This window comes from Manis pentadactyla, chromosome 13, assembly GCF_030020395.1.
Source record: "Manis pentadactyla isolate mManPen7 chromosome 13, mManPen7.hap1, whole genome shotgun sequence".
NCBI classification, from domain to species: Eukaryota; Metazoa; Chordata; class Mammalia; order Pholidota; family Manidae; genus Manis; species Manis pentadactyla.
In genome coordinates, this window is record NC_080031.1 from 107,220,196 (window position 1) to 107,364,374 (window position 144,179).

General features: G+C 39.8%; 3 protein-coding genes and 1 long non-coding RNA gene across 6 annotated transcripts; all 4 read left to right on the top strand.

Moving 5' to 3' along the window:
* Positions 1 to 28,399: 28,399 nt before the first annotated feature.
* SPINK5 (serine peptidase inhibitor Kazal type 5) lies at positions 28,400 to 90,884 on the top strand. Of its 3 annotated transcripts, none has more exons than XM_036894516.2 (27): positions 28,400 to 28,542; positions 29,884 to 29,909; positions 33,140 to 33,267; positions 34,821 to 34,893; positions 43,735 to 43,862; positions 45,602 to 45,665; positions 46,999 to 47,126; positions 48,574 to 48,640; positions 51,108 to 51,235; positions 52,698 to 52,779; positions 53,877 to 54,004; positions 56,147 to 56,222; positions 56,558 to 56,685; positions 59,038 to 59,086; positions 61,066 to 61,193; positions 62,747 to 62,816; positions 65,029 to 65,156; positions 66,652 to 66,748; positions 67,836 to 67,963; positions 76,358 to 76,430; positions 77,325 to 77,452; positions 77,615 to 77,693; positions 80,017 to 80,144; positions 80,906 to 80,975; positions 84,147 to 84,277; positions 86,661 to 86,751; positions 90,726 to 90,884. In XM_036894516.2, exons 1-27 carry the CDS (start codon positions 28,488 to 28,490, stop codon positions 90,747 to 90,749), a joined length of 2,535 nt encoding a protein of 844 aa, XP_036750411.2. In that variant the 5' UTR covers positions 28,400 to 28,487; the 3' UTR covers positions 90,750 to 90,884. The 3 variants fall into 3 exon arrangements, with proteins under 3 accessions (XP_036750411.2, XP_036750440.2, XP_036750426.2); XM_036894531.2 differs by having other exon boundaries at positions 28,408 to 28,542; positions 65,029 to 65,132; XM_036894545.2 differs by lacking the exons at positions 56,147 to 56,222; positions 56,558 to 56,685 and having other exon boundaries at positions 28,407 to 28,542.
* LOC130680450 (uncharacterized) lies at positions 67,970 to 75,621 on the top strand. The gene is made up of 2 exons (XR_008993483.1): positions 67,970 to 70,367; positions 70,402 to 75,621. It is a non-coding gene; the product is annotated as an uncharacterized LOC130680450 (long non-coding RNA).
* A 5,347-nt stretch (positions 90,885 to 96,231) lies between the features above and the next one.
* Positions 96,232 to 101,096, top strand: LOC118917041 (double-headed protease inhibitor, submandibular gland-like). The gene is made up of 6 exons (XM_036894492.2): positions 96,232 to 96,401; positions 96,952 to 96,965; positions 97,491 to 97,612; positions 99,085 to 99,127; positions 100,353 to 100,459; positions 100,918 to 101,096. Exons 1-6 carry the CDS (start codon positions 96,335 to 96,337, stop codon positions 100,961 to 100,963), a joined length of 399 nt encoding a protein of 132 aa, XP_036750387.2. The 5' UTR covers positions 96,232 to 96,334; the 3' UTR covers positions 100,964 to 101,096.
* Positions 101,097 to 133,415: 32,319 nt separating this feature from the next.
* Positions 133,416 to 142,952, top strand: SPINK13 (serine peptidase inhibitor Kazal type 13). Its single transcript, XM_057491054.1, has 6 exons — positions 133,416 to 133,590; positions 134,039 to 134,332; positions 135,498 to 135,600; positions 137,897 to 137,934; positions 138,571 to 138,698; positions 142,076 to 142,952. The coding sequence occupies exons 3-6, from the start codon at positions 135,531 to 135,533 to the stop codon at positions 142,128 to 142,130; spliced, it is 291 nt and encodes a 96-aa protein (XP_057347037.1). The 5' UTR covers positions 133,416 to 133,590; positions 134,039 to 134,332; positions 135,498 to 135,530; the 3' UTR covers positions 142,131 to 142,952.
* Positions 142,953 to 144,179: the final 1,227 nt, after the last annotated feature.

The following is a 144,179-nucleotide window of genomic DNA, read 5'->3' on the forward strand; positions in this document are numbered from 1 at the left end:
TCCCCTCTCTAGTTCTGTCTTATTTCATTGACCGTATCTCTGAGGCATGGAATCTGCAACTGAGCACAGCACTTCAGTGTGTTCTGTTCAGTGAACTAAAGTGTTATGTGGCTACCACCTCCCTTGTTCCAGTGATGTGCTATTGACAAAGTTCACACTGACTTTTTGGGGTAGATGCTGATGATTAATTAATGTTGAGCTCAGAGTCAATTAGAAATTTGGATGATTGAGTTTCTTGTGATAATTGTACCTCTAAACACACAGATCTGATAGAGCCCATCAAGGTCTTTGTAGTAGAAAGTACTGAACTAGGAAGGGTGACATTTACAGATTCTTTGAAATTTAAGAGGTGGAACATTATTTCTCATTCACATAAACAATAGTCATTATATATAGTACCTATTATTACCTATTCAACATTTTTGTTCATTTGATTGTAAGTCCAACTTGTTAGTAATGTTTTGTTTTTCTCCACTTTAATTTTTATTTGTTTTAAATTAAAAACAAAGTTATTATGCTCTGAAAGGAAAATTAAACTTGATTCAGTCACCCACCATAGCAGTTACCCTTTTATCCCTGTACCAAGTCACTCCTCCCCCCTCCAAATGAGAATCTATTTATAATCAGTAATGTTGATATTTTAAAAGTTTTTATTATTTTATTATATGCATAAAATGTGCATATAGCAGATTTTCAATTAGGTTCCAAAAACTAAACACACCTGTTTAACCAGTATTTCCACATACTTTGTCATTGCCTTTATCAAAGGTGACCGGTCTCTTGATTTTATAACACAGAATAGTTTTGCCTTTGATTAATTTTATATAAATGGAATTATATTTAACTTTTATGTTTTGCTTCTTTTACTCATGTCATATTTATGACGTCCAAACTGGGGCTTGTATCTGCAGATCGTTTCCTCCCATTGCATGAATATTCCAGATCTGTTCCACGGCTCGTGGACATCTGGGTAGTTCCTGTGTTTGGGGTATTATGAATAATGTTGCTGGAGACATTCTAGTACATGCATTTTAGTGACCATATGTATGCGTTTTTGTTGGGAACAAAACCCTGAGTGGAATTGGGTAAAAGGGAAATGTGTATATTCAGATACTGCCAGTTTTCCAAGTGTTTACACCAACTTCCATTCTCAGTGTCTTGGTTACTCCACATGCTCATCAATACTTTGTACTTTTTCTCTTATTTATTTTAGATCACCTGGTAGGTGTGAAATCATATCTTGTTATTTTACTTTGTATTTCCCTTCTGACTAATTATATTAATGCCATCTCGTGTTTGTTAATCACCTGGATATCTTCTTTTGTGGAAAATATGACCACGAATTTCTTTTTTAATTGTGTTGCCTGTATTTTTTCTTATGATTTGTAAGAATTTGAATATGAGGTCTTTGTTGGATAAAGGTATTGCAAATATCTAGCCATCCTACCAGTTGCCTTTCAACTCCTAAAGGTATTTTAGTGATCAGAAGTTCTTTTTTTGAATTGAAATATAGTTGATATACAATCTTATATTGGTTTCAGGTGTGCAACATAGTGATTCGGCAACTATATGCATCAACCAGTGCTCACCAAGATACATATAGTTCCCATGTCAACACACAAAAATTAAAATATTGTTGACTATATTGCTTATGCTGTACTTTTATCCCTGTAACTAATTTATATTATGATTAGAAGTTTGTATCTCTCTAGTGACCAGAAGTTCTTAATTTTAATATAGTCCTATTTATCTTTTTAATAAAATTATGTATAGCAATTTTTGAAAATGAAACTTTAATGTCAACAGGGAAATTGCCTATGTTTTCCTTAAAAGATTTATTATTTTACTTTTCACATTTTGGTCTTCAATCTGAAATTGTTTTTGTGTGTGATTCAAAGTATACACACACACACACACACACAAACATACATGTAGAACTATTTTATATATAATTCGTGTGTGTATATAAATACATGTGCACACCCACCCATACATGTGCATCCATCCCTACCTGCCCAGCTAATTGATTGAACACCCTTTATTGAAAAGACCTTATCTTCCCCAATACAGCAATGCAGGTTAATGTTGCCTTCCTCATAAATCAGATTGTATTTTATGTGTGGATCTATTTCTGGTTTTGATGTTGTCCCATTGGTCATTTTGTCTATTCTTGTACCAACACTATTCTATCTTATTTTAACTTTAAAATTGGTCTTTGTATCTGGTCGTGTAAGTCTTCTGGCTTCGCTCTCACCGAGGATCGACCCAGTCCTTCTTGTGCCTTCGCACTTTCATTCGTAATATAAATTCAGCCACTTGCTTTCTACTCAGTATCTCGCTAGAATTTTGAATACTGTTGAGTTGCATTTATATATTAAATTTGGGGACAATTCTGAGTCTCTTTATCCATGAGCATGTCTTATTTCTCCATTTATTTCAGTATTCCTTAATTTTTTGAAGTATTGTTTCATAGTTTTCAGTGTAGAAAGGACTCAAAGTTACCGAGTTAATTAGTTGAAGCTCCAAAGGCCAGGAGCAACTTGGAATGTCCAGATATTCCCCAGATAGAGAAAGTATCCAAGCACAGCCCATGTCTTCACTGTACCAATTAGATCAGGACATTGTGAAATCTACTTAGCCTGCAAAAAAGGCCCAGCTTAGTCTTTAACTCAGCCTATATGCTGTTCTTCCTCTTCTTCCAGCCCCTTAATCAAGTAACCTTATAACCAGGACAGGAGGCAGACCTAAGTATAAATAAACCTCTGTGGACAAAGAATGCCAAGATCCAAACCAATAAGTCACTAAGTAACCCTGTTCTTAAGGCAAAACTTCCAAGGAATAGTGAATCACCTCTATACATCATGCCTTATGCTGACAACTACAAAAAGCCCTGTAAAACCCCAGACCCTAAACCCTTAAGCGCGGCTCGTCTCTGAGGCTGCCCACACTCCCCATTCTTTGCTCTCTGTTCTGTTCCAGATAAGTAGGGAGGGGCTGCTGGGAGCTCTGACCTGGGGCTTGCAGGTTCCCACTGCCTGGGTGGCCCGGACAGCACTGCAGCCTTGCGGTCACGCTCTTTAGCAGCCTGCCTGAAAATCCCCTTTCTTTGCTCTGGGAAGTTCTCAGAACGTAATCTCACTCCATCCAGTGCCCTGTGGCTCCCCCAAGTCCTGGGGTGGTGGGGACTCAGTTCCTATGCCATGCAGATTCAAGTGGACACTGGATGCCAGGTGACCCTGGATGCCAGGTGACCCTGGCTTCAGGAGTTGGCAAGGGGTGTGCCCAGTGCGAAACAGGAGTACAGTGAGCTTCCCCGTCTTGCCTTTGTCTACCTCAACTCTGCCCTGCTCCTCCCTTGGGGTGTATTCAAATAAAACTTTCATTCTGCTTCTCCCCCATACTCTGCCATTCAATTCTTTGTTGCGGTGAGGACGAGAACTAAGGAGAATAAACACAAGCCCTAAAATAATTACAGGTATTTTTAAGCCATGATGGCATGAAATGTAAAATCCAAATCTAGCTGTTTCTTTATTACGTGATCTTGTTTAAATACCTTCCTTGCACTGCATAGTAACTTTCCACACCTGCAAATCCTAAATGTAATTCTAAATGTGCTACAAAATAGTCTCTGAGTATTATTCATTGAAACATGATATTTAGACAGGCATCTTCATATACAGACAGTTATTTTCTGTTTTTATTTTCTTTTTAGGTATAATTTACATACACTAAAATTTGTGAATCTTAAGTGTGAAGTTTGGTGCATTTTTATATATGCATATATCTGTGTAATTCCGAGTAGAACTTTTCTATTGCCTTAGTGGTTTCTTTGTGTCCCTTTATCATTAACATCTCTTCCTTCCAGCCACAGAGGTTACCATTGTTTGAACTTTTATCACTATAGAATTATTTTATTTGTCTGGAACTTTATATAAAAGGAATTATATACCATGCAGTCTTTTTGTAAAAAAAAAAAACAGGCTTAATTTATCTCTTTTTTCTTCTATAAAAACATTATATGGAGGCTATGTAGTCTTTTGCATTTGGCTTCTTTCACTCCACATAATGTATTTGAGATTAACCCAATCTGCTACCTCATGTTTTAATGTCAGTAGGGCTTCAGTTTCTTAATATAAACAAAGATTATTTGGCTAGATGAACTCTAGGGACTTCTAAGTTCTGACAATAAGTGAGACACCCTTTTCATTGTTTGGCAAGAAATAAAATTCTGGAATTCTGACATGAATCAGTTGCTATGATATCATAACAATATTGGGAATAACAGCTTTGCATGTGTAATCCAATTCGAGAATTGATCTTGCATGTCTAGGCCAGGAACATTTTATGCACCTGTGTTATGTAAGAACAGAAACCATATTCTGTCTCAGGATGCCCTCATAGACTTCTGAGCCCCCTCCTATCCACCAATCCTGTGTGACTTACTGCGTAGAATTGCCATATTACAATTTAAAAAGCCATTGATAAACATACTTAAAATAGGACCATAGGGAAAACTCCCTCCTAATTTTATTTAGGAATCTGTCTGCATAGTGTTTAAGAGTAGTACATAGTGTTGGGGAAACTCACGTGCAAATTCTGATGCTTCGCTTCTACCTTGGGCAAGTCCTAAACTCCCCCAAAGCTCTTTTCTCGCCTGGAAATGAAGGTAATGATAGCTGCCTCATGGGGTTTCGGTGAAGAACCAAACGAGATGATGCATGCAAAGCGCCCACAGCGCTTGGGACTTGGGCAGTGCACTGTCAAGGGCAGCTGGGAGTGCCCCCTGACAGACTGCAGGGTGCCATGCTGTGCTCCTGTGACTGTGATTTCTCACTGAAGTCCTTTTTCTATGCCAGTCCTGTTTGTTCACATCTGCGGGGATGAGGGTGGGTGTGAGCAGTGCCTAGTGAACAGCCACATGATTTGTGATTGATGCTATGAAGAGGGAAACTCTCAATAGAGAACGGAACGGGACAGTTCCGTGAGAACCAGCAGTAGTCTGGGAGCTGGAAAAGGATTCTAGTGACTTCTCTAGTCCTTGCATGATCTTGACTGAGGCACTTCGGAATAAACAAAACAGTTTAGTTGTGTAGAGTAGTGTTTTTCATTCAAACCCTGTTCTGCTGAGCTAGTAGAGGAAGAGCAGGAGGGAGTCCATCTTAAGGCTAAGACTCCATCTTGAAACAAAAAAGTCAAAAATTAAAATTCCCAACACGTTTTAAGAACAATTAGCCAACAAACAACTTCATCCTGAGGTAAGGTGAACAATCTTAAAATAAATGGCATGCTCCCATTATCTGAGGGAGAAAGAACAAGACTAACACACTCCTGCGTAAGCTGATCTTACAGAACATCAAAGACAGAAGAACTGACCACACCTTGAAAGAACTAATAAATCAGTATCTGCCGGCGGTGGCGTACTGTCCCAGCCGCAGAAGATGAATGACAGGGAACCGCACGTCAGCCCGCCTTTAGGCCCTCGTCCCCTTTTTGAAATCCCTGAACACCTAGCGCCATGTTTCCCTGGGGAGACAGCCTCCTCTTCTCCAGACCCCCTTGCGGGTCAGCTGTCTCCCCAGCACACCTTTTCTGCTGTGCAGGCTGCTGGTACTCGGCTCATTTCTACAACATTGGGACCCAAGAACCTGGTCAAAGTCCAGGAACGCTGCCGCTCACACCGAAGTCCCTCAAACTCTCCCAGAGGAAATTTCTTCATTTGTGAATGCAATAGAAAACAGAAGTTAAGTAAATGAGCCTGGAGTCATATGCATGGGGTCTGAGTCACGACATTGCCATTGACAACATCTGTCAAATACCAGGCAAGTATTGATTGGTTTCTCTGCTCCTTGGTTTCCTGGTCTGTAAAATGGGTTGTTAGTTGTTATGAAGCTCAGTTAATGTAAGAAGGGCACTTTGAACAGGTTGTTGAGGGTATTTAAATGAGATAAGGTAGGTCAAATGACTAACATAGATTTTAATGTTACTTCAAGCTCTATACTGCTTTTGAATTGCTATACTACAAAGATTATAATTTATATAAAGAGGGCTGAGATTCTGATCCGATGAGAAGGATGAGGAAAAAAATGATAATAAAAATTATCAGCACCAAATCAATGGATTTACTATTTTTGAAATGGGAGAGTAAGAAAAAGTCAGTAGAAGTTTTATGTGTGGCATGTGAAATCTATGTAAAAGAATGCTCGTATTTTTGCTCTGAAACAAGGAAAACCAAGTAGAAACTCCCAAGTCAGAAAATAAATAATAATAATGATAGTGATAATAGAAATAATAATAATCATGAAGTACATTTTCATGGAGTAAAATCTGAGAAAGAATCCAAAGTTCTTTCTCAAGTGAGGGCCTTGCTTTATGAATCCTGTATTCGAGTGGGAAAGACATATAATAAAGAAGTAACAGATCAATAACAAAAAGATTCCAGACAGTGATTATTCTACCAAGAAAATAAAATAAACTGTGTCATGAAAATGGGTTTGGCAATGCAGTTGATGGAGGGTCTCCTGTGGGTTTGGTTGTGAAGAAAAGTCTGTCTGAAAAAAAATATTGAAGTTGAGCCCTGTGGAGGAAGGAGCCAGTCACTCACAAATCCAGGGGAGGCCATTCCAGGGGAAGGTCGGACCGGTATCAAGAGTCTAAGGTAGGGTGAGGTTGGCAAACTGGAAAACCAGGAAGAGGGCTGATGGTGCTGGAATGAAGGAAGTGAAGAGAAGCAGCAGTGGTACAAGTTGGCACTGGGAAGATTCATTAGCATCTGGTAGGTCACAGCTCAAAGTCTGGATTTAATTCCACGTGTGAACTTTGATAGAAAACAATCGAGCTTTAATTTGTCTAACTTACATTTCTAAAAGATATCAGACTACTGTATGAAAAACCGATGGGCATGGGGGGCAGAATGGAATCGAGGGACCTGCTGAGGAAGTGGGGCGGCGGTCCGAGAGCTGGCAGCACCGGGGCCGGGTCGTTTGCTGACAGTGCAGAGGAAGATGTTGTAGAGGAGGGATTGATAGGATTTATTGAAAGATTAGATAGAAAGGAGTCAGATTAAGAATCATGGTTTTTGGCTTGAAAATTTGAGGCTGGAGACCTTTCCTGACAGGCAATAGTAACAGCCTCAGGATCTGAGGGTCTAAAGAGCTGCATCGTGAATGTTCTATGGTTCATTTCACTGTTTTTCTTTTGGTGTATGTTTAAGTTGTTCTTTTCTTTTTAGCTAGAACTGTGCGATTATCAAACTTATATAATCAGGATAGTGCATTTGTTCTATTATTTCACTGGCATAAAGAAGTTAAATTACAGATTAAAGATACGACCATTTAAAATACTTATGGCTCTTCAGAAGAGCTGTCCCAATCCACGCTCCCGCCGCAGTGCTTGAGCTCTGTGGCTCCCACAGACTCTCGTGGCACTGTCAGCATCTTCCCTTTTAGGACGTGTGAGTCCAAGTTCAATTCTATTTCAAATCGTTAAGTCCTGAGGCCCCTCTCTTTGGCCTGCAAATGATAAGTGGCTTTTGGAGCGACTTGAAGAGAGGGTCATCAGAACAAAGAATGAAATAATAGCAATATCAAATACTCAAGAGTTTATAATTGCCAGGAACCATTTTAAGTTTATATGTGTATTAACTTATTTACCCTTAATTATTTAACTATCATATAGCTACTATTATTATCTAAAATTTGAATATGAATAAACTGAGGCAAGAGAAGGTACCTTGCCAAGTTTACAGTTTGTTAGTGACAGATGCCAAGTTAGACAATCTACACCCAGAATCTATACTTCTGATCCTTAAGTTCTGTTGACAATCTGCAAGACCTCTGATTGGTGAATGTTTTATTTATATGAAGACAATACCTTGTGGCAGAATATGTGGTTCAGATGTCAGGTGCTTTAGCTGTTAGGAAAAAATACATGTGAGCTGAATAAAAGTCAATATTGATTTAGTTCGGACTTGGTTGAAGTAGTGAAAGAAAATTTTTCCACTCTCTGTATGTCTGCTCAGAAACCATAATCCTCGTTATCACCGTCACTACCAACCACCGAGTGCCTCCAGCGCGGCAGGCCCTGAGGTGTAAGAACCTCGACGTGTCAGCAGCAATCCTTATAATGACGTCACCTTTTCATAGATGGGTAAGTGAAATCTATAAGATCCCCTGGACCTCATGCCAGGTATGAAGTGGCAGAGCCTAGAATCAAACTCAGTTTGTCTGTGTCTAGCTTTGAAATCCTTATTTTTTCTACAGTGATAAATGGAGGAATATTCCTAAGTGGGGATATTGTCAAGGTCAAAGGACTCACATAGAGTCACTTATATTCCAGTAGGTAAGCCAGAGCCAAATTATGTAGACTCTGAAAAGCAGAGATGAATAGAAAGATCTTGATGTTAAAGCTGGGAGGCTTCACTGGAAAATTTTTAGGAATAGAAGTCACAGGGTAAGATTAATTTTTAATTTTTAGGTTCACAGCAAAACTAAAGGGAATGTACAGAGACTGCCCATATACCTCTTGTCAACAACCTACACCTGCATAGCCTCCCCCATTTTTTCAACATCCTCCACTAGCGTAACTTTGTTGCAATTGATGAAACTACATTGACACATCATTGTAATCACCCCAAGTGCATGATGTACATTATGGTTCACTTTTTGTATATTCTGTGAGTTTGGACAAATGTGTGATGACATATATCCACCACTATAGTATCATACTAATATTTTCACTACCCTAAAAATCCTCTGTGCTCTAATCATTCATCCCCAGCTCCACTCCCCAGTCCCTGCCAACCAGTGACTTCTGACTGTCTTTGTCCTTTGCAGACAGTCATACAGGTGGAGCCCTACAGTGTCTAGCCTTTTCAGACTGGCTTCTTTCCTTTAGACATTTATGCATTTAAGGTTCCCACATCTATTCATAGTTGATACATCGTTTCCTTTTAGACCAAATAATACAGCATTTTATGGATGTACCACAATTTATTGATTCACCAATTGAAGGACATCTTTGTTGTTCCCAAATTTCAACAGTTATGAATGACGCTGCTACAAACATCCATGCAGGTTTTGTGTGGACATACATTTTCAACTCCTTTGGGTAATTATCAAGGAGTGGTATGTTACTGGCTGAGATGCTGTTTTTTCCAAGATTGTGTCTTGGAGGCGATGAAGAATGAAGCGAGCAGACAAGAGTATGGAGCAACCAGCAAAGTTTTGAATGAGAAGTAGAGGAAAGAAAAAGACTCCCTCTAGTCAGGAGGGGCTCCAAGGGAGGATGCTGTCAGGGCTACAATGTCTAGGGTTTATAAGCACAAAAATGGGGTAAAGCACGCAGTGGCTGGGAGTTGTTGCTAGGGCCTGTTGCTATGCTAAGCTAGGATCAAAGGAAAAGAAAACTCCCTTTCTTCTCAGGCTGAATTTTCCCACATGTCCAGGATGAGGCTTCTTGTTTACTGCAAAGCCTTGATGGTGACTTTATCAGTCTTTATCACAGACTTGAGCTCTATCTGCTTGCATCCCACTAACACCTGCCCCAGTACCACAGCATTGTATAGTGAAAGTATTCTTAATTTTGTAAGAAACTACTGAATTGCCTTCCACATTGGCTTTACCATTTCACATTCCCACCAGTGAGAAATGTGAGTCCCTTTTGCTCCACATCCTTGCTAGCCTTTGGTGTCCGCAGACCCAGCGTTCTGGGTCTTGGTCACTCTGACAGGCATCTAGTGGTATCTCGTTGTTGTCTTAACTTCCATTTACTTGATGAAATATGATGTGGAACCCTCTGCATATGCTTATTTGCCATATGTATATATTCTTTGATGAGGTGTCTATTAAGGTCTTAGGCCCACTTTAAAATCAAGTTGTTTTCTTACTGTTGAGTTTTAAGAGTTCTTCGTATATTTTGGGTAAGAGTCTTTTACCAGATATCTTCTGCAAATGTATCTCCCAATCTGTGGTTTGCCTTCTCCCTCTCTTGCCAGCATCTTTTACAGAGCAGAAGTTTTAATTTTAATGAAGTCTAGCTTATCAATTATTTCTTTCGTGGATTGTGTCTTTGGTGTTGTATCTAAAAAAAGATCTCCGTGCCCAAAGTCATCTAGGTTCTCTCCTGTGCTATCTTCTAGTTTTACAATTTTGCATTTTACGTTTAGGTCAGTGATCAATTTTGAGTTAATCTTTGTGGAGGGTGTAAAGTTTGTCTGAATTCATATGTGTATACATGTTATGCTTGTGGATGTGCAGTTGTTCCAGCTCCGTTTTTTCAGAAGACTGTCTTTATCCCATTGTATTGCGTTTACTTCTTTGTCAAAGAGCAGCTGACTGCATTTATGCAGGTCTGTTCCTGAGCTTGCTATTCTGTTCCACTGATCCGTTGGCCTTCTCTTCCACCAATACCCCATCGTCTTGATGCTGTACCTTTATAGTAAGTCTTGAGGTGAGGTAGTGACCACTCCTCCAACTTGCTTTTACTCCTTCAACATTGTATTGGTGATCCTGGGTCTTTTGCATCTTCATGCAAACTTTAAAATCAGTTCATCGATATTCACAAAATAACTTGCTAGGATTTTGACTGGGATTGAAGTGAATCTATAAATCAAGTTGGGAAGCGGATATCCTGATCATATTGAGATTTCCTATCCATAAACATAGAATATCTCTTTATTTAGTTCTTCTTTGATTTCACTTATCATTCTGTAGTTTTCCTTACATAGATCTTGTACATACTTTGTATTATTTATACCTAAGTGTTTCATTTTTGTGTGTGCTAATGTAAAGGGTACTGTGTTTTTAATTTTACATTTTACTTGTTCATTGCTGGACTATAGAAAAGTGATTGACTTTTGTATATTAACTTTATATCCCACAACCCTGCCATAATCACTTATGGATTTTCTACATAGATGATCATATCATCTGTGAACAAACAGTTTTATGTTTTGCTTCCCAATCTAAATACTTTGATTTTTTATGAAACTAATAATAATTACAGTTTGAGTACCTCTAATTACTAGGAATGTTCAAATGTTATCTAATTAATCCTTATAATAACTCTATGAAATAGTTTAATCTTAGCCAAAGCTCAGAAATTTTAATAATTTTCTGATGCTTTCATCAGGAAACATAATAGTGGATCCAGACCCAGAATCTGGTCTTTCTAATTTTAAAGTCCATGTTCTTTACTCACCATGCTTCCCTGCGTGAAAAATGTTGTAGGAATGTAGATCAGACGGCACTATGCAGGGTTTGGGACTGTCAGAGGCTTCAAATATAGTAACTAAGGTGAAAGTGTTTTTAATGTCTGAGAGCAGGATTACTGACAGAAACTGTTCTGCGTGGATCAGGGAATGTTCATGATCGGAAAACCATTCAAGGCTTTACAATTTTTAAATATTGGGAGAACAAAAAACCCAAAGGTTCCCTATCAGAAAGTATTCACTGTCTTTAGATACTCTATCAGGTATTGTAGCTATGAAAATGGGTAAGGCCTTAACTCTGTGCTGTTAGATACACAGCTATGAGAACAAAGAGCAACTCATAGTTCAATAATTAAAATAATGTGTCAAAGGGGTTATCAAGTCAATGTGCATATGTTAGCGGATGTCAGAGGCAGGGATGGCCCCTCAATCAGTACTCAGTTCTAAGCACATCCAGCTCTCAGGTCATTGTACCTTAGCACTTCTTTCCTTTCTGTAGGCGGTGGTGTCCTTGGGAGACCACCGAGAGAGTGAGCTCCCATGTTTATGTCGCTGTTTATATCCAGGTGATTTAGGAGTTGAGTTGTATACCTCAAATGCTTTTTGGAACAAGGCGGGGTGGAAATAAATTAGCAAGTGAGCATAAATAGACATGAGTAGCCTGGATAAAATGACATCCTTCAAATCTAAGGAAATCCTATATGATGAATCATACTTTTTACTTCACATTGTAGTTTTACCTTGATGAATATAAAGGACAGAATAATATAGTTCTCAAAAAGAGGATGAGTAGGATCTGGGATGGAGTATGAATAGAACAATCATTTATTTTACACCTCTTATTGGTCAATTGTTGGGCTAGATAGACTTCATTTAACTTTAATCCTCACATTATTTTATGAGATCATTGTTATTATTTCTCCTTCCTATGAGTGATGTGTGGAGGTTCATATGCCTGATCAGTGGAGGCAGCAGGCTCTAAAACCATGTGTTCTTTCCTTTGCAGTAGTTTGCTTGATACGGTCTCCCTTGGGTGGAATCTCAGGTTTCCTCATCTGCAAAGTGGGAGTGATATTGCCTTTCTCAATTATCTCCCACACAGGACCAGTAAAGCAGCCTTACTATCCAGTGGGCTAAAGATATGAAAGTATTTTGAAAAATATTGCACTGTTACTTTCAGTTAGATGTGTGGGATCACAGTCTGTTGGTGCTTGAAATTTGGAAGACAGCACAATAGCAGGGACTCTGTGATCACCCATTTCCAGGTTTGAAGTCAGTCTGTGCTACTGTTTAGTTCTGTGATTTGAGATAAGATTCTGAGCCTCAGTTTCTAACTTTAAAATGGAGGTAATAATACCTCATAGGTTTATGGAGAACATTAAATCAGAATCAGGACAAAAGTACTATATTATCATTATTTGAAATGAGAAGCCATTTGGTCTGTTCTCTATACGGCGTAAGTGAGTAATCTGTGCTCTTAGAGGACAAGTGCCGCTTGTCCAAGGCCTGACGACTTGTAGTCAGTAACCAAGCTCAGAGCCGTGTCGCCGGATTTCCACGCTGGCGTTCTCTGACCCTGGGCACTGTCAGGACGGTCACCAGCATTGCTAAGGAAAACAGCATGTAGAAAACTAGCAACGCTGTCTCTTTTCTTACCGATCTGTGACTGAATTTGCCATACTAACTGTTATCGCCATTGAGTGCCTGGATAGAGACAGGCATAGTTAGACACAGATATACAGGTATACAGGTACAGTTAAAAACCACAAGCTTATAGTATTTTTTAAAATAACTGATAATTTTTCATTTTGCTTTTTTCAAAATATTATTTATAAATCATGGTTCGTTTCCAGAAAAACTGCACCATCAATTCCATTTTTAAATACCATTTGTGTCAGCCTTGGCCAAGTTTTTAATAACATTTCCTTATTGATTATATGTGACAAGTTCCACTGATTATATTTCTCTAATTTATGAAGGCATATCATATTGCTCTTGAATTTGGCATACCAAAACTTGTCCATACTCAGCTAATGTTTAAAGCAGAATAGTTAACCTAGATGTTTATTTTATTAGAATGTTAACCCAGTATACAGACTTCCTAAAAGAAAAGAATTGGTATTAAAACACATCAGTAGAAAAAAACATGAGAAATAAAGCAGAATGAGACCCAAGTTTAAGACAGAGTGTGCCCTTTGCATTTTGGTCCCAGCATCCTTTTGTAATGGCATCTGTCATTACTTTCATTTACCTTTTGTTACAGTCTGATTAAATTCTGTAATATCACTTTTTCTCCAAATGTACTTCTCCTGGGTCTCACCCACATATGTGTGTTCAGATCATCTATTCCTAAAGGCTTTTGTCAAGTTTCATGACTCCTATAAAGCTTTTCCTCATATTTCAATTCATAGTAAATTTTCCCAGCCCAGATCCCATGACACTTTATCTTTTGGCAATTACCACTTTGTATTTGAAAATAGAGCTAAGTTGGGCATATGCCTTATCTACCTTATTAAATTATAAGATCCTTGAGGTCAAGGTTTATATCTGATTCATCTTCAGGAACTTCCACAGACTAGAAACTAATGCTCTGTGATGACTCAGTGCATCAATGAATGAAGAGTTTTAGTATATGTGCTGCTAAAGTGAGCACAATGAATCAATAGTTTTGGTAGAGATAATGGGAAATGAGGAGTGGTCTTTAATAAGGAAGAAAGGGGGCAGAAAATCTGAATAATGTGTTCAATGGGGAAATAGAATTCTTTGTGACATGAGGAATATTCAGCTGATACAAGATTCAACATACCTCAAAGCTGTTGAGATGCAGGGGGAACTGAGGCACGGAGAAAAAGTCCACACGTGGTGTCGTTCTGATTTTCAAACTGTTTCTGGCTTTCCTCATTTTGACCAATCCCCCTCTATATATACTTCTTGCATGTACCCCAGGGCTAGATGGTAGATGTATATATTGTATATGTATGTATAAAATTATGTGTGTGTATATATATGTATATATATCTATCTTATATACTCAGTGGTGATTTAAGAAGTTATTTCTGCATTTGTAAAGGAGACCAAAGCTGGGCTCACCTTCACACTGCTCCTCCCATTTCTACCCGAAAAAAAACACTTTTATTTATTATGTATGTCATGGTATATTCAAAATCTTGTTTGAAAAATTTCATCGTCTATTGTTGAAGCATTGGAACAGAGACAGAAAAGACAGAAACAGTGCAAACCCCTGGTAAGAGTCTAAGTTCATTCCCTGAAATCCAGGGTGGTCCCCAAACTGGGCACGAATGTGTGATCGGTAAACCTGTGCCTTGGGAAAAGCACATGGGGCTGAGGGCAAGGAGAGTGGAATGAGTTTCAGCTCTGCTGCCCTCTACCTATGTGTCCCTTCACTGGGATCACTGATGAAATAGCAACACTTGAATATGCTAGAACATTTCAGGGCCCCCTCCAGTTCAAAGCCTCTAATAAGTCTGTGACTGTTCCTAAGTGTACACCTGATTCTTTGGGTGCTGGACTCCCTCAAGGGCTGTACACTCAGGAGGGCTGAGTGTGTTTGCTTGTCAGGGCCTACCAGCTTTTCCCCCTTTCTTTAATCCTTTTTAAATAGGATTCATCCTTATGTCCACCCTCACTGCTTAATTCCATGAGAAATGGGAGGAAAATATGTGCTCTGGCAAAGGCATCTATCTAGTTTGGCTTAAGATGATATTATTTTTCTTCCCTGGAGAAGAGACCCGGGGCTAAGCAGATTTGGTTATGCGAGCACTTCCTGCTGAGGAATCAGGGCTGAGCTTCCGAGGGGACTGCAGAGCCCGGTTCCCCCGTTGCTTCTCACCGGAACGCGCATCTCAGAGGATATTCTGCGTTTCTGCCATGAGTAGGCTGCCATTTATCCATTGCACCACAACTCTAAGATGAGAGATTATTCTGACTCCCAAGATTTGTTTTCAGAGCACAACAGTTAATTAGGTGGCAAGACTACAGGGTGGGGTGGTATTTCATTATTCTGGGTGTCTCCACACCCACATGGATTTGGCCTGGTGCCACTGTCAGCCACCCTCAGAGAAGTGACATCTGACAATGCAGCCACTCCCAGATGACAACAAATTGTATTTTTAAGGACTAACTTTAATTAAAAATTGCATATATTAAATAATCTGGGAGCAAGAATAAGGAGTCAGCTCTTTCCTCCCTCCGTCCCTCCCCCTCCCCCTTTTTCTGAGATTTTGGGGTGTAAGGAGCGGACTTTGGAAGTGAATAGACCTGATAAAGGTCAGAGCTGAGGTGGCCTGAGGCACGTGACACCAGCCTGGGTTGGGGACTGGCTGGCTTTTGCTCAGCACCTTCAGCTCACAGAGTACCCCACCTACATTGTTCAGTCACACCTCCATGACCACACTGGTATGTGGATGGCAATATTATTTCATGTTTTTTAAATGAGAAAATGTTCTCTGAGATGTAAATACACATGTCTAGCATCACACCGATAAGTTACAGGACCCAGTTTTTTACACCACATCTCATGCTTTTTTTCACTCTTTTTCACAGCTATTCCTTAAGTGACTTAATGGTAGAATGTTCTGTTATTACAGTGATCAATTCACTGATCATGTGAATGACCAATTCATTCACCATGTATTGAGTGTTGCTATGTTCCTGGTATCACTGCCTTTGAAGGCAATATATTAATTTTTTTAAAATTTAATAGACTTTAGTTTTTAGAGCAGTTTTAGATTCACAGCAAAACTGAGCAGAAGGTAAAGAGGTTTTCCATATAACCTCTACCCCCGACACACATGTATGGCCTCCCCATTATCAACATCCCCCACCAGAGCGGTGCACCCATTACAGATGATGGACTTACACTGACACATGACCATCACCCAAAGTCCATAGTTCACATTAAGATTCACTCTTGCTGGTGTATTTTATGGGTTTGAACAAATGTCTAATGTCTGGTATCCACCATTATGGTATCACACAGAGTAGTTTCACTGCCCTAAAAATCCTCTGTGTGAAGGCATTATTTCAATTCCACTAGTTGATATACTGGATTGTTACAGCTTAATTGGTTGACTTTCTTTTTGTCCTGTTTGTCCATTTGCCCACGTGCCTCACTTCATGAATAACTGAGGAATTTAATCTATGTTCACAGTCCTGCTCCATGTAAAAGTAAGGACTGGAATTAAAACACAGACTTCCTAATTCCACATCAAATACTGTTTTGACTTCATTCATTACCTTGCTAATGAGGTAGAGGGAGAAGAGGGACTGACGGCAGACATTCCCTTCACACCTGTCTCCCCCAGCCCCATCTCTAGCTGTGTGATAAGGCATTTCCTCTCTTAAAAAGAGGGAAAATGTTAGAAAATTTAGGAGCTTAGAATTAGCTGTTTGATTTTCTGATCTATTTGAAAAGGTGTCACTTCTTCATGGCACAAATGACCTGTCAATCTCTCCGGCTATGCGTGAGTGTTGTTCGTTGAGATTGACCAAGGTCCTTGCAGCGGCCTCACCACCTGGAGTGCAATTTGCTGTCTGCAGGAAGGGGTGCGAATGAGAAAACGGGTTTCCTATCCTGCAGGCTATTCGTCCATGCCCCTAAAACTAAGTATGATTGATGGCACCTCCCATGAAATCTTCAGTATTTTAAAAGACCCAGAAGTGGATTTCGCCACCGTGATCTCTAATTCAACATAGTCAACAGGCTAACAGGAGGGCATTTCTAATGGCAGTGAACACTGTGTACTTTCTAAACTCCAGGTACTATTTAAGGCTTTACATGAATTACCTCATGTAATCCTCATGGCAATCAGTATTCCAACTCTCAGTTTAGTAGTGAAGAAATTGAGAGTCTAGATAAATAGCTCCTGGCCCCATAGCGAAAAAAGCCAGTCTTTGCCACTGGCAAACTTAAGCCCAACGCTTCGCTTCTAAATTATATCTCCTTCGACTCTCGAGTAGGCTTCGTTGTCTGTGACTTGAGCTGCTACCAGTAATAATAGTTGCTTTTTCTTGCTGCCGTCTCACTCTTTCAGTTGGGTGACATTCTTACGATTTTCCTGAAGTCAAAATACTAGCAAGTCACACATTTTAGAAAAATCACTGGTCTTTTATGGTACAGACTGGAGAGCTGATGTGTGTCCAGACGCCATCTGGGTCCACCTGCAGGAGGTGGTCCAGGGAAATCTGTTGAGCACTTCACTCTGGCATCACCAAGTGCAACTTTTGGAAGGGCGAAAGCCACCCAGGCCCCATCAAAATAGATCACGGCATTAGCAGTGTGATCATATAGCCCAGGTGTGGGGTATTAAGGATATGTGTTTTTAAATTAATTAGGGAAAATGCACTTTGTCTTAGCCCTCAAATCTTCATCTGTGACCTAAAGGGGAGAGCTGATGACTTTCAGTGTATTATCTACCCTTAAAATATCTAATTTTTTTAAAAAGCATTTTTGTTCTTAAAAATGTCTACTTAGTGCAAAAAGACTTATTAGACAAGAAAAAGAGAAAGAGAAACATAAAAAGTCTTAATTCTACAAATCAGAGATGACAAAAGTCAGGATATTTTGGCAAATCCACTTGTGTATTCCTTAATTCATATATATATAAATCCTTAAAAAATATTATAATATTGAATATGAATTTTTTCTGAAGTCAAGTTTATTACAGTAAACTTTATAAAGACAAAATTCAAAATCTTAGGTGTGTAGTTACATGCGTTTTGACAATCACTTGTGTAACTATGAGCACCATCGAGATATAAAGTAGTTTTTTCAATCCAAAATACTTCCCTGTGTAATTTGGAAGTTAATCCCCTCCCTGGGTACCCTCTTGGCAACCTCTGATCTGTTTCTGCCCCTGTGATTTTTGTCACTTTAAAACATCATATAAACGGGAGCATTTGTGTACAGAACGTTCTGTACCTGTCTTCTGCTTAGAATGAGACCTTGATGTTCACTCATGTTGTAGCAAGTGCACTACTTCATTTCTTTTTTTCTTGGGTAAATATCCATTGTAAGGATGTACAAGTCTCTCTATAAATGTGTATGTATCCAAATGCACATTTGGACTGTTGCTGTGTTTTAGCGATGAGGACTGAAGTCGTCAGCTGTGGGTGGGGGTGGGAAGCGCGATCCCAACCCGGGACAAATGAAGCGGTGAAACTGGTGAGGCCGGAATCAGTTAAGGGAAAAGCTGGGTGGGAGAGACTCTTTACTGCTCGCAAGAGGCCGGGCCCTGCTCGTCCCTCCCTGGCAGCCAGTCTCGCCCACCCCTGGGCCTGCCCTCCCCGCTCTGCCCACCCCTCCTGGGAGGAGCTCTGCAGGCGGAGCCCCAGTGACTGACAGGTGCCAGATCAATTGCCCAACAGAGGAGCCGAGAACAGCTTCTCTCCACCCCTTGTCCGCGGAGGCTGGGACAGGCCGCAGCGGTGAGCACCTGGTGTCATGTCAAACGACTAAGCCCAGGAGAGAGGTTCAGGAAATACTGCAGTTTTTACCCACAAGTTACTTTAAATATTCTTTTATAGGCTTTGTATGGACATTGTCTTAATTTCTTTTGATTAAATACCTAGGAGTGAGATTGCTGTGTCATGAGGTCAGTGTATGTTTAACTCTGTAGAAAGAATGTATAATTTTATAATCTATGTTTAAAAAAAATTTTTTTTGGAAATAATTATAGATTCACAGGAATTTTCAAAGACAGTACAAATGGTCTTGTGCACTATTTACACAGTTTCCCCCAGTAATTAAATCTTACATAATTATGATACAAAATCATATTTGGGAATTTGACTTTGATTCAGTGTGTGTGTATAGTTCAATGTTATTTTATCTCATTCATAGTTTTGTGTAGTCACCACTATAATCAGTATGTAGAATTTTCCATCCCCACAAAGATTTCTCTCTGCTACACCTAGTCACATGTACCTGTCATCCAACAGCCATCCTTAATCCACTAGTTCGTTTTCCATGTCTATAATTTCATAATCTTGAAAATGTTATGTAAATTGAATTATAGCATATGAATTTTAGAGATAAGCTTTTTTTCACTAAGCATAATGCCCTTGAGATCCATCTAAAATTGTTGCATATGTAACTCATTCCTTTTTATTGTTGAATAAAATTACATGGTGCGGTGTACTAAGGTTGGTTTAACTGTTCACCTATTGAGGAACATTTTGGTTGTTTCTAGTTTTTGGTTATTACAAATAAAGCTACTATGAACAATTGTGTGCAGGGTTTTGTGTAGATATCTTTTCACTTCTATGTGATAAATGCCCAGGAGTACCATTATGGGTAGTATAATAAGTATATGTTTTGTTTTTTGAGCAATTGACAATGTATTTTCCAGGGTGGTGGTACCATTTTACATTCCTACCAGCAACATATGAGAGATCTGGTTTCTCCAAATACTTGCCAGCATTTAATGTGGTCACTCTTGTTTATTTTAGCCATTCTGACATTGCATTCTCCTAAAATTATTTTCTGCTTTTCCTTTCTCATGTGTCCATTCCATCAAAAGGTACTGCATATTGTCTCACAGAAACTTCACATTAGTTTTCCTGAGATTTTGCTTATGCTGTTCTGCTGAAAAATCAGTAATATTCCCATCCCCACATGTTCAAATATGTTCAGGCCCCAAGGTCTAATCCAAAGGCCACAGTTTCCAAAAAAATCAGTGCCTTTCTGCTGGGTAGAAATAATATATCTTTCATGGATATTTCATCTGTGCTTCTTTTATGAGGCTTTCATGTTCTGTTGCTCTTATCTTTGAACTTTTTTCCCTTTTATTTTGGATAATTTCTAATATATGTCTTCAAATTCACTGATCTTTTTTTCTATATCAAATTTAGCATTAATCATATTTAGTGTATTTTTCATCTCAGACTCAAAAAAGTTCAATTTGTATTTTGTTTTTATATTTTTCACATCTCTACTTCACATTTTGAACATTTGGAACACAGTTATAACTGTTTTAATGTCCTCGTCTGATAATTCTCACATGTGTAACAGTTTTGAGTTAATTTTGTTTGATTTTTCTCCTTACTATTTCTTGCTCTTTATATTTTCTTGCTTCTTTAGTATGCCTACCAATTTTTTATTGAATACCAGATATTATAAGTTTAACATTATTTACTAGGGAATATTTTGAATTTCTAAAAGTATTTTTAAATTTTGTTCTGTGACACAGTTAAGTTAGTTGGAAATCATGTGAACCCTTTTGGGCCTTGCTATTGACATTTGTTAGCAAGACTGGGAAAATATTTATTTAGAGCTGATCATCCCCTACTACTGAGACATGGTCTTACTGAGTATTCTACACAGTGACTTACTGATTCTGAGGTTTTCTGGTGCGGGTGGTAGGGACACGCACTGTTCCTCACCCTGTGTGAACATCAGGTACTGCTCTCTCTAACCATTTTTGGTAAACCTTTTCTTGGTCTTGAACAGTTTCCTCATACGCATTTGATGATCAGTCTTCTGCTGAATACTTAAGGAATGTTTGTATCTCTGGGGTCCTCACTTTGTTCAACTTTCTCATTCCCAGTACTACGAACTGTGAACTTTAGCTGCCTTGGTCTCTCTGGAATCGCAGCTTTCTCTTCAAAACAGAGAGCTGCATGGCTGTGCCTCAGTTTCTCCTTCATGCTCTATGGCTTGGAAATTTTCTCAAAAGAATAATCTGGGACAATTTTAGAACTCAGCTTGCTTGTTTACTGTCTTTCATGGATCATTTGTCTTTGAGACACACAAATTTCAAGAGACTGATGCCTAATTATCTTTAAAACCATTGTTTCATGTGACTTGTCTCTTTGTTTGTTTGCATATTGTAGGCAGGAGTGTAACCAGTTCCTGCCACTTCATTTTGGCTGGATCCTGAGTCTAGTCAATTTGTTTTGATTGGTTTTTCCTCTTATTATAGGTTCTAGTTCTGGTTTCTTTGTCTGGTAATTTTTTATTATAGGCTAGTCATTGTATGTTTACTTTGCTGGTTGATGAAAACTTTTGTATTCCTCTAAATGTCCTTGAGCTTTATTTTAGGACACAGTTAAGTTACTTGGAAATAGCTTGCATTCTAAGTCTTGCTTTTAAACCTCGTTAGATGGAACCAGAGCAGACTGTGGGGTTAGTTTTGCCCCACTCTTAGGGCAACACCCTTTTCAGATCTCTACCTGAATGACAAGGTTTTTCCATTTGACTTCTGGGAATATGAAATCTCTCCTCCCCTGTTTAGGCTCTGGGGACACTCTGGAAAATCCACAGGGTGATTTTTTATCCCCCAAGCCTTGAGTAGTTTTTTCACATGTGTTTACTTATTGCTACATGGTTGAGGACTCTAGGTGGATGGCTTGCTGAAGGTCACTGAAGGCCTCTCCTTGGAGCTCTGTCTTCTCTGTGCCGTGTGGATCTTAGCTGCCTCGGCGTCTGCAGCCCTCAGCTTTGCATCCTTGTCTCAGGGAGACTGCTAGGCTCTGTCTATGCTTGTTCTTTCTGTGCCACAGCCTGGAAATTATAGACAATCACAGAAATTACAGCCTGGAAGTGTGACCATGCAGGGCTAACTTGGTTTTTGTTCCCTCTTCCAGGGTTCAGTGGCCTCTACTATGTGATATCCAGTGTCAGAAAACTATTGTTTCATATAGCTTTTCTGTTTGTGGTTTTTTTTCCCCATTATTTTAGGTAGAAGGAAAAATCCTTTCCTTGTTACTCCATCTTGGCCAGAGCAGAAAACTTATTTATCATTTAAAAATAAATTCCTGTATCCCTTAGCATACATACTATCTGTTTCTCTTTTCAGTACATAAAGCAGGTATTTTTGTTTTTTTATCTGCCTTCTCAATGCCTTCTCATCATTTGCTTTCTACTGAAATTATCAAAGCTGTATCTTCAAGCACGTTTCATATTGTTAGGAAAGCCAAAGGGCATAGGGAAAAGACAGTATAATTTTGATTCAATAGAGTTCTGTATGATTCCAACTTTTACCATTTTACTATTTGTATCTTTTGGTAAGTTCCTATGTCTCTCTAAATTTCATTTAAATGGGGACACTAACAATAATACATATCCATCCTACTCAATAGGTTGGTCATGAGGCCCAAATGGAATATGTATTCTTTTTAATCTTGTAATTTTTAAAGCATTTCACACATGTTAACATTGACCTTTGTCACCAAGATTGTTTTAAATTTGATTATTTTTTCTTTCAATACATTTGGTGTTCTTCTGTTCCCTTTTTTTCTTCCTAAATACATGCCTCTTTTTGGTACTCTTCACATATTTTCTCCTTTTTTCCTATCATAACCTCATTGAAGTAGTGTTCAGAAGTCTGCTAAATATGGGTGGTAGAAAAATACATATGTCAGAATAAGAGTTAGGAGGCTTGAATTCTGTCATAGCCCTTCCCCTTATGGATAAGAGCTTTGAGGAAAATTGCTTAACCATGTTGATATTTCAGTTTTACTGACCATGAAATGGAAATAACATATTTATCTGCTTACTTTAAAAGGTTAATGTGAGGTTCAAATATATAAAATATAAACATGATATAAATGCTTCTTTAAGTACATGTGTACAAATTGGTACTGTACTATAAGTTGTTCTATAAATATTATTCTGTAATGAAATTTTGATATAATTTCTCTGTAAGTACTGTAATAAAGTGATTGCCTTTATTAATGCTAGTAACTGCAGAGTTCTTAAGTAATTTCCTATACATTTTAAAAATACTTCTAGAAGTATGAGCAGTATTTTCTATCTAGGAATGAAAGAAAAATAATCCTTATTTTTTATTGCAGATTAAAGTTGTTATTACATTATCCAAGGCCATTTATGTGGTTGAAAGATAAATATCCACTACTTACAGCTCCTTGCTCAGAAATATTAAATTTACTTTATGGAAAAAAAGTATGCATTTTTTAAAAATAGAGCAGTTTTATAGTAACATTTTGGTAAAGGGATGCATTAATATCACATGGGAAGTGTCACTCATAATAAACCAAAAAACCCACTAAATGCAAAAGAATTTCCATATTCAATTTTAATTTCAATTTCTACCCCTCAAATATTGTTAGATAACTAGTAATATAATGGAGACTAAGAACGTCAGATAAGAAATTACCAGAACAAAACTTTGGTTCTCATAACTATTTAAGGAATGATTCATTCTGATTATCTGAATTTTTCAGATAAATGAGATTATTTAATGAACCTTTCTAATCCCAGCTCATTTTTTTAGTATTGAGCCTAATGTCATCAGGGAATCCCTTGTAAAGGCCAAATATCTGTATTACACACTAGCTTTAGTCTGCGGACATCTCTTTAAAACATGTGTCATGGATTGGATTCAACAATGATCTATATGGTAGTTTTCCACCTCTTCCACTGGACTACATTCTCTTAGAAGTCAGAAACTGTTTTATTTGCCGTTTTAACAGTAGGCTCTCACACAGTGCCAGGCAAATGTAGCCATTTAGTGAATAATTGTTGTATTCACATGGAGAGTATTATAGAATCTATTGGGATATTATAACACCGAACTTTAGACTTAAAATTTTAACTCACTGTGCATGTGCATCCCTGGGGTTTCTATGTGTGTCCAAATTTCCTCTTCTTAAAAGGACACCAGTCAGTCAGGGTTAGGGTAACTTAGTGGCCTCATTTTTACTTATTCATCTCTTTAAAGGCCCTGTCTCTAAATATAGTCACATTTTGAGGTACTGGGAGTTAAGGCTTCAAAATACGAATTTTGCAGGGCACAAGTCAGTCCATAATAGTGGGTGTCTGAGTTAGGTAAATTATAGGTGTAGGTAATGTGGTCACTACAGCGTGTGGTATTTAAGAGTTTGGGATCTGGAGTTTGACTCCTTTTATTTCATTGACAATTATCATTTGCAGGGACCACTACTTACAGATTTTATGACTTTGGGAAAGTTACAGGACCTCACCAAACCTGAATTACTTTACCGGTAAGAAAGAATGAACTGATACTTACCCATTAGGTTTATTGTTGTACCTGTCACTTAGTACGTGCACAGTAAGTGCTAGCAAAATTTATATTTCTTTGCAAATAATTATATACAAATACATAGACCCTCTTTTCCTAGTTTCTCTCATAAATCTAATAATTTTGTTCTTGCTATTGTTTACACCACACTTGTATAAATATTTTGCATATAAAATACGAATTACTCTTTTGCCAGAATTCAGTATGGTAGCTACTTCAGAATTAATTCATCGTGATTTTTTTTGTAAGGGCAAACTTCTGCTTTCTGTGGTCAGGATGATTCCTGGGAGAGCAGAATGCTTGGAGTTCTCGGGTGATGGGCAGTGTGCTGTCATGGGACAGAGCTTCCAGTAGCGTCAGCTGTAGGGTGTGCTGGATATTGTGCATGAGAATTAAGTATACCTCAGGTATATAAAACTTAATACAGTTAAAAACTGGATATTGCTACTTTCGTGGGTTTTTAAAATCCTAAACTAATAAAAGCAACAATCATATCTATAAACAACAGGGTCTGTATGCTTAGTGATCAAACAGTGCCCATTCCATCCTGTTCTTAGAGAAAATGAGATGCTTATCTCCATAGTAATCTTGGCCTTTGTAGACAAACAGAGAGGAATTCTCAGAGAGGGAGACCTTAGCTGGTAACGGAACACTTCAGGATGAGGTGGGCAAAGGCTGTTTTCCAATTAGCATCTTTCAGAAAGGAGAATACAGACATGTTACATTATTGGGAAAAACATGAGAATTATAGGAAAGGAAATTAAAAGTTAAGAAAATAAAAATGAAATGACTTCCTCTCCTAAGACTGTAGAACATAATACTTTCAGTCATGGTACCAAAATGCCTCTTGCCCAAGTCATTATGGGTGTATGTTTTGTTTTGTTTTCCAGCTCTTTCAGTTATTCATCAAACATGTAGAACCCTTCTGGGGTGTGTGTGAAAGCGGAGAGTAAGAGGAGAGAACGACAGCAGCAGCCGAACGCTGTAGCTAGTCTAGAGCGCGGCGGTGCCTGGATTCCCTCCGAACCGCCTGGGAGGCCATGAGGCAGCCCCACGGGGGTGAGAACGGGGAGAGCGGGGCTGGTTCCCCCTGCAGGGATCGCCAGTCTGGGCAGGTGAGGAAAGTGAAGGCACGCCTGCTTCGCCACCTCACAGTGCTGCGTAGAGAAATCAAGAGCCACGAACGGCAGGTTGTCTTGAAAGATATGGAGGCTGATTTAACAGAAGGGCACTGTAGCTGCTCATTGAACTACTGTGGTCATCAAGAATATCTCTGCCAAGAAAAAGACAAGATTTGAACAACGATCTGACAACTGGATTTTAGAAATGACTTTGGTTTTCAGTAACATTGTGGGAATACAAAATCTTGCTTACTTCATTGTTTTCTCATCTCTTCCCTCCAGGTCGGTGCCCTCGACGTGAATTCCGACTCTGGGCCGCTTGGTACGTGTGTTGGATTGTAGAGCTGACGCTCTTTTTTACAACCTGGCTCTATTCTTTCCTAATGAGAGGAAAAGGATGCTGCATGTTTGATGAATAATTGAAAGAGCTGGAAAAAAAGACGGAATTTAGAATTCATGAAAAATATGTTATCACCTGATCTACAAGTACTCTGATAACCCGAACCCCAGTTCTCCGAAACCTCAATCCCATTCATTTTAATTGAAATCCCATGGTTTTGAGAAATAAAGATGGACTGACCGAGCATGCGGCGAATGACCCCTGGGTTTGCAGCAGCCCCGGAGCGGAGAGGAGAACCCCGGGCGCCGTCCTTTCTCCCCTTGGAAGAGGTCATCGGCTCCAGGCCTCCTCCTCAGCACCCCGGAGGTCCTGGGGGTCAGCGAGGAGCCCCCTGCAGTAAGGAAGAGCCCCCCTCCACCGCCCCCCATAGCAGGGCCTCTGCACGGACGCATCATCTCCGGGCCCCTCTGTTCCACCCTCGCGCCTCTTCCACCCGGGACACTGTCCGCTCGGCTAGTTCGGGATGCATGGGAGCACATCACACGGCCACCGGCTCTGCTGCCAGGCGTTAGGCTTCCTGCCCACGGTGACGGAGGGTGTGGGGACGCCCTTCACTCGGTCTGACAGAGCCGGTGAGCGACCGAAGACCAGCATTGGCCCGTCGGTAGGTGGGGGGGTCTTGGGGGTGGAGGTCAGGGACTCATGATGAGTGAAACTTAGCAACGACCGGCACGTTTTAAATGGCTAATGCCTTGATTTGTTTTAGGTGTTACGATTTAGCACGCAGTGACAAGATGAAAAAGAGACCGACCTTACGTCCTTACTTTTTAATTTCACTACAGGGTGTGTCGGGGATGCTGTTCTACGCTGTCAACAGATCTGCTGGTGAAGTCCACATTCTAGAGATGTTGACCGTTCTTGGAATCCTAGCATTGCCTAGTATAGCCACATCATTCTAATGACGTAGTAAGGAAGACAGCTATCATTAACTGTAAAGCTGATCATATATTCTTGAAATTGTTTTAAGCATTACACACACACACAAAGTACCACTAACCCTTACAATTGTACAAGGTTTTTATTATCCCTGTTTTACATATTAGGAAACTGAAGCTACAGAAAGTAAGTGACTTGTTCAAGGCAACGTAGCTAGTAATTGGTGAGTCAAGATCTGGACCCAGATCTACCAGGTACCGAAGCCAGGTTCATTTCTAGTACATTGTGTAGTTGCAAAGACAGGAATAGAAAACATTTTCTGGCTCCTTGTCCCATTCTCTTCCCACTAAGCTGTGATGGATGTCAGCTCTCCAACTGTAACAGTGATGCAATCTGACCTTGCTTTCCATGGTCACTAAGTTTACTAACTCACTGGAAAGAAAGCAGTAATAGTGCAGACCTTGAAGCCAAAAATTCTGTTTTTATAGGAAATAAATCGTTTCATGAAAAGAAAAGGAAATAATCTGGTTTTGATGGTATTCAGAGTGCTGACATGATCCCACAGTCGGCTAGTTGGCCGGTTTTCTGAAGCAGTCTTTAAAGGGGCTTTGAGCCCGTGAAGTCGAGAGCTCCCCTGTGGATGTGGACACCCTGTGGAGTCCTGGGATCGAACTGTTTGGCCCTGGCTTCAGTCGTTTTGCATATTTATTCAAGTGCTTTCTCGAGCTGGTAAAGTCAAATAAGGTGGAGGACAAAAGGCACTGCTTGTGAATGGAAGGGCCTAGTGAAGAAGATACTTTCTCCAGAAAAATATTACACTTATATGTTTATATTAAAAAAATTTTTTTTCCTTCTTAGGAGACTAAATAATGAGGCAATACAGAAATCAAGCTTAATTTGGGGGAAAACTGAGCCAAATTTTCCACGGTACGTTGAGGGTTTGGGGCCGTGGAGAGTCAGCCTGAGCCGCCAGAGTTTATGGTCTTGGTTGGTTAGACTATGTGACAAGCCTTTGAATAGGAGATGCCCTCCAGACGGAGAGCGTTTCCAAGTACAGATCGCAAGCTCTGATCTCACCTCGGTGCTGCCTTTGCCGTCGGGTGGCGTGGAGCCGTGTGTGGGGCTGAAAGGATGTGGGACCTGCAGTCGCCGGTCGCCACCTTTGCTTCTTCCGTCTAAACCCCCTGCTCCTGGGCAAGTCTGCTCCCGAGTTCTGTCTCCCCGTGAATTCCGTGTCAGAGCTGTGCTGGCTGATCCCTTGGGGTTCTTCTGCTCTGCCTCATGTATGAGCCTGTGCCACGGAACTGAGACCCTTCAGGACATCTGCGGGAGGAAGCCCCGGGAACCCTAGTTTCTTGGGTTACAAACAGCTTTCTTCAGATGTGGACGTCTTTAAATCTTCACCTGACGGGTAGGACAACTGATCTGGCTTCCTTTTCTCTCTCCTTCCACTTAGGAAGGGAGCACAGTTAGAAACACGTTTGTCTCTAAGGTAATATGTTTGGTGTTGCTAGGAATCCAGGTCTTATATAGGACTATGAAGGATTAAACTCTGACTAGGGTCCTTGGACTCAATCTATTGCCTTTTGGGGAATGTATCATGAAAACACTTTAGAACTAATTTAGAAATAGACATTATCTATTCAAATATGCCGCCTTGACAGGATCTTAAAGGATGGAAGGTAAGTTGATGTGGTATATTAAGTCTAGCATGACCTCGAACAACTGGTTTTTAGCGTTGTGGGTGTCACCAGCATGCCAGGATATATAAAAGTGAGCTGCACCTCCACGGGCTCAGTCTGAGGCCCCAGCTGGTGAGCAATGCGCGCTGCAGACCTGTAGCCGACTCACACGTCTCCAGCATGAAGACAGCTGCAGTGCGGGTGCTCCTGACCCTGGCTCTTTGCCTCGTGCAAGGTGAGCGATCTGCATATGATCTGAGCCTCTTGCCACATCACACAGCCCTGGGCAGGGACTCATCTCCTTCCCCCCTGAACACACATATACATATACACAGATTTGATCATGAAATGATTTGCCAGACCTGGAGATTTAAAGAACTATATATGTGGCTTGATAATCATGTTGTTATCTTTAGAAATGGCAAGTAACTTGACATGGTCTGAATTTTTATCCATGGAAAATCCTTCCATTAATTCTACATTAGTTCTGAAAAGCTAATAGTTTCAACTTCCCTTCACCAAGGCAAGTTGAAGAAGAATAGGAATATGAATTATATGTTATGTATGTATATTGTATGATACCAAGAATATCAATTCATACCAATAGGAGTTATATATATAATAGATATTTAAAACTTAGAGGAACATTTTATATATATGTATATGTATACATACATAAATATTATATTTATAAACAAAATGTTAAAAAATAAAATTCAACCACTGATTCTTATTTTAAAGCAGTCGTACCTTCTAGCATATTTTATTTCATTTTGGTTTTCAAATTCTAAATGAATTGAAAGTGTTTCTCCAAATGGGTAAGGGGCTTATGTGGGTGCTAGGAGGTAATGTTTTGCGTTTGTTGTTTGAATTCGAAGGGAACATGGAACTTGCTGTTTGAATTCGGAGGGAACGTGGCTTGCCTAGCCATCCTGCTCTGAGACCTCTACGTTTTCTTAAAGGAGCCTCAGAGATGGAGTGTCAGGAAAGCATTAAACACAAATGATTCCCACTTTCCTAAAATACATGTGTAGGTGCAAAAAGGAGTCTGTTAATGAGAGAACATAATAGTCTGTCATTTTAATTAACCTTAATGTTTATCAGATGTCCAGTTTTCACAGCTGTAATTAGGTGACATAATTACCAGAATTCAGAAAATTTAATTGTATGGGTATATATGATATAAACTTTATGCTACATTATTCATTTAAATTATAATTGATATACTATATCTGATATTTGTTATGATTTTAAAAGAGGTCTGCCTCACTTTGCTGTGAAAGGATCTTTGAGAAATTAGATATTTTGAAAGGGTCAAAGTATAGGAGTATTATTTTCCAAAGTAATGGACCTTTATGAATAATTGGACCTGTGTGAGTATGTATACTGACCATTGATCTCCAAGCTCACTGCCTTCATTTTATTTGCCATGGCAAATTTTAATGTGTTCAAAACAGTTTAGTTTTGCAACATATTGCCACTAAAATAAGCAAGGCCCTCCACTGACTGAGTTGTTTGTTTTATTTATTAAATATTTTACATTCACTTATCTTTGGTTTCTGTATTTTCATCCCAGATGCTGCCAGTGAGGATGAAAATCAGGTTAGTCCTGCTTTTTCTGTTCATTGAATCCACTCCAAAAATCTCTAAAGAAAAGTTGTTTGAGGCCAACACCTTCATGTTAATAATACAGCCGTATTATGATGATAGGTACTAATAGCTTCTGCTAAAAACAAAGAAATAGGTCTTTATGAATCAGGGCATGACTCACACATACACACAGACACACACACACATCAGTGTATTAGATAATGGATTGGTGCTAAAAGGATGCTTTATAATTCCATAAAAAATGAACAAGTGGATCAGTATTGTTAGTTTAATAGCTGAAAAAGTCGTGATGTACATAGAAAGCTGAAGTAAATGTTTGTGTGGCCATTATGTAAAAAGTGGTTGTCTGTAACTTGTATATAGTCAATGTATGTATTTCATTCAATAAATATTTATTGAGTGTGTTATATGTCAGACGTGTTCAAGATGCTGGGGATATTCAGAAGTAAAGGCAATAGTCAAGAATCCTGCCCTTGTGGAACTTACACCTTAGTGGAGGAAAACAAACAAAGCAATAAGTACATCGGTAAAATGTATAGTACATTAGGGAATAATTGATGCTAGGAGAAAAATAAAGCAGGATGGAAGATAGGAATTTCTAGGGATGGAGGTAAGAGCAATTCTTGGGATAATCTGGTGAATTCTCCCTAAGAAGAGCATTAGAATAAGGATCTAAGGGTGGGAAGGGAGTGAGCTGTGAAGACATTTGCAACATGTAGCGGATGAGGCAGAAGCACCTGTGCTGGAGGGGACCCCGGCCCAGCAGGTGTTGATACCAACTCTGAGCAGGCTTTTGTTTGAGAAATAAAAGCATCACTTTCTGTATGGAAGTTACATTTTTAAAATAGTTAAAAGGGCCAAATACACACACACCTATGTCATTAATTCAGCATTTAACCCAGTGCTGGGTATATAGCAGGTATTTGCTATGTCTCAGAAGCCATAAACACTAAAATCCTAAAACAGTGAAACAGCCCCTTTTCTACAATGAAACTCTTAGAACCAATAGTTAGATACTCTCTCGCTGTATTTTGTTGTAAACTTTTTTTAAAGGAACTTATTCTTATGTGAATGTTCGAGAAAATTTTATCATATTCTCTATCATTCCATCTAAGTTTGCTAATTAAGAGAGGTTCAGAAACTTCTATTAAGTACAGTTATATGTAGAGTAGAAAAAAGGCTGGATCTTGGAAAATCAAAGAGCACGCTCCCTTGGATGTTTTATACTGGCAAAAAGAAGGGTATTCTGTAAATCTCACTGTGCATAAAGCCCTAATTTTCTTTTTCCAACTCTGATAATGGCTGGTAGTTCCAGTAGACATTTAAAATTTTGCACTGATACTTTTTATGTCATCAAACTGTTTCAATGATGAACATTTTAAAAGCATAAATTTAGCCACTCTTCATGTTAGCATAAGCAAGAAGAATAAAAAGATGTAATTATTGCTCTCCAAATATTTCTGATCTGATCGCAGTGTTTGGATATTCTGTCAGAAGGGAGAGCTATCGATTTAGTCTTTCTTATGGCGCTGGAATTTTTATACTCCAGCTTCAGTGACTTGCGTTCCTTCTGGTGCCATAAAAGCCTGTGGACTGTCGCAGACACTGGCCGGAACGCCTCAGGAAAGCCCTGTGGGCACCCGCAGGACCCTGACCGCACGCTTAGAGTCGTCGTCTCGGAAGGGTTACCGCCAGGCCCAGAGCCACCTTGTCTGTGCTCTAACCCAGACAAGGGGTGTGTCAGCCCCTAGGGACTGATCATCACACTGCCTGCGGAGGGACAGGGGAAGACAGGGGCCTAAGTCAGAGCTCGTGGAGGAGGTGAAAAGAGCTGGGCCTTAGAGAGCCTTGTTCTTCTGAGACACGTGGAGAAAACACAAACAGCGACATAAAAACAAGACAAACATGAGCCGAAAGCTGGAAGTTAGACCGCATTTAACATTGCTGAGCAGCCGTCTCCCTACTTCAGGATGCCTTTTCGGTCTAGATCTCTTCTGGGTTCAACCCTCTCTGTGCTGGTAATTGGTGGGTTATTACAGTTCTCCCGATGGAAAACCCATTTGCTACTTTCAATTTTTATGGGCTTCTCCTGTTTCCCAAGAGAATGCATCGGATAATTCTACAACTCAGAAAAAATAGCATTGAGTTCCGTCTTACCCAATTAAACACTGTGAACAAGTTTGTTACGTCTCTGGGCCTTAGTTGTCTGTAAAAAAAAAAAGTGGGTATTTCTAAGAATTAAGTGCTCATCTAATTGTGACATTGGAGAAATCCAGTTCAACATTTATCCTGATTGGTAATGTTCTTTATCAACTGACGCTAAAACTGTTTAAAGCTTCATTCTAGTATTATCATGAATCCTTGTATTCAATACTTTTAAAAGCATCTTGAAACAGGATTTTTTCTGAAAAATCAAAACAAAACAAAATAATTGTATTCCAAAGGCTTGTTTTAAAGGCCCAGTGAATTTTCTAAGCTCATAGGGCACATAGCTTTTTAAATCAGTACTTCCCTAAGTAATGCAAATGCCCATTGATTTTTAAGCTTCTAGGAAAGAGGAAGCAGCATATAGCAAGCCTCCAATAAAATATATTGAATTAAGCTTTTAGGCAGCCTTTTCATATTCCCTTAAACAGCTGTTATTATTGACCTACTATGTGTTAGATGTTTTGCATGTGTCATTTAGCATATTCTAATAATTATAGTGGCTAGAGCAACAACAAATAATAATAAAAATAAAGGAGGAGGAAGAGGAGAGGAGGAGATTTTGATTATTGATTATCTACTATGTCTCAGGCACCCTTTGAGGGCTTAAATACTTTGCATATTTAATTCTCACAGAACCTTTGAACTATATATACTTCTATCTTCTCTTTTTACAGATAGGGTAAGAGAGCCTTTAAGAAGTTAATTTGCTAAAGCCACTGAACGTTTAAATGAGAACCTTGGAATATAAGTAGGAGTCTTTTGATTCCAAGTCTGTTGTTATTTCCATTTCACTAATTGTTTTAGATGAATGCTTGTTGGGTGAATTTGCATTCTCCAACAGACAATCCAGAGTAATTATTTTCATTTTTATTATTTGTGTCAGCTGAGTGAATGTCTTCCATATAAAGTGGGTAGTGGACAGTAAATAATATTGCTCAAGGAAGTTCTCAGAAAGTAAAGTCTTGCTTAGATGAGGTTTCAGTAAATACAGCTTTTTTTCATCTTTTCTTTAGGAAACATGCAATCAATATCGGGCATTGATGAAAAATGGAAAATTGTTCTGTTCCCAATATAAAAAACTTTCTCAAAGCCCTGATGGAATAATGTTCATCAACAAATGTGCCACGTGCAAAATGATATTGTGAGTAAAATTCTTTCTTTCAAGTGTTCGAGTTACCAGCTATTCTCTAAACTAGAAAATGCATTCTTTTTTATTTTCTGTCAAATATATTTTCTCTATCTAAATGGTTAAATAAAAATGCTCAGCAGATAACTCTGACCCCTCTCATTAGGTAGAGTTGGATATGTGCAACTCACCTGGAAAAATTTTAATAATCCCTCAAGTAGTATTCCAGAACATCCCGGAGGGCCCAGGGTTAATCAATACCTTATATAGGCACTTAGTAGTCTTTTGAGGATGTAGTTCCAATTTGAGTTTCCTGACTGGAAAAAAAGAATTCTTGGGCGTATTAAGACCTGATTCTATTGTACCATAGAGACTAAGTTAAGTCCCTAGGGGATGAGGCCAAACTCTCCTTGTGGCAGCCAACCAGTAGAAGGATTTAAGCAGTATACGTCTGACTTTGTGAGCTGCTAATGTCTCCAGACATCTAGGATTATGCTAGGGTGAAATGGACTAAAGAGTTGATTGGCTTCCATCTACCTGCAACTCAGAAAGAATTAGTATTCTGGAACTTTACCAGCATCCCAGCAATGCTTTTTAACTTGATATCCTTCTCTCCAATGATGCCTCAAAAATGGCAGACTTGAATTATCAATAGTAAATCAAAGTGTCCTACTTTGTTTTTGAACAGGGAAGTCATCCTTGATTTCTGACCACCATCAAAACTTCAACACTAGTACCAAGCCAATACTAAGCTACCCATTTAAGATAATTATTTTAGAATAAGCTTTTTAAATGCCAAGTTGGTATGTGTCAGAGGATTTAATCTGACATAGTCAATAAATGGGGATAATGAAGCTCTGATCACATGCATTGCTTCTAGCGAAGAAACTGTGGGAAGATAAAGGAAGCAGGGCGAGATCTCAGGCAGGGGGTGACCCTGGGCAGCTGAGCAGTCCTTTCTTATCCTCTTGAAAGCCAAATGTAAACCAGTCCATATCTTATTTGCTATTATTAAAGTTTATTTTTCGTTACATAAGATGTTTCAATAGGAGACCTAAGTTATGAATGTAATACATTTACTAAAAAAAACTTTGAAGCAAAGATAAAATGCCTTAAGACACACAGTAGTTTGTTTATCACTTTGAAGTCACTCACTCGATTATTCTTTTTATTACCTATGTGGATTATTTGGGGATAAACTTGGCTTCTTAACCTGGAAAAGGGACTGTATGAGGCACAAAAGCTACGCTCAGCTGCCGAGTTTGCTGTGTGGGACCCTGCAGGCCACAACCAGGACCTAAACAGGAGGGTAGATTCCAGCTCAGGTGGATTGGGTCTTTGCCAGAGAGCATCCCAGCCATGGCGCAGGTGGCCCGCAGCGTCGGCGGCCACCTGGATGTTGGTGATATTTAGGTGGCTGGGACAGTCTGTTGTGTTGTTGAAGGTGGAGACTCTTACCTTCCGTCAGCACCACGTCTGACACATTTCTCAGCACTGAGGAGAGATTTGTGGGGCCTTTGCTCGCTTCTGGATATTCCATCAAAATTAAGTTTACCATGTTTTTCCAGGGAAAAAGAAGCAAAATCCCAGAAAAGGGCCAGGCATTTAACAGGAGCCCCCAGGGCCACTGCCCTAGCAAAGGTGAGACCATTTGGAGTCGGCTTGTCATATTTGCTTTTGAGATTATGATTGACTCTGTTTAGAACCCTCTGTTTGTTTCCTAATTACTAGGTCATACCTGTTGTGAAGCCAGCTACTTAGAAGGGAGGGAACGTGGCTTAGAAGGGTGGGCTAAATATCTGGTACAGCTTGTCGGTAGGCCCAGCCCGTGACCCACCTTCCCGAAAGCACGTGGGCACTGACAGACGCTGAGAGGCGGAGTGGCCCGGGTGGGGTCTGCCTGCCTGGGCCGCTTCTCATTCTTCCCGAGACGTCTGGGCTTCAACAAGAGCCTTCGTGGGGCTGTAGAACTGAGTGCGAATCTCCGAGTACTCATTTATTGTCTATGTCACCTGAACAATTTATGTATCTCTGGGTCTCATTTTTTTTTAATCTGTGAAATGAAATGTGGATCAAATGGGAGACTAAATTTGAAAGGCCAGCTTCAGTGTTTATCATGTGCTGGCAGGCATTTGCCTCATTTTAATTTTCTTTTTCTTTTCCTCTTTTACCTCCTATTGCATATCTTTCCAATACCCAGAGCATTTCCCCTCATTCAACTAGTGTTGCTTGTTTCTATTTTGAAGATGGGGATTCAGACTAATATCTATTTGAAAAAAGTGTTCTGGGGTTAAAAAAAAAAATTAAGAATTAAAAAGAAAGAAACTACACAGATGCAAACCAGCACACACCGTTTCACTTTTTAAGTTTTTTCATTTATGCAAAATAATAAAAATTCTAGCCCAGATTGGGGTAAATTTCTGGACTAGAACGTGTCACAGTAAGTTGCTGACCAAGCTGGGGCGACGGCCAGGTGACCCGACAGCCACTGACACCCCTCCAGGCCTCCTGGGTGGCTGCTTCTCCAGTATCTTCTTTCTCTCCCTCCTGCCCTGCTCCTGACTGTGACTAGATGACCAGTCAGGGCAGGCACACCCGAATCACCCTGACAGCCCTGGTCGAACCAAGCTGCCATCTTCCTTGTCTGTGCTCCCAGGGATGTCTAAGAACCTCAGGCTCCACAGTAAATCTAGTTAACCAAATTCTTTAACTAAACTCAACCAGTCTCACTTTTAAACTAGCAGCACAGTCATCACCCCATCGGCCAGTCACCGCAAATCCTTCACCTGGGCACGAGGAGCTGCTTCTGTGCCCTGCTGACCTCATGCACAAAGATTTACTGGCGACTTTCAATTCTGCCTTTATTTGTGCTACTTAGAAGTTCCTTCTGTAAGATCTATTTTCCACCTCCTCTTTTTCTTTCATGAAAAACTGACACATTAATGGTGTTTAAAATATAAAATAAAAGCAACAAAAAAGAATACACACACACACACACACACACACACACACACACACCAATCCTAACAAACCCGTTATTTAAAAAGTATTACTAGTTAGATGTTGTCACATGTAGATGCACATTACAGAATTTTAATCAAATAGGATTTTTAGAAATAAAATTAAAGAATTTTAAGCCATTGTATATCTGTTAACATTTTATGCTTGAGTTATAATGTTCACTTCTAGGTAACTTTCTTACAATTACATGCTTTGCTACTTAGAAAACTCCCTATTTATGAATTAAGGCAGTTAATATTTGGTTGTGTGCCTTTTAGGTAATTTCTGTCTAGATTTTTGCTTGTCTGTGTTTGAAAAGATTCATGTAATTACACTATGTTTCCATTGTTGTTATTTTTCTCTCCACTATAAAAGAGAAAAAACTACCCATTTTCTCTGCCTAAATTCCTCCCATTAAGAATCAACCCTGACACTCATTCTCAGAATAAGGTGCTGTTCCGCCTGTTCTCCTCCTGCAGACGCCCTCTCTTCTCTTGCGTAATCCATGTCTTTGTCACTAGTACGTCATTCTTTCACCTTCCAACTCTAACATCCAATCAACTAACAAGTCTTATTGGTGTTGCCTTCAAAGTATATCCTAAATTTGACTCCTTTTCATCATGTCCATTTCTACCACCCAGTCCACTCTTCATAGTTTATAATCGCTAACATATTTGGTCCATGTAGAGGACTTTTGTTTTTTAATCAATTGATGGATTATCTGTTTCTCATTGAGTTAGGTTGCCAATTTTGTAGGATATTAAGTTACCATGTGTGTCTGCGTGTGTTTCTGTGTTCCCTACTCTGCTCAGATTAGTTCATTGCTTTAACAAGTGAAAAGGCCTTTCAAATTTAGTCTCCCATTTGATCCATATTCCATAAGTTGAGTGAGTCTCTGCTTTTATCTTTTTAATTATTCTTGTCTGGTTTTGGGATCAATACCAAATAATTCTGAGGTGTGGCATGTAGGGCTATGCTGAACAAGGAGGTCTGCAAATCCTTTCCCCAAAATGCGACTATAAATCCAGACAGAATTGACTGAAACAACTGTTATGGCACTCTGGAAATTGACCAGCATGCTATGTCAATCAGAGAAGCATTTATCCTTGAAAAACTGCTAACCCTTGAATTAGAACAATGTGAGTCTGTGCTGTTCTTGCTCAGGGATTCTTCCGTTTTTACCCCTGTTGTTTAGTTGGTGTGGAGGGCCTACAGGCTGTAAGAGGCAGCAACTGCATTGCCATTGTTGAAAGGCGCTTACCTAATTTGGAGTAGTAGGCAAAAATCATATCTGATACGTCTTGGGTGGAAGATATGTCCTCCACTAAGAGTAAGGAGGTGGCCTGAGGTTGTAGCATGTAAGCATATTTCTGTCTGAGTCATAGCACATGGGCAACAGACACCAAAGAAGGACCAAGCAATTCACAAAATCCTGGCCAACCATAAAGCTGTTTACAAGCATAAATTATGTCCAATCATTGGTCAATCATAAGTTTTACAGATATGGGAGAAAGAAAACCTAGAGAGCCAGGCTTGAAAAATAAATAAACAAACATTTTCTTAGCAGACACGTCAATAGCTGCACACTATGGGAGAACAAAAAATCAGAGATTTAGTCCAGCCAAACATACAAACAATAAAATAGCAAAAACAATCTCATAATCCTGAGTCGCTATAATATGTCACTCTAAAATATCCGGCATTTAACAAAAATTATGGAATATGCAAAGTAGCTAAATGTGTGACCCATGTTCAGGGAAAAAAAAGAGTCAATGAAACCTGTCTGACTCTCCCTAGATATTAGATTTGGCAGACAAAGGCATGAAGTGACTGTTTAAAAAGTGTACAAATACTAAAGAAAACCATATTTGAAAAACTAAAGGGAAGTGTAACAACAATTAATAGATTTTCAGCAAAAAGATATATATATATATATATGTATCTCTTTCCATTTGAGTATTAAAAAGACACACTAGACATTTTTAACCCAAAATAAGGCAATAGTGGAAGAATAGAGAAGTAAAAAAGGACAAGAACATGTTGAAAACAGAAACATGACAAAAATAAATACAATTATATCAGTAATTATATTAAATGTAAATGATTTAAGTATTCCAGTTAAAAGGCAAAGATTGTTACATGATTAAAAATGCAATATAAACTGTCTCTACTGGATGCCAAATATAACCCATGCCAAATATAACCATGAGACCAGAATTTACTATATTACTATCTGACAAAATAGACATTAATAAAAATGATATTAGAGAAAATAGGGCACTTCATAATTTTAGAAGCATTAATGTTATCATGGCATATAACAATTATAAATGTAGATGTGCCTAACAGCAGAAGCACAATGTATGAAATAAAATATTCTATAATTAAAAGAAGAAAGATCAGTCAACAATAAGTCAGAAATTTTATTACTCTACTTTAAAAACTGATAGAACAACTAGACAAAATATCATCAAAGATACAGAATACTCAAACAGCACTATCAACTAATTCAACAGAAACTGAAATATAGAGAGTGCTCCCCCAGTTACTGCAGAAAGTGCATTCTTTTCAAGCAACAGTGGAACATCCTTCAAGATATATTATATATTAGGATGTAAAATATATCTCAATTAATTTAAAGGAATTAAAATCATGCAAAGTATGTTTTCTGACTACAGCAGAATTGAATATAAATCCAATAGGAGAATGAAATTATGAAAATCCCCAAATATTTGGACATTAAGCAACATACTTATAAATAACTGAAGGACCAAAGAAACAATCATGAAAAAAATGAAAACATAATTTGAACTGAATAAAAATAAAAGCTCAACAAATCAAGACATGGGTTTAGGTAAAGCAGTGTATAGAGCTTTAAATACCTAAATCAGAAAAGAAGGTCACAAATTAACTATCTAAACTTCCACATTAAGAAACTTAGAAAAAGAAGAGCAAACTAAACCCCAAGCAAGAAGAAGAAAGGATAAAATAAAGATTAGAGCAGAGATCAATAAAGTACAAAACATAAAAACAATAGAAATAATTAATGAAACCAAAATAAAATATCAACAAAGCTGACAAAAATTGAATAAGGAAAAAGTGATAAACTGATCTAGGAAAAAGAGAAGACAGAAATTACCAAAACCAGCAGTAAAATATCAATATCTCCATAGTCAAAATATCAACACATTCAATAAAATATCAATACATATCAGTAAAATATCAATATATATCCGAGACAAATTATAAGGATTGTAATGGAATATTATGAACAAATTTATTCCAAAGAAGTAGACAACTGAGATGAAATGGATAAATTCCCAGAAAGAAATGAATTAACAAAAACTGACTCAAGAATTAGAAAATCAAAATAGACCCATAGCAAGGAAAGATTTAATTTATAATTAAATCAACAAAAAGCTCAATTCCGAATGACTTCACTGGTGCTTTCCTCCAAATACTGAAAAAAAGAAATAATACTAATCTTTTATAGACTTATTCAGGAAATACAGGAGGAGGTACACTTAACAGTTCATTCTATGAAGCCAGTATTATTCTGATATGAAATCCAAAGGAAGATATCACAAGTACAGTAAACTACTGACAAATACCTATCATAAAACTATTCTAGGAATGCAAGGTTGGTTTAGCAACCATATGTATAATACACCACATTGATAGAATAAAGCATAAAACTACAAGATCACTTCAATAGATGCAGCAAGGCATTTAGAGAAGTCTAACACTCATTCAAGATTAAAAACACACATACACTAAAACGTCAACAGACCTAAACTTTTTCAGCAGATAAAGGGAATCTATGAAAAACCTACAGCGAACATCATTCTTAATGGTTAGAGAAGGATTACTTTGGCTTCAGACTGACAGGAAAGCAAAGATATTTAGGCTCACCACTTCTGTTAAACACACCACTTGAATTTAACATTGCACTGGATAGTCAATAACTATAAGGCAAAATATATTAAGTAAGTGTCCTGTTTGGAAAGGAAGCAACTCTCTTTAATTGTAGGGACATGATACTACACACAAAAAATCCTAAGGCTATACAAAAAGAAAAATTACTAGAATAACTGAGGTTGCCTTTGATATATCAGTTTCTGAGAGGTGTGTGCTAAAACTTCTAACCCTAATCTTTGATTTGTCTAATTCTATCGCATTCTGTTGATTGTTGTTCAGCATAGAGTCTGCGTTATTAGGGGCATGGGTGCCCATGAATATTATACCTTCTTGTGCTCTTCTTTCTTTTACTTTGTATGATGTTCTTTGTTACTTATGATGCATTTTGGGCCAAATTTTATATTTTATGTATTAATACTGCGACTTCTGTTCTCTCTCTTCTTACACATTCTTGCCCTGTATCTTTTATTATCCTACTGTTTTAATATTTTGTATTTTTTAATTTTAATTTTCCTCTTATGATCAAGTTGGCTTGATCCTAATTTTTTTTAATTAACCACAAATTGTCTTTTAAATTGTGGATTTAGCCCATTTACTTTTTTTTGTTTGTTTTTTCTCTCATGCTAGAATTTGGTTCTCCCAATTTTTCATATTTTTAGTTACCAGCTATGTTTAAAAATTATTTTATAAGTAGTTTCTCCTTCCATCTTTTCCTTGATAATAATTTAAATGCATCATGTCTATTTTTGTTCTTATGATACCCTTAACCAAATATCCATATTTATAATTATTTATCACTATTGCTGTGTGTGTGTTTATTTTTAATATCTGTATCTTCCCCTCTAACATATATTAGGCCATTCTCAGTTCATTTTGTTAAAATTCCTTAAACCTCCACAATTTTGTTATTGACCATATTTTAGTTTTGAATTGCTATGGCTATTTCTCTCTCTTCTCTCATTTTTCATTAATTCTGGAAAGGGTCTCTATTTCTTAAAATATTCTTTCTTTATGCATTTGCCTCTTTCTGGGGACTTCTAATTCTATTCTTTATGATCATTAGATTGTATTTTCTATTTTAAATTCTTTTTCCATTATCACTGTCTTGTCTGAGAGTTTCTTGATCTGCCCTTTTCGTCACACATTCACTGTGTATTTGTACCTATCCTACTTTTATTCTTTATATTGTTTTATTTATTACTGTTTAAATATTTCCCACATCTAAAACCTCCATTATAAGCTATTTTTTCTTACTTTATGTTGCAAGTATTTTCTCTTATCTCTCTACTGCATAGCTACACTCTTGATAAGTTTTTTTTCTACACATTCCAATAATTCTGTTTTAATTGATACTGCACATTGCTCATAATACTGCATTTCTTTTATGATGTCTTGCTCCTCAGATATACAGATTTTTTTTTTCTATAAGATTCCATAATGGCTTTAGTTATTTTTTCTGGTAGAGTGAGTTAGGTGATGTTTAAGGCCAAGGTCAGTTTCCTCGTCTCCGGGTGAAGGTAAGGATGGGAAAAGGGGTAGAGCCCAGAGCCGAAGGTTCTGAACCCAGTGCTGCCCTCTCCAGTTGGCTGCCACCCCACCTAGCTGGGGACCCATCTGCAAGGCCCTCAGAGGTCGCTGACATCAGGAGGAGGTGCTCTCTGAAGGTCGGGACCCGCCAGCCCTTGGGGTCTGGAGGAGGGGAGGTGTGGTGAATGCACCTCCTCTCACCGCCTCCACCTGCCAGCACCTGTGACCTGGATGCTGTTGCTGATTGGGCTGGTGCGGGGGATAGCGTGACTGTCCCGGGTTGCTTAGATGAATCCTGATCCCCCCGTGCTTCTGTACCTTCTCCAGAAATCACCCTTGAGAGAAAACCAGCAGCTCTCCTGCTTTTTTCTTAGGCTCCAGCGCTTCTCTTCTTTATGCCCCTTTATGCTCTTGTCCCTATCACAATTCTTTGGCAATTGTGGTTCTCTGTGCATAAATGTTCTTCCCTCGGATCTTTATAGTCTGGCTCCTCCTCATTGATTTATCTCACCTAAAATATTACCTTTGCAGAGAGATTCTTTTTTGATGCTTTGTTTAAAATTGCCACCATTCTAGGTACTATTATATTGTTCTGTTTTATTTTCATAGCACTTAATATAATTTAAACTTAATGGTATACATGGTGTGTCTCTTCCCATCAGGATGTAAATTCCTTATGGCACATTTTCTATTTCCCTTCTTTGCTGTGAAAGTGTCACAGTCTAGTGAATGCCCTGAGCCTAGTACGTGTAATGGATATTGAGGAACAGATGAACAACTGAGTGAATAACACATATAGCCTTTATTTATCCTGTTTTCACTCTATTTTAAATTTCATATTAAATGTCTGACATGAATAGTGGGGTATTCTCTGTAGCTTTTCTTTTCTATTTTAAATTCTTTTTCTTTTGTCTTCAGGGAGATCTCAATGGAATCTTCTGGTTCATAAATTCTTTATCTGTTGTTGGCATCCATCTACTTTATTCTTTATATTGTGTGACATACTCAATCACAGGTCTAAATTCTAAGTTTTCCATAATTATAATAGAAAGTTTTTTATGACAACTATAACATCAAATTATTACAATGTGATTTTAAAGAATCCAATTTTTTTTCCTTTGGTTTTAGATAGAAATTAAATTCAAGTTAACTCTGTCTCTCCTTTATCTAGCTTGTATCACAACAATGAGTTACTAAATGTTTCATAAATATTCATTTGATCCTTGTCACAAATCTGTAATGTGGGTAGGATGTGAATTCCCATTTCTCAGATGAGTAAAGTGAGGTTCCACGAGGTGAGCTGAGTGGGTGGCAGGTCTGATGTTCAGATGCTAGTCTTCCCTTATTACCTAGTGCAGGTGATTTTTCTTACCCAGCAGGTTTGTCCCTGAGTGTCTGTCATATTATTAGAGCAGAAATGGGGCATTCAGCTAAAATAACAACAATAACTACAACAAATCTTATAATGTGCTAGACTCTGTTCTAAGTTTTGTACGTGTATTAATACATTGAAATTTCTTGACAATACTGAGGCTAGCAATATATACATTTTACACATGAGGACACTAACACACTCTCCCAAATGACACAGTAAGTGTCAGAGTTACAGTTATGAGCCCAGCAATCAGATTCTTGATCACCACCCTAATCTGTAATAATAGAAACTTTATTGCAGTTTATAGTTTGCAGAGAGCTTTCATATCCATTATCTACTGGGCCTCATTACCAGCCGGCAGAGAAGGAAGGATTTGATAGGCAAACAGTGCATGAGTCTCACAGAGGTGACCTGGCCCACCTCACCCACACAGCAAGTGGTCAAAATCAGACTGAAATCCTTTCTCCTGAAATCGAATTACAGTTCTCTTCTCGAGCCATGTCTTGTTACCCATGATTTTATCAGCTCATTATGCTGTCTTTAATATGTTTCCCTGCTCCAACGACTTATATTGTTGTGGGCTTAAACCATTAACCTATTTATATATCTAAGGAATATTTTCTCTCTTACATTTTGATGTTCCTTGATCATGTCTCTTGCAGTTGAATTGCGATGATTTCAGGAAAGGAGAAAGAGATGGGGATTTTATCTGTACCCTTGATAATACAGCTGTTTGTGGCACAGATGGGAAAACGTACAGCAACAAGTGTGTGCTGTGTGCTGAGAACGCGTGAGTATTCTCTGAAGCAAGCTTTCTCCCTGAAGTGTGTTCTCTGTACGATTACATGACGTATGTCTTTCTTATAGCCTTTAAGATAAGGATCCTTTCTGTGTGAGTTAACCACCTGTAAATTATTAGGACCACTTATTTTATTGCTCTTAAGGAAAAAAATATGTATCTAATGTAATACCTTATTTTTTATAACTGCACAAACACTTCTGTGTGTAGTTTGTCTGACGGTTATCACTGTCTTTGTGAAGAAGACAGACATCTGATACACGTAAATATATGCATACAATTACACACACATGAATATATGTACATACATACAGATGCACACATCTATCTGGGAGTATGCCCTTTTCACAGAGAATTATTTAAACATCAAATGATACTTATTCACTAAGTGCTCAGCAATTTATTATACTAGAGCAGGTTGAGATTTTTAATTTTGAACTTCTTTTCACATATTCAACCTTCACTGCATAGCTAAAGCATCTCATTGTCCTATATTTTGTTGTCATCTGGTTCTTTTCTACCCTCCATGCTACGTTTGGCTATTAACTCTCCTCAATCAACCAGAAGGCACACCTCCTTTGCAGGTTCTGACTTGCAACCTCGCTCTTGAATTGTCTGCTTTTCAGTTTTTGCAAATACACCCACCAATGTTTGAGAAGTCTTTTAAGGGAAATGATAAGTACTCAGTCTTCAAGATTCTGCAAGCTTTATTCCTCCTTGTGTTAAGTATGCCAAAACACAACTGAATTAAATCACTTTTATACCTCATGTTATTGCATTTTCAGAAGTACACTCCGAAATTATGCCTCCAACTCTCACCAGGGGTCAACATAAAGAAACAGAAAACAAAACCAGACATAGGGAGACCATAGAGGCTTTCGTTAGATGAGTATTCTGTAACGCTGCCAAGAGCCCTCTGCACCCAGTTCCTGCTGGCTCTTAGGTGGGGACCCTGTGGTGGGTTCTTTAAATTTCTGTATCAAGTGGAAGGCTCTGTGCCCTAATTTTGGATCTGCTTTAGTAACACCGCTCACGGGGTTTCCTCCTTAGCTGCGCCTGCTAGAAGGCTCCGCAGTGACGCTGCAGTCCGGTTTGTTTGTTTCCTTCAGCTGGTGTCTTTTCTCTTATCATTTTTAACGACCTCATTTTTCTTCAGATTGTTTTTATTGTGTTGTTTCATGGATGCTATAGTGTCAAGCTGCTGTATGTTTTTACAAGGTGGGAAGTGTATCTTACATTTGTGTTTCTATGCTTTCAGATATGCTTTAAAGCTCTACTAGAAGGGAAAAAAATGAATTCTTAGGACTTTATGTACTTTCCATGAAAAATAAAATATTAATTAGCATCAATGAAGAGTAGTATGATAGGATGCTAGGTCCCGTGAACTTGAATTTGTTTCTTTAAAATGACAACAACAGCACAATCACTTGGGGTCATCTGACACCTGGTTACAAGCCACACTTTCTCTCATTCTTCTGATATGCATCCTCTCTGGACACAGGAAAAAAAATCTGGGAGTAGCATTTACAGGTCTTAAGCCCTCCAGTGTGATTCTATTTCTTGGACTCTCCATGAGTTCTGAGCATTGGAAAGGGCGGTGACGAAAAGAACACAGTGCGGTGCCTGTTTTCAGGAGTTAAGGAAAATCACACACAATGAAGATAAGTTGCTTTTGAATGGTGAGAAGTTCTGTGATATTAACTGCTGTGTCTACTAACTTCCAATTCCAGTAAAACCAGGTCCCAAGTTGGCATCAGAAGCGAAGGGGAATGTGAGGGCAGTCGTCTAGAGCAGGTGAGGACAGATGTCAGTGTGGGGAGAACGCTGGGGGGCTGACTTTGAAGAGAAAGAAGATGGCTTCCTCTCCCTTCTTTGGTGCAGTGTTTGGGAAGAAGTAGTTCTGGCTCTGCTGGAAATGGAGTACTGCTTGGTTAGGTGCAAAGCAACCGAGAGTTCATGGGATTGAAGCACGTTACGTTGTTCTTAGACCTTTCAGCTCTTATTTCTGCTTTCTATGAAAAAAAAATGCAAAGAAGGAAGGGAGGGAGGGAGGGAGGGAGGGAAAGGAAACTTCATGGGAACAGAAAGGGCTGCCCTTCAGCCGCTCCACCCAGGTCGGAACCCCAGCAGTGCCACTTGCTGTCAGGAGATCTTGGGCAAATTACTTAAACCTACTGTATCAGTGTTTCCATGTCTAGGAATGATATTCAGACTAAATAGCTTCTTTCTGTGTTAAAATTCTGTGAGCCTGTTTCGATAGGGAAAGGAGATGTTTCACACCTGTCACATTTTCTAGCTCCGTGACTCTCCTGAATCAGGGTCTGGTGCCCTTCCTATGTGCTCTTAGCACCTGTGGCTCCTCCACCAAGACATTTAACACAACATATTTTTAATATCTGGTGCTCCTCTGGGTGGTCAGCATGCATCGGGCAGTGAGGCACTGAGTTCTATAAAATCTCAGAAAACAATCACTGCACTATTTACAATAGCCAAGACATGGAAGCAACCTAAGTGTCCGTCAGTAGATGAATGGATAAAGAAGAGGTGGTACATATACACAGTGGAATACTATTCAGCCATAACAAGAAAACAAATCCTACCATTTACAACAACATGGATGGAGCTAGAGGGTGTTATGCTCAGGAAAATAAGCCAGGTGGAGAAAGACAAATACCGTATGATTTCACTTATTTGTGGAATATAAAAACAAAGCAAAACAGAAGGAACAAACCAGCAGTAGACTCATAGACACTGAGAAGTGACTGGTGGCTACTAAGGAGGAGGGGTTGGGGCGGGTGCGTGGGGGAAGGGGAAGGGGATACAGAGGCACAATAGTTCACAGTCACCATGTCAGCTGGGGAAGGCAGCACAGCCTGGAGGATATAGTCAATGATTCTGTACCATCTTCCTACATCGATAGTGACCCCACTGCAGAGGGAGAGGATTCAATGATACGGGTAACTGTTGAACCACTGTGTTGTATATTTGAAGCCAACCTAAGATTGCGTATCAGTGGCACTTCAATAAAAAAAAAAAAAGATTGTGCAATAAAAAATTTTTCAGAAAACGGTGTTGTAAGCATTCCAGTTGGGATAGTGAATGTCAAGGTCCTTCCCCTGTTCTCCAGGACGACTGTAGTGCTTTTCGCCCTTACGTGAGCCATGGAAGGCTTGGCTGCACGAGAGAAAACGATCCAGTCCTCGGTCCTGACGGGAGGGTGCATGGCAACAAGTGTGCCATGTGTGCCGAGCTGCTGTGAGTATCAGCGCCCCGGGCAGGCCCAGCGGGGTCCCGGTGGGCGGGCGGGCGCTTGGCTGACGTCCCGAGAGCCACTCCGGGGACAGACGGAGTCCATCTCAGGAAGCGTGCAGTCCTTCGTCTTTGCAAGGTGGGATGGTTCTTGCTCCCAGAGAGGCTTCTTCTCTTTTTAATTCATATCATTTCCCAAAGTTTCTTAAAAGGAGAGGATAAGTTGGTTACGTTAGTTACTAAATTCAAGACTCCTCATTTGGGTGTTTTATAAGGCACAGTATTTTAAATTTAGAAAGCATTTTCATATGGACTGATCTAGGCTAGTCATTTGAGAAGCACTGCTTCACTTGGGCATAAATAGAGACTCACCGAAAAAGACAGTACAATTAAAAAAAATAATAATAATAATGATGATGTCCTGTGGTTGAATTCATTATTAGTATAACAGGTGGGATTCTATGAAAGGGAAGGACTGTTGGGCTTCTGAGTGCCTGATACTGCTCTGAACACTGAGGCCCAGATATGAATAAGATCTAGTGAACCTTGAATATTGTGTCTGTTAAACAAGGTGTAGACCTTCTGATCTTGTATCTCAGCAAGTCTTAAAGTGCTCTGTTTACATCATTGGATCTTTAAACTCAGGACTGAGAAACATTTAACAGATTAATAAACTTCACACCTGCCTTTGAAAATTATAGCGCACTGTCACAGAATTCAGGGGCATGTCCTATCATGTTTACAAAACAGTGATTGTAACTGGCTTCCAGACAGGAAATCAGCCTCATTTCTCAATCTCCACTTTCTTATCTAGGAGGCATGTGTTTTAGTGTTTGCACCTGCCCTAACTCTGTGGCTTTCTATTTCTTTCTATGCACAACCAAAAAAAGAGAAGCTGACCTCCCTAACTGCCAACTTCTTCCTCTGTAGACCTAAGATAATGATGCGTGTCTCCAGTTCGAGACTGCAACTAGATAATACGTAGTTAGGAAAGGACTAGAAGCTTAGTTCAATGTAGCTTTTATTAATAACGAAGCTTTTACGTGAAGGCAAACAAATGCTTTGTAAGGAATAACAAGCTGTAACACGAGGGTGTGGACGGCAATACTTCAAATGCACAGTTTGGTTTCACCATTGTCGAGGCATTGTTTTAAAGCTCTTGGTTCTGCCAGTTAAAGGGACTTTTCCTGACAATCTTCTGTGTGTCCATCAAGGAGGCACACCCATCCGGTTTTACAGAACAAAGCTTCTAATTGAGTGTCTGTGAGTCAGTTTCACACCCTTCCTTATCTTTGTCAGTTTTCTGGCTGGGACATTCCAGACAGGAGGAGCCTGTCCCTGTAGTGGATCGGTGTCACAGGGCCTGGAACAGCCTAGGGAGCGCTCAGCACGGAACTGGGCACTGATAACGTGGTCAAGCCGTTAGCCAACCACCTGCTTCCTTTCTTAACAGCTTGAAAGAAGCTGAAGAGACAGCCAGGCAAGAAGGAGAGACCAGAACTCGACAAGATGCTGAAAAGGTAAATAACTCACCAACATAATTTGGTTTGTATGTTCATAAATACTAACAAATTTACACTTGAAACTTTGAGGTAATCCAATAATACCATTGTCCTTCATTACTACATTGAATTTTTAACCTTAATTTCAAAATCCCCCAGGTTGACTCTTTTTAGTATATTAATCATTAGCTTTAAATTTGACACAGTGATTTTCCACCTAAAATTCAAAATATGCAATTTCCCTACTTGTTAAAAAAAAAGAGAGTATATGTCAGAAAGTTTATGCAAATCAATCTTGATTTCCACCTGACTTCTGTCTGGCTTAGTGCAAATTAATTTTTCTCTGAGTAAATTATTAACAAATGCAATATAATATAGTTTAGGAATAATCTTAAAATAATCCCAGAGTCCTTTATACAGTATATCCATTGGTATATTTTATATATGATCCCACTGACACAAATTTGAATTATTCATGCTCTAGGTTCTAAGACTGAGCAAATCATCTCTTCTCTGTGGGCCTCATTTTTTGTGTCAATAAAATAAGAACTTGGGTAAATGAATCTAGGCTTCACTTTCCTGTCTGGAATGTGATTCTATGTGCTATTCCCTTTTGTACTAATACAACTGTACTACTTTTGTGGATTATACATATGTTTTCCTTAAGAATTGACAACCAGTTTTTGGTTGTCCAGGGCTAACCATCCACTTCATGACGATATTCAAGAAGCATTATTTCCCACCCTAAATAAGGTGTTAGAGTTTAAATTAAAAAAAACATGGAGTGTTCAGAGTTGTCAATAATTTGTTCAACACTCAACTGAGATTTGAAAGGCAGTTCTTTTGTGATGGTTGTTAAATTTCAGTCTAAAGCTCTGGCTCACCTTGTGATACTCAGCAATTTGTTGCTCCGTGAACACAGAGTCCTTGTCTCTTGTCTTTCATAATGTCTTGGCTATTTCTCTCTCTTCCTCTCTGTGGCTGGGGCCATTGTTTCGGTGGGGTCACTGGACATGATTATGTTGAGAAGGGCTGCTTTTCTAGTGGTGGCTCAATATCTGCCCTATAATTAACCTGTCAGTGGATTGCTTACCAAAGTAGTTCTTCAGAATCTCCTTGGGTGAATCACAATTTATAAACTGAAACTGTCATTGTTTCTTTTATGGGAATCATTGTGCGTGATTTTATTACCATGCTGTGGCTGTCAGGTGACAGCCTTCTGGGTCCGAACTCCTAGATTGTCAACAAGCCGGAAGTTTGGAGCCATTGCTCCTCCAAAAACAGATGTCTTCTTACCAGGAGACACTTGGGATTCTCTTTTAAAATTATTTTAAAAATCAGAGAATACTAGATCGAGAAAAGGTCCTAAAGAGCATCTATCCCCCAAACCTCACTTGTGTAGGTCATGAGACTGAGATCTCAAAGGTGCAGGGACTTTGGAGAGGTTGAGGGACTTCCAGTGATTCAGAGGCACACCCTGGTCTTCTGATTTTCTGCCACAGTCTTTATGCTCATGTTTTCTTGGCTGAAATGGGAAGATGAAGGTCACACATTCACATTTAAAAAGAAAGATGGAAGCATTTTTTGGAAGGTCATATTATAGTAATATATGCCATCACACAAAAGGTTTATCACCATCGTGATTCCCAATCTTGAGTAATTATAGATTCTTACAGTAATTATATATATCTCTCATCCAGTAACAGAATTTTCAAAACACAGAGGAAAAACCCACAAGTATTGAAACAAAACATCAGGAAATCTGGGTAAAAACCCATCTTGGAGTATTTGGGGAAGTCATAACCTTTTCAGGTTCTCTAAATAAATTTTAGTTTTGATGTTCTACCTCTCTAAGGCTGGGGTAAAGGAAAATTAGATTCACTCTCTCTGAGGCTTCATGAACATCAATAAAGAAACGAACATCAGTAGAAGCAAAGTACACAAACAATGATCCGCAGCGAAAACAAAGTGCAGTGACTGTGATGCTGTCAGAGGCTGTCTCGCCCCTTTGTCCTGCAAACTGGGCTGGGTTGTTCCTGACTTGATCCGTATTAAGTAGCGCTTAAGTATCTAGGTATCTAATCTCACAGATTCTATATTCTGCTCATTAGCAACTCTTTTCTTTTGTCTTGGCGGCTGCACTTCACTATGTCCTTGTTGGAACTCCGTGAAAAATCGTTTATTTTTCAGTATCTTTTCTCGTAGATTTGAAAGTTGATGAACATTATCTAGTTTTAGGAAATATTTGCTCAGCCTTATTCTTTCCAAGGCTCTTTGCCTTTTAATAAATATATCACGTAGCAGATACAGGTACTGAGTAATGTTGCAATGTAATGACTATTTCCTATTAATTCTCATTAATGTGTGTATGTCTTTACCAACACCTTCCAGATTTGACATGTAGACTTTGACTATAAATCTCTGATGTACTTTTCCACATTAAAGAGCAGAGAAGTGCCAACTGTAATTACTTGTCTTTTTAAAGGATTTTTGCAAGGAATATGAAAACGAGTTGAGGAATGGAAAACCCCTCTGTACACGGGAAAGAGACCCAGTCCATGGCCCTGATGGCAGGACGCAGGGCGACAAATGTGCCCTGTGTGCCCGGATTCTGTGAGTATAGGTGTGATTTCCTCGGGGTGATTCAAACGTGAAGTGCAGATTGTTTGGAATGATGAGTGAAAACAGTGTCGGGGTGAAGATGGGTTGCTGAGAATTTTTAGGCAGATTTCTGTCCTCTACAAATCGTAATACCACCTAGTAAGGAGAACCTGGTGACGTGTATTTCTGAGTACAAATGGATTTTGTTTTCTGGTTGAAAGACTGGATTACAAAATACTTTTTAACATTTCCTTCCATGACCTTTATAAGCGTTTTTTAGGAGCCCATCATAATTCAGAATGAGGGTGAAAACAGATACCAAACTTTTGGTTGTCTTTCCGTAATTATCCCATTGTCACACAGTAGATGGGACACCCACAAAAAATTCATGCTCATTTGTGAATTGGATTAACTTTAACTTTTCATCTTGGATGACTGACCATGAGGGAAGATAAAATCCCACAACATACAAATTACGGCATTTAGGAAGATGCCTCAGACAAGGTCTCATCACACCTTTTTCAGATCCTTGAACTCTGGAAGCTCTTTCCCCCGTGCTGTCCCTTTGCCAGATTGTCTGTCTTGGCTGGCCTCGGTCTCCTCCCTGCGGATTGCATTGCAACAATACCCTTCCTTGGATAAGAGGTCCTGAAATCCCTGATTGAAATCCAATCCTTGTAATGCTTAATAATTCTATTTCACAGCAATCATCCCAGTTGACAATTGTATAATTACTCCTATGACTACTTGTTGACTGTCAGTCTTTCTTTTCTACAGGGCTATCAGTTATAAGAAGACAGTGTATGTGTTTGTTAAGCAGTTTACTCAGATTAACTGCAGATCGGTTGCACAAAGTATATATGACCTCATTTGGTTTATCAGTGTATGGAAATTACTGGCCTTTTTCCACCCACCCCACATTTTGTCTTTGGATAACACAGCCATGAGTAAGCAATACATTTAGGTTGAACTGATAAAGCTAGGGTGTTCACGATGAGGCAGATATACCGCAGACTTGCGGGGGGAGACCTTGGTTAGTTGCAGTCATGTCCTGAGAGTGTAGCCAGCGCCCTTATGGCCGCATCTCCTCTGAAAACAAGGGGACCAGTGGCTATATATGCCCCTTAAGGCACATTCCGCCTCCAGGAGTAATGTCTCCAGGTGCTGTAGTTCTGGCATCTCCTTGGTAGATGTTGATGGTGCTTTTCTGACCTCAGGCAAGAAAGGTAATTTATAGAAGGCAAATTTTACGGACCCACAGTCACTATTTTTCTTTTAATGCTAAGCACAAACTGTGAAGAAGGTATGGTCTCACCCTCCAGGAGGCTGCTGTGTGGTTCCTCATTGGTGTGCAGCGATAGAAGGACAGAGCTCTTCCTCCTAAGGAGGGGGGACAGATTAGCAATGCAGGAAGGCGTAGAAATCGCGCCCGGATTCGATCCTAAGGATCCTTCCCCTTTTCGTCCTTATTCAGCCGAGCAGAAGCTGAAGAAAAGAAAAAGGCTGAAGCAGGAGCAAGAAGTAAAAGAGAACCTGGAAAAATGCCCTCGTACGCAGTGAGTAGACTCCTGGCATTCTGATGTGAACGCACTTCCAAGAGCCTGCAGCTGGGTATCGCCCTGCAGAAATCCCCAGAGAACCCTGATCTGGGGGTGACATCGATGAATTTCGTGACAGCTTGATCAGTTCTTGATGCTTGGGAGACGGAGCCTGCACAGCAAAAATAAGTGATTCAGAGTCTGGAAAGCTGAGCTCCAGCCCCAGTCTCACCACTTGCAGACTGTGCTAGCTTTTGCTGACCATGTCCCAGAGACTTTTACGTGTGTATTTTCTATATATGAACTTTTGAAGTTTCACATCTGAGTTGGGATAAAAATAGCTTGTATCCATAGGAAAAAAAGGCATGATTTTTGCCGCTGAAATGTTACAGTATTCATTTCCGTGGCCTTATTTAAGTCATTACCATCTGTGTTCAGATGATGAAAGTCTCCTAATTTCCCCTCTACGTTCTGTTCTTACCTCTCCGATTATCCTCCTTGACACATTTAGAGGAAAATTTCAAAAGTTTCATCAGTTCACAGTGTTGCTCTGCTTAAAACCCATCAAGAGCTCATCATCCACTCCAGGATGCATCTCACTCCCCTTACCTCTCTTCTTATTTGTCTTCTTACCTTCATTCAGAGATTCATGTTCTGCTTTATGCTTTATAGTTTCCTACCTTGGTTCTCAGCCTGTTTTAACAATCTGGCATGTGTATTCCCCAATCCTGTTTACTCTTCACAATCTCATTCAATTTATTCTTCTTTCCTGACACTTCTCCGGTTTCCACGTTCAGATTTCACAGTCCCAACTCTGAGTTCTCAGGGTTTCTTGTATCTCTATGTTTGTATTTACTTTATTCTGTTTAGACTATGGTAGATTTACTTTTCCACTTCCTTTATTACGTTGTGACATCCTGTTATGTCTTATTTCTTCTCATTGATTAGCAAATGAGGAGTTTCATTTATTGAACAGATTTTATATTTGAGAGAAACAGTGAAAATCCTGGGCTCAGAGAAACATAACATTAGTTTCTGCCAATGTTAGATGTTCCAATCTTCTGCTTGGAATAAGGGAAAAATGCATGCCCAGCTCACTCTGTCTATCGTGGCAGGAGCTCTGCAGTGAATACCGCAGGCTGGTGAGGAATGGGAAGCTCCCCTGCACCAGAGAGAACGACCCCATCCTGGGCCCAGATGGGCAAATGCACGGCAACACCTGCTCCATGTGTGAGGCCTTCTTGTGAGTAGAGCTGCAGCTGGGGAGCATGAGGGGGGTTTGCCCTTTCTGCTTCATTTATTATTATTTCTTTGATCTTTGTTATATTTTATTTCTTAAATTGTGTTTGTTCCTTGTCAGTGGCATTTTTGTGACATGTTTTGCATAATTATCAAATTGATGTCATAATTATCAAAAATAATTCCTTCACTGCCCTGGGCAAGGGGCTGTGCCGTCAGCGTGGAGCCACTTCTCTTGCCCGGAGCGCAGGCTGTATGGGACTCTGAGGTGCCGTAGCTGCTTCAGCCTCCGCCCTGGGGTCTCAGATTTTCTCAGCGGTCTCGTTTGTTCTTGAGTAGACGGTCAGTTGCTCTTCTTGGAGGGGGGTTGTAGTCAGGAAGGCCTGTGATGCCATCTTGGTGACATCCCTCCTGAAAAACCCTAAAGAACAGTCCCTGCCTGTCCACCACTGGTTGAGTGCTTGTGGAGGTGTGAAAGGTCTCCTTGTGTAGCTCCGGGAGGTGGGGGCTTCCCCACCTGGGGCAAGTTCTTTGTGAATTTGGTGAGACTGAATAAAGGCAAGGGCAAGAAGTTGGGGGGAAAGGAGGTCACCACATGTATTCTCACAGCAGTCACAGGCTGGCTCAGATGTGGCCCCCAGGCCAGCTGCAGGCTCTGCTCCCCTGCACGAGCTTGATCCTCTGGGCAGTAGGTCTCGGTTTCTCCTCACTGCCTGCCCTCCAAGCTCCCTGGCCCCAACCCAGGCTTAGTTATCCAGGAGCACCAGGGCCCCAGGGCCCCCCTGCCTGCTCTGCTGGCTGCCAGGCTCCCACTCCCGCGCTCCGGGCATCACTCTGTGGGCGGGTCCCTGGTGACTGGTGGGGGCCGACCAATTACATTCCAGGAACACAAAGAGGAAAGAATGGGTGTATCTTCTATACCTGTCCCCTGGGTAGGTACTCCCGTGACTGATGAGTAGCTCTGCCACTGGTAAATATCCCATAAATGTGCAAACAGGCTCTTATTATATATACAGTGGGTGCTATTAAGGCCAGGCTGGAATCCTGGTTGGAAAGTTCCATTTTCCCCAAACCTTCACAGAGTGTGATATGAAATTATCTGAAACCACACAACAAAACACAAGCAAACGTACTAATATGCAAAACAGGTCATTAGTTCATACACAGGACCTGGGGGAATGGTTCAGAATAAAGAATCCCGTGGAGTTAACTAGGATCCGGTGGAGCTAAGTGCTTCTGTGTGTCTTGTGAGCCTGAAGACCTTCCCTGAGGGCCCCTCTACATCTCCAGCCCCTGCATTTCTCCCTTGTGGTGGTCAGGGCTCTTCCGTCATGGTTTTAATCTCAGTTGGTGGCTGTAATTCGATACATGTGACTGTTTAACATTCCTCTTTTCCTCCCCACCATTACTGTTATTACGGAAGGGGGTTCTAGAAAATGTAAGCAGGGAGCTCAGATTAACTTTCTTTTTCATTTCTTTGTTCAATTATGAGAGGGCCACTTATTTAAGAGGAAAGCAAAAACATATTTAGAGGGTATGGGGAAATGTTTGAAAAGCCATGTCCTCTGAGGATTTTTAAGGGTTGGCACACTTAGCCTGGGGAAGGGTCTCAGTCTTGAAATCCCAAGTAGTTTTTGTTTTTAAATGTGGATATAGGACAAGGGTTAGGTTGTCTCCATGGACGAAAGTGGGTGGTGAATGAAATGAGTGAAAGCTCTGGGAGATAGGTCCGGCCAAACGACAGGAGGAACTTTCTTACAGTTTGAGGACTTCAAGGATGGAATGACCTACCACGTGGCTGTGAGGATGAGTCAGGTAGAGAATTTACTGGCAGATTAAAGCAAAGCTAGATAGAAATCAGAGGTGCAGTTGTGAATATTGGAAGTTTAGAAAACCATCTCTGGACTAGACTTTAAATCCTTGGCCTACATTTATTAGCTTGGTGTCCTCGGTGTCTATTAGTTTTCTTCCCTGTAAATTGGGGTTATGATAGTAGTTTTGCAACATGTAGTTGGGAAGATTTCATGGAATGAGCACAAAGTTAGGCACATAGCAAGAATTTAATAAGTATTAACCCTATTTGAGATCATGTCCAATCTGGAGATTCTATGATGCTTAACAAAGCTTTTTAATGACTCTCTATTAGCCAAGCAGAAGAAAAGAAAAAGAAGGAAAGTGAATCAAGGAATAAAAGACAATCTGAGACTACGGCTTCCTTTGAGGTGAGAGGGCTTCTCCAGCAAGTCAGAGACATACAGACCTGGGATCCTAGGTGACATTCAGAAGCCCATAAATCCCCTGAAACTGTATGAAACATGTGTACAGTATGAGTTTCTTTATATGTGTGCATATACACATGTGCCTGTGTGACCCTTACTAGGTTGAGAGTCTGCCATTTTTATCACTATAAGATATTAAAATGTTTTGAAAGCTAAGAAATCTTCTAAAATAAGCAAATTGCTGATCCCCATTTAAGAACAAAAGTCTAAACTTTATCTGTTTTACCAATCTGATTCAAACTGTTCAACACCTCAAACTTCTCTTCTCCATTTCACAGGAGTTGTGCAGTGAATACCGCAAATCAAGGAAGAATGGGCAGCTTTTTTGCACGAGAGAGAATGACCCCATCCAGGGCCCAGATGGGAAAATGCACGGCAACACCTGCTTCATGTGTGAGGCCTTCTTGTGAGTCGAGCTCAGGGCCTCTGAAGGAGTGGGGAGAAGCAGCTAAGGGAAGTTCTCAAGCAATAGTGAATAATGCGTCTGCCTCTTCCGTGTAGCATTCAATTCTGGGTGTTAAATTGAAATGAACTAGAAAGAAATCCCTGGATGCCACAAAACCAGGAAGCGGGTGTGGAGTTTTCAGATGGTGATTACTGTGTTGTAAAGAGAAGCAGAATAATTTCTTTTAGCTATTTTAGAAGGAACTGAGAATCTTTTATTCAGAGAAGAGAATCTTATTCTATAATAGTATGCTATCTAACTGTACTGATTGAGCTTAGTTTTCTGATTAATTTCAGCTGAAATAGGAATTGGAGGAGATTATCTGTAAAGTCATTACAATGCCTGGCATATTTGAGGAGTTTTTGTTTTTGTTTTACTCATTACCTTTCTTCTTACTCATTCCGTGTGGCCTCAAGGAATTAGAACTAAAATGGGTGAGAGATATAGGGAGAAAGATCTCTGCATAATCCACGCCCAATGTGAACTTTACAGTAGTCAGAGTAGGGAAAGATTGCTTCAGGAATAGTGATTTTGTCGGTAGGGGTTGGATGCCCATTCACAGGGGACTGACGTGTAACCGTAGACTAAATGACATGGTATGGCCTCTCAAACGCAAGGCTATTCTATTCCTAACATCTTTCAATCTTTGTCCCAAGGATTACTCGAATTTATTTTTAATATGCCCAGAATCTCTGAAAGAAGTCATTCATTCAGTCTTCCCTGATAGCAATATAATCCATCAGATTGGTCCCAGCGTTTGGGATATGGGAGCATAAAAATCTATTTGATGGAAGTCAAGACAATGACCATGTAGTCGCCATAACCAACATTTATTGACTGCGTCTCATCCGAATATAGTTGCTAAGAGCTTTGCTACCTAATCTCATTTAAGCTTCACAAGAAACATGAAATACATTCTGTATTATCACAAATTAGAGATGAAAAAATAAAAGCCCAAAGAAGCTGAGAGTGATAGAAATATCAGTACAGAAAAAATGAAATATGGTATAGACAGGATATAATCATTTAGCAAAGCCATGATCAACTTCTGGTAGTTCCTTTTGCCTGTACTTAGGGTTGTTTCAGTCTTTCCATTAACTTTCCAGTGACAGGGAAGTCATCCTGCCACCTCGTGCTCGACTCTGGTTCTTCCTCTGATAATTTTCCAGTAAGGAAAGAAAATGCTTCTTAAGCTTTGTAGTCAACTTAAACTCGGGGTAAAGTTTGGATCAGTTCCATATAAAGAAACCTCACAATTTTGGAGCTACACCCAAAATATATATACCCAATCACTATAAAAGTATATATAGCCATCACTATAAAAATCCCTTATCAAAAAGAAAGTTTTATCACCTCCTATTTTATGGCTATGTTACCAAAGGCTATCGACTTGTTTGAGAATCATTCCTTCCTCCATAGTCTTTTATTGCACACTTGCATACCATAAGCAGGCTTTTCAACTTTTAAAAGTTTACTTTGTTCAATGAGCAAATCTTACATTGATTGGAACATATTACAACATGTTCACAAATTATTTAATCATTTTCTGTCTGTACATGACTGAATTATTTGCTATAGACCAAGTATGCTCTAGATCTAGTCACTACACTCAGTTTGCAATATTGTTTGTAATCCAAAATGGTTAAATGCTGTCACTCTCACGTCCTCTCCATCATATGCCTATTTTAGGAGAGTTCACTTTAAGTAATGACTGCAATGAGGATGACACCAATCACTTACATCCCTTTTGTCAATCATTATATTATGTACCAGGTTCTTATTCTAGTTGCTTTACATGCACAAGTCATTTAGTGCTCACAGCAGTTCTATGAGAGAAGTAGTGTTTTTACCTCTCCTGTCCCTCCCCTCTCCTTCCCCCATTTAAAGATGAGACAAGCAGAGAGGTTGAACCATTTCTTGTGTTCCTTATGCAGTATGGCTCCTGAGTCTTTCCCCTTAGACTCCACGCTGTACTGCTTCCCAGGAGCCAGATATTGCCACTTTATATAAAAGAGTTGCCGCACAGGCAAAGGAATCAGCAAATACGAAAGTATTATTGCAGCATATTTGCTGGGAAGCTAATTAAGGGTTTAAGCTAATAGGTTTGCTCATTAAGGGATGTTCTCTTGTACACCATTCTCTTGAGATGAGGTGAATCTTTGCAGTTTGTTATCCAATAAAGTCATGAACAACTATGAGTGGGTCTCTGGGGTTGCCTGAGAATAGTCAGAGGATGAAAAATCAGCCTGTGAATGTTACTCTGCTGTATTAAGATCCATTTCTTCTTTTCCTCTTTCTCACCGTTCCTTATAGTCGAGAAGAAGAAAGAACAGCAGCAAAGGCTAAAAGAGAAGCTGCAAAGGTAATTTTCTCAGGAATGCTAATGCTCTGTTTTGGCTTCTTTTTTTAAATTCTGTAATAGCATTCTAGTTCTCTCATTAGCAGAAATGTTTTCCTATCAAATTTTCATGCCTGAAATGAGCAAAAAAGACCCTTGAACTGAAAAAAAAGGTCTTGATTAGAAGTTTCCAGAGTATTAATTTTATCATATGATAATTCAAATTTTGAGCTTCATTTCATAAAAAGTGGAGTGTTACTTACTTTGTATGATAGTCTCCGTGTTTGGTTTTTCTTAGATTTCTGTTGTCAGACTCAAATTATTAATATCAATCATTATAATTTACTAATTTCAATTTATGTCATGAAAGCCTCTGTTATTTCAAATAGAGTATACAAGATCCCTCTGGTTCACGTTAGTCCAATTTACCAAAGAAATGCACATATATTATCATATTTGATCTTTGTCACCACCTAAATATGGAAAAAGTACTAAGATTCTCACCCCCAAATAATGATTATTAAGTAAATCCTTTTACTTTCTAATTATTCTTAATCTGCTGTACATGCTTTTAAAATTTAATAATTTTACAAGTAACAGAACAAGATCTGTCTGTATGTAGATGATTACTCTCATATAATAGCCATAAACAAGATTTACCTTTATATATCCTATTTCCTAACAACAGCTGCAAAGTATGGGCCTAACAATTATTTGAGGAAAGTTGACCTAGTTTAAAGATTTAGCTCTAAACTGACTCACTTTTCTCAATAACATCTTCTCTGTTAGTAGACCCATATGTTATTGGTAATTTAGAATTGAAACTTTGTTTTCTCCATAATATCTGATCAGTAGCTAAGTCATCTAAGGTCTTCCAAATGGCCCTGACCCATTTCTCCTTCTCTCCACTCCTATTGTCACGCTTCTGTCTCATATTCACATTTCCCATCCCTGACATTTCCCAGAATGGTGTCAGCTTCTCCGGGCATCACACTTGTTCCTTCACATCTTCATTTCAGATATATCTTTATTTATCAGTTTGAGCTCTTTTTCTTCTTTCTCAGCCTTCTAAAGACAAATCAAGGCTCAGCAATATTCCTGTATTTTTGCAAATTATGCTTATTTTATTTTCCAGCTTTATTGAGATATAGTTGACATATAATATTATGTGAGCTTGAGGGGTACAATGTCTTGGTTTGACACACTTGTACGTTGCAAAATGATTACCATCATAGTGTTGGCTAACACCTCCATCATATCACATAATTACATTTCTTTTCCTGTGGTGAGAACATCTATGATTTACACTCTTAGCAACTTTCAAGTGTATAATACAGTATTGTTAACATGATCTCCATGTTCTACATTAGATCTCCAGAACTTACTTGTCTTAAAAAAGGAAGTTTGTCCCTTTTAATCAACATCTCCCATTCTCCCCACCCCACTCCAGCCCTTGGTAACCACCTCTCTACCCTCTGTTTCTATGAGCTTGCTTTTTTTAGATTCCGCATGCAAGTGAGATTATACGCACTTACTTCTGTCTCACTTACCTCATTTAGTGTACGCCCTCAAGATCCATCCAAGTTGTTGCGAACAGCAGGATTTCCTCCTATCTCATGAAGGCTCAGCAATATTCTCAGTTCTTCCAGGAAGCCTCTCCTTCTAGGCCTACTGAATCCCCTCACCTTGGATTGTTCTCAGCTTTTATAGACTGGGATGTGCACCACAACACAAACATATATATTTTATATCAGTCTCTGCCAACTGTGTCTGCCTTCTTTGGCACCCTCGGGGAAATGATGATAAATATTCACAGATCCAGGGGAGTGCCAAGAAATTCTGAGTTCATGATGGAAGCTTTGTAATACTGATTTTTTGCTACATGTAATCGCGTCTTTTTTCTTTTTATTCCACATTGCTGATTCCTCACTTACTCCTCTTAATAGGTAAAGGTGCAGAAGCAATAGAAAGCTGCTCAGAGAAAACATTTCTTCATTTTCCAGGAACTCTGCAGTGAATTTCAGAACCAAGCGAGGGACGGAGTGCTCATGTGTACCAGGGAGAATGACCCTGTCCGTGGCCCGGATGGCAAAATGCATGGGAACAAGTGTGCCATGTGTGCAAGCGTGTTGTGGGTATCTGTCCTCAGCTCTGCCGTAGAAGCTCGTCATCATTAATCAGCCCTCAGCCTCAGTTTCTTCAGAGCATGTAGAATAAATACCATGGGTTACATGTTAGGTGATTTTAGACGTACACGGACAAGACGTTAAATAATATTGAATCACATAATGACAATGTTCCTCACTATACACTTTTCCTTCTATCTCCTAGTTAAGTCTTGGGAGTGGTTTTAGTTTAGTGTTAATATGTTTTTTACACTTGACGATCACCATTCATAACAAAGAGAGCGCAGAAGCTTGATCCTCTGGATGGAGCCATCTCTAGGGCCTCTCCCAGCCCTGACGTTTTATGATTCTGCGAGTATATTCAGATACCGGTAAGGGGAAGATCAGCTGCACAGGGGTCTTTGGGGCCAGTACGTAAAGACTGCTAAAGCAACCTGAGTGAGAAATGGAACGGAGAGGACTGTACTGATCCTTCCGGGAACATTACCATATATAGGTAAAATAAATACTTTGATAAGTGGGTTGGTGTAGAGTGAACCCCTAAGAGGGAGGCCCACATGATAGATGTTTATTAAATTGTCTTCTTTTGGACCACCTCCAGGGCTTTCTATGCCATAACTTTGCTGAGTGTGGCCAGAGCGCCATTGTGTGGGACAATACAGGAGAAGCTGGCTATTACCATCTCTGATTCTCTTCCTTGGATTTCTAATCTACTGAGGCTCATACTAAAATAAATATTAAGAAAAATATTTATATAATATTGTTTGAAAGAGGTGTGATTATTGTTATCCCTTAACTTTTGCATGTCTTGGCCTGATCCTAAATATATACACAGTTTCCTAAAGGAGAGGTTTACAGACTAGGCCAGTATTGTAAATCGTGGCCGAGATTCAAGAAACCACCCGCTCTATTTGCCAGTGTGGTGGTGATGACTACATTAGATGTGATAAATGCTCAGGATTTTTCTAGCTGTGATATGCTAGGAAATAGCAAGAATGCCAGAATCTAAGGCTCATGATCAACTTCAAAATATTAGTCGTTAAATCTTCTTGGATTTGAGTCATCATTGCAAAACTTGAGTTTCAACTTGAATGTTAATGCCATTAAAATAAGATTTAAAATTTGTCTTTTATATTGAAATATCATTTATTTTGCTTGTGGGCCCATTATCTGACTTAGTATCTATCACCTCTTGCTTTCATCATTGATATGATAATCATTTAGATAGGAAAAGTTTTTAATTTAAAAAAAAGATAATTTTGGCTTTTTCCAGATCATTGACTGAAGACACTGATAACAAAAAAAGATTTCCTGAGGGCCACATGCAGATTAAAAAAAAGCTGCTAGTTCTTTTTTTTAAAGGGGATAGTAAACTGCTGAATTATTCATCTCATTATATTATTGGGCAAGGTAATAATACCTCGTGGGCTGGATACCTTTGCACTGGTGACTGAGTCGGACCTTTGGTCTGGAAGATCTTCATTCCTTCTTAGAATACATTACCAGAGAGAATGGAAAACTGTATTTAATTTGTATCTCTTTTCTTTTTTTTTGGCAGCAAACTTGAAGAAGAGAAGAAAAATAATGGCAAGGCAGTAAAGGAGAAAGTTAAGAGAGAGACAATACAGGTAGTTGGTTCAGCTCGTCACGGCCGTCCTTCCTAGACACAGCGCCCACTTCTTCCTTCTGACCTGCGTCCTTAGTGACTTTGCAGACTAATAAAATGTATTTGCATCCTCACATATAAGGTCCCTTCTTCCGTATTCAGTTCCTTCCAGATTCACACCAAATCTGATCAAAGTGCCTGTGCATTTGAGAAGAGGTCAATGACCCTTTTTTCTACTGACCATATGGATTATATTAAAAAAACTAATATAGTTTTTTTAAACTCAAGAAAGACATGCACACAGGTTGCTAGCGTGTTGTCTGAAAGCAAGCCGATAGAGGCAGAGTTCTGATTTTTCTCCACAACTTTGTATATAAGGGTGGTTAGTTAAAAACACAAGCAAACAAACAAAACCCTAGGTTTTTTTCCCAGTTAATTCTGAGACTTGGGGAAAATGACTATCAGCATCTGTGGGCCCCGGGTTTGCCCTCTGTCACATCTTGCATGATGGGGATGAGTACATTTTGTGTGCTCGGTAAGATTCTGGTTAGAAACCTGGACTCTGTACTCAGACTGCCACGGTTCAAATACTAGCTCCATCTCCCTACCAATGAGGTCAGACACTTAAACATACTTGTTCAAGTAAATACATTAGTTAAAGCATTTGGTCTTAGTTCCCTCATTTATAACATAAAGATTTTATATATATGTAAGTTCCAAAGAACTTACCCATGTGTAACAGCCCCTCACATACCTTAAATCCTCAATATCATGCATACAATGAACTTTATGTTCTATATGACTTCCCTTGTACTCAGTCACAAATGCCCCTTCCCTCTATCTGTCAAAATCCTGGCCACTTTCTGTGGTTCAGAATAAGTATTAGCTGCCTCCTAAAATGATATCCTCTTATACAATATACTAAATATCTCTATAATCTATTATGTCAACAATTTTCCTTTATTTTTCAGTTATATCATTGTAACTTACAGATGCTTCTATATATTCTCCAAAGAAACTGAAGTCTCTGTATTAGTTTTTTTTATGATTGCTCTACCAAATTACCCCAAACTTGGTGTAGTAAGACAACACAGATGAATTATTATCCTATGGTTTTTTTAGGTTAGAAAAAGGTTTCACTGGGCTAAATCAAAGGGTTGCTAGGGCTGTGTTTCTTTCTGGAATCCCTAGGGGAGAATCTGTCTCTCACTTTTTCTAGTTGCTAGAGACCATCTGTGGCTCCTGGACACCTTCTGTCACTTTCAGAGCCAAGAACACAGCTTCTCTGTTCTGTAGGCAGATGAGGTGATACAACTGTCCACACTTATGCTCATCTGGCCATACCCGGAGTATCATGTTTCATTCTTTAGGAAAGGGGAGGAATCCAGAATGAGAAATGATGCAATGACACAAAGGTTTGAAACAGAATGGCTGAAATACCTGGTGGTGTTAAGTTCTTAAAAGAGAACATAGGGAGGTAAGAGAGCAGGACAAGAAAGCTTTCTCCAAGTATCTGAAGGACTCGCACGTGGAAGAAGAAAAATGTACTGTTTCTCTGAGGGAGGTAACGTACTTTGACTTTGCTTGCTGGTCTGAAGGACCTGTTTGTAATGAGATCACAGAAAAGTAAAATGTCAAGAGTAGGGATCCTACGGGATTTATTAGAGTTATTTTCTAAGATTTCCCAAAAGCAGCACTGTGGCTTATTTGCAGGAACTACCTAACAGAACTTCTGGAATGGACTGTCTGGGGGGAAATGGACCCCTTGTCTCTGTAGGGGTTCCGATGCCAGCTGACCAACTTCTTGGCGGGAATGACGAAGGGTTTGTAGACCAGTCAATGCAGGTGATTAGACCAGATGATCTTTGAAGTTCTATCCACACCTGGAGTTTTTGTATTCCATGACATTGTTTTTTTATTACATTATAATAGAAATGGACGTAGCACTCAAGGTGAGGATGGCGACCAGTCTTCAGAGAACCTATTTTATTAAGAGATTCTTGTTTGTGTGTAGTTGAAGATTCAGCCTGGCTTTGGGGGCTAAATCTCAAGGAAACGGAAACATAAGCCTCCTTTTAAGCCCTATGTGCTCAGTAGGACTTGAACGATACAATCGCCAAATAAAGAAACATCCTCGGATCCCTTTTTCTTCTTTCCAGGAAGTGCTGGCTAGGAACCCCTCAAAGTCATTTCCAAGAGAATCCTCAAGCTCTTGCCTTTCCTCCTGCTTCTAGGATACATGCGACGAATTCCGGAGGCTTTTGCAAAATGGAAATCTTTTCTGCACACGAGAAAATGACCCCGTGCGCGGGCCGGACGGCAAGACGCACGGCAACAAGTGCGCCATGTGCAAAGCGGTCTTGTGAGTGTGCGGCGGGGGGGCCCCGTCCCGGGCGGGCAGGGCGGGGAGGCCGAGGGCAGGGACACGGTGCATGTACTGCATTTGTCCCTTCCCTGCGTGTGAAAGAATCTCTTAAACATTTTTAGGTGAATCTTTCTTTGTACAGGCCAAGATTCACAAGTCTAGAAATCAACAGTATGTGACGAGGTTATTAAATTCTCCATTAGCTCTGGGGTAAAGCCAACCGATAGATTTCAGTCTCTTTCTTGATAAAATTCCAAGTCCTTCGCTGTCAGGTGGATCCCTTCTCTGGATTATCTTGTAATTCCCACTGGGAAGAAAACAGATGTTCACTATCAATCTAACTACTGTGCCTACATTTTGAAAATACCACGTTTTCAAGAAATGAAGAGCAGCTCTTTACACAAAGCTTTGAAGTACACCTAAAACATTTAAGTCATTTAACAGCCATTTACTGACTGTCTACAATGTACAATTTATATGATGATCACACACAGATGAATGAAATGCTCTTCTCAGAGATTATGTAGGGCTTAGACATGGGCGTAAATTAATGGAATAGAGAAGTTGCTAAATGACAAATGATACATACAGTGTGTCATGGTCCTTCAGGAAAGGGGGATTAATGGGAAGTTTTATGGGGGGGAATAAAAATGGACCTTATAATTTGGATAGAAGGTGGACGCTTCAAGAAGGAACAGGGAGAAGAGGGGAACAACATAGATACAGCTCTAAAATTAAGAAAATCTAGTATGTCTAGTAAAGAGTAAGTCATTTAGTTCAGTTAGAACTCAACTATTTTACCAGCTTTGATGCCAGATGAAGGATTTTGAAGTCAATTCTGTGTATAGCGTGAAGCTGCTTAATTTTTTTCAGGCGGGAGAGTAAGTGGCATAAATATAGTTCTTTTAGGAAGATTCGGATCTAAAAGTAAAAAGGAGAACAAGGGAAGGGAGGGACTGAAATTCAGAGTGCCGCCGGTGGTGGTAGGGGCTGCAGGGACCCTGGGTGGTGATGGAGCGAGGCGGGCGGATGGACGTGGAGCCTGGTTAGGCTGTGGCCGCGGGCGCGGGAGGAGGGGCAGCTAGAGAGGACCCCGGGGTTTGGTTCCTCCTGAATGGCAGACAATCCAGGGGCAGGAACACTTTTGGTGGAGAAGGTAATTATTTTTGCACCTCTTGCATAAGAGAGATCTCAGAGAAGTTCACCTGGAGATTGACAGCGAGCATCAGCGAGGTGCTAAGTGATTGCTCGCCCGGTCTTCCTTTGGGTCGTATAAATGGGGGCTTCCTGCTGCTGCCGGGAGGGTCTTCCACACGACAGGACTGCACGAACCGCCTTTGCGTCCTTAGAGAGGAGGGCCTGCGACCCAGCAGGTGTGCGGTCACCGTCGGGGACCTGTACGCGTCCAGCCCGGCCATGTGGTGAGGACCTCAGAGAAACGCGTGTGCCCTCTGTAACCTGATCTTCCCTATTTCCACTTTCTGATCTCCAGCCAGAAGGAAGAGGAAGACAAGAAGAAGAAGGAAGAGGAAGACAAGAGGCACGTCCCCGGGGACGCCCCCGGCGCGGGCGTAGGGGGGGACGCCCAGGTGAGACGAGCCCCCGACCCGCAGGCAGAGCGGACGCCCCTCGGGATCTAGTTCTCAGGCTCACGGGGGAAGGGGCGGCGGGAGCGGGCGGGTGTTCCCCGCAGCACCTCGTGCCCTTCAGTTGCGCTGATCTCTCCCCCAGAGTGAGGTCCGTTTTCTGCAGGTGCGCGAAGCATACAGGCTCTGCAGTCAGACAGCTTTGGGTGCGACCCTGTCCCCGCCTCTCAGGATGTGTGAAATTGAGTAAATTACTTCATTTCACTGAACTCTCGTTTCCCTTATTCGGCAGCACTCTTCCAGGGCTGACGCGGAACGATCTAGGCCGTGTTTAAGATGTTTTTAAGTGTCAGCACGACGATGTCGCACAAGCCCCCTCCTTGTGCAAGTGAACACAACTGCATAAGATCACAGCCTCCTTATTTCTCTTCTGACAGCCTTGGGATATCAAAACCACCTCTTTGCTTCCAGCTCTGACAGGCTCAGTCCTCATCTTTGACAAATTCTGGCCTTTTTATTTTTCTGTCTCTTCTCCGTTAGCAGGCTAAGTTCTCACTTCCTCAAGCCACTTCCCTTGGCATTTTGCTTTCGCCCAGCATTTCTTTCTCCCTTCTCTCTGCACCAGAGGCCAGCAAATTCTTTTTCTGTAAGAGGACAAATAGCAAATAGGTTAGGCATTGTGGGTCGTATGGTCTCTGTTGCAACTATTCAACTCTGCCAGTATTATGGGAAAGTGGCCATAATAATATCTAAATGAATGAGTGTGGCTGTGTTTCAAAGTTTATATATAAAATGTTATATATAAAAATAGGCAACAGGACAGATTAATCCTGTAAGCTCTAGTTTGCTGACCCTTGATCTATACTATTAAATCCCAGCCAGTTTTTTTCCTGCGTAGATCCTTAAGAGCAACATTATCACCTATGACAACTGACCTCTTAGAATCCAGATGATTCCAGCCCCCCTGTCTCTGTGGATAGTGATCCTAGATGTTAGACAAGAACTTTTTGTACTCAAATTGTTTACCAAACTTAATGAAAATACAACAAACCAGGTAACCCACGAGGCCTGCTCCCTTCTCTCTTTTCAGGACCAATGTGCTGAGTTTCGGGAAGAAATGCAAAATGGGAAACTCAGTTGCACTCGGGAGAGAGATCCTGTACACGATGGTGATGGCAAAACATACAACAACAAGTGCCTCATGTGTAAACAGATACTGTAAGTACCTCTTTCAACCGGCAGGTCTAAAAGATAGCTGCGCAGTGCTCCTGAATGAACGGCTGTTTCTCGTCTGCTTGCGGCCCCCTCCATGAATATTATTCTTTTTGTTAATTCCCAAATATTGTCTCTTTCTCTTATATCCCCTAAGGAAAAATGAGCCCTAGCAAGGACAGTTAATAAGTGGTTGATTCCTACTCTATTGTCTATCATATTGCTGTGACCTGTAAGTGCCATCACAGTAGACAATTGCTCTTCATGCCTTGAACAAATCCTAGGGAGCGTTGGAGATGATCATTTGGAATAGTGGACCAGAATAGTTTTAGAGGGTTGCTTTTGTCAAATGTATGGGACACATTTATTGTATAATCTGGAGTGTGTTCCTGCTATTCATTTCCCCTTGGTGAATGGTGTTCAGTTGGAGTGCTTTACGATCCAACTCAGCCACTCTTGATTTGTGTTACTGGGACAAGTAACAACCACTGTTGGTGTCATCTTTATATAGAGGTAGTTTCCTAGGTGACCTTGATGAGTACTCATAGGTCTAATATTTAATGCATATATCACAATGCTATTAATGGTGGCATTTAATTCATGTGCGTTTAATAAGCATTTAATGCTTCTCCACAAACACAAACACATTTATCACCTCTCTCCTTGTAAAAACTACAATCTAGTAGTAGTATAGCTCATGTGAGAAAATCTAACCAATCCAAGTGCTGCATTTTACACGTGAAAAACTGAATTTTTTTTTCAGTTCAAGGTCTCATGAAGGAGTGAACTTCCAAGCGAACCTAGAATCCAGTTATGAATGCTAGCCTGGTATTCATTCACATTATAAAAAATTCTTTAACAGAAGTAAGGTAGCAAAGTAGGGCAGTGCTAGAGTTTTAATGTCAGATGGCTGTGTCAGCTCCATGTTCTTGGACAGGTTTTTTCACTTCCCTAGACCTCAGTCTTCTCATTTTTATAATGAGGGTAGGGGCAACAATAATCATATTAGCCACATTTTGTTTCTTTTGAAACAGAGCATGGAACTGGTAGCTTTAGAGGAGGGGCTGGGCTCACTGCGTCCTTCCCATGTGGAACACATCAGAATCCACTCAGGAACCCCTCCGGTTGAGCCCTTCCAAATGTGCCCCCTCCAGCCATGCCGTGAGGGCCCTGACACCAGGTCACCCTGACTCACACACTCCAGCCTTCAGTAAGCTGGCCCGAACTACCAGGCACACACAGTCTACCCAGGGACCTTCCTTACCCAAGGCCGATCCTTCAAGACTGGGAGACGTAGCTCTTTCTCCTAACTGATAAAATCAAGCACAGAAAGTCAAACAAAATGAGGAGACAGAGAAATATACTTAAACAAAAGAACATGACACAACTTAAGAAAAAGAACCAAATGAAACAAGAGTTAAGCAATCTATCAGATAAAGGTTCAAGTTAATGATTATAAAGAAACTCACCAGACTTGAGAGAAGAGTGGAGGAACTCAGTGACAACCTCTACAGAGAGAGAGAAAATCTAAAACAAACCAATCAGAAATGAAGAATGCAACAAGCACAATAAAAAAATGACAAATACATGAGCGGGAATCAGCAGCAGACTGGAGGGTCCCCAAGACCAGGTCGGCGCCTTGGAAGGCAGTGATAGGAAGTACTCAAGCTGACCGGAAAAAGAAGGAATAAAAGGAAATGAAGATAACTTAAGAGAGCTTTGGGACAATATCAAACATCCAAACATTTGCATTATAAGAGTCCCAGAAGAAGAGTAAAAGGAGTAGAAAACTTATTGGAAGAAATAATAGCTGAAAACTTCCCTAAACCAGAGAAAGAAACAGACATCCAGGTATAGGAAGCAGAGAGAATCCTAATCAAGACAAACCCAGGTGGGCCCACACCAGGACACATCATGATTGAAGTATCAAAGATCAGAAAAAATGAGAAAATCTTAAAAACAGCAAAAGAAAAGCAATGGGTTACATACAAGGGAAACCCCATAAGACAATTAGCTGATTTCTCAGCAGAAACTCTAGGGAAGTGGCATGATATATTCAAAGTTCTGAAAGAGAAAAAAAAAAAACCTACAACCAAGAATACTCCACCCAGCAAGGTTATCATTCAGGATAAAAGGGGAGATGAAGAGCTTCACAGATAAAAATAACTTTAAAGAGTTCAGCACCACTGCACTGTCCTTATGAGAAATGTTAAAGGGTCTTCTTTAAGAGGAAAACAAGACCCTAACTAGAAGCAAGAACAATCTGAAAATGAAAATTTCACAGGTAAAAACAAATGTGTGTCAGTGGTAGTAGATCAGTCACTTAAAAGCTAGTATAAAGGTCAAAAAGACAAAAGTAGTATAATCAATTACATTTAAAAGTTAGTTAAGGAAATCACTAAATAAAAAGGTAAAAAGGTAAAAGGAAATCACTAAATAAAAAGGTAAAAAGGTAAAAGGAAATCACTAAATAAAAAGGTAAAAGAAGGAGGAGGGGGAGTAAAAAATGTATTGTTATAATGCATTTGAACTTAAGTAACCATCAACTTATCATTGGTTGCTATGTGTGTAGGATACCCTGTAAGAACCCCATGGTAACCACAAGCCAGAAACCTATAATGGATTCACAGAAAATGGAGAAACAAATTCAAATGTAACACTAAAGAAAGTCACAATACACAAGGGGAGAGCAAGAGAAAAAGAGAGGGTAAGAGAGGAACAAGAAAAACAACCATGAAACATTTGACAAAATGGCAATAACTACATACCTATCAATAAGTACTCTAAATATAAATGACTAAATGCTCCATTCAAAAGACATAGGATGACTGAATGTATTAAAAACAGGACCCATCTATTTGCTGCCAAAAGAGATTCACTTTAGATCTAAAGACTGAAACTGAAGGGATGGAAAAAGATATTCCATGAAAATAGGAATAAGAAAAATGCTGCAGTAGCAATACTTATGTCAGACAAGATAGACTTTAAAACAAGGGCTGTAACAAGAGACAAAGAAGCTACATTACATAGTGATTAAGGGCACAATCCAGCAAGAAGCCATGACATTTATAACTATCTATGCACCCAACAGTGGAGCTCCTAAATATACAAAGCAAATATTGACAGACATAAAAGGAGAGATTGATAGTAAAATAATAATAGAATAGGACTTTAATGCCCCACTTATATAAACAGATAGATCATCCAGACAGAAAACCAATAAGGAAACGGTGGATTTGAGTGACATATTAGATGAAATGGAACTGTAGTCAAATATATTCAGAATGATACATACAAAAGCAGTACAATATACATCGTTTTCAAGAGCGCATGGAACATTCTCCAGCCTAGATCATATTTTAGGCCACAAAGCCAGTCTCAATAAATTTAAGAAGATTGAAGTCATGTCAAGTATCTTCTCCAACCACAGTGGTATGACAGTGGAAATCAATTATAAGAAAAAAAGTGGAAAACACACAAACACGTGAAGGCTAAACAGCATGCTGCTAAATAACCAATGAGTCATCAAAGAAATCAAAGAAGAAATTTTAAAAACTTGAAAAATAATGAAAATAGAAATAAAACAGTTCAAAATCTTTGGGCTGCAGGAAAAACAGTCCTAAGAGGAAAGTTTATAGCAATACAGGCCTACCTCAAGAAGCAAGAAACATCTCCATCTAACCCAACACCTAAAGGAACTAGATAAAGAAGAACAAGGCCCAAAGTTAGTAAAAGAAAGGAAATAACAAAGGTCAGAGCAGAAATAAATTAGAGACTAAAACAACAACAACAAAAATACAAAAGGTAATTGAAACTAAGACCTGGTTCTTTGAAATGATAAACAAAATTCATAAAACTTTAGCTAGACTTATCAAGGAAAAAAGAGAGAGGACTCAAATAAATAGAATCAGAAATGAAAGAGAAGTCACACCGACACGACAGAAAAACAAAAGATTGTGAGAGTATTATGAAAAATTATATGGCAACAAATTGGACAACTTAGAAGAAATGGAAGAATTCCTAGAAACTTAACAATCTTCCAAGAGTGAACCAGTAAGAAATAGAAAATTTGAACAGATCAATTACTAGGAAAGAAATTGAATCAGTAACCAAGAACTCCCCCAAAACAAAATCCCAGGACCAGATGGGAAACATTTAAAGAAAAGTTGATCACTATCCTACTCAAACTATTCCAAAGTTGAAGAAGAAGGAAAGCTTCCAAATTCAAACCATGAGGCCAGCACCACCATGGTGCCAAAACCAAGCAAAGACACCATAAAAAAAGAAAGCTACAGACCAGTGTCCCTGAGGAACATCGGTGCAAAAACCCTCAGCAAAATATTAGCAAACCAAATTAAAAAAAACGTTAAAGAGATCATTTACCATGATCAAGTAGGATTTATCCTAGGGACGCAAGGATGGTTCAGCATCCACAAATCAATCAATGTGACACAGCACATTAACAAAAAGCAGTATCAAAATCATATGATCACCTTAATAGGTACTAAGAAAGCATGTGACAAAGTTCAACATCCATTCATGGTAAAAACACTCAACAAAGTGAGTATAGAGGGCACATCACTCAACATAATAAAGGTCATATATGACACACTCACAGCTAACATTATTCTCAATGGTGAAAAGCTGGAAGCTTTTCCCCTAGAATCAGGTGTAAGGCAAGGATGTCCAGTCTTACCACTGTCACTCAGCGTAACTCCTAGAAGTCCTAGCCACTGCAAACAGACAAGAAAAAGGAATAAAAGGCATTCAGATTGGTAAGGAAGAAGTTAAACTGTCACTATTTGCAGATGATACTATATATAGAAAACCCTATAGATTCCACCAAAAAACTATTAGAATTAATAAATGAGTTTTTTAAAGTTACAGGATACAAATTCAATGTACAGGGTTCTGTTGCATTTCTATATACAAATAATGAATTTAAGAAAACAATCCCATTTATAATTGTTTCAAAAAGAATAAAATACCTAGGAACAAATCTAACCAAGGAGGTGAAAGACCTGTACTCTCCAAATTATAAAACACTGATGAAAGAAATTGAAGGTAACACAAATAAATGGAAAGCTATCCCATGCTCATGGATAGGAAGAATTAATATTGTTAAAATGGCCATACTGCCCAAAGCAATCTTCAGATTCCATGCAATTCCTATCAAAATACCAATGGCATTTTTCACTGAACTAGAGCAAGTAATCCTAAAATTCGCATGAAACCACAAAAGTCCCTGAATAGCCAAAAGCAATCCTGAGAAAAAAGAACAAAACTAAAGGTACTATGCTCCCTGATTTCAAACTTCCCTACGAAGCTACAGTAATCAAAACAGTATGGCATTGGCACAAGAACTGATACACAGACCAATGGGATAGAAATAAATTCATGCCTATACGGCCTATTAATTTATGATAAAAGAGACAAGACCATACAATGGGGAAAAGTCTTTAATAAGTGCTCTTGAGAAAACTGGACAGCTACATGTAGAAGAATGAAACTGGATCATTGTCTTACATGATCCACAAAAATGAACTCAAAGTGGATTAAGGGCCTAAATATAAGACCTGAAACCATAAAATTTCTAGAAGAAAATGTAAGTAGTACACTCTTGAACATCAACATTAGACATTTTTTTCTGGAATGTCTCCTTAGAAAAAGAAAACAAAAACAAAAATAAGTGGGACTACATCAGACTAAAAAGCTTCTGCACAGCAAAGGAAACAAACAAAATGAGAAGGCAACCTACTGTGTAGGAGAATATTGCAAATGATAAATCTGACAAGGGGCTAATAACCAAAATATATAAAGAACTCATGCATCTCATCACCAAAAAAAAATAAGAATCCAATATTTAAAAATGTGCAGAGGACCTGAATAGACAATTTTCTAAAGACATACAGATGGCCAACATGAAATGATGCTCCTCATCACTAGTCATCAGGGAAATGCAAATCAAAACCACAATGAGTTATCACCTTGCAGCAGTCAGAATGGTTTCTATCCAAAAGACAAGAAATAACAAGTGTTGGTGAGTATGTGTATAAAAGAGAATCCTTGTGTACTATTTTTGGGAATGTAAATTGGTCCAGCCACTGTGGAAAGCTATATGGAAGTTCCTCAAAAATCTAAAAGCAGAAATACCATATGACCAAGCAATTCCACTTCTAGGAACGTACCTGAAGAAAATGAAATAATTAATGTGAAAAGATACACGCACCCCTATGCTTATTGCAACATTATTTCTAATAGCCAAGATATGTAAGCAACCTAAGTGTCCATCAGTAGATGAATGGATAAAGAAGATGTGGTACATATACACAATGGAATATTATTTAGCTTTAGCCTTAAAATATAAAGAAATCTTGCCACTTCCAACAACATGGATGTACCTAGAGGGTATTATGCTAAATGAAATAATTCAGTCAGAGAAAGAAGAATACCATGTGGTTTCTCTTATATGTGGAATCTGAAAAACAAAAATGAACAAATTAAAAAAAACAGAAATAGACTCGTGAACACAGAGAATGGACAGTTGGTTACTGTAGGGGGATGGCTGAAACAGGCGGAGGGGATACAGCGGTGCAAACTTCAAACCATAAAATAATTCAGTCATAGGCATGGAAGTACAGCATAGGGAAAAAGCTCCTAATATTGTAAAATTTTTATGTGGTGACCACTGGTAACTACACTTATCATGGTGAGCATTTAACAATGTATATAATTGATAAATAACTAAGTCATTCATCTGAAACCAATATAATATTGTATATAAGCTATATGCCAATAAAAAATGTTTTAAAAAGAAGAATTTAGCAATTCTTAAGAAACAGAAAGGATTGCCATAGAGGAAGGAATGAGTGAAATAGGTGAAGGGGATAAAGAGGTACAAACTGCCGGTTATAGAATAAGTAAGTCCCGGGGAGAGTCAGTATGGTCGTAACTTTGTGTGGTGACAGATGGTAACTACACCTATCATGGTGAGCATTTTATAATGCATATAATTGTTGAATCACTACGTTGTACACCTGAAACTAACATAATATTTATTGTATGTCAACTGTATTTCAATAACAAAAGAGAAAGGAGGTCATTATGTCTCAAGATTATTGCATGGGAATTTCAGGAAATGAGTTTGGAAAGTCATATAAGTCTTTTTAGGCCAAGAGGACTTTGAATTTTATTCTGTGTGTGATGAGAGGCCACTGGCGGTTTCTGAGCATAGCCACAACTACAACTGGAATACCAGCAATGTGAATCATTAAGGATACCTTCCTTTCCAATAGTACTGGATTAAAATTCCATGACTTTATATTTCTTTGAATCTTCAGGATATATTTTACCACCACTTACCTATTTCTTACATGTGCAAAGGGAGCTCCCTAAAAAGAATATTTATAGTTCATATATACATACACACAACACACACATTCATATGTATATATTCATGTTACATACAGTCATACACATCTTGTTTTGGTACCAAGTGAAACTTTGGAAGAGAAATATTTTGTATACAATTCGCAGTATTTGGATCTTGGGTCAACTGCGCCAGAATCACCTGGACTCCTTGTTAAAAGTCAGATCACTGAGTTCCAACCTAGATGATGCCAATTAAACCGTCAGGATGGTCGGTGAATCTGAATTTTATAAAACCTCACAGGTGATTCTTACTGCACCTGAAAGCCTAGGAGCACTGACACAAATCCTTTATCAGAAAGGTAAGAGATTTAAAAAGGAAAACAAAATATGATCCTAAGGTACTTTCTAGATCACCTGTCCTCTTTCTATCTTGGGCTCCATACTTTAAGAAATAATATAATGAGTTGACCTAAAAATCAAAGAACTAGAATGGTGAGTTCCTTGTATGTATGGAAGTACAGTATAGGGAATAAAGCTCCTAATACTGTAAAATTTCTGTATGGTGACCAATGGTAACCACACTTACCAGGGTGAGGGGTAAGTGTTCTGCCAGAGTTCCAAAACCACAGCTTCTGATGGGAAGTGAGAGAGCTGTGGGAAGCCGGACCTGGAGACCCAGAACTTGCCTTCAAATGTCTGAAGCCTTAATGCCTGGAGGTCATGGATTCAGCAGCCTTGTTTTGTGTTGGCCTGAAAATGTGAAGTAAGACAAAATGGTGGACATTACAGGGAGATAAATTTGGACACAAATAAAGGAGACTTTGAAATTGCTTGAGTTGATCTCCGTAGAGTATCTACCTGTGATGAGGGAGCTTCTTAATAATAACTGAGCAGCCTGTCCGTCTCTGGGATATGCAGAGCGATTCTCTGTGAAGGAAGTGGCTCATTGCACACACCCTCCAAGGCTCCTTCCAAACCTGAGTATATAGCTCAGTAAACAAGATGACTGTTGGCTCTTTTCTATTCCAGGCAAAGAGAAGCAAAGGAAAAAAATAAGCATCCTGGCAACAGATCAAATAGGACTGAAGCAACATCAAGAAAGGTGAGTCATTACCTTGATTTTGGCAAGAATGGTCTTCCTGTAAGTCAACACCTATCTATCAAATAGATGGAAAGAGGGTGTCAGTGTTGCCAACCCGTGATCTTTCTTGCCCTTCGTAGGTGGGAAGCCATCATCCACGTGAATATCACTGGTAACTTGCTCAGTATAGAAATTTAAAGCCAAATGGAAAGCTCCCACTCTAACACTTTACAAAGCACTTTAATAAATAGTAGTTTGTTTAAGTCTCTCAGCCTGGTCAAATACTTTTTTTAACCTTATATTACAGACGGGGAAAATGAGGTTCAGCTGCTATAACAAATCACTCCCAAAAGTGGGGTTAAAACAGCACAGATTTATTATCATACATCGCTGGGTTCAGAAGTCCTGAATGGATCTGTGTTAAGACCAAGGTGTCAGTAGGGCTGTGTTCTTTGGTGGAGGCTCTGGGGGAGGATCTACTTGGCCTTTTTCTAACTGACAGATGCTGCCTGTAATCCTTGGCTTGTGGCCACCTTTAAAATCAGCTTGGGGAGATGGAATCGCTTTTATGCTGCATCGTTCTGACACTTATTTTCCTGCCTCCCTCCCTCACTCATAAGAACCATTGTCATTACTTTGGGTCTCCCCGGATGATTGAGGACAATCTCTCCATTTTAGAGTCAGCTGATTAGCAATCTTAATTCCATCTTCAACCTCAATTCCTCCTTGCCATGTAAGGCAACATATTTACAGTTTCCAGGCATTTTAATGTGGACGTCTTTGGGGGTCATTAAACTGCCTCCATAACAAGGTTAAGTGGTTGCCTCACTTGAGTCAAAATCTTCAGATGTTTAAGCCAAATCCAGTAACTATGTGAAAACAGTCATTTCCAATATAACCTTGTCTTCTTTTCAGGATCTATGTGATGAGTTTAGAGGCCAAATGAAAAACGGACGACTCATCTGCACCCGAGAAAGCGACCCTGTCCGCGGTCCAAATGGCAGGACGCACGGCAATAAGTGCTCTATGTGTAAGGAACGGCTGTGAGTAGTTTCCAAACATGGCCCTGTAACTGTGAGTCTTCAAGTAGTAATAGTCATTTCTCATCAGTGTGAGAAAACAACACATTTTTAAAGCAGATCCAGTAACTGATGAGGTGTCTGTTCCCTTTGCTAGCATTGTTTCTTTACGCTTTTTTCTTCAAGGGAGAGAGAAGCTGCTGAAAGAAAACAGAAAGACAAGGACAACGTGGGACGCACAGGAGAGAAGAGCAATGAAAAGCAGGTGGCAGCGCGTGGTGGGCAGGCCGAGGCTTAGACCCGGGCGGCCGCTCATGCAGCTGATTCATTCAACAGATACTCACGGGACGTCGGTCTGTCCCGGTCACTGTGGGCACAGTGGTGGACAAGCAAGGCCCGGCCTGATTTTGTAGAGGCCGTGCGCTCCTCAGTGCCCTGAAAGGGACCCTCCTGCAGCCACCACGTGTCCGTGGGCCCCGTGACAACAGTCAAATTGTCATTGTTATCCAGTGAATTTCTTTTCTTAAGTGTTAAAACATATCATCAAGCAATTAGATACTGAAATTACAAACGAGAAAGTATCAAAGACTTATCTAGATGATAGATTCTTGGCGTGGCATTCCATTGCCAACTTGTGTTCATTTTGGGGCTTTAAAAATAACGTCCAATGCTTTACAACACTAATAGATAGAATATGATGCCACATCATCTTTTCTAATCCATCCCTGAACTCCAATTAGAAAAGTGAATTAGAGAAGTTTCACCAGAGAGGTTTTCCCATGATAAGCCACCTTTTCATTAGGTCCATACTGACAAAAATAGATGAAAAATTAATAGTAATTATCATTTAAAAAGAAATGAATCTGGTAGGCATTTTGGTAGGTGAACGGCTTTGAGAAAAGACTTCATTGTATAACTCCAAAGGATCTCTCCTGGCTAATCTGGATCAGTTTTTTTCACTTAAAAATATCTGTTTTGAGAAATGTCAAACAAAAAATAATAATCTCTATATATGTATAAGTAGAAAATATCTAGCTATTGTGTGTATGTGCATGCATGCACATCTGTGGCAAAAAAGAGAGCAATGGTCTAATCTACACATGCAAAGTGAAAATTTTTACAGCATGTGCATCTTCATATTTACATTTGCTCTGTAAAAACTTCCAGTTATAAAATAAATAAGTCAAGGGGATGTACATACAGTATGGGAAACATAGCCAATAACATTGTATCAACCTTGGTGACAGGTGGTAACTAGAGTTATTGTAGTGACCATTTCACAATGCATACAAATGTCAAATCACCACACTGTACACTTGAAACTAATATAATATTGTATGTCAGTTATACCTCAATAAAGCATAAATAAAACCTGGCCAAAACCGATGCAGTAGTCAGTATCATTCCAATACTACAGTTAAGAAAACCTCAGAGAGGTTAATTACACACAGGTAGTAAATAGAAAAGCCAGGGATTGTACCCATAAAGCAATAAAGCAGAGGTTGCAATACAGGCAGGTGGACACTCTCATAGACGTATATGTATGTGACATTTTGGGTGCCAGGAAAAGGAACTAATTCTCATAACCTCTAAAAATGATGACTGAGACATTTTATATGTTGGTTCAGTATTCAATTTCAGAGAATTTCTTTAACTGCTGCATGTAAAAGTAGGTGTGGAGTTGTTCACAGGTATCACAATTTAAAGAAAGAAGGGTAACTACCGTCTAAGTTACTAGCAGTGTTTTTTAAGGCAATCTTTCTGTATCTCAACTTTGACTCTTTGGGATTAAAGGAAGTCATAAAATTTTAACAGAGGCCAGATCCTGTGGACTCCAGTTATACTGTCTTCTTTTTAAAGTTTTCTTATTTTTCAGGGAACAAAAAGGCAGCTCTATCTTCTTATAAAAGTATAGGAATTTTATTCTCTGCCAGGTAAAAGCAAAGAAGACAAGAAGGAGAGCCTGGTTGTTGGCAGATCTCTGATCACAATCCCTCATTGACGTTGACTGCTTAATCTCTCTGAGACTTATGTTTTCCCATTTGTAAAAGGGGATAATGAGTGTTTATCTTAGAGGTTTTTTAAAATAACAAGCAAAGGAAATCCATTAGAGACACAACACAGTGACTGTTAAAAGACAGACTTGATAAAAAAAATTTTAATTTTTATTCTTGAGGAACAAAGCTAAAACTGGATTGACATGTTTATGTCTTGCCAAAAGAGCATCTTTTATTCATTCCAGAGCTTTCTATGTGCAGAGCAGTGATCGGAATTGTAGGGAGACAGATTTGGGGCTCAGCTTAGTGAAAATTGTCTAAAAATTGTGCAGGCTGCCTTAGATGGTAGCAAAATTCTAGGGGGGCAAGACACTTTTTTGCCTGGGATGCTACGCAGAGGATTCTCACTTCCTAAGCAGATATTGAATTAGAGTGCCTTAAAACATATTCCATCTCTAAGATGTAACTTTCCCTAGGTTTTTATTTCCCCCTCAAGTGTATGAGTTTGTATCTAACCAAGCAATTTTCTATTTAGTTGTGAAGATCAGATTATCATAGTAACATCTTTTTTTTTTTTGCTCCTTCCTGCAGGATCAGTGCCATGAATTCCGGGACATGGTGAGAAATGGAAAGCTGGTGTGCACCTCAGACTATGATCCTGTTCGAGGTCCATACGGCAAGATGCACCCCAACAAGTGTGCCATGTGTCGGAGCATCTTGTACGTGAAGAGGTTTATGGCTTAGTTTGATATGTTGTGCCTGTTTGCAAAAAAAACAGTTCCTCTTAATTAAAAACTTAGGCACTTGGCATCATACATTAAAAATAGAATAATTACTCTTCACTTTAGAAGATGGCAGTCACTTTCCAAAGCACTTTCAAAAGAAATTTTTATTTTGATAATGAAAAACATAATCATGGTTGGAGCATCTTGGAAAGAGATCGCAAGCTATTGTGCAGTGATAGAATCAGGACTTTCAAAGGGGAAGCCTATGAACTAAGGAGCATGGGACAGGCCAGGTCGCTTTACAGCGTCTCAGCTCCTCCTGTATATAAAGGACATGATAGCTATACAGGACAGGGATGCAAGGAGATAGCATTTAAAAAAATGTTTCCAAGCCTTCACATCCTTTAACTATATAGAAAACAATCAATAGTGGAGAGTTTAGTTATAATTTAATAAGAAAAATAAAAAGAAATGAAGCAACTCTATATGAGAGCCATAAGTTTGATTAAGGAAAAAGAAATTGGTCGTATAGGTTCATATAATTTAGGATGACAGTATAGTGACTGAATTTATGAAAGTTAATAGCATTGCCACAAAAATATTATGAAAATTCCAACAATCAGTACTCATTAGTATAAAGAGCATTTTAGGTAATTTTTGGATATGAGAAAATTGTGTTAGATTTGCTAATGTTTAGAATTGGAGAAATACTTGGTTAAACAAATTCAATAATAATGCTTTTTTTTATTCTGCAGTGAGCGAGAAGCTAATGAAAGAAAAAAGAATGAAGAAAAATCAAGTACCAAGCCCTCAAACTATGCAAAGGTTGTTTCTTAAAACCTACGAAGATAACTGTTTTACTGCTCATCCTCAGAATTTTGAATGCTTCTCCAGTTTTAGGATAATAAAGATGCTAATCTTTTGCTTCAAAGAAAATTCATTTTGCCAATATTGTCACTTTGGGATACAATAACATCTTTTTTTTCTGGATTTGACGCTTAATGTGTTTCTCGGTTTTGTAGAGAATGTCTCCTACAGTGTGTATCAATTATTGTTTTAGTCTCTCCTCCTTGGAAGAAATGTGGGTTGACAAATAGTAAAATTCTTTACCAGCTCAAGTGCTTGCTTATCTCTGACACTCCATGTGAAATGAGGCTTCAGGTAGCTTGGTGACGTTGATTTTAACGACTCAGGTAATAAATTAATCCAAAGCATGCCCTGTAGCTTCTTTCCTTGATGTCTTTTTCTGTTTTCTGCAGATGTTTTCTCAGTGTCAGTGAATCAATAGTGTGCGTGCATGATGCTGCCTTTTCTATCTGCTTTTCAAGACTGCAGAGAACATGTCTTTATTCTGTCCTTAATAATGATCGTCACATTGATAGCGTTAGGTTCCTGTGGATTGCCCTTTGGTCAAGAGTGCACCCCACATGGAGAACGAGGGAAGTGAAGGAGGGAGGGAGCGGCGAGGGAGACGAGGGGTTTCGAGACGTGCTGTTTGGTGTTTCCTTGCATTTCTAGGACCTGTGCAGGAAGGCTCAGGGTGAGGCGGAGGGTGGAGAATCAAAGATCTCTTCACCAACTTTCATGTATTTCGTACAGTATCATTAGCTATAATCACCAGGCTGTATATTAGGTCCCCAGAACTTGTTAACCTTATAACTGAAAGTTTGTACCCTTTGACCAATGTCTCCCCATTTTCCCCATTTCGTTCCCCCCAGTAACCACCATTCTGCTCTGTTTCTCTGAGTTTGGCTTTTTTAGATTCTACATATAAGTGATAGTATGCAGTATTTTTCTTTCTTTGTTGACATTTCGTGTAGCATAATGCCCTCAAGGTTCATCCAAGTTCTTTCAAATGGTAGGATTTCCTTCTTTCTCATGGCTGAATAATATTCTATGGCATATATATGTGTGTGAAGTCTTATTTATCCATTCATCCATTGATGGACATTTAGATATTCAGGTTGTTTTCCTATCTTGACTATTGTGAATAGTAACATCTGTTTAAAAAAAAACATTTTACTGAAGTATAATAGTCACATATAGAAAAAGTGCACATATAATAAATGTACAGCTAAATGAAATGTCATAAAGTGATCATACCTGTGGTGTCAGCACTAAGGTCAAGAAATAAGCCGTCACCAGCAGGCCAGAAAGAAGCCCCGTCCTGCCGCCCCCCAGCGTGAGTCCAGCTTTGAGCTGAGCTCTCTTGAAGGGGGAGAGGAGGGTCCTATTCATCATCCACTGGGATCCATTCAGCCATCCATTTTTTCATTCCCTTCTTTATTATTTATCTTGTTCTTTTTTATTTGAGGTTAATTTTCTTATTATTTGCTAGCTTCTTGACATGGAAATTTAGATCACTGACTTTAACACTTTCTTCTTTTCCAATTATGTAGTTAGAACTTTCCCTTCAATGCTGCTTAGCTGCTGTGATTTGATAGTTTATTACCATTCAGTTCAAAACATTTCTACATTCCAGGATGATTGCTTTGAGTGATGAGTTATTCAGAAGTGTGTTAATTAGTTCTGAATATCAAGGAACTTTGTAAGCTGTCATATTTAGTAGTAGTATAATTGCACTGTGATCATAAAACTTATATTTTGATATCAGTTCTTTGAAGTTTATTGACGTTTGCCTAACAGCTCAGGATATGGTCTATTTTGGTGAGTTTCATGTGTGCTTGAAAAGAATGTGAAGTCTGCAGTTGCTGGTTATAGAGGTTTATAGATAGCATTTAGGTTCAAACTGATTAGTTTTGTTTTTCAAATATTCAAGATCTTGATTTTTTTCTTTATGCTATCAATTACTGAAAGAAGTAAGTTAATATTTCCATTTATATTTCAAATTTGCCTATTTCTGCTTTTAGTCACTCAATTTTTGCCTCACATATTTTTAAACTACATCTTAGATTTATACATGTTTGGAATTGTTATTAATGAATCTGTTATTTTATTATTAGAAATCCTCTTCTTTATCTCTGATAATACTCGCTGTCCTACATTCTGTTTTATATGATATTAATATAGATATACTAGCTTCTGTATGATGAATGTTTGCATGTGTACATTTTCCATCCTTTTACTTTCAACCTATTGGTTGAAATGCAAAGCTGTATTTAAAGTGTACTTCTTGTAAACATTATATAATTGAGTCTTTTTGCTTTTCCAGTCTGATAAGCATTTTCTTATACTGGAGTACTTAGTCTTATACATATTTATAATTACTGACATAACTGAATTTAAGACTTCCATAATCCTGCTTTTTAACATTTCTCCTCCTGTTTTTTTTCCTTTGGTCCTACATTTTTCATTTAATACAGTTATTATTAGTATTGAATTCACACTTCAAAACTATAAAGAGTAAATATGTTCCTTCTTCTACATGAAAAATACTGTTTTTTACCTTAGGAAACACGTGGACAACTGACATATTCTGAGCATTTAGTATGTGCCAAATACGGTGTTATGTATGCAGTTAAGTGTATTATCTGATTTGATTCCATAAAACAATAGGAGGCAAGATCTGTTATCATTAATGTTCTTTAGATGAGGAAACTGAGGCTCAGGGAAGTTAGGTAAATCATTCATTCAATTCATGGTGGAGCTGGTACTCAAAACTCCATGCAGTTAACCAAGTTAACTAGTATTTACCTCTGAGTCTTTCTTTTCTGGATTGTGAATAACCAGTTCCTTCATTTAAGAAAGACAAAAAGGAAACTTTTTGCATGATAGTTTTTCCCAGTGGGCATGCCGCAATTTATTTGTGCCCAGTATCATGCAGGGTTTCTGCTTTCTTACTGTTCTGTTCTTCCTTGTCTTAAACAAGTAAAAGCTAAATCCAGGAGATTAAATCCATGCGACACTATATAAACTATGTACAGACTCTTTACTAATCCTTTAACCAAATGTGATTGAGGAAATCAAAAGGTTTTTTCCCAAACGCATCTCTCTTGAGTGCCATCAAGCAAATCTGATTTCTATTTGCTTGTTCAGGATTCTGAGATGTGCAAACAATACCGAATATTGCCCAGGTTGGGTTATCTTTGCCCAAAGACTTTACAGCCCGTCTGTGGTGATGATGGCCAGACGTACAACAATCCCTGCATGCTCTGTCATGAAAACTTGTAAGTATACAAATTACACCATTACACCTTCCTGTGTAGAGGTTCTTGACTACCGCGCCGACCCACAGTAGTATGCTGGTACCAACTTGAGGTGTGCTGCAATCATTTTACTAGTCAAAGCAGTAAAAAAATCAAGTTTTGTGATCTTGTTGATAAACTAAAATAGGGAGGATTTAAGGTTATCCCTTTAATGAAATTGCTTATATACTTTACTGAGTGAAAGAGAAAGGAAAAAAAAATGATGGGGTTGCAACAATTAGGGAAAATCTCTCTAAGCCCATGCACACTCACTGGAGTGTGAACATCATCCATCCTTTATGTAAAGAGAAGGAAAAGATGAGAATCACTGCAGCAGAGAGTCCCCCCGGCCTCTGACCTCCAGTGGCTCTCGTGACTGCCTGGTAGTCACAGATTCCCAGCCTCTCCGAGCCTCCTCGGAGCAGGAGGCGGTGTCACGGCACAGAAAGCCCGCTGCCGCAGACAGCAGACCTGGTGTGGGTTCTCGGGTGTATCACTGCCTGCGCGTCTGTGGGCCTGTTACCTCAGCATGCTGAAATCCAGTTTCTTCAGTGGAGAAGTGCAGGCCGTTCTCTGAGCCAGCTGACTTCACAGGCTTAAGAAGAATTGCTGTTTTTATTTTAAGTTATAGGCAAGAGGTTCTAGTGCTTTCGTCACTGGTTGTAGCTTTGCTGTTTTTGTGCTCATATCTTACCTCACCCTCGCCGCCATTCACATGCACCACCTTTTTCCCAGCCTCGGTTTAACCAACTTTGAATAAAAGCATTGTGGCAGCTCTTGACTTTCCCAGCGACCCTACTCTGGACTTACGCTGCAGTCCGTGTTTGTTCTGTCCTTCTTAGGACACTATAAGCAAAGCCTAGACTATGAGAATGGGCCTGAAATCCTGTGTTCCAATCCTGGAAAAATCTTTTAATTTGCATTTATTTCCTTTCAAATTAACTCATAAAAGGCCACTCTGCAGTTCACACACTTCGAATAAAGTCTAGACATGAATGCCTATGTGTTCTCACATGTGTAGGTGGGGCACTTACACCCTCACCCTGTCACTCCACCTTAACAACCTGCCACCGAGCGCTACTCGCTCCGCTGTACAGAGGCAGAAGCTGCGGCCCAGAGAATCCAGGCGATGCATTTAAAGTCATAAAGCTAAGAAGTATATCAGACAGGGTTTTAACCTTTGTTGATTTGCATCTAAGTACAGTTTTCTTTTCTCTCCACTAAACTATTATTATACCCAAAACAGTAGTTCCCTTAAACATTTGGGGATCAAAGATCCCTTCGCTGAACATGGAGGAAGTCACTTCTTTCTAGAAAAGAAAATGATGTGACATTACCATCTGTGTGCATGATATCTTCCATGGACACATGAATCTTTTGAAATCCATGCATGGATCCTGTAGCATTTTAAGAATTAAGAAATCCCTATTTAGGGAATGAGAATTTGTTACTAGATATACTTCACCGTCAGCCCAGAAATCCTTCAACTTCCTTTTATTGTAAACCTCAGGGCCTAAATTGTCCATCCAATATTCTCTAAGCATTCCATTAACTGTATAAACCTACAACCAGTGATACTCTATTCAAGGGAACTTTAGAGCGGAAAACTTGGATGATGACAATAATATTAAAGCTGCTTAACTAAAGGGACTGGGCATGTGCACTGAGGAGGAGATTAGGCCACCCTGGGCAAGAGGTTTCCGTGGTCTGTGAGGTCTTGGAGGAAGCTATATGGAAGCAATTTCAACTTGAGCAATTTTCAAAGACAAAATGAACTGCCTTGATAGACTGAGTTTTCCATCACCAGAGGCAAAGGTTAGATGTTCGATATGTATCTTAAGAGAAAGACATTAAAGTTGACACTTTTTAAGATTCATTGCAACTATAAAATTCATATGGTATGACTGTGTATCGCTATATTGTGTAAGATACATAGGGAAAATGTATGTTCTCTCTATATTTATGTAAAATATATTTTATAAAATATATATTGCAACCCCCAAGTCACATTATAGGTTTTCAATAAAGTCAAATCTCCCTCTGAGATCCCATTTTCTCTTCTATAAAATAATAACTTTTGGACTAGATGATCTCCAAGTTTATTTCCAGCACTCAGCAATCCCATGAACACACAGGTGAGGGAAGGTGGGGGCATGGACCCAGGGCTGGGGAACAAATCTGGAGCTAAGTCAGTAAAGAGACACTAAACCCGGACGATGCCTACCCGAAAAGAGTCAAGTGTGAATCCCAGACGCTCCCCGATTCCAAATCCGGTTCGAAGCTCACATGTCACCCACATCGATTTTTTTGTCTCATTGTAATTGGGAGTTTTCCGATCTTTGAAACTTCCTCTGTTCTGCCTTAGAATCCGCCAAACGAATATACATATCCGCAGGGAAGGGAGGTGCGAAGAGAACAGCGCCCTGAACACAACGCCTTTGGTCATGCAGGCCTCTGTGAGTATGTGGGTGCTCGTGATCAGTGGTGGGCCAGTCGGTGCTGCTGCTCCCCTGCCCCGGGCAATGGACATGGAAGTGACATGAGGTCACATAAGCCTAGACTTGGTCACATCTTCATTGTGGAGATAAGTAATTATTAAAGTATGTGAGAATAACGATATAGTAGTTAATACCTTAAAATGTTTACTGTTTACCGGGATCACTAATAGGTTATTTATGAGCAATGTCCCTAACATAATGCTTTTGCATAGTAGGTTTTATTTTTTGTGATCTGTGATGAAAAGATCAGACAGAGACCAAGCAAGGTCAGATAGTGACAGAACCGGGCTTAACCCATTTCTCTGTGACTCCCACATCCTTGCATTTTACACTGCATTCAACTGTCTTCCAACATGAAAAGTTGACCTTTGATTAAAATCCTTACATTGAAACATAAGGATGTTGCAATATTATTGAGTATGATGTTCTCCCTGGTGATTGCATTTGAGAAATTTCTTCTTCAGGCAAGATGATATACAAGTTGGGGAGAAAAACTGAGAACTTTGAAATAAGAGAAACATTTTTGTTACCAGATAAATGTGGGTTCAGTTCCAGTTTTTGGTGTTCCTTATATATGAGACCTTTGACAAATCACATTAATATCTTTGATTTCAAAGATCTCACCAAATTATTGAATTTTTTTAGTATACTTTTATTATTTAAGTACAGCTGATATATATTACTATATTGGTTTCAAGTACACAACACAGTAGTTTGACAGTTGCCTACATTTTTAAATGCTCACCCCAACTAGTGTGGTTACTGTCTGTCACCATAGAAAGATGTTAGAGAACTATTGACTGTATTCTCTGTGCTGTACTTCATCCCAGTGACTGATTTATATCATGATTGAGATTTTGTGCCTCTTTATCCCCTTCACCTGTCCCACCCACCCACCCCAAACCTTCCCCATGGTGACCACCAGTCACTTCTCAGTGTCTGTGAGCCTATTGCTGTTTTGTTTTAAACATTTGGCACAGTGCCCCAAAATTAATGGTATTCATTATTATTATTGTCACTATTATCATTATGCCTAAGAAACCAAAGTTTGAACTTAGAGAAACAGAACCTGGCACAGTGCTTATTTTTAATAATTTTAATGAATGATGTTTTAATAAATTTTGTTAATATTCAAAAATATACTTAATAAGAAACAAACAATCTAGTAATTATGTTTAATAATTAATTATTTATCATTATTCACAATTGGTCTTACTCTATTCCACCGCCACAAGAAGCTTTGGCAATCACGGAATTGGGAACTATTCTGCCAGATTTGAGGCTCTTCAGTGACACCAGATGGGACCGTAGTCGAAAGAACTACTCAGCAAGACTTGGTCTAGGCAGCTGGAAAAACAAGAGCCACCAACTCGGCCTTCCGGGTCCCGCAGCAGCAGCTGGCGGGCGGGGCGGAGGAGGCGGAGGCTGGGATGAGCCCGGACCGTCTACTTCCATTCCTCCTGTGTCTCACCAGCCGCCTGCCTGCCCCGGGCGCCTCCCCACCCGCAGAGAGAGGCTTACTTACGCCTTTGCTCTAGTCCCTAGTTCCTGTTTGCTATTCTGTTACATATAAACTCTTAGTGGGTTGTTCCTCATGTCATTGACAGAATTTACTGTCCCTGCATCTCACAAACACACCTGGCTATATACATCTCAGAACAGGAAGGAAAGAGTAATCTTTATGCAAATCCTATAGACCACATCTTGCTGTAATGTCACGTAGACAACTTGACAGAAATTCCCTACTTTATGAGGAAATTGCCAAAGGATAATGCTGGCAAGATGTATTTATTCAATAATGAGGAATCTTGCGAGGGCTGAGCATAGATAAGGGAGTTTTCATTTTTGGGGTGTTTTCTTTCCATTAGAGTTATGTAAGAGACATTATTAATGACAGGAATTATCTATGGTGTCAGCTGATGGAACAAATCATTAGAACCAAAGATGCCTCGGGACTGGGACCTGCCCCCTCTGCGTGACTCGGTGATGCGATCTGGACACACCGAGGGGCTGTGGGCGGTCACGGCGGAAGGGCTCTGACGGCTGTTATGGGTGCGCGTCCTGAGGCTGGGACCTGCCGCCCGAACTGTGTGTCCAGGTAGAAGGTTCTTTACAAGAGTCAGGAATCCAAAGAATGAATAAAGGCTGGGCAACCACAACTTTCCCGGGAAAAGATTGAGACCCTGGAACCCACGCTTTTGCTCACTGTCTAAGGAGTGCGTTCTATTGCACAATACCTACCAAGATTCATGCGGTTCTTCAGAGTTTGGGGCCCTCTTTCCTTCTTCATCCCCTCAGTAGCCCTGTGATGAGGGCAGAGATCATTATCGTGCCCATTTTACAGAAAATCAGCCTGGGGGAGATCCTGCAATTGACCAGTTATCCACTGCTGTATTTTGGGTCTGGTGTAGGTCTCCTGACTTCACTTTTCTGCTCTGCCACGCCCCTTAGTTATCAGGCGAATCTGAAAGCTGGCTCCAGAGTACAGGCTGCCCTGGTGGGCAAGTCCTACGTTACGGAAAATGCCAGCACTCTTTCTTTTGTGAGATGGGTAAATGGCTCTCCTAAGTTCCGTGGCAATGATTTTCAATTATTCAGCAAGACCGTAGCCTGTCACTCGGGAACCAAGGGACCCTCCTGGGCCAGGGTGGGAACTAACGTGGTGGCTGGAGCTTGGAGTGATGGTGTGGCTGGTGCGCCAGGGGTCACTGGCTGACGATGTGTGGTTATGTGACAGAAAGCTTCCTGAGACTCTTAACCCCCTTTTTTCTTTTTTTTTTTTACATTCCAAAGAGGCTGGAACAGCTTTACTTAAAAATGTCAATATGTACAAAGTACAAGAAATTCCATCTTAACATTTAAACATGATGGGAACCTTTAGATAAGGAGGCGCCATCTAGGCAAGATTCTTTTAAGTGGAATAGGTGCAAAAGTTTGAATGCCACTTTCAAACTTGTGATTAAGAGAATGCAAACCATTTCACAATTCTGTTTCATGTCTTTTTTCCACTGGAAAAATCCCTATAAGTTTTCTTTCCCTTTTCTCAATCTTGCTGTCAGCTGTGTGTCTTCAAAACTTGCTAATTTAACATCTTCCATTTCTACTATAATATTCGTATTTCTCCTCCATGACAGATTCTTCCTAATCAATATTGTTTATTCTTATTGCTTCCAAGTCTTTTTATTAACCTGAGATGATCTTTTTAGGAAACACTGACTCTGTGATAAGGAGACACTCATAGGAGTCCTCTGGTTTCCTTCAGTGGTATTTCCACTTCTTTTCTTTTTTTAATTTATTTTGGTATCATTAATGTACAATCACATGAGCAACATTATGTTTACCAGACTCCCCCCATTATCGAGTCCCCCCCACATACCCCATGACAGTCACTGTCCATCAGCATAGGAACTCTTAACCCCTTTTTGGAAAACTTCAAACATTGATTTAATGGCTTAAATGTTGATTTCAAGAGTGTATGGCTACATGGATGAGTCAGGCAAGGGAGATAGCTAATTAAATGCTCATGGCCTAAAACAATATAATAATAATAATGCATTAGTGTGAGAGAAATTGGACTGAAGCCCTGACTGAGTGTGAGACCCTGGCAGGTCCCTAACCTCTGAAGCTCAGTCTCCCCCCCTGCAAAGTGATGTTGATGACACCTACCTCTTTCCTTACTACAAAGGTCACATGTAATCAAGAGCAGAGTTCATTTTTGTATCGTTCACCTCACTTGGTGGTATGGACTCCGTGTTCAGTAAATACTTAGTGGATCGACTGAATAGAATGTGAAAGCGATTTTAAACTGAGTTCTTGGCAGGATGCAGGAATCTGCGGGTTTCTCTGGCTGTGGTACAGCTATAAATGTATAGGCCACGTTTCTACAATGTCTCTGAGTTTCTAGTGTCTGACCTGCCCATCTTCTCTTCTAGGACAAATCACGGGAGAACTGCTGAAGGCCCTGAGGGAAAACACATGCCCTGATTCTGAATCATCTACCTTCCCCGCCTGCACCTACAGAGAGCTCTGCAGAGCTCGTCTCATTTGCTGTAGAGAATAAAACGGAGCTGTTGGGGGAATGGACTCCCTGACTTTCAGTCTTTTCTGTCTCTTTCCTCCTAGATTCTGTGATCTGAGGGCACAGCCTGTGCTCTGGAAACCTCCTGATCACAATGCTGTCTATTCAACTGCTTGTTCAGTAAAAGCAAATCCGGCAGAACACCACATCTGGGATTTCTTGCCTACCTATTAGGAACTTTTTTTTTTTTGCAGAAGCTGAATAAACTTTCTCCTTTGTCTTGCTAAGCCTATTGGTAGACAGAGAATGTTCACTCCCCACCCCGCCCCCCGGATCCAAGATGCTGTCATGGTTGGGAGGGAATGTACAGAAAAGCAGTAGGGGACACGGGCTCCGGGCGGACCACAGCTGTGCAAAGACAGACCGGCTACGGGTCAGCATCACCCGCCCGTGTGTCACCGACCAGCCCCCTCTCTACCTTCTGCATTTCCATCACTTAGCTACATGCAACCCATCCAGGGACACAAACCAGTCATTTCTCACATCCAATCATGTTGCCTCCTGACAGTTTCCTGTGTTAGGACCTTGGACCTTTGGTCTGGGGAGAAACAAAGGAAATGGGTTACCAACATGTGCAAGTCTCTAGAATGGCACTTTCTTACAGAAATATAAGGCTAGTCACATATGGAATTTCAAATTTCCTAGTAGCTACAAAATAAATGGGCAAATTAGTTTTAATAATATATTTTATTCAGCCTAATGCATCAAAACTATTATTATTTCAAAATACAATCAATATAAGGTTTTCTTTCAGATTTCGTGGTACCTATGCTCAAAACCTTTACCTGGTTTTTCTCGCCCCCAAGGTGAGCTCCAAACCCCTCCTTGGCATGCAAGGCCTCTGCTCACCTTCTCAGCCAAAGCTCCTGCATTATCCTCCTTCCCTCCTGCCTTTGAATGATCTTCCTGGACTTGTTCCTACATGTTCCCCTCCCCTAACATATCCTCCTTATCCACTTCTGGTCCTTCTCCCGTTTTTATTCACAAGGTCCATCCCTCAAACTCTGAACTAATTTGTTCTCACATCATTAAATGTGCAGATTTTTTTTGGGAAGCCTTCCATGACTTCTTGCCCCTAAAAATGTGAATTATTCCTTTATTTTTCTCCCTAACATCCTGTCCTTAAACCTATTCCACCAGCTGTCACTGTTTTGTGTTACTTATTTTATGTACAAGCCCATCTCTCTCACTAGACTGTATTTTTTAAAAGAAGAGATGGCTTGATGGTCTTGCTTATAGCCCCAGTGCCTGGTTCAGTGGCACGAAACATTTACTTATTAAAAATCATTGGGTAAACCTAGACACTTAAGAGTTTTAAAGGGGAATTTAGGACAGGCAATGTCAGTTCTGGTCAATGACACTAAGTTTACATGGCTAGGGGAGGACCATTATTTTCAATAATTGAGAGACTCTACCTTTCCTTCCTGGAACAAATTAAACATTGTTGGCACTAATGGTTGGAAACAAGCTAGCTACATGAAAATATGAGGATATAAAATGCATCTCCTCTCCCCTCAAGGGCAGCTGGAGTCATAAGGTGTTTCTCAGGAACATGAGCAAACGCTTAGAGGGCTGCAAAGGGTATGAGTACATGAGCCCAGAAAAACATGCTGTGAAAGATATTCTCTGAAGAGGATTGTTGTAATTAACATTGTGCTTTCAACTAATTGCCTTTTATCAACTAAATATATGACATATACTGATAAAGAAGATTTCGATCAGGGAAAGGTTATTTTATTTTAGGTTGATAAAATCAGATTGACAAACTGACAGAGCTGGCTAGAGGAGAACGAGAGCTATTTTATCCTGCATGTTTGCTATATTGGGATCCTGAAGCCAAGAGGAAAAGTGGTTTTTCTATTTACCCAAACAGGTGTAAATCAGAAAAACAATCAAATCAATGGTTTGTAATCTCATGTTCCTACACCATTCCCTTTGGACTCATAGATCTCAGTTCTATGCTCCTCATGCAAATAAAATGATCTATCTGACTGTTTGTTCAGACAAAAGAAATGTATTTTATAGATAGTGGTCCTAAAAGTTGCTCACTAGCTACAGAAACGGGTCACTTCCGCTTATTATGGACTACTTCAATCCCAAATCTATGGGACATGTGGCAGCAGAAAGTACACTGAAGACTTTTCAGCATATAGTAATGGGGTTCACAATGAAAACTGAATTCTAATAGCTTGACTGACATGAAAGAAGCCCCGAGAGCAGTAACAGAAGCAAAGGTGACTAGCTATTAGATTCTCACCTCTGAAGCCACTTTGCTCCTAGACTTTTAAGTGAGAAAGTTGCCAGAATTCCTGTGGTCAAGGTGTTTAAAAAAAAGCTTTTGCCAAGTTGTGTCCACAAAGGATATTTGCTTTCCCAGCTTCTGGTCAGAGGGTAGACGTTGGTGAATCAGTCAGGAAGTGCCGCATTCCTCTCCACCCAGAGGCTGTTCCTATGTGCCCAGAAGAGGAGAGGGCAGGTGGATGCGTGCCAGTGAAGCACCACTGAAGGATTTCTGCGGGAGCTGCTTACCTCTGAACACTTACCTGGAAGCACAAGATAAGATTCTAGAGAAAAATGGAGCTTTAATATAGTTACATTTATGTGTACCTGTCAAACAAGAAATTACAACACAGCATCAACAATAAAAGAGTTAAAAGCCATCAACTAGTTTTCCTTGAATCTTTCCTCACCCCCATCACCAAGCTAGCAGATAAAGTTTGTATTTTTGGCTGAGAGGATATTGGAATTCAACTGGGTGAAAGCAGAAAGAATATGCAAGAAATGACTCTTAGTGGCTTGAGCATTCGGAAAGTAACCAGGACAGAAGGAATACAGTTTCCAAGAGAAATGAAATCAAATTGTCACGCTGACCAAGCCTACAACTCGGCAGCACCCTGAAAAGACAGAAGATCGTTGAGCGTCTGCCTACAGAGGGTGTCTGCTGAACGTAGATTCCGGGGTTCTCAGTCTCAAAGATGCCCCTGCCCTGCGTGTGGCACAGAATCGGAGCCGTTCGTGGCTGCTTGGGCTAGTAGTGTGCAGGCAGCAGCCGCTGCTGTCCAGTGAATAGAGGGCCTGCTCTCATTTCTGTGCACGGCTTAAGCATCCCAGATCCTTATACACTCCAATGATGAATGAGACTAAATCCCCACAAATCCAGGCAGGAAGGAGGGCTCAGAATGAGGTAAATTTTATTTATAGAAAAAGAAAGAATAGATACCTTTCTACATCTATATTTATTGATCAAAACTCACTCCTACTATGCATGGGACCATACTGGGGGTTGCTAGGAATTCATGTGTGGAGCATGGCTGCATCCAGGGAGGCTGCCCTAGAATCACTGCCAATCAATTCCTCTTGGAAAAAATACCTTAAGCCTATTAAGGAACTGGTCATAGAAATGGGTGTGGATTTGAAGTGACTTTGATTTGGGCAATATATTGTGATGATATTGATATTGAGTAATTCTACAAACTGCTTTTAAATCCCCAGTTACTGCCTGGGTGGCAAAAGGAAGAAAGAAAAATGCAGTCTTGTTAGACTTTGACAGGATTGATTTCTCTGTCAGTCCGATGAGAATTTCCAGAAAGGAAAGAACCTGAAAAGTGGTTTTAGGCTGTTATTCTTGAACTCTGAATAAAAACAAACACATGAAACAACAAAACACACGTATTCTTCCAGGAGAGGAAGGCGCACACACAAAACCAAACGGCCGGTGAGAAGTTAGGTGTGAGTGTGGACGTCAGAGAGGAAGACTCCTGTGCTTCCTCGGCTCAGAGTCCTACTGTCGGATGTTAGCAGACAGACTGGAGAGACCCTCTCAGAATGAGATGGAGCAGCAAGGTTTTTTAGAATATGTTGGCCGGCGAGGCCTGGAATGGAAGCTGGGAACTGAGTCTATGCCCCAAGCAGCAGAGCCTCCTCACCACTTTGGGGAAGTAAAGAGGGGCAGAAATCCCTCGCTGACCTCGGGCTGTGTGGTGGTGTGAGAAGGTGTGGCTTAGCAGAAAGAATCTTCTAGTAGAATCAGGGGATCTGATTCACTGAGCGGCCGTGGCAAATACACTCTCTGTCTCAGGGTCTCACTACCTCCCAGTGTGTGTTCTAGACCACATGTGTGCAAATGGATTTGCATGGAATCTTAGGGTGTGTGGTGGAACTACAGGTCCCCTTGACCTGTCTTGCTTCTATTTAAGTGGTTGTCTTTAGAAAAATTGGTTTCATTTGTTGTTTGCCTCATAAAACTACATTTGGGAAGGGGAGAATATTCCATTTCTTAATTAAACAACAACAATGAAAAGACTGAAAACTGGAGGCCCCCCAGTGCTGCCTCAGGGCTTCTCTGGGTCCCTCATTTCTCTCTCCTGCTTAGCACACGGCTGGTATGATAAATGCTTCACTGTGACTTGAGAAAAAGATCATTTACCCCATCAGGAAAACTTCTCGAGAGTATCTCATTCTGGTTTACATATTTCAAGTGTTGATGAAGCATTGAAATGAAATGAAGCATTGACCTATGGGTGAGTTGAAAGTATTCAAATTTCAAAAGGGCAGAAATAAGAATTACAGAATTTTATAGAAAAAGAAGGTGAATTGGAAAATGGAAAGCATCAATGAGAGAGATACACCTTAAAAAATTAGAAACAAATGAAATCAGGTACTTTGGGATCATAAGATCTGAAATTGGAAAATGTGGTTTGGGTCAAAATTCTGTCACTCAGAAGCTGTCTGCTTCGGAGAATTTGCTGAACTCCTCCAATTTCTGAGTCTGGCCTTTGTAAATTAACTCTGCCTTAATTCCATATTAACTCCATCTTCTGGGGAGCTGATACGAGAACCACAGGAGCTAATCGGGGGCTGGGAGGAGTGTGAAGTACTTGGAAATCACTGGGACTGTGTTCCTGAAAGGATATTAGTTATGTGGATGGACAGAAATACAGATATGGGTGCAGGGGAATGTGTTAAAATGTCATGATTATAAACTTAGAAGGCATAGAACAGTATGCTACAATCAGGATTTTTTACATTGTAAAGAAATGTCCTTGTTGCTTCTATTCCAACTTTCATAGACCCTTAATACCCTTTATCTGTGTCCTTTTAATGTTTATTTCCACTTACTACACCTATAATTTTATTTGTTCTTAAATATAGCTATGTCACTGTATTTGCTGAGGGATCAGAAGATTATTATGCAAACGTGTTTGGTAGATGAGTTTCTAGGTGTAACTGTTCCTACAGCCTATAAATCAAGATAATAAGGAAGCTTTCCTTGACAAAGTAAATATCCTAGTTTGGGTTGACAGCCAATCACCACTGAGCATGTCAGTTTTAATGAGAATGGGATCCTGCTCTGTGTGCATACACGCATGTGTATATACGGCGCGTGCTTGACAGACTGCCCTGTCTCTCTCTCTGGACTGCGCGCTCAGAGCGCCCACCGGCACCTCCTCACCCGGCACCGCCATGCGGAGCACCACCACTTTGACCATCCTTGTCCTGGCGGCCGCTACCTGGACTGTCTCTGCATCTGGTGAGTTAGGATTCCTTTTCGAAGCCTTTATGTTCACTGCAATTTATTCAGCCTTCAGTAATTAGAGAATGCTAAAGTCAGAAGAAAATCTAGACGTTATCTATTTGAAGTGGTCTGGTTAACAAAGTGGGGTTGGGTCAGCCCTTTGGGAGAAAAAGAATGAAAGGGCGATGACTCCCTCCTGGGTTCCTGGTCAGGATCGCTCCGCTTCCCAACTTGCCTTTCAGAAGCAACAAAGTTGCCCTTTACGCAGCTTTGAGACCATAACCCAACCCTACCTAGGGCGCGCCCACAGGAACTCCTGGATACCCGTGAAGCCCTTTCTCCAAAGACCAGGGATTTGCCCCATTTTTTAAAAACGTCAGGCTCACAGTGATCCCTGTCTAGTTGGCCCTGAGTAAACAGTGAACTCACTTAGGCCGGGGCAAAGGATGTCAGGAGACAGTCCTTGTGAACAATGAATTCAGCCTTGCTCTTCTAACTGTGGAATTTGCTCTTTCTCCAATTCTTTCTCTCCAACCGCATCTCATGCCATTCTTCCGTGATCAAGCCATAGGGAAAGAGGTGAGTGCAACCTTCTCCGTGTGTAAAAATGAAATCAGCAAATATATAAATGGAGCTGTGAAAATACTGAAACTGGCTCACAGCTGAACTAATTCCTCAGGAGGTAAAACTGTTAACTGTTCTGCTCTACTTCTTCTGCTGGTGTTTCTTCCTTTAAAGACGGTAAGAGATACCTTCTTGCAAAAGTAGAACAGCAAATAAAGTAAACCTTTACCTTTGAGTTGCATTTTAAACTTTTCTGAGTATTTTTCACATTCACTATTTCACTGGACTCTTGCGGTAACCCTAAAAAGAGAGATTAATATTTCCTTCTTAAAAAGCTAATTCGCATTTAAGGAATGTTGTAGGTCTGAGTTATCCATGTGGCACAGCATGTGGCACATAAGATCTTCCAGACATGTTAGTTGACAAATTGAAGAGCCGAGGGCTTTTTCCCCACTCCTTCTCTCTACCATCTTGATATGTGAATGACTACCTTTCTGTAAAAGAGAATGTAGGGCATTTTTTTTTTTGTTCTGATTACAGGTGGACTGCTCCAAATACACAAGAGAAGACTCCAAGATCAAATGCACAAAGGAGCTGAAACCCATCTGTGGCACAGATCAGAGAACTTATAGTAATGAATGTGTATTTTGCATGCTAAACCAGTAAGTACGGTGCTCAATTTGGAGTGCCCCCCACTTCTTTTTAGAGATTGCAAAGTCCACATTGGCCAAAATCTTCTCGGTTTTTAGAAACATGGCTTGACAAGTCCTACCTTTTGTCATGTTCTTCCAATAGTCTTAGGATATTGCTCTGTTAAAATAAAAAAATTAACTTAGCCGTATGTCTAAGAGGACATATGTATTTTTCTTTGCTCTCCAGCCAAATTCTCATTCATATTATACACTGTTCCTTCAGGCATTAGTGTTACATAGGGACATTTTTATTCCCACATTACATTTAAAGAAGCTGTGTCTCAGGCAAGAATGAATCTTAATCAATGTTCCATGAACCTCCTGTGCTACATCTTTCTTAATACATAATGGGAACTCAGAAGAGAGTTATCTCTATTTAAGCTGTTAGCCACAGGCACTATTATAAGATTTTGATCTATTGTTCATACTCCAGAGGAAATCCATGTTGCTTCTCATGATTGCCTGGAAAAGTCTAAGGAAGACACCAAAAATACAAATGGATGGTTGGAATCAATTGAAATACCCACTACCACCAGCCCCACAAATTAAATATTAAGTCCTCACTGTAAACAACATCTCTGTTTTTGAAGAATGAAAGAAGGGTTAGTACCAGTCATTCCAGCGATTTGAATTCACTACTGATGATTAGAGGTTAAAATCATGGGATTTGGAGTCAGAAATCTGGATTCGAATCCACACCGCACTCAGTGGGTCTGTGACATTAGGCAAATACTCAATAGGCAGTTCCTTCACGCACGCTTCAGTATTCTCATCTGTAAGGCAGGAATTCTAATAGTGTCTGGAAGTCACTGTGTTAAACATGTCAAATCTTAGCTAAGCAGCTGACACAGAAATGAGCCTTTCTTCCTTTTTAATATATTATTCCTTATTTTCTAGCCTCCCTGAAAATTTACAGTCAAGTGTAACAGCACATGCCCTCCAGAATAACACCTCTCAGGATATGCAGACCTATGCGCTAATAAAACTCATGAGAGATTACAACCTATGAGGTCTTACTCTTTACATTATCTAGAATCCTCTCTTTAGGAGGCAGGAATCTGACAGAAAGTAGAAGTGACCCTAACAAACTCAGGCAGACTGTATGTGCCAGAGATAGATTTGAGCATATTCTCTTTTTCTTAACTGCAAAAATGATTGCACACTATTTTATGTCTCTGATTTTCATCTGACTCATGGGCTAATTGATTAGAATTCCCATCTTCCTTTTATGGATCTTATTTTCTTATATTTTTATGTGTTTGTAAATGATCATCCATCAGAGACGTTATTGGTCAATATTGCCCAACTGGACTATTAACTGGGACTCTTCATTTTAAGTCCAGGTCAGACAATGCAGAATGACATATGAATGTATTTTACTTTGTAGATTATGAAATATCAAATAGCTGCATAACCCATTCAATAAAAATCTTCTCTTCCAGAGGCAAAGGACTTCAAGTCAGAAAACTTCATGACGGTAAATGTGTAAGTGTACATAGAAATTTTATTTATTCTTAATATAAAACATTATAATAATTCCTCACTTTCATAGAGGAAAACTATTTTACAATATGTATTCTAGAAATTATCTATTATTATGAACAGTCATAGATAAAACATCTGACTGGCCTAAACAGAAGATCTGACATAGAGTCAACTTATTTACCCAGAGGAAGACTCCTTAAATTTCACTCATAGCCCTTAATTAGGGCAGATGGGTACACTTGCTGTTATTTTCTAACACTGCAGCCAATTAGTAGGTTAAGAAGAGGACATTAGGGACTCAGGGATACTCTCATAACGATAAAAGAAATTATTTTTTGAAAAGCATGGAGAAAACTCAGGAGCAAATGTGGAGACAATTTGGGGTAAGGAGCTCTGTGAATGGGATGTCAATAATTTTAATACAGTTTGAAATGTGATTTAAGAGAATTGAAACATGGGGTTGCGTCAGTAAAGACGGTTCATTTTAAGGAGGAACACAGTGATAGGAGAGGGAGAGGAACGCATCATGAAACTGTTATAAAAGTGGGGATCTGACTTTCCAGGAGAAATAGGCACCAGTCTGATGGATGAAGTGGGTAAGGTCGTGCAAGACAGGAAATAAACCGTAAGCAAGTGCGGGGATGTATAAGATCGAGAAATGCTCTTGGAAGGTGGTCTTTAAGTTGAACTAGAGAAACAGGCACAACACGTGGGACTGGAGAGAGAAGCCCGGGTCCTGAGGGGACTTTCTGTTGATGGGGGATCAGTTAAATGCTTGAAAAACAAGATCTGATTTGAGTTTAAAGATGACTCTGGCATCAGCGTGGAGGGTGACTAACACCTCAGCTAAGCAAGGAGGCTGGGCAATAAACTGGCAGACAATTAGAACTGTGTAGGCAAGACATGCAGCCGGCCTGAGCAAAGTGGATGTCACTATGGCAAGGAGAGCGCCAATTTGGAAATTAAGTGCAAGACAGAACGCTCAGGATGTATCCTATTCATCATTTAGACCCAGAGAATGAGTGAGGGGGAAGCCCTGGGCCGGGGCTCACCTACCTCCTTTGCTGCCACGAGATTCCCACCATTGTGGTCGGATTATGTAAACTGCAGAGGATCTGTCTTTTTGCATGTGGGACTTTGGAATAAATGGTCCCTCAAGGCTTTGAAAAGCTCATTTTCTATGATTTAATTATTTGAATTTTTTCCCTGTTTTGGATTGAGACAGATTGAGTGCACCACATACTCTGACATATGTACCTTGGAATACATGCCTTTCTGTGGATCTGATGGACGCGAATATCCCAACAAATGTTTGTTTTGCAACGCTGTTGTGTAAGTGCTGAATTCAATGTGTTATTTGCAGAAATAGCCTCTCCCACAGAGACAAAAACCATCTTACCTGCTTGATAGGCTAGAAGTTCCTAAAAAGCATCAAGTAAGAGGATCCACTGATAATCAGAATAGTTCACAAGAAGAAGTAAAAAAGGAAAAGAAAGAGAGGGCAAGAGAAATAAAGAAAGTGGAGAGTAGGAAGAAACTGAAGCCAGGGAGAGGAAAGGCTTGATCAGTATCATAGTGTCAGCACGTGGAAGACAAAAGACATTTTTTGGGTCCCAACACCAGCTTTTCCTGACCCACTGAATTCCTTTCCCACCTCCCCGGAGGGCAGTGAGGACTTGCTCACCTGTCATGTCAGGCACTCATTCTGATGGCTTGCTCTAAAAATATGAAACTTTTGATAAAGTCTCTAAAGCCTTCTTTTCTAAAAAAAAAAGTGATTTCTCTTGTAGGAAGAGTCGTGGTACCATTTTTTTGGCAAATTACGGACAGTGCTGAGTCACCCTGCAGCTGCAGGACCCACGCTCCCTCCGGGAGATTCCCCGCACAGAACCGGTTTCTCCAGATTGGCTGAGGTGGCAAATATGTGGACCTGACTCTTCAATAAAAGATTCTCAGCAGAAAACTGTCAGGCTTGTCTCCGGATGTGATTCTTTTCCTAAGGAGAATATCTATGGTGATTTTCCTAAACTATGAGTCACGTGGAAAGACACCCTCTCGCTCTAGACAAGTTGGGAGCTAGAGAGATTCCATACACACCAGGGAGGAGACTCTGCTCATTGCATTCCATTTTAAAAGACTTAAAATGTTTCAATAAACATGGGTCAAAGGATGGGTGGACCATTAGTTTTGCTGGGGGCTGAGTCTGTTCTCTGAGAACCGAAGGGCAGAGACACAGCGGTGACGTGGAATGGAGGTTTTATTTGAATGCACTCCAGGGAAAGAGCAGGCCAGAGTCACGGCAGACAAAGGCGGGTTTACTTGAATGAAACAGAGAGGAAGGAAACCAGAGGGAGGAAGGGAAGGTCACTGAACTCCTGCTCGGCACGGGGCACATCCCCTGCCAACTCCTAAAGCCAGGGTCACCTGGCACCACAGTCTGCTTGAATCTGCATGTTGTGGGAGCTAAGTCCCTCCCACCCCAGGATCTGGGGGAGCCGCAGGGCACTGCATGGAGTGAGATTACGTTCTGAGAACTTCCCAATGGCAAAGAAAGGACATTTTCAGGCAGGCTACCAAAGAGCGTGACTGTACAGCTGCAGTCTTGTTTGGCTCACCCAGGCCTGGGTGAGCTGCAAGCCCAAGTCAGAGCTCTCAGCAGCCCCTCCGTGCTCACCTGGAGCAGAACGGAGAGAGTGACACACTCGAAGAAAGGCGAGTTCCGGCAACCTCAGGGAGGGGGCGTGCTTAAGGGTTTAGGGTCTGGGATTTTTGTAGCGCCTTTTGGGTAAGTGTCAGCATGAGGCATGATGTATAGAGGTGATTCATAATTCCTTTGAAGTTTTGTCTTAAGAATAGGGTTATTTAGGTGACTGCATTGGTCCAGATACTGGCATCCTTTGTCCGCATAGATTTATTTATACTTTTAGGTCTGTCTCCTGCCCTGGTTACAAAGTTACTTGATTAAGTGGTTAGAAGAAGAGGAAAAAACAGCATATAGGTTAAGTTAAAGAATAAGCTGGGCCTTTTTTCAGGCTAAGTAGATTTTACAGTGTCATTATCTAATTGGTACAGTGAAGACATGGGCTGCGCTCCGATATTTTTCTTTATCTGGGGAATATCCAGACAATTCTAAGTCCCTCCTGGCCTTTGGAGCTTCAGCTAATCAACTCATTACCCCTGTGAGTCCCTTCTGGCTCCTGGTTTTATCTGGTTAATTGTTTGAGTCCCTTCTAGTGGGTTTACTGGCTTTATTCTCTCCCTACCCAGCTCATGTCTATTTTTCTGCCTAACAGTATTACATTCTTATAATACTTTAGCTACACTGGTGAAAACTAGAAAATTCAGATTTAGAGAAAGATAGAGTGAAAATCCATAATGCCAGAAACTAATCAGAACAGACCAGGAATACATATATACTTTATGCATCACTATTTAGAGGTCCCAGTCACATAAGGGCAGCTGCAAAAGAAGGCATCCTGTTGATCATGCTGGGGAAGAGAATAAAAACAGTATGTCCTGAGTAAATTCTGGAGTCACTGAAAAGGCTTGAGGAAAAAAGGTATCTGGGAGAGACGAGGGTATACGCAGGTCTGCAGAAGACAGAGCAGAACTTTCCCATATCTGGGGCTCCATAGAGAGGACTCAGATCATTAATGTAATATGCAGACATAGGTATTTTGCTTTGGTAAAGAGAATTATTTTCCAGTAGTGAGTAAATGAAACCTGAAGCTGACATTAGACTAAAAATATCAATCATAACTTGTAATTGTGTTTTTTTCTATTTAATCAAATGAGTCTTAATATTCATGTCTGATTTCTTAACACACATGTGTTGTAAACCAAACAATTCATAATATAAAATATTCCTCATGGGCTTCAAGAAACTAGAGATTTTAGGTTAATGTCAGATAAATACTTTCTAAGTCAAAAATAGCAAGTAAAATAAAGAGAGTAATTAGTTGTTAATAAAATAATAGTAAACATGTGGTGTCACTGAATGAATAGAATAATTACTGCACTTTTAGGAAAAAAAAATTTTTAAATACTGGGAAAAATTTGTTTAGGCCAAAACAGTTTATTCAAATATACTCACTTTATCAATTTATAGGTAAAAACCCCAAATATGTAATCATGGCATAAATACATATATATTAAAAAACATAAGTTACATATGTAAATCTACCTTACAATTTTTAGATATAAATAAATTATAATATTTTAATAATATCCTATGGAGCATATGCTATTGCAAAAAACAGATTTAAGGTTTACTTAGAACAATTACGAACATTCATCAGCTGTGATGCAAATTGCAAGAGAAAGAAAAGACAAATTTTAGGACATGATCAAAATATGAAGCCATGAAACCAATTATGATGAATAAGAGCATGAACCAAAAACTAAACAATCAAGATAGTCAATAGTTCTCTATACGTTTAACTCTACAGTTTGGATTTTCACACTTATTGAAAACTATTTGTCCCATGTATTAAAAACACATTTTTCTAAAATATATCCAAATATCTCCTTTTTAAATATCTTGAATAAATATCCTGTACATTTTTGAATCAGGAATCACTTTTAAAAGACTTTCTTTTTGGTTACTGACTAAAAATTTCTGTCTCATTGATTTATATTGGATTAATGACTATAGTTGTATGACCACCGGTAATCTGCAACCGCCGCCAACGGCTGCCCTGCGCAGTGACCCATCCCCACCCCGTCTTCCAGGCGACCCTGCACTTCCTCCCCCAACACCTCCTGCTGAGGTTTGGTTCTGACTCAACAGGAATGTCGGGCCTCCCGGGACTTGCTCAGCCTGGCACACAGGCCCCAGCGCCTTCCCTCCTGTGCAGCCCCTCAGCTCCTCCTGAGGCCCTAACCCAGGCGCCCTAAGGGAGAGGCACCAGCCACCAAAGAGCATGTCACAGTTTTCCCCTTTTTCTCTCTGAGGTGGGTCAGTGGGGACATACGTGGGCTAGAGCGTGGCCGCCTGCGTCTTCCACTGCTGCTGTTTCACTCCTGAAGGAATTCAGGGAAGATGTCAGGGAGAGATGGGGGTGTGCGTCTAGACTGTCTCAGAGCAAGCAGAGTGGGTAGCTCTGGACATTGAGCTAAGGTCCTCCAGCCATCCTGGGGAGCCGAGTGCTCCGGAGGCATGTCGACGCTCCAGACGCACCACAGCATACCAGCAGAGGCTTCGGGTGGCCCTTGGGGTGGCACAGAATGTTTTCTCTCACTATGCTCTCTCTCAGAATGGCCCAAGTGAGTCTAGCATTCCGTGTCAGAAGGTTGTCCGCACAGCCGAGTACGCCTGGGGCATTAGAATTCTTTGCCTTAATCTAGAGGTGGTAGTCGCTTCATGGGCAGGACAGACCTACATCCTCTGTTGAGAAGTTCTTTTCTCTAAAGCCTCTAGTGTCCTCACCATTTTCTTTGCATCCCCTCAAAGAAAAATATAGGGTGAAATCTTCAGTTAAGGAGTTACCTTTTCAAGATACCTAAAATACCTCCATACTAAAATAATAGCTATGCCCTGAGTCATCTCTGACTGACTTCTGTCTCCTGAGCAGTCACAGGTCTGTAGCTGGGGCCGGTACTTTTACTCACGTCAAACCAAGGTCGAACATTTCCTGAGCAGGTGTTCTCGGGGACGCGTGGAACAGGCTTCCCGAGGGTGGCACACAGCGGCTCCCGTGGGCACACTAGAGGCGGATATGCACTTCAGTGCTGGTCCAATCTCCTGATACCTCTGCTTTCGTGGCTGCACTAGAGGGAACCACCCTAGACAGCACGGGACAGCATCGCTCTAAGGACACGTCGGGAGGAGGCCGAGTCTCTCTGAGGACTCTGCTCACTTCTGTCCTTCGTCCGCACACGTCGGGCGTTACCTTCTGGTGAGAAATTTCACTGGCTGATTTGTGGGCTCTGACATTGTGATCTGAAGAAGTCTTTGAAATACTTTTTTAGCTACTTACTTACGTGTATCAGTTTATCTATCTGCATTTCTGTATCTCTTTGGAGTCAATGGTATGTGGTTCAAAGAACAAAATCTCTGGGCCAATGAGCAGGGGCCTTAGTTTTCCCATCTATTAATGCATGGGGACCGGCATTAACTAATGGGGACCCCCTAACTCACGGGGACCAGGGGCCTTGGGGGATTCAGTGAAGTGACATGTGAAATGATTGGCAATATGCCTACACCACTGTGCAGCTCAAGAACTCAGAACTTTTGAAACCGCTTGGCCGTGTATTTGAATGAGGGATCCTTTGTGGCCTCTTTCCGAGAAGAGTCATGTGGGGGGCTGCAAAGAGACCCCACGTCAAAGGCTGAGGAGCTGCACTTTCCGCTGTCTGCCGTGAATTCCTGGGCGCCCCAGAAGCAAGTGTCTTTCTCTGCTCTGCCAAATAATGGGGATTGGGCCAGAGGATCACTGTAAAGTTCTCATATTTTGTAATTTCTTTCATATATCAGCTGCCAGTTCTGAATCCTCTTAAGCCCACGCTCATTACTGTTAATCCAAAAGTTATCAGGTATCTGGACTGCCAATGTTGATGAGGGCACTTGTATATAGACCTCAGCTGATTACATCTCAGGAGCAGGAGAGTTACTCCACATTAAAAAAAAAAGAATGAAAACATGTATAAATGAAACAATGCTTTTAATTATTGTAAGATTTCTTGGTAATAAATTAGAATTCTTTTATTCTGCCAACAGATTAAACTGTGATTTACCAGTTACTGATTTCTGTAACTATTTTTATTTCTGTCTTGGTTTCAGGTCCTCGACACCGGTGGCCACCACATGGAATTGTTATGGTAATCTTCCACTAGATTTCCCAAGACCAAGGTTCTAATCTGAATTTTCTTTGGAATTGCTATTTTAGAACCTCTCTGCAGCAAGGCCATTTGCGACGTTCTTCAGGGGCCACTCACATGTATGTGGCATGTTGCAGCAGCCCAGGGTGGAGTGATTCGAATGGGGCCCACGCTGAGATCTGGTCCTGTGTGCCCCAGACACCCCCTTCCGCCACCCCACCCCCACCCCAGGGTGCCTGGGAAGTGCTCATGAGCACCAACAATTGCCAGGGGCAGTACAGGTTCTCCGGAGCCCACAGGCTTGGGCATAACAGGTTTCTGCTCTCAGGGAACTCAGTCTGGGGGTGGGGGGATGCTCCTAGAAGCCCTGCCATGTGCAGAGAATGCTTACGTGGGCTGTGAATAGGGAACGCAACCTCTGAGATACCGATTGAGGACAATTTGGAGGAATCAGAAACCTCTAGACAGAGCTTCAAATTATGTTTGCAACTTGTCTGGGGGCAAAATGAAGGAGACGCTTTTTCATTTTAACCTGCCCCCCGAGGTACGGAATGTTTTGTGAGGTCAATAATATTTGCTACATGAGGGAAAATATAAATGAGGAATTATTGTGTTGTGTTGTTTTGTTTGGTTTTATGTAGATTTGCATGACTATACACATACAAGGGAGTATTTGCCCTTGAAATTTTTGTCTAAAAACTTTAACGTTTACTTCTTTAAAAACGGTCAGTCATGACTTGGCTGGTGAGGGAGGTATTTTGAAGGCGGCTTGGCCGAATCTTTCCGAGGACTCTGCTCACTTTTGCTGTTTGTCCCCATACACCGGGTGCTACCTTCTGGTAACAGGCACCAGCTGGTTCCGACAGGCACTTAGGGTTAAGTTGTGGGCTGTGACGTTGTGATCTGAAAGAAAGGTCTTTGAAGTACTTTTTTCTGAAAGATCAGAGTGGGTCTTCCCCACTTCGAAAAATCAGAGTTAGAACCAATGTGTCAGGCTATAGCTCTAACCACAAAACCTGCAGAATCTGTCCTCAGAATTTATACTCTGGTCTCACGGGAGTCAGTCCTGGAATTCTCCCTCTCCAGAAAGCTGCCCATAGGAGGAGTCCTTCCTTTCCCCATAAATCCATCAATAAAAAATAAGCTTACTCATCCTTACATATTTTCTTTAAGGAATACTTAATCTCCTGTGCATGCTCTAGGAGACAATATTGAGGGAAACAGACATACCCCTTCTGTCAGGAAGCTTACACACAGCTGCAAAAAAGGAAGGCAAACAATATTATTTGTAGCAAATTCTATAAATAAAAGAAGTAGGGTGGTACGATAGATAATATCTGTTAGGAGTAGAGATACTGAGATAAACAATGAGATCGGGGACACGCAGCTGAGATCTGAAGGGTAAGAAGGAAGCAGCCAGGTGGACGGTAGCAAGACGACTTCACCCGCTTGAGTCCCTGACTGAAGACACAGAGAGGGGGGAAGGAGGGTGCCGAAAAGTCACGGTCCCACGATAGCTGGGGACCCTCAGCTGACAGACAGACTCTACTCAAAAGGGAAAGAAAGGAAGCTGTATTTATAGACAGTGATACCTACTGTTCCTGCTCTTCCGTTTGCTTACTCCGCATTCATTCAGATTGGACTACTTAGGACCTCATTCATTCTGCAAACATTTATAGAGCAACGACTAAGTGCCTGTCTATGTACTGGGCACTGTGGTTAGTCGAGCAGACACAGACCTTACCCTTATCGGCTTATAATCCTTTAGGGTGTGGAATTATTTAAATAATTACACAAAGACCTTACACACTGATTAGACGTGTAAAAAGAAAGCATAGAGAGTTGGGATTGTATTTTGAAAAATATCTCTGAGAAAGTGGGCTCTGAAGGTGGAGTTGAAGTTCAGAAGAAAATATATGTTTGATGGGATGGTCACAACAGACCAGAAGACCTTGAGGTGCAGGGGACATGGAGCACTTTGTGAAATAAAACTGATCTAAGAAGGTGGTATAAGGTGGTATAAGGTAAGGTCGGAAGACTTGGTCTAAATCATCCAGGGCCTGTTAGCACATGTGAAGGACTTTTTTGCTTTACCCTGTTTTGTTCTATGCAATGAGGTGTAATGGAAAGATCTTTATCAAGGGAATAAAATGATTTTATTGATGTTAAGTTATGGAAACTAGAGGACACGGGGAACTGAGGAAGTGGAGGGACAGCTGAGGGACAGAGATACAGGAGGCAGAAGATGGTGGCCTGGCCATAGTGGTGGGATTGGATAAAGAAGGAAGGTGCTTCTAAGCTACAGTATGATCCCTCTTCCCCTTAATACTCAGCCAGAACTGCCTCCCGCCTCACATCAGGGGCACGTTATCTATCTGGTGGCACTCACACAGCCCCCAGCACAGCAGGGTCACTGCCTCGAGCCGTCACTCGCACGAGCATTGCAAGGAGACGTGGCTTCTAATCCCTGATGGGACATGTCTCTTCCTCTGCTTCCAGTTTTCCCTGCAAAAACAGGGACTGAGTCTAAACGATATCACGTTTCACAACTTCAAGATGAGAGATGGCTTGGGGATTTTGAGAATGGGTAAAATGTGGTAAATATATGAAGTCAAGGCATGTGGACTCCAATGAAGCATCTCCACCCACAGCACTTCTGTTTCTTTAGCAGAGGAGGCATAGGAAGTCTCTAAACACACCCCCAGGTTTAACAGTCTGGGAATAAAGGAGATGAAGGGAGAAGCTGAGTTTTCCAAATACATTGTGCTCATCCACTGTTCCTTCTCCCTCTGTAGCAGAGCAGGCCTCTGCTCCCTATTCTGTCAGGAGGTCAACAACTGGGCCACCTGGCTGTCGCCGGGTGGGGTGTACATGCTTCTGTTCCCCTCGCTTTGTCGGGCAGGAGCTGTGAGAGCTTTGGAGAGACTGGGATGAGATTCTGCCTCTCCTTAGATTTCCCTAATGAAGTCCGGAGGTGACCTACCCTTCTGTGAGCATGATCCTAATCGTATCATTGTTTTCGAGTCAATTTCAGGTGAAATGTCCACATAAGAAAGTCGGCTTGAGTTGGCTCAGGGCGACAATGAAGCCCTGCCCTGGTTTAAATCAACCCGATTCCGTGGCCTCTGCAAACCCCTGGGCCTTGGGTGTCGAGAGCCTGTGAGTCCTGCTTGGGGAAGGGAGAGAACGGTGGCGGCTGAGCCCACAGCAGTTACTCCCTAACTCTTCTCCCCAGTACATCAGCCTTGAAGCCAGTCCCCACGTAGAAAAGCAGAAGGTAATAGAAAACCCTGGGCTGGAAAACATACTCACAGTGCTGAGCAGTGCCACCAGGCCCTTTCTGCTCCCAGGGCCCTCGAGTTCCCATAACCAGCAGATGGATTTTCACTTGAAGCTTCCAAGAGCCCTTCAAGTCCTGAAATTCTCTGATTCTTCAGACAGACTGTGGTTTTGCCGTCTCTCAGATATCTTCAACCTCTTACATGCCTGAAATTCTGAGCTAGGATAAGGTGACTGCAAAGAATCGGTGTTTAGCTTTTGGGATTTATGTGACATAGTTATTATTATATCTTAATTAAACATTGAGATCTCACAAAACCTGGCTTCAGGTTTGATCTCTGTGTAGGCTGGTGCAGGTCACAGAAAGTAAGACTTTCCCCACGGCATCGGACTGGAGCCCTTAGCCCGACAATCATTTTGTAATTTTGCACGAGGGGCAGTGACAGGAATGTGCGAACCCCAGGTCATTGCCACTAACGAGTGTGAGAGTATTGCCAGAATAAGGTGAGCCTTGATATGCCTTATGTATTGTTTTCAAAGGGATAATAGCATGGCTCCTCATGCGTTCAGCGGCCTCATGGAGCCATGGAGGGGTAACTAAGTAGGACACCTAACGACCTGGTTTTGTGTTCGGTCAATTCCCTTTACGCTCTGGCTCTTAGTTCCCTCAAGTATAAAATAAGGGTGATGGATATGATAATTCAAAAAGTATTTTTGTGCCGTTGGTCACTGGCCTTTTTCTTACATTCTCTTGACACATCTCAACCTCTGCAACACATAGGGACGTGTTCTTCTTTGGGTTTTACTATATATATATGAAGTACAACACATGCACATATACATACATATATACACACACATGCGTACATGCACATTCCTAATATGGAGAAAGACTAACATGCCCTCTTCCTCTCAACAGCACGCTCCCTACTTGCCTGGGAAAGAGTGTCTCTCCCACCTCCGGATGTCCTGTAAGACGGTGGCCACTGTGTGTGTATCTTCCGTTAGCTCCTTGACCTTGACTACTATGCTGACTACACGGTGGACACATGGTTCCAGCCAAAAGGGAATCATCACCTACCATCTGTATGACTTTATTTTATATTTATTTTCATATTTTGGAATATGAAAAGCAAATAGCTCAGCAGAAAATGAAATATTCTCTATCTTTATGGCCTATCTACTTCTATTGCTCCAAGTACTGGGCCCTGCAGGAGTGCTGAGAATCACAGGGGAGATTGTTTTTTGACACTATTGCCTTGACTTCATGTTCACAGACCTTTTGTTCTTCAAAAATTAATCTGCCATTAATGTCATTCAGTGATTTTTTTTCATTTCAAAGATTTTTATTTTCATTTCTACAAGTTTGATTTATCTCTTCAATGTTTCTAACATTTTAAAAAATCTGGAACACAGTTATATGGTAATCATTTTTATGACTTTATCTGCTAATTCTAATATATGTGTCAGTTTTGAGCTGGTTGATTTTCTTCTCATCAGGGATTATAGCTTAGGATACCACATGTCATGAATGTTACCTTGTTTGGTTCTGCATGTCTTTTGTATTTCTAGAAATATTCTTGAGCTTTGTTCTGAAACACAGCTCAGTTACTTGGGAACAGTCTGATCCTCTGGAATATTGCTTTTAAGAGTAGTTAGGTAGGGCTAGTGCAGTATTCAGTAATTGGGCTAATTATTCCTCATTACTGAGACAAGTACTCAGTGCGCTCTATGAATTGTAAGGTTTTCTAATCTGGCCAATAGAAACAGGCACCATCACCAGCCACAGATGAGATCTGGGCTCTGTTATTTCTCAACTTCTCTGTTGGCTCTTTCTTGGCTCTGGGTGACCCCCTCGCACACCAGCACCAACAGTGACCTGCTGAGCCTCCCGCCCAGCTCTCCCTGGCTGTGGTCCTGCAAACTATGACCACTTTATTTTTGGTGGTAAACAGCTTTTCTCTCAGCTTTGCCTCCTCAATTCAGGAAATCCACGTGTTCCATCCAGGCTTCCCTTTAGACTCTCACGGTGCAGAAACCAAAGCCAGTCATATTGCTCATCATATTTATTTCCAATCACTCAGGAATCAGCGTCCATTGTTGGTGTCTAGCATCATTGTTTTGTGTATTTTGTCTGATTCTTAACTGTCTTTTCAGGAAGGAGATATATCTGGTTTCTCTTACTCTACATTATTTGAAATTAGAAGTCAGTTTTATCTTTACCATGTCATTGTACTTATGTTTTCCTCTGATGATTTCTAAAGTCTAGACTGGAGTCCACGTCATTACTGTATTTTTTCCAAGGATTCCAAAGGAGAAGACTTGTGCTATGTGATAATACAAAATTTTTCAGTGGATAAGAAAACATTTACTTAAAATTGGTGTGCACAACAGTGAAAAGAACTCTCATAATATTTTTTTTTCTGTCATTTGACTGTAGTCATTTCCAAAGAGGGAAAGGAGGTTGGGATGTTTATCTAAATGCAAGACTTCACTGTTTTCAGTGCAAACCCTAAAAGCTGGTCATCTCCACACATATCCTACCACTGCCAATATAACATCTCCGTTCGCATCCCTAGTCTGACAGCCACTGCCTGTGTGCTTGCTTGGGCTCATCCTCTCTGGCAGGTGCTTTCAATCTTGAAATCCCTCTGTCTTGTTCCCCATATGTTTTATCCTCTGATTATTGGTCAATCCCAGGTTTTTGTCATTGCCATCTTCTCTTCCCCACGCGCTCCCTTTGCTTTAAGGTCCCGCTCACAGCTATAGTCACTTGCTGGCCCTTAGGCTTCTGACTCACGTGAGACTGTACTCATCTTCTCAGGATCAGATACTAGACGTCTTCCTTTCATTAACTCAAAGAATTTTTAAACTCGGTCTATGCAATATAAATCCTATTTTTTTCTTTCTAAATGTGATCCTCCACATGCTTTAATTTAATTAACTCAATGAGTCTTCTCAAACTCAATTTCAATATATAATTTATTTATATTCCTTATTTCATCTTAAGCATAAATCAAGCTCATGAACATTTATTTAGTCCAAGTTGTCATCATTCTTGGTGGGTTATTTTTATATTCTTCTTTATTATTACCTCAGCCTCCAACCTCTTCTTCCAGCCATAATCTTGTCTTTGTTCTATAATCATTTAAATTTGACCTCTTAAAAAATCACTCTCTTTTGTGAATTATAATACAAATAAACATCTAGTATGACTTTAAGACACATTGTTGCATTTGATAGAGGAACTCACTCTCTGAAGCCCAACTTCAACCGTAATGAACTCTTGCAGGACCTGCAACAACCCCTTTTGCCCATAAGGTGGCAGTAAAGTACTTCCGCTTAAACCATTGACTGGCGGGCTCCACAGCCGTCTTGGTCACCTACCAACAAGGTGATTTGGGGGAAGTGGCTAATGCTCTATGAGCTGCAGATTTCTCATCACTTAACATGATGATAATAATAGTACACACCTGATTTTGAGAAGTGACGCTCCCAGAAAGTTTAAATAGGGATATCCAGGTGACTGACAAATGGGGGCAAAACCTTAGGTAGAATCAAAGGGCGTTCCCTCACCACCTGCTTAGGACACCTGTTTCTGAACCCGACTAAGGGGATGAGCTTAAAATGGAGACGGCTTTCTGCAATTTCTGATATTTTTATTCTTCCCAGGAAGCTGAAATCTCCTAACATAGTCCACCCCAAACTCTTATTCAGATCTCATATTGGATGAGAGAGTTAGGAAATGCTTCTATCTAATGGACTAATCATTACTTACTATTCTGTGGAGTTCCTTTTTATTTCCTTGATTAGATCCTTGTAAGGCTCTTTTAAGATATAAAGAAATTTAATCAACTCAAACAGGCAGACTTGAGCAAACTGCTTATCATATATTATCCAAACAAAAATTAGGAAATCCTTCTAGTCTATGGGCATGTGAAGGTAGTCAGTGAGTCAAGTAATATGCAAACAAGAAAACCAGCCTACACTGTGATTAATTTTAAGTTTTAAATTGTATTTTAAGTTTATTTTGCTTTTAAATAATAATATATACTCTTGAAGAATAATTCAGAAATGCAGAAAAGTAAATTTTAATTTGAAAAAACTAAGCAAAACATTACAATCAGGACTTACTGCCTTTAATTTTAGATGAAAATCTTTCCTAAACTCTTTATCTTCCTCTCTCTCTCTCTATGACTAAGGGTACAGATTAAGAGTGTGGTAGAAATGATGTTGTAAAAACAGGATCATACTTACTTGTTACTTTGGAAATAAGAATTTACTGAATACAAAGTCAATATGCAAAAGAAGAAATTATATTCTAAATGTGTGCAGTAAATAAATTTAAAATGAAACTATTTAAAAGATATTACTTCTCAGAATACCAAAAATAGCAAATGCATGAGGAAAAACAACTAACAGAAGGTATGTGTAATTTCTACCCTGAATATTACAAAATATTAATCAAATATTTCAAAGAAATTCTAAATAAATACAAGTGCATAGTCATTCATCAACTTAAATTCAATATTAATAAGAGGTACAGTCACTCTAAATTGTTTTATGAATTCAATAATCTTACTCAAAATAAGTAGCAAGGTTTTCCTGAGAGAGTACTAGGTTCGATTTTCAAATTTATATGAACATATAATAGGAAGAAAGAATAAACAAGATAATCTTGAGTAAGAATAAAGCTGGAGGACTTACACTACCGCACAATAAGACTTATTTTCAAGCAATCACAATAAAAAAATACTGGTGTAAAGATAAACAAATAGACCAGAAACAGACCCACACATATATGGTTATTTGATTTGTGGCAAAAAAAAACACTGTAGTAAAATTGTGAAAAGTTGTTCTTTTTAATCAATTATGCTGAATCTATTGGATACATACATAGGAGAAAATGAATCTTGACAATTTCATTTGAACTAATATTCAAAAAACCAACTCAAAAAAAATTGGGGGGAGGAAATAGAACTTTATGAACTAAGAGTATGCAAATATTCCTTTAACTGACAAAAACCCTCCATAACCGTAAATAAAAATATGATAAATTGCGCAACATGAAATGTCTGTTCTAAAATATTAAGAACTGCCCTTCATCAAAATCTACCACTAGGAGAGTAAAAGGTAAACTGCCAACTAGGAGAAAATGTCTCTAACACACATATCCGACAAGTGGCTCGTCTCAGAAATACATAAAGAATTCCTACAAACAAGACAAAGAGCCCAATAGAAAAATGTGCAAAATATAAAATGACGGTATCAAATTAGCTGATAAGTAAATGCATCACCTCCACTTTCCCTTACATTTCAGTTCTTTTATTTATCTGGTTTTTTGATCTTATAATAAATCCTGTTCTTATACTAGGATTATTTGATACACTCCATTTTTATGGTTCACTTGTTTAAGTGCAGAAGAAGGCAGATCTGTGACCTGACTGCACTCTGCCATACCGTTTTGGTTGTCTGCTGATGAATAGCAAGTGCTCCACAACAGCGGCGGCGTGGAGGAGTAACGCTTGTTACCTTCACATTATTCCGTGTCGGACGCGTTGGTCCCTCTCTCCACACGGGGTCAGCGGGCGCCGCGGCGTGGCTGGAAGTTCAGCGGCGCTTGGTGTCGCCTGATTCCTGGCAGCTCAGCGGCAGCTCTTTGGTTCTCTTCTGCTCAGCCTCCCTGCCGTAAATACGGTTAATTCAATTTTAAAATATTTTTACCAGTCGGAGAGGCTGTCCTAAACCCTGTGTATTTCATTTACATTCTTCTTGAACAATGGACAAGTGTTTCAGCTTCCTTCTCCTTCCCTTCATCTCTTTGACAGCTGAACTACCTGGCAGACAGAGCCAAGCTCAGAATAAGAAATACCACCAGGGACAAGCAGGGACATCACATAATAACACAGGGATCAAGTGTAGGTGTGTTTTCACCTAACAGCAATCCCAAATGTGTACTTCTCAAATAACATCAAAATGTATATAGCAAAAATTGACAGTACTCTAAGAATAGAAAAAATTAACATAGTTGATGCCAGCATTTCTCTCATAATTGATAGAACAAGTGGACAAAAAAATCACTAAGAATAAAGAAGATCTAAGCAATACAACCAAATTGTCCCAATTGACATTTATAGAGTACGTCACCCAACAATGGCAGCTTTGCATAATTTTTTTCAAGTGCACATAAACATTCACCAGGTTAGACCATATCTTGGGACGTAAAACTAAGAAATCACACAATGTATGTCCTTTGACTAAGAAGAAATTAAATCATTTAGAAAATCCCCAACTATTTGGAAGTTAAACAGTGCAATTCTAAAAAACACATGGGTGATAAAGGAAGACTCAAGCCATTTTTAATGGAGTGAAATACGAAAGCAACATATTAAAACTTGTGGGTTGCTTCTGAAGTAGTGCTCGGAGGGAAAATTTGTAGCATGTAGTGGTATAAGTAAAGAAATATATAAAATCAATAATCTAAATTTCCATTAAAAAACAAACACGTAAACAAATACAACCTAAAGCGAGTAGAAGGAAGGAGATAAAAAAGGGTAGAAATCAGTGATCTCACTTAGATCTGGAATCTAAAAAATTGTTGAATACATAGAAACAGAGTAGAATGGTGGTTACCAGGGGTGGGGAGATGGGGGAAATGGAGATATTGGTCCCAGGGTACAATGCTGCAGTTAGGTAAGATGAGTAAGTCTAGAGATCTGATATACAGCATGATAACTATAGTTAATAATATAGTATTAAATCCTGTGTGCTTTTGGTTGAAGAATCAAAGAAAAAAAAAACATTGGTCTTCAAACAGTGCATGGCCTTCTGATGATATTGGGTGTTTTAGGCCTGTTTGTTGACTTTTGGGTTATCTCTCAACCAGCTTCATAGTGGGTGGAAATTCATTGTCAAGAATTTAAATCCTAACTGAAAGGCTATTGGTAGCTAGCTAGCTGTCAGTGGAACAAAAATGTAAATGCTCAGAAGAAACTACATGCTTGAGGTGAGTAGATGGGAGAAAAATAAAACTAACTCCATTTTTACGTAAAGTGAATATACTTACGTTTTTTAATATACTGAGCTTTTCAAATTTTCTTGCTGCCTACACACTGGTACTATAAAAGTGAGTATACTGAAGGAAAAGCACTGAAGTCAGTATACATACTGAAAAAATAAAAGCCTAGGAAAGCATTTTTTGGCATCAGCATGAAACTAAGTGCATGAAACATTCCCTTTGCTTTTAAGAATCCCCTGATGCAGTACCGGCAACCATAGAACTTGTTACACTGGGATTTTAAAATTGGAGTCTAGTTCTCCTGGGACTCTAATCACAGGGTTTTGGTCCTCTGGCAACCAGTATCCATCCTTAAGCACTTTCCAAAAGTCAAGTCATTGACATGAAAAAAGACATCTTTGTCACTCTCAACACTTAGGAAATTCTGAGGGTTTTGGGGAGCTGTAAGTCAGCAATTGTGGATTAAGACCAAATATACATGAGAAAAACCACAAAATTGCTGTACTATCTGATAAGGCTTGACTTATTAAATAATAAAGCTTGATAAGTCAAACCTTATCAGATTGACTTATTTCACTTAAAAACATGCATTTAACTTTCCTCCTTGTCTTTTGTGACCGCTCCACATCCTTCAGCATTTGGTGGTGTCAGTGCTTTTTGGACTTTACCCATTCTAAGGTGTGTAGTTGTGGGTAAAATTGTAATATTTCCAGAATATCTCGCCTGGCTTTAGCACATCTGCATATTAACAGATATTCCTCAGAGGTGGAGAACAAGTCATTTCCATGTCAATGGGTGATCACCTGGGAAACCAAGAGCTTATCTGTACCTGAGGTGAGGGGAGGGCGGGGTTTGCCTCTGCTGAAGCAGGAAAGAGGGAAGCCCCAGACTGCAGTATGTAAGCAGTGAATAGGTTTTAAACTTTATGTCTCCCTTTGACCGATTTCAGTTTAAGAGGTATTTTGCCCTGGGATTTCCTCTCCCTGGAGTTACAATAGTGGTATCTCATTATTTTAATTTGCAATTCCCTAAGGACATATGATGTTGAGCATCTTTACGTGTTTGTTTGCTCTCTGTGTATCTTCTCTGATGAGGTAAAAGTTTAGATCTTTTGCTCATTTTTAACTCAAGTTGTTCATTTCCTTATTGTTCAGTTTTAAGATATTTATTTTGTACATTTTGGATAACAGTCCTTTGTCATATGTGTCTTTGGCAAATATTTTCTGCCAGTCAGTGGCTTACCTTTTCCTTCTCTTGACATTTGTCTTCTGCAGAGCAGAAATTTTAAATTTTTATGAAGTCTAACTTACCAATTCTTTCTTTTATACATCATGCCTTGTTGTTCTGTCTAGAAAGACATCAAACCCAAGGTTATCTACATTTTATCCTATGTTATCATCTAAGAGTTTATTTTTTTTATTAAGGTGTCATTGATATACACTCTTATGAAGATTTTACATGACAAGCAATGTAGTTACTACATTCACCCATATTATTGAGTCACCCCCATGCCCCATTGAAGTCATTGTCCATCGGTGTCATAATCATCTAAGAATTTTTTAGTTTTGCATTGTACATTTAGCACATCTGCATGTTAACAGGTGTTCCTCAGGGGTGGAGAAAGGTTCATTTCTATGTCAATGGGTGATCACCTGGGATCTAGGTCTATGATCCATACTGAGTTAACTTCTGTGAAGGGTGTAAAGGTCTGTGTGTAGAGTCGTCGTCTTTTTTTTTCTTTTTGGCATGTGGATGTCCAGTTGTTCCAGCACTTTTATTGGAAAAGCTATACATGCTCCACTGAACTGCCTCTCCCCATTTGTCAGGATCAGGTTAGTATGTTCATGTGGGTAATTTCTGGCCGTTCCATTCCATTTTGTTCCACTGATTCATTTGCCTGTTCTTCTGCCAACACCATAGGCCTTAATAATTGGGACCCTATAGAAAGTCTTTAGTCAAATAATGTCAATTTTTCCAACTTAATTCTTCTCTTTTAATATTGTGTTGACTAAAAACTTCTCACATTTGTATATCCCATGTTTCTTTTAGAAATAAAAAACAAGTTTTGAATTTATAAACATAAAAACATCCAAGGAATATTAACTTCCAACAAACAAGAGTGGTGAGTGTACATGTGTCTGTTTACTGCTTTGGGAACTCTACTATGTATTTGACATATTTTGGCATTTTAAAATAGCAACAAATGTGCAACTAGATATCAATTATATTATTTTTTCTTTCAGATAATCCACATTTATTTAACATACTTTATTTTTCTGAGCTTCCAGTAAGTTTTGCTCCAGACTTAGTGTCCAAGCATGATAACCACTTGTCCTTATAATTGGTATTATTTCCTTCCTCAAACTTTTCCATAACTTTTCTTTTTCAATGAGCTGAGATGTGGGACAAGCATCATGATCAACTTTTCCTGCCTATGATGAAAAATGCTGAGATGTGACTAGCATAGTGGGAACAAGAAGGACTTATCCTGAGGCTAAGCGTAGAAAGTTGAGGGGTTAGATTCCTAAGATATTCTTCAGTAATCAGCCCCCGGCTTACCCTCCTGAGGCAGGGCAGGCAGTCTTAGCGGACGTGCTCGCAGTACCTGGGAGAGGCCACTGTCCTGGAGAGGAACAGAAAGTTCATGCTACAGAACCACCTAGAGAACTGGCTACCCACAGTGACACATTGTCTCTCAAGCCTACACCCACGCCCCCGACCCTTTACCTTTATCCCATTCTTGAAACTCCTTAAAAGACAGAATCCCAGCTTTTGAGCGTGCCTCTTCCTCTCTGAGGTTCCCCTCACTCGCCTTTCTTCAAGTGCGTCCCTCTCTCTGTAGGGAGAGGCTGCTGAGAGTTCTGATTTGTGCTTGAAAGTTTCCATCACCTGGTGACCTGAACAGAACTGCAGCCATACAGTCATGCTCCTTAGAGGCCTGCCTGAAAATCTCCTTTCTTTGCCTTTGGGAAGTTCTCAGAACACAGTCTCACTTACATCCAGTGCCCTGCAGCTCCCCCAGATCCTGGGGGAAGGGGGAGGTAGGAACTTGGTTCTCACGCCATGCAGACTCAAGCAGACACTGGACCCCAGGTGACACTGGCCGTGGGAGCTGGCAAAGGGTTTGCCTTACGCTGAGCAGCAGTTCCATGAGCTTCCCTTCCCTCCCTCTGTTTTCCCTTCCTCTCTGCTTTATTCAAGTAAACCTGCCTTTGTCTGCCTTGACTCTGGTCTGCTCCTCCCTTGGAGTGCATTCAAATAAAACTTTGGTTCTGCTTCACTAAGGTGTCTCTGCCCTCCAGTTCTCTGTCGTGGTGGGGGCAAGACTGGAGGAGAGCAGATGCAACACCCCCCCCCCACTGCTCCCCCAACATTGCTGGCATAGGATGCAGGAGTCAGAGGGGATGAGCTGCAGGAGTGAACACTAAATGTCTTAGCTGAGGACAGAAGACCTCACTTACTATTGCACATTTAAACAATACTTTCCTAAAATAGACGCCAGTGACTCCCCACCCTTACCCTCCTTGATCCATTTTCCATAACGCAGAAGAAGTAATCCTTGTAATTATTTTTAATCATGTTATTCCTGTATACAAATTTTATCACCTTTAGAGTAAGAATAAGATAAACCAAAATCTTTAGTATAGAATTCCAGCTTCAACCAAGATGAAGAAGACTGGATTACTCTCCTACCTGAAATGACTAATAATCTAGGCAAAGTATATGAAACAATGGTTTTCATAGATATGATCCAGGCACAGGGCACCAATTCCCGAGGGAGGTGGGGAGCCAGGGGAGCCCTGGGAGGGTGCCAGCTTCCTTCTCGGGCAGCTGCCAGGGGCGGGCACGTGAAGAGAGCTGAGCAGGACCTGAGGCCTCCGCGAGTGGCAGGCGTCCAGAAGGACAAGGCCGTTAGCGTTCCCAGGGCAGGGAGAGCTCCGGAGCCCCCCAGAGGGAACCTCTTTAGTCTCCAGCCGAATGTTCACCAGCATTTGGGTGCTGGGAAACTACCCGAGGACAAGGAGAGAACACCACCCCACCGAGGCAGGCAGAGAACGATCCTGGGAGCTCACATGGTGTTGAGAATGTTTTATGGTCAGACTTGACAATATTTTACTAGCCTGACTGGAAGTCTTCGTAAAGCATGGCTTTTAGTAGAATGTTCAGAGGTCATTGTCTCTGAAGTGGTGTAAAATTGGTTCTAGACAAAAGTCTATTCTGGTTCCATCTAACAAAACTTTAAAGCCAGTTCCAAAAGGTGAAAAAAAAAAAATATATATATATACAATTATTTCCTTTTTCCAATTAATTTAACTGCAATCTAAGGACAGAGATGAGAAATACTTACAGAAATAGAAAAAATACCCAGTGTCTAAAAGGTAAAGTTCACAAAGAACAAGGAAAATATGACTTAGCATCTAGAAAAACATCAATTATGTAAACAGATGCAGTAATAACACAAATGTTGTAATTGGTAGATGAGGCTATTAAATCAGCTATCCCTTATGTTCAAGAAAGGAAAAGAAAGATAGATCATATTAAGTAAATAGATGGAGCATATAAAAAAATAAACCAAAGTGTATTTCTAAAGATGAAAAAAAACAAAGTTCTTGAGAAGGAAACTACACATATGTACTAACATTAGGTAAGTTATCACAGAAGAAAAGACTAGTAAACTTGAAAACACAGCATTAGAAGTGAACAAAAATAAAACACAGAAAGGAAAATAAACCTAAGAAAATATTAAAGGAACCATCAGTAGGTGGTGGGACCACTTCGTGCAGCCTGGGAGAAGGCTGATGAGAGAACAAAAAAGATATTAGAAGAAATCATAGTTACAAAATTCTTAGGTTTGATGAAAACTGTAAACTTACACATCCAAGGATCTTAATGGACTCCAAGTGCAAGAAATATTACAATCCTTAGCTTAGCCTATTAAACCTATTATCTTAAGGTCTGTCTCTGCATTTGATTCTAACACGAATTTCTTAAAATCCACATTGGTTCTTATTCATTTTCTTCTTTTCATATTATTCCTTATTCTTGGAATGCCTTTGACTCTCTAACCACTCCGGGAAGCTCCTCTCTGAAGCCTGGCCATGACCACCTTGTCTCTCTCACACACCTCCACCTACTCCAGCGCATGTGCACCCTTCAGGGCTCCCTCACTTACTCTGTATAACTTTAATCAAAACGTTTTTGTCTCCTTCAGCCTGTGAGCCACTCTTACTCACCCTCAAATTTCCAGAATAATAAAGTTCCTGAAATCAGTAGGTTCCACCCAGTGAGTGTTTGAGAAAAGAATGGAGAATGTAAGCTCAATGAATCTGTCTTTGTTGTTACTGTATTTTCAGCGTCTAGTAATACTTGGAATAATTGGTGCTCAACTATTATTTTTGAAAGAAGGAAGGAGTTTTTATTGGTTGGTCATTTGTAAAACCAGAATGATGTGTACATGCTTATATGTGCAAAGTGTTGTTCTGTGCATGGAGACCCATGGAGAAAATGATCCATGAGCTTATAACCTAGCATGTATGTGTATGCATTTGTGTATATTTTTGTATATATTTGGTGGCAGAAAAATACATAAATAATTAAATGAGAGATAATTGTAGATATTAGAAAGCACGATGAAGGCAATGAAGCACATCAATCTGATTTGGGGTAGAGGTTTTTTGAATTGTTAGGGAAATCGTCACTGAGCAAATAATATTTGAACTAATGTTTCTGTGAAAAAGGAACTAGTCATTTATGTTCCTTGTCCAGGAGTCTTCCAGGCAGAGAGACCAGTAAGAGCAAGAGCCCTAGGGTGAAGAGTACATAGTATATTTGAGAAGAGAGAGAGAGAAGGCAAGCGTAGAAGGTATTTATGCACAATGACTAAAATCCACCTGTGACCTTCTTGTTAAAACAAAAATGTTAAATAGGAAGTATCCTGCGTGTGCTGCTTAAAAGCAAGGGGCCGAATGAACGAGCCCCCCAGCTTACATTTACCTTGAATATCCTGGGTTTTTAATGCAACGACCGTTTAGGAATGCTGTTAGTCTAACGAATTCCTCGACCTCAAAATCCCTCACATCAACATTTTTATTTTCCTGGTAGTCGTGGCACCAAATTATTGATGTTGTACACAAATTGTACAGACCATCCTACGGGTTACTGCCTGATGGAAGCTTTCTGGCCACGAGGCTCTGCTGGGAGCAGACTCAAAATCTACAAATTAGAAGAAAATGATGAGTGCAATTAATCACTGTGTGCTGACGGAAGCAAATTCTGTGTGTGTTACATGTAATTCATTTCATTCTGCCTAAACATCATTTTTTAGTATCATTCCTGACTGTTTGAAAATGGCATAAAAATGAGCTTCTTTGGTTTCTGGTGTCTCTAGTCACTAGGGAAATAGATTCCACAGTTAGGGTGGGGAGGCTGGCCGGCCGCCAGGTGCACAGGGACTCAGGTGCACGCCTGTGCATCCACTTACAAGTACGGCTGTACACCAGCCACAGTGATGAACTCCATTAACACGCTCCCTGCAAAGCCTGCAGACCTCACTGATCAGGAAGCCATCAGGCAGCCTTCTGCTTTTGGTCGGTGTGGCTTGTTTGTTCCTCTTTGCCGGTGAGTGCTACGTATGTATGGATAACTATATATGAACTGGAGTTCTGGAGCTGGCTGCTAAGTGGCGGCAGTCATGATGTGACGTTGTAGTTTATAATGATGCTGCTGAAGGTGATAAGGAGGGTTAGTGAGTGACTGCCTATCACACTGACTTTAGAAGGAATTTTTCTTACAAATGAGTTACTTTAATTATCACTCTAGCACTATAAAGAGATAGCTTTATCCAACTGCAAAAACTGTTAAATCTCGTAGCATGGGGTGGCCTGTTTCAAGTCAGGTGGGCCCCACGTGACTAGTCCAGGAACTCCAGACCAGCTGTGTTCCCCTCGGCAGACCACCGTTAAGAGCGGAAGGTTACAAAGAAACTTCATTCTTTAAGGGAACAATGTAACTTGAAATTATAAATTCTCATTTAAAGTCCCTTTGAAGAAATTCTTATCTAAGGAGCTTCAACTGAATGTTCCTGAGATGCTTCCATTTTACTGAAAGCTGAGTCATTCTTACTTACACTCCAGGTAAGCAAAATAAAGGGAGAGAGAGAGAGAGAGAAAAAGAGAAACACAGAGAAATAGAGTCCACAACTACGAGTCTCGGATTTGGCTTCTAATCCTCGTTCTGCTAATATTTCTTTCTTTAATATTGAGCAGCTCACTCCCTTTCTCTGGCTTTTGTTTCATTACATGTAAATAGAGTGTGAGCCTTATAAGCTCCAAGATTTCTTTCAATGAAAGGTCATGCTTAAGTACATTGGCTTTAGAGTCTGAGAGACCCGGGTTGGAGTCCTGGCTCTGCTGTTTACAAGCTGCGTGACACTAAAGTTATTTACCATAGAGCTCAGTCTTCTTATCTTTAAAATGGGATTAATGGATGACTTCATGTATATTAGAGTTAATAAAATGCTTAATATACAGAAATCTTCCAAGTGGATGTCAGGTATTATTAGTAATGTTAGTGGGGATGGTGACAAATCACATGATTTTTTTCAAATGATCTCAAAATTGTTTTGAATTAAGTTACTGTATTAGGACCTTGTCTGCCCTTTGTCTTGAGTTTTACTTAAATGGCTTCTAGATTTTGGAATTTTCAACTTCAATTTGATTAAATACATGCCTCTTTGACAAAGACTAGATCTAGAGTTTACCCTCCTTTCTTCAGTAATAGCCTAGTTTTAAGGTAAACATTAAAGAAGTGAGCAGCATGATTGGATAAAAGCCACAGAAATCATAAGCAGCAAAGGAAGTGAAAAGAACTTCGTGACCAGCCTCTTGCTCAGGCGTGCAGGAAACACACCGTGTGCCCTGGAGCAGTTTTTTTTCCCTTCTCTGGGCCTCAGTTGTTCATTAATAAAGGAAGATAGTTGTAGTTGTAATGGCATATCTGTAAGGATAATTTTAACAGAAAAATTCTGGAATTCCTCTGAGCCGTTGTGATTGATCAGTGTCTGTTCTCTCCTGCAGAGGCTGTGAGCCAGGGAGGCTCCCAGGTATGTGCTTCTCTCCCAGGGACCCTTGGCTCTTCCAGGAGGTTGTCTTGACAACAGTGGTGATCTTGAGATGTGAGGTACGCAGGCTGTTCCGCTCAAACCTCTGAGTTCCTGCGGCTGGTCTGGTGGGAAGGGGAATGATGACACGCACCCTCATTCAGACAGTGTCATCGCTGGCCCAGATGCATTTTTCTTAATGGTGGAAAAGAGCTTAAAAATCATCTCCCACTTTCTTTGAATTACTCAGATGTCTCATTTCCATATAAGGAGTTTATATGCAGTCAGAGCATCTAAAAGAGTATGGTGCTTATAAAAGTATGGGGTGAATATAATTAATTTTCCAAATCAGGGTAATTTTGAGAGCAAAAGTAATATTTATAATAGTTAAAATAAGAAGAAAATCATACACTGAGAGTATCCCAGGCAACTCAGAACATATAGTAACTCCAGCCCTGAGTATCTTGTTTATAAAAGTCACTATAAATACTTTGTAAAATGCATGTTCCTTCTCCCTACAAGTATATATTAAACCTATTAATTGAACCTGGATATCTAGGGAAGTTGAAGCCTAGGAATCTTTATTTTAAGAAGTCCTCTGACATTTTGGCACACATTAAAATTGAATTAAAAGTGAAGAATCACAGCTTTAAATTGTACTAACAGGCTTGGATGTAAAGAGAGTATTTGCCATTCTCATAGTTACTGATTCTCCTAGTAGCTTGGGTTGGCAGTTAGTAATTACAGGATCTACATTCCTGGTAGGTTCTACACTCATAAAAAATTGCGATATACATTAAAAATACAAAAACTATGTAGTGAAGCAGTATAACTTATTTTTTGAAATATGGGCTTTGCAAAAGACAACGTATCAGGTTCATATTCCAGCACTATTAGTCAGTAAATGTTTGATTCTGGGTAAGTTACTTTACTTTTCTGTGCCTCACTTTCTTTATCAATTCAGCTAATAATAGTACTTGATTCAATATTATATGATTTATTTATAGCCCATAGAGAATTTTTCACATAAATGCCTAATAAAATTGGCTATTATTAAACTATCATTTTTATTATTTAATTTTTAAAACTGTTACATTTATAATTTTTCTAATTTATTACTAAATATTTTTAACAAAATATTTACAAGGCGATATAAGGAGAAATGACTCTGGTACTTAAAAAAATTAATTTATAGAACAAATATTCTCCATACTCATAGCAAAGAATAGTGTTTCTATCATTTTAACTTTCTTCACATGACTAACTCCAAAATGATAGATAATTTTCATCTGCAGGGAAGATAACATCTAAATTCTTTAGCCTGGCATTCAAGTTTCTTTCTTTCCAACCTGCTGGCAGTCTTGTTCAGCTTCATGCATTCATTCTTTACCAGCTACGGCCCAGTGCTTTGGCCTCACTAGATGGTCTACAGCATGTCAGGACCTCTCCTATGCCTTTGATGATGTTGCTCTTTCATTTGGAAAGAAAATTAGCAGCCACTGTCGGCAACATCACTGTAAGTGTGCTCATTTTCTCATTTGGAAGGACACTTATGATCCCACTTAGGTGCCCTACATATGTGGAAATCTCCAACAAAAAAAATCACTTCTACTCTATAGTCTCCAAAAATGATTTATTGCTTTCTCATCTATATTCTTATTCAATTTTATTAACATACTTAGTTCAACATTGATGATAATTTCAACATTGATGATAGTTCAACATTGATGATAATACCTTCAAAGGTAGTCTCTCTTAGCATGTGAGCTGTTATGGTCAGAGAAAGTGTTTTCTCTCTTTTCTGAATCCCAGTGCTTTAATCATGGCACTAATTCAACAAATATCTCACCTGATGGTTGATGGATGGATGGATGAATGGATGGATCAATGAATGAATGAAAGATGCAGCAAATGTTAGAGAATATACAAGAAGACTCTCAGATGTGAAATATAGTATTATTTCTACTTTCAGAAAATTAGCCTACTATAAACATTTTGAGGTGTGCCTTTTTTGTCTATATATTTTATCTAAAAACTTGTTTAAGATATATTGGTAGAGAGGTCTAATTGGCCTTTTTTGTACTTTTTAAAAAAGTTTTTATGTGTCTTTTCACTTAGAAATAATTTGACTTAAAAAAAGTGGTAAAAGTAGTGTAAAGAAATGCCACATATCTTTTCCTCAGCTTCCCCTAATTTTAACATTTTACATAACTTTAGTATAATCATCAAAATCAGGCAATTAACACTGATAAATAATTGTTAATTAGTTTATAATCTTTTCCCTAAGATCACGTGTGGTTGCTTTGTTCCCTCAGTCTCATTGACTCTTTAAGCAACATCTGCTTTCTTGAGTAAAAAATTCAGTTGTGATATTTTAATTAGAAACTTGATTGAACTATCTTGGAAATTCAAGTTACTGGTATAAAGTAACTACTCAATGTTTGTTGAACAAATAGAAAAGAAATAAAATTGGCTTCTTTATGGAACATACGAAAAGGAATTAAAAAAGAAATTAAATATCAAAAAGGGAGAAAAATAAATCTTTATAAATAAAATCATGCTAAATACAAGAGAAAAATAAAGGAGAATTTTCATCACTAAAAAAAATTAAATCCTGGTAAAATAGATGCTCTCTATCGCACCGAATGTAAAATTTCTGAATCAGAAATTTTTTTGCAACAGAAAATGTTCAGAATAGTCAAATTCAGTCATTGCTTAAACTACATCATACCAAATATTCATATTTTTTTAGATCTCTTGCCAATTGACAAGACTGAGCATTGCACTTAAATCTCCTTCTTAAGTGTGTTTTGATACAACCTAGAAGTTGATTCTCAGTGTCTTTTACCCATACAGTGATTGCAGAAAGCATAAAGGTAACAAGCCAGATCCTTGATCTAAAACAATGATACAGTTATGCTACAGGGGTCATGACAGTCTAGTTAACTCTGATTCTTCTGACCCTTAGGGTGATTTTCTTCTCTCTACCATGTGGGTAAAATTATATCCTAAGTGGCTGGTGCAGTTACATATTTTCTTGCTGAACTTTTAAGTTTAGAAATACATTTTGAAGATTATTTTGCAACTATATCATGACTTCAACTTTATAAACTTCATTATTGCTATGATATTTTAATGCCAAATAATTTGCAGATATATAAGAATAAAAAGAAACTTCTTGAGAGGAGAGACCTAATATTCAAAAGTAGACTCTAAGAAAAATGGTTTCCAGTCATCAACATGATAGATAAATAAAGATAAGAAGCAAATTAGAACAGCACAATGTAATGGTGTATCTAAGATCTACTTCTAACTCTGTCACTGCATCATGTGAGACACTGGAAGAATATATTCCGGAAGGAAGTGAGCCTCTGTGCCATTACCTACAGATTTGAAACGCTGGATTTATTATTTTTCAAAGAAATGTCCTTTGATGTAATAAAATCAGTAGCAAAATCTCAACATACAGAGATAATACCAGATGAATTCAAACTTTCTCTGGTTGAAGTAGGGGTAAATGAAGGATAGAAAGGTGGGCACTGAATGTTTGCTCTCACTTATGATAAAAATTTTCAGAGTTTGTTCCAGTCTATCTATTAAATTCTATAATTTTATGGTAATGTTTACCCTACCCATCCACTATTCAACAAAGTTTACTGAGCGTCTCTTATGTTCAAGGACCAAAGAAAATAGAAATATGAAAAAACAATCCCTAACTTTTTACTTGATAATTTCATCAAAATTCTTTTAAAAGACAAATGCAAGCACAGAGATTTGAGTTCTAGAAATCTATCCTGAGGAAAGAATTCGAAATATACCAAAAATGCATCTATACAGATATTCCTGGCAGTGTTGTTTGCATTAGCAAAAAACATGAAAACAAACCAAATGCTTAATAATTTGTACAACACATGGTTACTACTCAAAATGCTAATATAGAAGGTATATTACTTGACATAGTAGGTTATTGAAAGCATATTTCAAGTTTAAAAACATTTTATAAAATGCTATCAATTGGGTGATCATTTTTTGAAATCTACAAACAGAAAATATCAGGGAGAATATGCATAAACTTGTTAAAAGTTTGTGTAAAAATAGTGCAAATTTCTGGATAATAGATTATGGGTGATTTAAATAAATTCCTTTCCTATGACTCTGTATTTATAGAGATTCTATTATAGACATGCATTGTTTGTATAATAGATAGGTAGAGAGAGAGAGATAGCTAATGAAGAGATTCATGATAGAACTATTGTTATATATACACATATTTTATGATCCCTTTCTTCAAGGAGTTTGCATTCAAAGTAGAAAAAAAAAGGTAAAAACAAAGATAACATGTTTGTGCTCCTGAACGTTGGTGTCAGTTGTAGGCATTTGGAAACAGGAGCAATTTGCTTTTGCCTGAGCGTTACTAAGAAAATTTCAGAGTATGAGACAGTATTGAGATGTACCTTAAAGAATGATATGCAAAGGAAAACTTATTCCAGGAGGAAGGAGTTATATAGTGTTGCGAAAAAGCAAAGAGTTTTCAAGGGTTGTTAATGAACCGATTTGGTTAAATTAGTGGGTTCTTATGTGGCCATAATGGTGTGATGGCCGAGGACATGAGCTCTGGAGTCAGACTCTCCTCACTGAATTCTGGTTCTACGACTTAATAACTACGTGAGCTTGAAAAGGCTGAACTTCTCTAGGTCTTGTTTTCCTCCCAAGTCAGGGGAGATGGCCTGGGAGCCTGGGGGAGGGACGTCTCCCCCACCGCAGGGCCAGGGGCGGGTATCCCGGATACTCGCAACGGATGGGCTGAATAGCCAGCCCTGGACGTAGCTACGATTTTGGATGGACCAGGTGAAATGGAGTTAGGAAAGGAAGCAGACCAGGGGAAACTGAGGGACTCACCAGAAAATAGTCCACGCAGCGGAGAGCAGGCTGAGGTCCCGGGTCGGGGAAGGAGGGGGTGGGTCCGCTGGTGGCCGGTCGGGGCCCTGCACTCACGCTCCTTCCCAGGTTTTGGCACCAAATGTAAGATAAATTCTAGCTGAAATAAGCAGATGAAGAGAGGCAACAAAGGGCCAGGTAGTTTATTTGAACGCAAACACCCGGGCAAGATTTTCCCAGTCTACAGAAATAGAGGCTGGGGAATTTGCACATAAGCAGACAGGCAGTGAGTTTTTAAAGAAGGTAGGGGGAGGCAGAGCTTAGATTTACAGCTGTGTGGGGATTGGCGAGCCCAAGGCACATTTTTCAGGTTGGGAGGGGGCAGCAGCCAGGGACTTTGGCACATCAGTGTCTGATGTACTTGCTCCTCCCGTCAGTGCTCTCAGCCTTACACCTTTGAGTCTAGCACTATTCTGTGCCCATTTACTGGAAGGATGCAAAATCTGAATAAGTGCAAAAAATTTTCCTTTATTGAAGTGGCTACTATCTTTATACCAGCACTTTGAAATATTTACATAGACACCACGAAGGACATTTGTGCAGGCAAATCCTTCTGACACATGACAGTTGAGGGAAAATCAAACGGAAGTTAGAGTTGAAGTTATTTTGAAGCTCTTATGTCCCACCCACTGGACTTTTTCACTGACAGGTATTGATCAACAGCTACTAAGAGCAGGAGACACTGCCTATGATGCACAGAAGGCCACAGGTTTTTCAAACTAACCACTAAAAGGACTGAAAGGATTCTTAGATATGTGGATTATTTGATGCATATCTATCTGCTCTAAAATGTTTACTATGCATAAATATTCATATGTGAATATGCAAGTATTTAGTATATAACTAAACTAAAATCACATGTAAATATATACATATGTATATACAGATATATGCATATATTGCATGTGTATAGCCATATATATTTATATATACATATATATCAACATATGCATGTAAAAACAGATATAGATATATACACAGTATGTAGATATACATATATACATATACATATATCTCTATATATAAATTATCTAATTGAGCCCTACATGTCATCACAAGTGTCCTTATAAAAGAGAAGGAGATTTGATGCAGACACACAGAGAAAATGACAATATGAAGATGGAGCTGAGAGAGAATTCAAAATTTTGGCTTAGAGAGAGAGAGAGAAAAAAATCAGGCTATATAGATTTAAAAAAATAGAGACAGAAGGACATAATCAAGATATTCTCTGCAACTAGCTGTTTTCATTTAACAGTCAATGATATATCTTCATATAAATACACACAAATATACGCAGTTCCTTTTAAGGTATTCTTGTTACATACTTTTGCCAGCAGTGCTGTAATGAACATAGCTGTGCAGTTTATCATAAGCTCATTCAATTCGTTCTAGACTTTTTGAAGTTGAATTTTAAGTCAAATAATATGTGCAGCTTATATTTTACAGATAATTCCAAATTTCCCAAACCCCTGTAATATTTTATTATGGAAAGACAGATTACAAGCATACTTGTTTCTCCAACCTATCAAATGAGTGCCATTTTAAATACTCCTGTTTCACACACACATCTAAATATATATGCATATAAAACATATGTACTTGAATTATTCTGTTCAGTTACAAAATTTCTCCATTTGGGAATCAAATTAAAATAGTTTAGTGAAGTTGTAAATTAATGAAGTCATAATTTCTATTTTTTTCTTTAAAAATTTTCATCCACAAACATGGTTTATCTCCTATTTAAGTCCTGAATGTATGAAATTATCTCTCTCTAGTATAATTTGTAGTTCAGTCCATTTCTGCAAATGAGAAATTTTGGAAATCTTTTTGTGGAATCTCTTGCTATATATGGCATATACCAAGTGGAACAGCTTAAATGAAGTGGTGGTGGGTGAACTTGGGACACCCAGACTTGCACATTTAGAGGTTCTGAGTATTAACTCTAGCTGGAAAATGCTGAACTAGGTGCTTACTTATGTCTTCTGCTCTCCAGTATTCCACAATTTATGGTGCTTAGGAGATCCTGTTAGATACTGGAACAAAGTATCAAATACATGGAGACCAGTGTAGGCAGGAAAGTTGACCATAGGATTCTGTAGAAGCAGGCAATTTCCAATATCTAGGAAACAAAAGAAGGTATAAACCTGACAGCCAGAGGCAAGCTTGGTAATCACGTTTTCTAGTTGTTTACAGTTGGAAAAACAAGGTCAGCTAATGAACTTTACCCCTGCAGAGTTAGAGATAGGCATGCTTAGAATGCCTCTTGTTGGAGGGCATGTGCCATTATCCACTTCAGTAAAATTGAAAATACTACTTTCATCTGAAAAATCACATTCACTGATACTCTCTTTGGGATATTTTGCCTCACTTTCCAACTGTGACAAGCCTGTATTTGTCTTAAAGCAAATTGCCTTGTCAGATGACAGGCAGTATCTTAAGCGCCACAAAGAAAATTCCTCACGGCAGCACAAAGGAACTTTGGGGGATCATGGAATGGCTCACATCCTGATGTGGGTGGTGGTTATGTGACCATATGTATTTGTCAAAACTCGTAGAACCATATACTACAAATGATTTTCACTGCATATGATTTGATCTAAAAACTAAATTAGAGATTTTCAGTTAAACTGTTGGAGCATTTGCTGGCAATAACCAATTGATCTTACCTGAAAACCTGCATCTTTAAATTTGTAGCTGTATAATACAGACTATCTAATTTAAAATAGTGTTTCTTTTTAAAACTGGTACATCTAGAAATGCATAGGTAAGAAATTAGACTTGACCTCAAAGGACCCATTAGTTAAATCATACTTCTTTCCCCTCATTCCTGAAAATATAAATTTAAGTGGCACACTTAAAGAAATATTTCACTCACTTGAAAACCTGAAACCTTCTACCGCTAAGCTCACCCAGCACCCAGCTGGGGGTGGAGAAGACAATCTTCCTCTCATGTGTTGCTTATGTAGGTACACACCTGCAGAAATCAAATATTAATTATCAAAAACAGTATAGTTTAAACCAATACATCATATGCTAAAGGATCTGATTCATATGTGGACTGTGAAATCGAGGTGGATTATAGCCTGCATTTTAATGGAATAAAGTGGAAGAAAGCAGAATAAGATAGAAAAATATCACAGTGTTACTATGATTATATAGGGAGAGAATGGATAAATTTCCCTGCAAATCAAAAGGAAGACATATCACATTCACATATGAAAAGACTGTATTGTAAAGATGATACTTTTATCAAATTTATGTGATTTCAATTAAATTCCAGTAGGGTTATTTCTTGGTGGGCTAGACAGAATGTCTCTAAAATATGTCTGGAAAAACACATCCTCAAAAATATCCAAGAACATAGTAAAAATAAATGACAAATTCCTTCCTCTTACACATATTACTAAATACCTGTCAAGTGGTTGAAAAAACCTAGCAATAAACTGCTGTTACAAGGTCAATATTGGGCACAGATAGGGTCTTTCCCTCGTAGAGCACATAATCTAATTTCTTAGGAGACAGCATTGAGGAGAGATTAAGAGTACTGGCTTTCAAAAGGGGGAGAAGTGGGGGGGAATAAAAAACGCTGCCAAGAAAGACGTAGGGTATCTCACGAGACATTCGGGGTATTGGTCTAAGAAGATTGATGGATATTTCATTCCCTAAGATGAGAGAAAATGTAGAGAGATAGAAAGTGAACATGGGCTTTGGAGTTAAACTGACCTGTGTTTGAATCCCATCTCTGCCGTTAGTATCTTTCTTACTACCTAGTTAGCTTCAGCAAATGAATGTGCTCCTCTGAGCCTCAGTTTCTTTTTCTCCAACGTAAATTTCAGAGTGGTATGAGCCTCACGGGACTAGGAGTAAGTGTGATGAGGAACGTAAACCGCATGGCCAGGTACTGGCTGAAAGAAAAGGATGGAGGAATGTGTAGATCCCTAGGTAAGTGGATGTGGAGAGAAAGATTACAAAAGTAGAAAGAGAAATAGGTGATCTTCCAGAATTATAAGACAAAGGAAAAAAGTGGAGCTAGTTCATCCTGAAGCTTCCCTACTCAGTAAAGAAGAGGTGAAAGTTTCCACTCCAAGGAATGTAGAGGAGGTGTGGTCAGATAGTTGAAAATTGGGTTTAAAAAAGGAGATGATATGGGGTTGAGTGGCCTCAGCAGCAACACGACATGAAATGAGAGCCTCTCGCAGGAATCTGGGGGGCTTGGGTGAGTCGTGATGACAGCAAGATCACAGAGTCCACTGTGTGGAATTTGTCCCTTTTTTTGCCCCACAACCAAGGTCTGGAACCAGAAAACAGGAAGTGAGTTTGTCCCAGCTTGAAAGAAAGCGGGAGGAATACAGGGCAGGATGTCAAGAGAGTAGGGTCATGTCAAGGGGCTAAATATAAATGTCTGACTTCAGGACTCAGGCTGGGAATGCATGACAAGGCAGTGAAAGTATTGACCACTCCAGGAGGGCTGCACGTCTGTGAGAGAGAAATTTTCAGATAACAGCACATTTTCAGGGTTGCCTACATTAAGGTGTAGTAGAAGGAAACAAGAGAGACTGGAAGGCTTATGTATGCAGAGATCATTGGTTGCAGTGGTGGAGGTTCCCAGGCTCCTGTCAAAGACAGAAGAGGCAAGTCCTCTGAGGAACTTCAGGACCAGAGGAGACCTGGAAGATTATCAGCCCTGAATTAAGCAAGCAAGTTCATTAGATCATCTGGAATATGGTTGGTAATTAATCTGTTTTGCAAATGTTATCAGATATTGAAGATGCCAGTCCTCATTCTCCTGATCTACTATCAGAAACCACAAGCACAGAACCTCCAGGCCTGTCCCTGCCCGCTGGAACATGAAACATCAGAGGGGGTGGTTGGAGAGAGATCAAACCAGGAAACAGACCTCGGAGCAAGTTCATGCCAAGTGAGCTGAGCAAGAGCCTGCTCCCCTTCTCAAAGTGGCCTGGTACAGAAGTCACAGAAGAGCCATTTGGCTCAAGGCTCCGTGTGACCTCAGGGTGACTGCAGCCAACGCACATTTCACAGCGACTTCATCCAGGTGACCTCTCCTCAGCTCTGTCCTTAGCCCAAGCCAGGGATGGGGTCTCGCAGGCCTTCTCCTCTATCAGCAAGTTTCCCCAGAGGCTCTTTTTCCTCCAGCACCTTCCTTTCATTTCCTCTGCACGTGAAAGCAGAGAAAACATCACTGCTAATACAGTTCCCCCTCATTTCTCCGCATGCCCACCAGCTGCGATTTGGGGAAGAAACAGAATATGTAAAGTAAGGTGTGAGGAAGTTGAGGAAATGACTTAGAAAATGTCTTCTCTCCTGGCCTAAATATTTCCATCCCTGCGAAAGAGAGTTTGGCTAAAGAAATCAGCAATTTAATGTAAATTCTTTACTTATATTAATATCTGTTGGTCCTTGCAATATCTTATGAAGTTCATACTTTTTCTGAGGCTTACAATTCTAAGAGATGTTGAACCTAGAATTTGAACTCAGATCTCTCTGACTTTTAAAAATTATAAAAATAATAAAAATCAGATCTAAGTCTGTAACTATTGTAAATTATAAAAATCATAAAAATTATAGCTATGTCAAGATCTAGGTCTAGGTCCTGATTCTTGCATCAGGGGAGGTATACATACTTTTTATGACCCAAAACCAACAATTCCAATTTCAACCCACTCTTTGTACTTGAGCACATGTAACTGGGCCTGGAAGAAGAAACTGAGGAAGTGAAGGACTTCAGTGTGGGAGAAACTGGTCCATCCCAGGGCATCAGACAACTTGCATTATAGGGTTGTTGACGTGACATGTCCTGACTGTGCAGGACAGTCCTGAGCTCATACCTGTTTTCTCAGAATTCTTACAGATTCTTAGTGTCCATATTCACTAATATGAATATCCCAGTTTAGATGATACATTGAAGGGAGAAGCAATCTGCAGGTAGGATGCCTGGGGTCAGCCCTGGGGAGAGACCCGAGCCTGACTCCCCCTCCGAGGCAGCGCTGGGGCTGCGGAATGGCTGCTGACGGGGAAGAAAGGCTCCTGCCCGTCGTTGACTCTCCCTCTTCAGAGCAGAAGGGCCACTGGGGTCTGAGTCCCTGGAGGCCAGGCTGGGTTCATGGGAATGGCCCCACCTCACCGTGGTGGGCTTGCTCCTGTTTGGAAAGCCATCTGTGAAATATTTCAGGAATAAACTCTCTAGAGCGTTCCCACAGGACTCACCAAAGCAGGACGTCAGATGAGACCAAATGGCTGCTGTTCCCGGCACGACCATCCTTTTCCTGGTCTACTCCACCTTGGCACAGACTGTTTGGTCAGGTAAGCAAACTTACATGTCTTGGGAGAGAAGCCTCTGGTTTTCTTTTACTTGTAGGAAAGAAAGACAGTCTGGGTGGGGAATATTGCTGAAATGTAGACCTTTGGGCTCGACGTGCTAACTGGGCATCAATGAGGTATCACTCTCGGAAAAAGGAGTTACTCTGGAAAACCCTACAGTGTTCGAAACTAAATGCCATGCTTTACATATGCATTGTCAAGGAAAAGCAAAAGGGCAATTCAAAATTATTTTGAACATAAAGAAAATCAGACAAAATGAGCAAAAGTTTATGTTTAAAGAAGCATTGTTACCCCTTTGCCTTTCCTTCAGATCCCGCATCATCTTGTATGTGACAGTGTCGCTGGTTTCTACCCTTCCTGCTTTTCTTTTCGCTCAAATACATGCACATTTTGTTAGTCCTCCTATTTTCTTACATTAAAGATAGAATACTATAGGTACTTGGTTGCATTTTGCTTTTCTCAGTTTATAGATATCCTGAAAATCATCACATACCAGTTTCACAGAGAACTTCCACTCTTTTATACAACTGCATAAACTTCACTGGGTGATGTTCATTCAAACAGTCTTCTGTGTGGGGGCATTTAGTGTGTTTCCAATATTTTACGATTACAGTGAGGCAATAAAAAAGTTTAGGCATATGCATTTTTGGATTGTTGGAGGTGTATTTTTAAGAACATATTCCTTGAATTGTGATTCATAAGTCAAATGTAAATGCAGATCTAGTTTTGTTCAGTATTGCCAAATTTCACTCCATGAAGTTTGTTCCAATTTGCTTTCCTGCTGATAGGATATCAAAGTGTCTCTTTCTTGATAGTTAATCTGAATGGTACATTGATAGTTAATCTGAAATGGTACTTCAGTATAGTTTTGACTAACATTTTTCTTATAATGAGGTTGAATATCTTTTACAAATTTAAGGGCCATTTCTGTAACTTTGGAGTGTGCGTGTGTGTGTGTGTGTGTGTGTGTGAATTGTATATGCATGTATATTGCCCATTCAGCAACTGGGCTTTGTATTTTTCCCTTAGTTTTAAGTATTCTTTATATGTTAAGTATATTAGTCCTTTATCTTGTGACATGGGTTGCAAATATTTTCTTCTAGTTTATCAGATACCTTTTTAGTGTATGTTTACATTTTGCCATGAAGAAGTTACTTTTATTCTTATGCAATAAAATGTATCAGTCTTTTCTATAATTGTCCTGAAATTAATGAGTCATTGTCAGAAAGTCTTTCTTACATTAAGATTAAAAATGAATTCAGTTGTGTTATATTTTAATCTTTGTAGGGTTTTATTTTTATGTTCAGATTCTGATCCATTTCACATTTACTCTTATGTGTGGTATATGGTATATATGTGTGAGTTTTTTACTAAATGAAGACCTTTATTTTTCTTTTCTCATAACTATATCCAGCTGCTTTTGTCATTAAAATAGTCTGGCTTTTTTAGAATTAGATTGGAACATTCCATCTTTTTTAGTCTCTAAAATAGAGTGTGTATATAACAGACATAGTCTATTCCTGGAATGGTTGATAGGTTTGTTGCTTCCTTGTGGGAAGGTTTTTAAAATATGCAAGCTTTCTCTTCTGACTTTGGAAAATCTAATTTTTGGAAGGCTAGGATTCTCTAGGAGACTTTAAATATCATTGAGCAGTGAGAGCTCAGGAAGAGCAGGGTATGACGGGTCTTTTCTCCTTTCATTCTCCCAGACAGCTAGTCCCCCTCTGTCCCCGGGCAGTGCCAGCACCCCTCGCACAGACCGGCTTCCTACATCCCTCAGCCTCCCCAGAGCCAACGAGCTCCTACCTCTTCTCATCATCACTCCTGCTGTCCTCTTTGGTTCAGCTTCCAGGAAGGAACTAGCCTAATACTTTGTTTTTGGTATCATAATTTTAAAAAAATCTTTACAATGCATATACTTATCCCAGTTAAAGTAAAGAAAAAACTAAAGCCAATGAAAGTCAAGTTACTTAAGAAAATAACACAATTTGCAAGTTATATGTACAACCCCAAATGGTTTTTACTCTTTCCTTAGTGGCACAGAAAATTTATGGATGGAGTCAGGACAGAGAAAATGAAGGAAAGAATAAATAAATGGATAAAGTAGTTAACAGAGGAATGCTACCCACAAATTCTGTTGCCATAAATCATTTCGTATACTGTTGTGTACCTGAGTGATTGAATTACGTTCCTCTATTCACTCAGTAACTTCAGTTGGTAAAAATCATAGTTCATGAAATATTTCCTTTGACCTCTTGTGTCTGTACTTTATTTGCAGGAATAGTCAAACCACCAGACATCTCTAAATGGCCTAAGGTAAATTTAAAGTTCTCAGACCTGACTTCGGATTCTAATCTGATCGCTGTGTTGACACGAGAGACCTGTAACTTCACAGTGGTGGAGTAGAATGAAGTTTTCTGTGTGACCCTGGGCAGGCATCTAAACCTCTCCAGATCTAGATTTACTCCCATGTAGCACAAGTACTAAAACACATCTCTGAGCATAAATAACACCTGTCACTTGCTCAACATCACAAAAAGTTAAGCATTAAAATAAATACGGGATTTATTCCCTGTCTCAATACAGACCCATGTTCTTAACAACTACATTTCAGCACCTGTCTTCTAGAAGTTCACAAGTACATAAATACCTCTACTCACAAACTTCTTATAGTGAATCACTAGCACTGGGGCTCCAAGTTTAATGAAAACTTTGCAATGGGGTTCAAGTGGGGATGTTACAATGCCATGACTTTAGGATATGAGGGGTAGCTGAGGACACAGAAGCCAGAAGAAAGCTTGCCCGACCCAAGCCCAGAGCAGAGGAAATCCTTGAAAAAAAGTCTGTTGATTATTTGCAGTTATTCCTATGTACTGCGTAAGTGACAGGCCAGGCATAGATGAGGGAAAATCTATCAATCGGTATTCAAATTATGTTTTATGATATTTGCAGCCCCCGTGTGAAATGTATTACCCAGTGGGTCCCCATTATGAACCAGATTGTCCTGATGTAACATCTTATGTTTGTGCTACAAATGGCCACACTTACCAGAATGAGTGTTTCCTTTGTGTTGATCGGTGGTAAGTTCAAGATACACATGTCTTTCTATATTTCTTTACAGAAATTTCAAGAAATCTTAGCAAAGTAACTGAATTTTCTGATGCATGGGATTTTTTTTTTCAGGGCCTCTACGAACAAAAGATTTAGGGACAGCTTGTGTATAGAGTGGAGTCTTCTTGAAAAATTCATTTAACATTCAAAGTTGGCTCATTGAAAAAAGAAAGAAATGCTTACATAATATTTCGGTAGAATTATACAAAGATCATATTAGTAGCAGTCTACAGATTATACACAAGCAAGGAATAGGGAAATCCTAAATGCTCAAATTTTCTTTAACAGGATACAGTGACATGCCTTATGAGAAGCACCTATAAATGTTGCTTGGTAGATACGAAGAGATACAGATGATGACCTACAGATATGGGTGTGGACATAGACACAGGTGTAGATACACATACGAGCAGCAAAGTGGTTATATGGTGTCACATGGATAAAAACTGACAGTCAACTTTTTTTTTTATCTTTCAAATAAATTCAGTAGTAAATTCAGATTAAAAAATCAGTAATATTCCTCAAGATATATTTTAGCACCATCAGAAATTGTTGTTATAAATCAGCCTTGTGTCTTGTCAGTAACTCTTTGGTGAGCTGTGAGCTCTTCTGTAAGACCGACTTCCCTCAGGCAGGATGACTCACTAGTAGAACTCACAGAACCCAGAAAACCTGTTGTATGCTTGGTAACAGTTTGTTACACTGAAAGGATACAGATTAAAATCAACAAAGGCAGAAAGCCCATAGGGTGCAGGCTGGGAAAAAGGGGGCACCAGCTTCCAGCAGCCTCCCCCAGGGGCCTCCCCCAGGACAGAGCTTGATTCTCCCAGCTGTGATGTGTGACAACATGTATGAAGTGCCGTGCACCTGGGAAGCTCCCACAGCCTTGGTGTCCCCACTCTTTATGGGGGGCCAGTCATCTGAGCATGCAGACATAAGCCACCTGCTTGACTGGCAGCTACTTGGTCTCCAGCCCCCACCTCCCCAGAGGTCACACCGATACAGAGCACCCAGGACCGCAGTGAACACAGGACCCAGCCTACGGCCCCAGGTCACCAAGTCACCCTTGCTGGGCAGGATGCTCCGAGGGCTCGTAGATCGCTTCCCAGGAGTCGGCATGAGCATCCTGTCTGCTGCAGCGGCTCTTTAATGAGTGTCTTCCTTTGAGAAGAATTTTCATGGGCTTTTAGCATCTAGTTTCCATCCCATGAGGATTACTGCTGACCACTGAAGGAAGTGGGGTGCAGAAGCTAGCGCGATAGAGGAAATAGTTCTCAGAACAAGTACTAGACTCAGAGGATGACTGCGGTGTCCTTTAAAGGAAAAAAGATGAGAACTGAAAAATGTGAATTAACCAGAATCTGCCATCAGTTTCAAAGAAAGAGGAATGGGAATTCATGAATGTTGCCAGACTATGTAGAATAATTAAGTTACATCATCATTCCTTCCTGAGGTAGGTGCTTTTGCTTTCTCAGGCAGGACACTTGTAAATGTCTTCTTAGGCTCCACATGGGCCTTTTTCCACTCTAATATTCGAACACACACCACTGAAAAGAGCGGTGAAAGGGGGCTGACCCACAGTGAAGGAAAGGGCTACAGGGTGGTCCTTGGTCCCCCACCGAGCTGCCACTCAGAGACTTCCCAGTGCGGGTTCTGAGACTTCTTCCAACCTCACCCGGAAGACTTGAGAAAGTCTGAGTCGCTCCAAGATCCTGCCTCAGATCTGTTCTGGCAGAAATGGGAAGAAATACAAGAAACGATTTCCCTCCTTCCTTCCTCCCCTTCCATCTGTCCATCCACCCATCTTGTAACTCTGCCACTCTGGCTGTTCTTTCTCAATGTAAGAATAAATAAGGAGATCTTGTTGATTAAGAAAGCAAAAAAATGGAGAATGTTGATGCCGATGTCAGGGAAGGTGCAGCGACCCGTATACTTGCTTTAGTTTCCAATGTGACTTGCACGTACAGACTTGGTCTTCTTGCTGTTTCTATATTTGGGGCAAAAAGATAGTCCTGATGCTCTTTTCAGTGATGGAAGGAGGAGAGTAATTCCTCCATATCTGCTCTTAGCAGTGTTAGGGAGAAAAATCCTAGTAAATTGGACTCACAATCCTGAGAGACACCTGCTATTTATGAACAACATAAATTCTTTGAAAGAAAGAAAACTGCAGAGTGCAAATCTTAGTTGATACAGAATTATAGTCACTGTCCTTAAAGGAATCCCCCAAGGCTACTTGCAGGACCCTGATAATAACTACCGAGAAAACAGAGGGTCATATGAAACAGTTCCTAGACTTCTCAGGACTTCTGGTCCTATGCCAAAAGAATACATGCATGGGGAAATTCACAGCGGAAAACAGCATTAGTTTTGTTCAACCAACATAGTATTTCAGCAAGTTTTGAAGTGGTTGACAGTATTTCAAAAATCAAATTTTACCTAAAAATACAGATTTCCAACTTATTTTGAGACCTCAAACATTATGCTGAGAGTAAGCTGGGATTTCACATTCAAGAAACTAACCACAGCTGTCTGGTGGCGGCCGTCCAAATGGAGCCCAGGCATTCCAGCCAGTCCTACCTCTGTCCTTCATGGCAAAGGGGCCACTTACTTATGTTACCAGTGTGGCTCCCATGAGCAATTACGTTTGCAGACCCTGAACCAAGTGAGTGGGTCAGATACACATCAACGGTGAGCCTGGTATCAGGGTCAGGATGGTGAATCCCTTGAAGGAAGAGAAGGCTAAAGGACTCTCAAGGAAAGAAATAATGCAAAAGCCAGTTTACACAGGACTTGCTGTTTGGGGAAACATTTGGAAGTGGAAAATGTGCAGTGTCTGTAGAAAAACAATAAAGGCGAGAAGTATGTTGAAAGGAATGTTGGGTGTTGAGAGAGCAGTAATATGTAGGGGAGGAAAGTCAGGCAGAGGCTGGTCTTCTGGGGAACACAGACAAACGCCAGAGTAAGGGAAAGAGGCTGCAGTCTGTGGACCATGTGAACCTTGTGAAAATTTGAGCCGAGTGTGAATTATATAAATCACTAGGCTTAATATCATTTTTATCATTATCTTTCACTGCTTGGTAGAAAAATCTGGTTTTGCTATGTTGAATGGAAAGATATCAAAATGGAGATGGGTTAGGGGATGATACCGCTGTTGAAAAATGTCACAGAAAACTTTTTGAATGATCCAGACATGGAGAGGGAATCCGTAGACTGTGGTGGTAAACAGGGATGGAAAAGAGATGGGTGTGACAGGAACCGCAAACTTCCTGTGGGGGGTTAAGGAAGTGTGGGGCAGTGTCCACTCCCCTTAGGACACTAATCTTTTCCCTCTCTCTCTTCTCTTTAGGGAATTTGGTCCTCGTATTAAATTTTATAAATATGGAAAATGTGATAGTCATTAACAGAATACTACACTTGCTTTCTTCAGTACTTAATTCTGGAAATAATTTATTTTGGAATTTGAGGGTATTTAATAAATAACACACCTCTATGCTGCACCCAAATTTGGAATGACATCAGAAACAAAGGCATCAAACCAATGGAGAACTAAATATCACATTTATTACAAATAAACATAATAATGCAGGAGGTGGTAGATACTCATCTCTGTGTACTGATTGTTTAAAGTCAGCTTTCATATTGCTTGGGACTAAGGACTCTTATCAAGTGGGCTTATTAGCACTCCACTAAATTAGACTTACCCCAAACTGCAGGCTTACCTGCAAGGCCGGACCCTGCCCCGCTAATCTCACTCAAAGACATGAGTGAAAGAGAAAATGTGTCACCCCCACCCCATCCCTGCCACACATACACGGCTGTTTGAGGCTTTCTACCTCATATTCATGAATGAAACACACCTTCACTAGGAGAATGTGTCCACAAGCTATTGGGAGGAGTCGGAAGGAGAGTCCATAGTTGTTGGGGGAGAAAAATGTTTCTGAGAGGGTGGGAGAGGGAAGGAGATCCGACATACCTGACTCCAACTCCATCTCATCTTCACTATTAAATTGTTCTGTGAATTCCTTTTTCTTTCTCCCTTAATTTGGTTTATGATCTGTCACTTATAACTAAAAGATGTTGGCTAACGATGGGAAATAAATCCATTCTTACACTGCATGCTGGGAAAATCAGAAAAGGCTAGGCTTTGGCTTGTGTGCTCTGTGCCGTCACCAACTTTTGCCACTAGGTCTCAGCCCCGCCGCCCTGTCTTACCCTCATGAGCTCCTTCTTCAGCCTGCAGGACCAGGAAAAGGGCGCACGGTCCTCGTCTCTCCATCATTGTCTCCGCTAGCCCACAGCAACCTCTGGGGCGGCCGGCGCCCTGGACAGTGGGGCCCATCCGCTCTGCTCTTGGGAGCTGCGGAGATGGCGTTTCGGGCCTTTCAGGTCCCTCGAAGTAAAGAATATCCTAAAAGACAGACCTTTGCTTGTTGATTTGATTACCTCATATAGTTTAACACAATTTCATTAGTTCTTCTCTCCATCCCTGCCTTACTAAAAATTACGAAAGGAAATTCTCTCCCCAAAATGGGTGTGAGAGGTACAACCCTGTCCTACCACAGAATAAAAAAAGGAAACTTCTACCCTTTATTGTTTCCCTCTTCATCGAAGAAAGCCCACAATTATTCTTCTTTAGTAGAGAAATAAATGGGGCATTGTCGAGATCTTCCCCGGTTTTGAGGGTCTTCTCTGTTGCATGAAGACCCTGGCCAGGCGGGGGGACAGACATGCACATGGACACGGTGCCTAAGCCCCCAGGAAGTGAGAGCCGAGCCTGGGAACCTCTCTGAGGGTTTGGATGAGAACACGGGTGTCCAGTAAAGGGAGGGGCCGCTGGACTCCTCGGCCCAGCCCGACGGGCAGAGGGGGACTCCTGACAATCCCTAGGCCCTGGTCGAGTAGTTTCTGAAGGGAGGACTGAAGTTTAAACCCAGATTATCCTTCTAATCACAACCTTACGCTGCGGTGGGATGGGAACAGGAGGGCCTGGATGCATTAGTGGACAAATAAAGTATCTAAATAAAATTTTGTTTTCAAAATTATAAATTCAGTCATCAAATGGAAACCTAACTTTCCTGGTCACTTTTCAGATACTTGAAATAAATCAACCAATACTCAACATCAACTTTTTAAGTCTGATCTGACATTCCTCTCATTTTCTGACCTCCAGATCTACTTAATTTTCTACAAAACAGAATTTTTTTAGAGCACAGACAAACTCTATTGGCTTATTTAACAAAGATGTATTGGGTGCCTACTCTGCCAGACACAGTTGTATGGCACTGCAGATACGGCCCTTGTCCTCGTGGAGTCCCCATTCTGGTGGCCTGTGCAGGAGCCCAGGGCTGGGGGAGAAACACCGACGACACATCAGCAAACCTAATGTGGTGGCTAGAGAGTGGCGTGGTGCCACGGGAGGCAGCCCCGAGGAGCTGACACTTGGCTGAAAC

Bases quoted from the DNA above. Each gene is read 5' to 3' on its own strand.
- LOC118917041 (XM_036894492.2), top strand. From the start codon at position 96,335: ATGCGGAGCACCACCACTTTGACCATCCTTGTCCTGGCGGCCGCTACC. The intron at 97,613-99,084 runs GTAAGTACGGTG...CTTCTCTTCCAG, and splicing joins GTATTTTGCATGCTAAACCA to AGGCAAAGGACTTCAAGTCA. The intron at 99,128-100,352 runs GTAAGTGTACAT...GGATTGAGACAG, and splicing joins AACTTCATGACGGTAAATGT to ATTGAGTGCACCACATACTC.
- SPINK5 (XM_036894516.2), top strand. From the start codon at position 28,488: ATGAAGACAGCTGCAGTGCGGGTGCTCCTGACCCTGGCTCTTTGCCTC. The intron at 43,863-45,601 runs GTGAGTATTCTC...TTCCAATTCCAG, and splicing joins GTGCTGTGTGCTGAGAACGC to TAAAACCAGGTCCCAAGTTG. The intron at 84,278-86,660 runs GTAAGTATACAA...GTTCTGCCTTAG, and splicing joins ATGCTCTGTCATGAAAACTT to AATCCGCCAAACGAATATAC.
- SPINK13 (XM_057491054.1), top strand. From the start codon at position 135,531: ATGGCTGCTGTTCCCGGCACGACCATCCTTTTCCTGGTCTACTCCACC. The intron at 135,601-137,896 runs GTAAGCAAACTT...CTTTATTTGCAG, and splicing joins GGCACAGACTGTTTGGTCAG to GAATAGTCAAACCACCAGAC. The intron at 138,699-142,075 runs GTAAGTTCAAGA...TCTTCTCTTTAG, and splicing joins TTCCTTTGTGTTGATCGGTG to GGAATTTGGTCCTCGTATTA.